General features: G+C 45.2%; 1 protein-coding gene across 2 annotated transcripts; it reads right to left on the bottom strand.

Annotated features, from left to right (window-relative positions):
- Positions 1-14,551: 14,551 nt before the first annotated feature.
- ints13 (integrator complex subunit 13) lies at positions 14,552-92,468 on the bottom strand. Of its 2 annotated transcripts, XM_078420019.1 has the most exons (19): positions 91,936-92,468; positions 89,305-89,391; positions 79,680-79,754; positions 70,583-70,785; positions 69,980-70,060; positions 67,101-67,191; positions 65,000-65,128; positions 58,556-58,640; positions 54,178-54,204; positions 53,216-53,239; positions 51,755-51,844; positions 42,711-42,800; positions 34,031-34,209; positions 31,857-32,027; positions 29,645-29,799; positions 22,668-22,898; positions 19,188-19,327; positions 16,063-16,198; positions 14,552-14,855 (listed from the first exon to the last, which is right to left on the bottom strand). In XM_078420019.1, the coding sequence occupies exons 1-19, from the start codon at positions 92,158-92,160 to the stop codon at positions 14,816-14,818; spliced, it is 2,259 nt and encodes a 752-aa protein (XP_078276145.1). In that variant the 5' UTR covers positions 92,161-92,468; the 3' UTR covers positions 14,552-14,815. The 2 variants fall into 2 exon arrangements, with proteins under 2 accessions (XP_078276145.1, XP_078276146.1); XM_078420020.1 differs by lacking the exon at positions 53,216-53,239.
- Positions 92,469-144,179: the final 51,711 nt, after the last annotated feature.

Below are 144,179 nucleotides of genomic sequence, written 5' to 3' on the forward strand. Positions count from 1 at the left end.
AACTCGCTGTGTTCATAACAGAACAAATAGTCATTTAATTGACGTTGCCTTATGTGATAACCAGCCCAGGAATCGACTGACAATGCTCCATTGCCCCTGTACTTTGGTGCAGGGGCGGCACGGTGGCGCAGCGGTAGAGTTGCTGCCTTACAGCGAATGCAGCGCCGGAGACCCGGGTTCGATCCTAACTACTGGCGCCGTCTGTACGGAGTTTGTACGTTCTCCCCGTGACCTGCGTGGGTTTTCTCCGAGATCTTCGGTTTCCTCCCACACTCCAAAGACGTACAGGTATGTAGGTTAATTGGCTGGGTTAATTAAAAATGTAAAAATTGTCCCTAGTGTGAGTAGGATAGTGTGGGGATCGCTGGGCGGCGCGGACCCGGTGGGCCGAAGGGCCTGTTTCCGCGCTGTATCTCTAAATCTAAAAAAAAAAAATTAAATCTAAAGATCGAGCACATCTTTGACTATGCTTTGTTTGATTATTATTTCACGTGGAAGTGCAGAAGATTCTGGCTTCGTCAGCCAGTTAATTTAGGATTTCTCCCGTTTTTTAAGGAATTATGGTGGCATTGTGTTACATTTCGTTTTTTATTTTCCATAAATCACTTTGTTCTTCTGCTTCTTCTCCACCGGGTTCCTGCAGTCTGCCACTCGCCCTTGTTTTACCAGTCATTTAGATTTTTTTAGATTTAGATTTAGAGATACATTTTATTACACCTAGTGTGTAGGATAGTGTGGGGATCGCTGGTTTGCATGGACTCGGTGGGTCGAATGGCCTGTTTCTGCGCTGTATCTCTAAACTAAACTAAAGGTGAATATTCTGTCTTTTCAACCTGCAGAAATCTTCCACCAGCGCGTGATCCTTTGTCTGACGACGTGGCCTCCTTTATATCAGCGAGACCAAGCATAGACCAGGCGACCGCTTCACTGAACACTTGCCCTCAGTCTATCAAGGCCTGCTGGAGTTAGGGCGGTCACGGTGGCGCAGCGGTAGAGTTGCTGCCTTACAGCGAATGCAGCGCCGGAAACCCGGGTTCGATCCCGACTGCGGGTGCTGTCTGTACGGAGTTTGAACGTTCTCCCCGTGACCTGCGTGGGTATTCTTTCGAGATCTTCGGTTTCCTCCCACACTCCAAAGACGTACAGGTTTGTAGGTTAATTGGCTTGGTAAATGTAAACATTGTCCCTAGTGGGTGTAGGATAGTGTTAGTGTGCGTGGATCGCTGGTCGGCGCGGACCCGGTGGGCTGAAAGGATCTGATTCCCGCGCTGTATCTCTAAACTAAACTAAACCTCCCAGTTGCTAATCATTTTCGCTCCCCTTCCCATTTTGACCATTCTGTCTTGGGCCTCCTCCACTGTCAGAGTGAGGCCGCACACAAACTGGAGGAACAGCACCTCATATTCTGCTTGGGTACCTTACAACCCAACGATATGAACATTGATAGACACAACGTGCCAGAGTAACTCTGCGGGTCATGGCAGCATCTCTCGAGAAAAAGAATGGGTGACATTGGGATCCCTTTCAGACTTCTCCAGTACGAAAACTGAATACTCCAATTTTAGATAACGAACCAACTACCTTTTCCCCTTCCACCTCTACGCCTCTGGCGTCACTTTACGCACTCTTCTGTCTTTGTCTCACAGTCTTTCGTCTTCTTTCTATCTCCGCGACTCTCAGTCTGAAGAAGGGTCTCGACCCGAAATGCCAGCCATTCCTTCTCTCCAGAGTTGCTGCCTGATGTGTCTATCTTGTGTCTATCTTCTACCTGCCTGATGTGTCATTTTGTGTCTATCTTCAGTGTAAACCAGCATCTGCAGTTCCATCCCACACTGTTTAGTTGAAACATTGATCAAGAATTTAACAGTGACCAAGGCCACTGACTTAGATGCCACACAAATATGCAATCAATCTGATACTGAAGTAACACTGACATTGCTACAAACATTGCCGCTAAGATACAAGTGTGGTGTGAGCAGCATAAACTGGAGGTTCTACTAACACAATGCACAGTTACATTGCAACATTGAACACTTGTTGATCTTGGCTCAAAGGGCAGGACTCTCTCACCATGGTTAACAAGTCACAGACTCAAGTCCCACTTCAGAAATGGAGAGTTTGTACGTTCTCCCCGTGACCTGCGTGGGTTTTCCCCGGGCGCTCCGCTTTCCTCCCACACTCCAAAGACGTGCAGGTTTGCAGGTGAATTGGCTTTGGTATAATTGTAAAAATTGTCCCCAGTGTGTGCGGAATAGTGTTAGTGTGCGGGGATCGCTGGTCGGCGCGGATTCGGTGGGCCGAAGGGCCTGTTTCCGCGCTGTATCTCTAAACTAAACTAAAACACATAAAGTGGGCTAGCGCTTCAACACAGTAATGTAGGAGGGTTCTTGGTCTTGCAGAGATTCCTTCACTCTTCACTTTCCCTCAGAGAGTTGTGAAGCTGTGGAATTCTCTGCCTCAGAAGAGCAGTGGGGGCCAATTCTCTGGATGTTTTCAAGAGAGAGTTAGATAGTGCTCTTAATGATAGCGGAGTCAGGGGATATGGGGAGAAGGCAGGAACGGGGTACTGATTGTGCATGATCAGCCATGATCACGGTGAATGGCAGTGCTGGCTCGAAGGGCCGAATGGCCTCCTCCTGCATCTATTTTATTGTCTATTGTCTACATATTAAACCCTATCGTTCTTCTCAGATGGAGACAAAGGATCCCATGTTTAGCAGAGGAGAACAAGTCCCTACGAAAGCTTAATACTTTCAACCAAATGTGCCTGCAACATATTAACTTTTCTTTTGGAGCTGAGCCATATACAATTTGGCCAAGACTGATAAGGTTTTTTTCAAAATCTTTCTAGTCTGATGCACCAAATTAATAATAAGCAGAGAAATCCCAAATTCCAGCCTCGTACCAGGATGGTGCAAAAACGAACTCAAATTTATTGAAGGGTTATACTGTTCAGAAAGGCTCAAGGACATTCAAACAGCAACATATGTATTATTTGCCATGGAATGCAAGGTTTAGATCAGATGACTGTAAATGTTGCAGGGATGGGGGAGATGGTGGGAGCTGGATGAACAACTTGTCCCAAGGACAAAGGAGGCAGTCAGAGATGTCCTGGTTCTCTGGATAAGATAAAGATTGGATGGAGCCAATCCCCCATTGAGATGGTTTAGTTCAGTTTAGTTTGGAGATACAGCGCGGAAATAGGCCCTTCTGCCCACCGAGTCTGCTCTAACCAGTGATCCCCGCAAACTAACACAACCCTACACACACGAGGGACAAGTTTACATTTAACCAAGCCAATTAACCTACAAACCTGTACATCTTTGGAGTGTGGGAGAAAACCGGAGCACCCGGGGAAAACCCACGCAGGTCACGGGGAGAACGTGTAAACTCCGTACAGACAGCACCCGTGGTTGGGATCGAACCTGGGTCTCTGGTGCAGTAAGCGCTGTAAGGCTGCAACTCTACCACCGCGCCACCCCAAGACGATGGATGATAGGGGAACGTGAGGGGCAACCTTTTCCACAGAAAACGTGATACAAATACAAGCTGCCAGAGGAGACGGTTGAGGCTGGTACTATAATAATGTTTCAATGGCATTCCGATACATGTATAGGAAATGTTTAGAGGAATATGGGCCAAGTGCTGGCGAATGGAGGCAGCTTAGATAGGGCATTTTGGTCGGCATGGCTAAGTTGGGCCAAAAGGCCCATTTCTGTACCACGTGACTCTGAGGGTGCGATGTTAATACAGAGCCCCTCTGAATGACAAACAATCTCAGTTCAACCCTTCGTGACCAATTCCGACACTGACTCAGGCACTGAAGAAGGCACTCGGCCTGAAATGTCATCCATTCCTTTTCTCCAGAAATGCTGCCTGACCCGCTGAGTTACTCCAGCATTTGGTGTCCATCTTGTTTACATAAGATTCACACTTTTCATAGGAACATAGAAAATAGGTGCAGGAGGAGGCCATTTGGCCCTTCAAGCCAGCACCGCCATTCACTGTGATCATGGCTGATCATCCACAATCAGTAACCCGTGCCTGCCTTCTCCCCATATCCCTTGATTCCGCTAGCCCCTAGACCTGTATCTAACTTTCTTTTAAATTCATCCAGTGAATTGGCTTCCACTGCCCTCTGTGGCAGAGAATTCCACAAATTCACAACTCTCTGGGTGAAAAAGTTCCTTCTCACCTCAGTTTTAAATGGCCTCCACTTTATTCTTCGACTGTGGCCCCTGGTTCTGGACTCCCCCAACATTGGGAACATTTTTCCTGCATCGAGCTTGTCCAGTCCTTTTATAATTTTATACATTGCTATAAGATCCCCTCTCATCCTTCTAAATTCCAGTGAATAATGTGTTTTGTGTTTTAATTGACTTTTTTAATGCACGACGTTTATTTTTCTAAATAACAAACCTGCTTCAAGTCCATCTTAAAATAAATCTCACAGCAGAAACCTCATCACAACCTCTAAGTGCTTAATAAATTTAGGTTAGATTATCTCTCTCTTCCAAGCCCAAATAACAATCTCATTCTGCTCAATGTCCTGTCAAAAGACATCTCTCTTTTCTACAGGAATAAATCTTTACAAAACTGGTTTATGTTATCTCTAGAAGAATATCTTTCCCAAGATAAACCGTCAAAGTTCAATGGAGCTTCACACTGGGTCAGACGGCTGTGGTTTTCAGGACATCTCGAAAGGTTTGGGCATGTAACAGAAGCTAATGGTATATGTTATTACTAAATCTGAATTGTCCTTTATTGTCATTCAAAATGAATTGAACGAAAATCATTTGCCACGCAGCCACAACAGTACAGTTTAGATATGATGTAGTAGACAATAGACAATAGGTGCAGGAGTAGGCCATTCGGCCCTTCGAGCCAGCACCGCCATTCAATGTGATCATGGCTGATCATTCTCAATCAGTACCCCGTGCCTGCCTTCTCCCCATATCCCTTGATTCCGCTAGCCCCTAGACCTGTATCTAACTTTCTTTTAAATTCATCCAGTGAATTGGCTTCCACTGCCCTCTGTGGCAGAGAATTCCACAAATTCACAACTCTCTGGGTGAAAAAGATCCTTCTCACCTCAGTTTTAAATGGCCTCCACTTTATTCTTCGACTGTGGCCCCTGGTTCTGGACTCCCCCAACATTGGGAACATTTTTCCTGCATCGAGCTTGTCCAGTCCTTTTATAATTTTATACATTGCTATAAGATCCCCTCTCATCCTTCTAAATTCCAGTGAATAATGTGTTTTGTGTTTTAATTGACTTTTTTAATGCACGACGTTTATTTTTCTAAATAACAAACCTGCTTCAAGTCCATCTTAAAATAAATCTCACAGCAGAAACCTCATCACAACCTCTAAGTGCTTAATAAATTTAGGTTAGATTATCTCTCTCTTCCAAGCCCAAATAACAATCTCATTCTGCTCAATGTCCTGTCAAAAGACATCTCTCTTTTCTACAGGAATAAATCTTTACAAAACTGGTTTATGTTATCTCTAGAAGAATATCTTTCCCAAGATAAACCGTCAAAGTTCAATGGAGCTTCACACTGGGTCAGACGGCTGTGGTTTTCAGGACATCTCGAAAGGTTTGGGCATGTAACAGAAGCTAATGGTATATGTTATTACTAAATCTGAATTGTCCTTTATTGTCATTCAAAATGAATTGAACGAAAATCATTTGCCACGCAGCCACAACAGTACAGTTTAGATATGATGTAGTAGACAATAGACAATAGGTGCAGGAGTAGGCCATTCGGCCCTTCGAGCCAGCACCGCCATTCAATGTGATCATGGCTGATCATTCTCAATCAGTACCCCGTTCCTGCTTTCTCCCCATACCCCCTGACTCAGCTATCCTTAAGAGCTCTATCTAGCTCTCTCTTGAATGTATTCAGAGAATTGGCCTCCACTGCCCTCTGAGGCAGAGAATTCCACAGATTCACAACTCTCTGACTAAAAAAGTTTTTCCTCATCTCTGTTCTAAATGGCCTACCCCTTATTCTTAAACTGTGGCCCCTGGTTCTGGACTCCCCCAACATTGGGAACATGTTTCCTGCCTCTAACATGTCCAACCCCTTAATAATCTTATACGTTTCGATAAGATCCGTAGTAGTGTTTGTGGTTGTATGTTATGTGGGGGGGGGGGGGGTGGGAACTGTAACATTGTCTCTCCCAAACTGAGACACGACCTTTGTTGTGTCTCCGTTCCCGCTGCGGCCTACCACCGGCCATGCACCTGGAGCTGGCAGCCTCCGGCTGGGACCACCTGGGGCTCTGGTTCGCAGAGCCCGCGGCCCGGACTCACCACCTGTGGCGCTGGCTGCCTTCGGATGCTGTGGGAGCGGCTGCGACTCGTCTCCGGAGGCTTCGGCGCGGGCTGCCTGGACGTCGGAAGCCCGCAGGCCCCTGGGTGGGGGCCGACATCGGGAGCTCCAGCAGCGGCAGCGACAGCGTCTTCGCCCGCCCCGATGTGGCAATTCCAACAGCCTGACCGCGGGAGAAGACGGCAGGGGAAGAGAAAAAGACATCCTGGCCTTCCATCACAGTGAGGAGGTGACTGGAGGAGACTCACTGTGATGGATGTTTCTTTTGTTTGGTGTTGGTTTATTATTGTATGTGTTATTGCATATTTTTATTGCTTATTTTTATTGGTCGTATTGTTGAACTGCGGGTCATTTTTCATTTCACTGCACATTTATGTGTATGTGACAAATAAATTGACTATTGACAGAGTAAAAGACACAAGACACACAATTTTAACACAAACATCCATCACAGGGAGAAAGCCCACACACTTCTCACTCAGACCAGATATTAAACCATTGCTTGATGTCAGTAGTTATACAAGATCCCATGGTACTACTGTAAGAGCTAGGAATGGAACACGTAATGTGTAGGAAGGAACTGTAGATGCTGGTTTAAACCAAAGACAGACACACAACTCTGGAGTAACTCAGCGGGACAGGCAGCATCTCTGGAGAGAAGGAATGGGAATGGTCTAGACTGGGTTGGAAGAAGGGTTTCGACCCGAAACGTCACCCGTTCCTTCTCTCCAGAGATGCTGCCTGTCCCGCTGAGTTGCTCCAGCATTTTGTGTCACTCTCCTTCGACAAACACATCAAACACATCACAAAGACAGCCTTCTTCCACCTCAAAAACATTGCCCGTCTCCGTCCATCCCTCTCCTCCACAGCTGCAGAAACCCTCATCCACGCCTTCATCACCTCCCGTCTGGACTACTGCAACAGCCTCCTCTATGGCGCACCCTCAAAAATCATCAGTAAACTTCAATACATTCAAAACTCCGCTGCCCGTCTACTCACCCACACCCCGATCCGTGACCATATCACCCCCGTCCTTTACAAACTCCACTGGCTCTCCATCCCCCAGAGAATCCAGTACAAAATCCACCTCATGACCTACAAAGCCCTCCATAACCTGGCCCCATCCTACCTGACCGACCTCCTCCACAGGCACACTCCCACCTGCACCCTCCGCTCTGCTGCTGCCAATCTCCTATCCCCCCACATCCGGACCAAACTCAGATCCTGGGGGGACAGGGCTTTCTCCATCGCTGCTCCCACCCTATGGAACTCACTACCCCAAACCGTCAGAGACTCCTCCACACTCACCACATTCAAAACATCACTGAAGTCTCACCTGTTCAGTACTGCCTTCAACCACTGAAGGTCACCTCACCTTCTGTCTCCTTTCTCTGTTCGTTTACTTATTTATCTATTTATTCACTTCCCTATGTTCTCTAAATCCCTGTAAAGCGTCTTTGAGTATATGAAAAGCGCTATATAAATGTAATGCATTATTATTATTATTAACTCTCCTGTTTAGGTGGCTAATAACCATCTACTAATCAGTGTCAACAAAAGAGGGTATCTTGATTACTTACAGGAAAAATGATCCATCCGCTGATTAACAAAGCAAGGTAATATTAGATTTAAAAAGCCTTATGGTACAGCCCAGAATGGCGAATCTCAGAACCACGAGGCATCATTTAGAAGCCAACAAAGGATGATCCAAAACATTATGTGCAGGAAGGAACTGCAGATGCTGGTTTACACTGTAGACACAAAATGCTGGAGTAACTCAGTAGGTCAGGCAGCATCTCTGGAGAGAAGGAATGGGTGACGTTTCGGGTCGAGACCCTTCTTCAGTCTCTTCGATACCGACCCAAAACGTCACCCATCTTTTTTCTCCAGAGATACTGTACCGCCTGACCCACTGAGTTACACCAGCACTTTGTGTCGATCTGAGGTGAGGTATTGGGTTGGGACCCTTCTTCAGGCAATCCATCAGTCTGAAGAAGTGTCCCGACCCAAAACATCGCCTATCCATGTTCTCCCAAGATGGTGCCTGAGCCGCTGAGTTACTCCGGCACTTTATGGTGCATTGTTATAAAGCAGCATCTGCAGTTCTTTCTTTCTCCAATAACTCCGCTGAAGCTGATAGTCTGCTCCTCGGTGTCCAGAGGCTCCAATACACCCTGATTCATCTACTTGACCGGTGTCCCAGTTTGGGCTGGTGGCGTGCTGCCATAAAGCGCACTTGTGCTCAAGGTTAAAGCAGAGACCTCATGACTAGATGCATTCTGGTGCAACCGGTTTGAAAGAGCCGGAAGGCAAGAACATCAGACTCAACTTCAACACCGCAGTGGTGGAGAGCTCTGAGATCAAGGTGAGAGCACGTAACAAATGTCGACACTGCAAAGGGTCAACACGCTCGTACTCCATCAGAAGGCTGTGGAGACAAAATCAGTGGATATTTTTAAGGCATCGTTAGATTTTTGATTAGTACAGGTGTCAGAGGTTATGGGGAAAAGGCGGGAGAATGGGGTTAGGAGGGAGAGGTAGATCAGCCATGATTGAATGGTGGAGTAGACTTGATGGGCCGAATGGCCTAATTCTGCTCCTATCACCAATGATCTTATGATCTAACGGAAGATAGCACTGAGAACAGGACAGCACAGGACAGGCCCTTCAGCCCACCAAGTCCGCACCGACCAGCGATCATCCCGCCATCCCACACACACGAGGGACAATTTACAATTTTACCAATGTCAATTAATCTACAAACCTGTACGTCTTTGGAGTGTGGGAGGAAACTGGAGCACCCGGAGAAAACCCACGTGGTCACGGGGAGAACGTACAAACTCCGCACAGACAGCACCTGGTCGATCAGCCAGGATTGAATGTCAGAATAGATTCAGGGGACTGTCATATGTTGAAAGACTGGAGCGACTAGGCTTGTATACACTGGAATTTAGGATGAGAGGAGATCTTATCGAAACGTATAGGATTATTAAGGAGCTGGACACGTTAGAGGCAGGAAACATGTTCCCAATGTTGGGGGAGTCCAGAACAAAGGGTTACAGTTTAAGAATAAGGGGTAGGCCCTTTAGAACTGAGATGAAAAAAACCCTTTTCAGTCAGAGTTGTGAATCTGTGGAATTCTCTGCCTCAGAAGGCAGTGGAGGCCAATTCTCTGAATGCATTCAAGAGAGAGTTAGATAGAGCTCTTAAGGATAGCGGAGTCAGGGGGTATGGGAAGAAGGCAGGAACGGGGTACTGATTGAGAATGATCAGCCATGATCACATTGAATGGCGGTGCTGGCTCGAAGGGCCGAATGGCCTCCTCCTGCACCTATTGTCTATTGTCTTTTTGATGGGCCGACTGTCCTAATTCTGCTCCTATCACTTTTGAACTGTTCGCAATGCTAACAGTTAGCAAGTTGAAAATGTGTCCAGCCGACAATATACTTCAATACAAACGTAGGCCAACCAAGTGCAACGTGTAGTTAAACCTGGGAGTTACAGGGAGAGGAGGACGTCACCATCGCTCGTCCCAGGCCAACAGTGCACCTCCAACCCAGTGCCGCACTGGACAACGAGGCCTCATGGCCAAGTTGACACTCGATATCCTTGACAATGTTGGACTTGAATCACACAAAACGGCACTGGAAATGTGGCGACTTAAGAGAGAGTTAGATAGAGCTCTAGGGGCTAGTGGAATCAAGGGACACAAGGAGAAGGCAGGTATGGGCTACTGATTGTGGCTGATCAGCCATGATCACAATGAATGGCAGTGCTGGCTCGAAGGGCCGAATGGCCTCCTCCTGCACCTATTTTCTATGTTTCTATGACATGTACTGTCTCACTGTAATCTACTATTCTTACACTCTTGTACATATGTATGATGGCACCCGTGTATGGTTAGACCTTTTCTGAACTGTATATAAAAAGCTGATTTCACTCTTACCCAGGTACATGTAACAATGAAGTTCCATTGAAGCATTCTTTCAGATGCCCACATCAGAGCGCTGAGAGATGGGTGGGGGGGGGGGAGGAAAAGGGTCGGAATGGGCCACGTGGTCACAGGGAGAACATACAAACTCCGTACAGACAGCATCCCTGGCGCAGCGGCAGAGTTGCTGCCTTACAGCGAATGCAGCGCCGGAGACCCGCGTTCCATCCCAACTACGGGCGCCGCCTGTACAGAGTTTGTACGTTCTCCCCGTGGGTTTTCTCTGAGATCTTCGGTTTCCTCCCACACTCCAAAGACGTACAGGTTTTGTACGTTAATTGGCTTGATAAATGTAAAAATTGTCCCTAGTGGGTGTAGGATTGTGTTAATGTGCGGGGATCGCTGGGCGGCGCGGAACTGGTAGGCCAAATGGGCCTGTGTCCGCGCTGTATCTCTAAACTAAACTATAAAATAAAAGGATGGAACCCAGGTCTCTGGCGCTGCAAAGGTTTGGGTTGGGTTGGGGTGTTCCAAGGACAAAGGCAATTCACATGCTAACTTGGCAGGCGACCCAGTCCTGCTCTGCAGACACCACTAAGTGTCCTAAGTGAGCCCAACACTAGTATCCCCTCAACATTATACAAGCTTGAAAATGCCCAGAGGGGATTCATGAGGGAAAGTGACCTGCTGAATTTCTAGACTTTTATCTTTAGAGATACAGAGCAGAAACAGGCTTTTCGGCCCACCGAGTCCATGCCGATCAGCAATCACCCCACACACTAACACTATCCTACACACACAAGGGACAATTTACAATTTTACCAAAGTCAATTAACCTTCAAACCAGTACGTCTTTGGGATGTGGGATGAAACCGGAGCACCCGGGGAAAACCCATGCGGTCATGGGGAGAATGTACAAACTCCGTACAGACAGCACCCACAGTCAGGATCTAACCTGGGTCTCGGGCGCTGTGAGGCAGCTAGTCTACTGCCCAACCAAGCTGGAAGTTATAATTCACAGGGGAAAAGAAAGAAAGAAACAAGCCATTCTCAGTTGCACGATGTTTTGAGATATAAATTTTTAAGAGTGGGTGCACAGAAGATGTCTTTTTTCTTGGATTGCCTAAATTAAATAGGAAGAAAAATGATCTCTTGCACTCTTGCTGTCCACTTTGCTGCTGTAACACTGTAAATTTCCCCGGTGTGGGACAAATAAAGGAATATATTATTATTATTATTAATAACATTTGGTGCAGATAAAGTCCATTAAAGTCCGATTAAAGATGGTCCGAGAGTCTTCAGTGAGGTAATTAGTCACTCAGAACCACTCTGGTCGGGACCCTTCTTCAGACTGATTGCAGCTTCAGTTCCTTCCTACCCGAAATGTTGTCTGTCCGTCAATCCCCTCCACAGATGCTGCCAAGTTCCTCCAGCACTTTGTGTTTTGCTCAAGATTCCACCACTTGCAGTTCCTTGTGCCTTCAGGAATAAATGAGTTATTATTCAATGAATTTGAAAAGGGACATCATTAAGTGAGCTTGAAAATTGGTGGCATTTTGAACATTGTGTTTGGAACACAATCCTTTTTGGCTAGAAGAACGGAATTTTCACGTTTTAGAAAAATTGCAAAACGATGAAATGTGCGCAGGCTGAGGAATCATGGAAAACCAGTTTCCAATTATAATGTGAAATGCGACATTGGCCTTTTGTATTTGCTGACACTGAAAATTGCTGATGACTAAGCCTTGCTGGAAATAATTAGGGTTTTGTGCACCAATATTTAGAGAACCAGATATCCTTACCCTCGGGGGTATGCACAGGAATCAGGTTGCACTAGCTTTGCAAGGACTCATTCAACATATCCTTACACACAATACACAATGTAAATCAACCAGGCTTACCATTGACTTTAAGCTAACACTGGGAAAGCATTACAGCTAAGTATCTTTTATTTTTTTCAGTTTTTAGAAAGACATATGTGTGTGTATTCTTGTGGGTATGTGTATATATATTTAGAAGGATGAGAGGGGATCTTATCGAAACGTATAAGATTATTAAGGGGTTGGACACGTTAGAGGCAGGAAACATGATCCCAATGTTGGGGGAGTCCAGAACCAGGGCCACCGTTTAAGAATAAGGGGTAGGCCATTTAGAACGGAGATGAGGAAAAACTTTTTCAGTCAGAGTTGTGAATCTGTGGAATTCTCTGCCTCAGAAGGCAGTGGAGGCCAATTCTCTGAATGCATTCAAGAGAGAGTTAGATAGAGCTCTTAAGGATAGCGGAGTCAGGGGGTATGGGGGGAAGGCAGGAACGGGGTACTGATTGAGAATGATCAGTCATGATCACATTGAATGGCGGTGCTGGCTCGAAGGGCCGAATGGCCTCCTCCTGCACCTATTGTCTATTGTCTATATACACACAGAACTTTTTTTCTCTCTCTCGTTTATTATATTGTTTACAGTGCACTATGTTTGCATATTCTGTTGTGCTGCAGCAAGTAAGAATTTAATTGTTCTATCTGGCACATGTGACAATAAAACACTCTTGACTGGCTCTCTCTTGACATGTGTGTTTAATACAGCAAAACCTTCCAGTCGGTAACATTTCAGTTTCTTACCATTTTCTTCTGTCGTCCAAATAACAATCTCCATATCCTGAATTTGCAGCTTACAAAAAAAGTCAGCATGTATCCAAAGACTCACACAAACCTCTTAAACATACTGTCGGGATGCATCACGGCTTGGTTCGGGAACAGCTCCGCCCAGGACCGACCGCAAGGAATTGCCAGGAGTTGCGGATGCTGTCCAGTACATCACACAAACCAGAACCCCCACCGTTAACTTCACACTACCTCAGAAAAGCAGCTGATGTAACCAAAGACTTGTCCCATCCGAGTCATTCCTTCTCCCATTCCCATCAGGCAGAAGGTACAGAAGCTTGAAAGCGCCCACCACCAGACTCAGGGACAGCTTCATCTCCTCTGTGATCAGGCTTCTGAATGGTCCTTCCATAAGTTAGGCACTGTCCGATTCATGTCTATCCTATTGCGGACATTGGACTTTGACTAAGGAACTGATGGTCTACAAAGTTGTCAACTATATTCTTTACTCTGTATCTTCTTGATCACTGTATTCTTTGCTCTATCCATAGTACTTGAGTTTGGCTTGAACGTATTGATGCATAGTACTATTAGACAATAGGTGCATGAGTAGGCCAATCGGCCCTTCGAGCCAGCACCACCATTCAATGTGATCATGGCTGATCATTCTCAATCAGTACCCCGTTCCTGCTTTCTCCCCATAATTGAATAGCTAGCCACAATTGGACAGGGGCCAGAGTTTAAGAATAAGGGGCAGGCCATTTAGAACGGAGATGAGGAAAACCTTTTTCACTCAGAGTTGTGAATCTGTGGAATTCTCTGCCTCAGAAGGCAGTGGAGGCCAATTCTCTGGATGCTGTCAAGAGAGAGTTAGAGCTCTTAAAGATAACGGAGTCAAGGGATATGGGGAGAGGGCAGGAACGGGGTACTGATTGTGGATGACGGTGCTGGCTCGAAGGGCCAAATGGCCTCCTCCTGCACCTATTGTCCATTGTCTAGCAAAACAAGGCTTTTCACTGTACCTCAGTGCACGTGACAATAATAAACCTAACTTGTTTAGCAGACATAAAGTAGTGTAATCATAGCACTAGACGAGACGTGCACGTTCAAATTCTGCCACGGCAATAAAGATGGAATGTAGTACAAACACAATGATAGACCGCTCCAGTGACTTCAATGAACCTCTGAGCCATGACCACTTAAAGCAGAGCAGCAGCATTTAGAATGGTCTTGAGAATGTCAAGGCCAAACATTGTGAGCACACAGAAGTCCTGTGTAAACAGCAGAAAGAACCCACCACCTCACAAACCATCGAAGCAACCATCCCATCAGCTATGGTGGACGAGTCTGCAGTTCCCAGATTGTCCTCATCAGCTACCGCAGTACCCACAAAACCAAAGAAGCAGCAAGTCATTCCTGGTCCCAAGGAAAGGCCAAAGCAGGATGGTGAGGTGCTGCAGGACTGCACCAACACTGCTGGGTTTTAATGCGCCTGAAAATGGCCACAGAATGGTCTGATGCATCTAAAATGGGCAATAAATGCAACGACTAATCCTGAACCAAGTTAGATATGGACTACTTTATAATCAAAGTGGGAAGTTAAACGCAGAACAACAGTAAACCATGTGCAGTTGCAACAGTTTTAAGAAGCAGAGAACTAACACGTGTAGAAGTATAATTTTTATTTTTGAATTAATGTAACAAGTCTAAAAATGTCAATGTATTTCAAAGTAGAAAATGCCAACAAAGTGTAAAATTCTTCTTGATCTCAGCTTCAGCTGGAAAACCTCGTACATTTTGGTGCATTAATCTTTCAGCGGGAGCATGTTGGGAGGCAGAGGTCGATTTTCTTTAAATGTCTCGAGTTTGTAAATGAAAAATTCCCCACAAACACAACAAGCCAACCGACCTGGCACTTCTGAAACATCCTGCGTTGCAGCTTCCTTTCACTGTCTGCTGGCCTTACCGTTTTCATGTGTATCCATTCTACAAGACACAAAAATACAATGATACTATGTCACAAGGCAACGAGTTGCCCATATTATAACAGGCCGACATTTAACAAATAGTCAAAATGACTACAGCAAAACTCCAACAGTCTGGCTTTGGTGAGGCCAGATGGCAGATTTCCATACCTGGACATTATTCCTAATATCACATCACCTCCACAGCTAGACAGAAAAACACCTTTTTTCCACGAGCAGTAACTCTACTCAACAGCCAAGTCTGTAGCCTCCGTTTGCTCTGGTATTTTATTTCATTCTTCACATGTTTAAATTACGTTTTATTCTTAATTGTTTACAGTATGTCGTGTTGTTACTTGCGAGCAAAGCACCAAGATTCCTTGTATGTGTACATATCTGGCTAATAAAATGTATTCAATTCAATACTAGAATTCACCCATCTCCCATTGAGGTAGGCGAGTTTAACGGAAGGATAGACACGGTGGTGGCATAGCGGAAGAGCTGCTGCCTTACAGCGCCATAGAGCCGGGTTCAATCCTGACTACAGGTGCTGTCTGTACGGAGTTTGCATGTTCTCCCAGTGACCTGCGAGGGTTTTCTCCGAGATCTTCGGTTTCCTCCCGCACTCCAAAGACATACAGGTTTGTAAGTTAATTGGCGGTATAAATGTATAAAAATTGTCCCTAGTGTGTGTGGGGTAGTGTTAATGTGCGGGGATCGCTGGTCAGCGCAGACCCAGTGGACCGAAGGGCCTGTTTACGTGCTGTATCATTAAACTAAACTAAACTAAAAAAGCTGGAGTAACTCAGCGGGTCAGGCAGCATTTCTGTAGAAAAGGAATAGGTGATGTTTCGGGTCGAGACCCTTCCACAGACATTGAAGGAAAGATGGGAACACAAGCAGGGCGAGTTTAAAGGGAGTGTGTGAAGGGGAATCCTGGGTGAGTTGCTAGGGAGTGTGGGAATGGGGGCCTGGCAAGGCTGAAGGGAACAGGTGTACAGGTGGGAGGGATGGGGAGAGGGGCCGGGCTATAAATCAGACACCAAACAGTTGCATGAAATGAACAATGGGATAAGGGATTGCTGGAGTTTTACTAACATTATTAATAAGAGTTTTAAAAGAGTTTTAGCCTTTGAAGAAAACTTAATGAAAGCTCAGTTTTTACCGTATCATGACAGTGCAACTCGCGATCCAGAATTTCTAACCATAGACACAAAAGGGGTACTGACCCATTTTCCTCCTTGAGGTGTTGGTACAATTCAGCTTTGTTGTTAATGGAACTCAAACGGCCCGCAAATTCCTGATGCTTTCTTGAATTTGCTGTATTGATCCTATTCGTCCAGAAAGTGAGCAAAGAGACTGGACCTGGAGATTGTTGTCACAAAAAAAAGAGGCGGAACTGATCATTACCTATTTAAAACAGGACAAATTCCAAGCAGCTTTTGAAATGCACAAAATAGACAATTTCACCAAAGGCCTGAGCCCTCTCACCCTGTGATCCATTCGAAGGTGTTTATTCACAAAATGCTGGAGTAACTCAGCAGGTCAGGCAGCATCTCAGGAGAGAAGGAATGGGCGACGTTTCGGGTCGAGACCTTTCTTCAGACTGATGTCAGGGGGGCGGGACAAAGGAAGGATATAGGTGCAGACAGGAAGACAGTGGGAGATCTGGGAATGGGGAGGGGAAGAGAGGGTATTCCAGGTGAGACAGAGGTTCACCTGCACCTCCTCCAACCTCATCTATTGCATCCGCTGCTCCAGATGTCAACTTATTTACATGGCAAAACCAAACGCAGGCTCGGCGATCGCTTCGCTCAACACCTGCGCTCAGTCCGTATTAACCAATCTGATCTCCCGGTGGCTGAGCACTTCAACTCCTCCTCCCATTCCCAGTCTGACCTTTCTGTCATGGGCCTCCTCCAGTGCCATAGTGAGGCCCACCGGAAATTGGAGGAACAGCACCTCATATTTCGCCTGGGCAGCTTGCAGCCCAGCGGTATGAACATTGACTTCTCCAACTTTAGATAGTTCCTCTGAAACCTGCCCTCCTGTAATCCATTCAATGAACTTTAATCTGTGACTACCAGGGCAGGCGCAGCGGTAGAGTTGCTGCCTTACAGCGTTTACACCAGCATTTTGTGTTTTACTAGAAATTCCAGCATCTTCGTTCCTTTTGTCTCCATGTGAACTATTTACGAAGCAGCTCATCCTTATCACCTACATTCCAATTCCTTTTAAATGTCTCATAAATTAAATTGCCTGACACCATGCTGTTAAATATGTCACCCTTATATCTACGCACTTCCCGATTACAAAACTCAACTTCTCATTTTGCAGTGCTGTTCAATATTTTCTGTTTACTTAGTCCTGCACATATACTCTAAAGAAAATTGTCAATTTGCATTTGTGGTCCATTTTAAGCATTTACTTCCCAAAAATGGTGGCAATCTGCTTTTTGAAACGGAATGTAAATTAAACCCCTCCCCTTTCCCCCTGAAAGCTTAATAATATATTATAAAAAAATAAACTCTCAGGGATTTTTGTTTACATTAATGACTTAGATGAAGGGATTAAAAGTAACATTAGCAAATTTGCAGATGACAAAGCTGGGTGGTAGTGTGAACTGTGAGGAGGATGCTATGAGGATGCAGGGTCACTTGCTCAGGTTGTGTGAGTGGGCGGATGCATGACAGATGCAGTTTAATGTGGATAAATGTGAGGTTATCCACTTTGGTGGTAAGAATACAAAGGCAGATTATTATCTGAATGGTGTCAAGTTAGGAAAAGGGGAAGTACAAAGAGATCTGGGTGTCCTTGTTCATCAGTCACTGATAGTAAGCATGCAGGTACAGCAGGCGGTGAAGAAAGCTAATGGCATGTTGGCCTTCATAACAAGAGGAGCCGAGTATAGGAGCAAAGAAATCCTTCTGCAGTTGTACAGGGGCCTAGTGAGATCACACCTGGAGTGCAGTTTTGGTCTCCAAATTTGAGGAAGAACATGCTTGCTATTGAGGGAGTGCAGCGTAGGTTCACAAGGTTAATTCCCGGAATGGCGGGACTGTCGTATGTTGAAAGACTGGAGTGACTGGGTTTGTATATACTGGAATTTAGCAGGATGAGAGGGGATCTTATTGAAACATATAAGATTATTAAGGGATTGGACACGCTAGAGGCAGGAAACATGTTTCCAATGTTGGGGGAGTCCAGAGCCAGGGGCCACAGTTTAAGAATAAGGGGTAGGCCATTTCGAACAGAGATGAGGGGAAAAAAAATTCACTCAGAGTTGTAAAACTGTGGAATTCTCTGTCTCAGAAGGCAGTGGAGGCCAATTCTCTGGGTGCTTTCAAGAGAGAGCTAGATAGAGCTCTTAATGATAGCTGAGTCAAGGGGTATGGGGAGAGGGCAGGAACGGGGTACTGATTGTGGATGATCAGCCATGGTCACGGTGAATGGTGGTGCTGGCTCGAAGGGCCGAATGACCTACTCCCGCACCTATTGTCTAATGTCACAAGTTCAAGGGTTAAAAGGACGGCATGGTGGCGCAGCGGTAGAGCTACTGCCTTACAGAACCAGAGAAATGGGTTTGATCCCAACTACGGGTGCTGTCTGTACGGAGTTTGCACGTCCTCCCCGTGTCCTGCAGGGGCTTTCTTCAAGGTCTTCGGTTTTCTCCCATACTCCAAAGATGTACAGGTTTGTAGGTTAATTGGCTTGGTGTAAATGTAAAGTTTACCTAGTGTGTGTAGGGTAGTGTTAGTGTGCGGGGATCGCTGGTTGGTGCGGACTCAGTGGGCCAAAGGTCCTGTTTCCATGCTGTATCTGTAAACTAAAGTAAAAACGAAACTTAACCTTAAAAACTCTACCGGCACGATGGTACGGTGGTACAGTGGTAGAGCCTTTTCGGGCCAGATCCCCGGGTTCGATCCTAACTACGGGATTCCTTCTCTCCAGAGATGCTGCCTGACCTGCTGAGTTACTCCAGCATTTATTGAAATACCTTCGATTTGTACCAGCATCTGCAGTTATTTTCTTACACTAACTACGGGTGCTGTCTATACGGAGTTCGTACGTTCTCCCCGTGGCCGCATGGGTTTTTTCTAGGTGCTCTGGTTTCCTCCCACACTCCAAAAAGACATGCAGGCTTGTAGGTTAATTGGCTTTGGTAAAATTATAAATTGTCCCTAGTGTGCAGGATAGCACTAGGGTACGGGGATTGCTGTTCAGCATGGACTCAGTGTGCCGAAGGGCCTGTTTCTGCACTGTATCTCTAAACTAACCTAAATCTTTCATCTGTCTGGTGCTTTATGTGCAATGTAAAGGTCAAGACCACTATTTAGCAGCAAGCGCAACTTACCTTTAACCTTTTCTGGAGGCTGTGTTTCTCCTACGCTGACCCGTGGCTTTTTGTTCAGTGGTTCAGGCGAGTCAGGAGAGTCTTTGATTATCTCAGCTTCGGCTACTTCATCCTTTTCTCGTTCCTGTGCACCCTTTTGTCTTTACAGATAAATTCCAAACATTCATTAATTGAGCGTGCAGACAGAATAAAATTGTGTTAACATTCAATTGAAAACTCACGTCTACATGAAATGAGATGAGTCCAGCAGCGTAATCAAGGTTAGGTCTCACCCCAGTCACTCCCTCTTCTCCCCTCTCCATCAGACACGAGGTGTGAAAACGCACACCTCCACATTCAGGGGCAGTTTCTTCCCAGCTGTTATCAGGCAACTGAACCATCCTCCCAACAACTAAAGAGCGATCCTGAGCTACTATTCATCTCACTGGAGACCCTCTGATAGGTGTCAGAGGTTATGGGGAGAAGGCAGGAGAATAGGGTTAGGATGGAGAGATAGATCAGCCATGATTGAATGGCGGTAGACTTGATGGGCCCTGTGGCTTATTTCTACTCCCATCACTTATGACCCACAGACTATCTTAAATCGGACTTTACTGGACATTACCTTGTACTAAACATTATTCCGTTAATCATGTATCTGTACAGTATGATGGCTCAATTGCAATCATGTATAGTCTTTCCGCTTGCTGGTTAGCATGCAACAAGCGTTTTTCACTGTACCTCGGTAAACATGACAATAAACTGAGCTACAAACAAATGGCAGTTAAATTAATGCAGCCTTTCAGATTATCGTCATGTTACAATAGAAATTGAGTCAAATCCTAATAAAGAAGATTGGGCACTGTTCTCCTCTCAGAGTAACATTGGGATTTTATTCTGATCAAGCTTGAGGGTACATTAAGATGCTGCACTCCTCTGTTGGACAAGTGAATAGAAAAGTGCAGCCAACTGGCTCACAGAAAAAGCACGGATATTAATGCAAACTCATTCACTTTACAAACTGGATTACTTTGTAGTTTAATTTAGATATATCATAGAAACAGGCCCTTCGGCCGTCCGAGTCATCGTCGACCCCTTCACCCTCATTCTGTATTATGCACTTTTGCATCTACCTCCTGCAATTTAGGGGCAATTTACAGAGGCCAATTAATCTACAATTCTGCATATTTTTGGGATGTGGGAGGAAGCCGGAGCGCCTGGAGGAAACCCACACGGACACAGGAAGAATGTGCAAAGTCCACACAGACAGCACCCGAGGTTTGAATCGCTCTCTGGTGTGTGAGGCCAGTGTGCTAATCTTCTTAATTTAGAGATTATTAATCTTGTGAGTGAACCTATCTGAACAATGCTCTATTGATCAGATGCATGGGAGGCTCTACAAGGACTTGGCTTTCTTCAGGTCTTACCCATTCAGCTGGTGATGGAGCAAGGTACATTACATATCTTAGGTATCACAAAATGCTGGAGTAACTCAGCGGGTCAGGCAGCATCTCAGGAGAGAAGGAATGGGTGATGTTTCGGGTTGAGACCATTCTTCAGACTGATGTCAGGGGATGGGGCGGGACAAGGATAGGATGCAGTTGGAGAAAGGAAGACAGTGGGAGAACTGGGAAGGTGGAGGGGAAAGAGAGGGACAGAGGAACTATCTGAAGTTACCGCTGGGGTGTAAGCTGCCCAAGCGAAATATGAGATGCTGTTCCTCCAATTTGCGGTGGGCCTCACTAATGACAATGGAGGCCCATGACAGATGGGCCTCTAACTTCAGATAGTTCCTCTGTCCCTCTCTTTCCTCTCCCCCTTCCCAGTTCTCCCACTGACTCCCTGTCTCCAACTACATCCTATCTTTGTCCCGCCCCCCCTCTCCTGACATCAGTCTGAAGAAGGGTCTCGACCCGAAACGTCACCCATTCCTTCTCTCCTTAGATGCTGCCTGACCTGCTGAGTTACTCCAGCATTTTGTGATACCTTCGATTTGTACCAGCATCTGCAGTTATTTTCCTACATTACATATCTTTGCATACTCTGGATGACTGCCACACTGACAGGACATGACATGACATACACCAAATCCTTGTTATCTGCAAGCAATAGGGACTGGGAGTGTGCAGATAATAAAAAAACACAGGCACCAGCAAGGCCTCTTTTTTTCCTACCAAATGCAACCACAAATGAACGCTAATCTACCTTGTAATGTTCTGAGCGTTATAGGTAATGAATAAACACGGCAAAACACAAAAGGAAATCCAGGAAAACTCTGCACACTCGGAGGTTTGGTGGTTCTAGACTGGCAGATTTTTTAGACGAGTGGATGGTATTTCTATTGATATGTACGAAAATACTTTTATTTTTTAACCGCATGATGTAGAATTATAATCAATTTTCCAGTGAGCCTGGTGAGTAGGAGATAGGGGAACTGGATTTAAGGGAGTTCATGGGGGCAAATGGATAGAGTGGATGTGGAGAGGATGTTTCCATTAGTGGGAGAGTCCAGGACCAGAGGTCATAGCCTCAGAATAAGCGGATGTACCTTTAGGAAGGAGTTGAGGAGGAATTTCTTTAGTCAGAGGGTGGTGAATCAGTGGAATTAATTGCCACAGAAGGCTGTGGAGACCAAGTCACTGGATATTTTTAAGACATATAAAGATAAATTCTTGATTGGTACGGGATTTGTGAATAATCAGACCACAGATTATTGGAGTTTCACTGTATTAGCTAACAAGCTACTTCCATTGAATGTATTTGTACTTACAAGTTATCATTGGCTTTGAAATCACACGGTAGGGAAAATATAGGAGAAATAGTTGCGAATGCAGGTGAGGTTGTTACCCAAAATTGGAGAAATCACATTATCGGAGTAGAATTAGGCCATTTGGCCCATCAAGTCTACTCCGCCATTCAATCATGGCTGATCTCTGCCTCCTAATCCTATTTTCCAGCCTTCTCCCCATAACCCTTGACACTTGTTCTAATCAAGAATTTGTCTATCTCTGCCTTAAAAATATCCACTGACGGCCACAGCCCTCTGTGGCTATGTTCCACAGATCAACCACCCTCTGACTAAAGAAGTTCCTCCTCACCTCCATTCTAAAAGAGCGCCCTTTAATTCTGAGGCCATGACAATTCAATGTTCAAATGTTCATTGCGTTGGGTTATAAGTTAGACAAGTCTGCAACCTCCGTTAGGCGACGTCGGGGCCTCCAGACCTACACTGTCCGCACCTACACTGTCCGGAAGGTAGACACAGATTTTAGCCAGCATCTGCAGTTTTTTTTCTTACTTCACTGTCCGGACCTGCAGCACCTCCCGGGCCTAATACGGGACAAGGGCGGTCCCGTACGGGACAAATCAATTTAGCCCAAAGTACGGGAAGCCCCGGCCAATAAGGGACAGTTGGCAACCCTACCAAGTGGAATACGAGGTGAATTCAATGTTATTCTGATGATACCTATAGCCCCTTAACTTAGACGACACTACGCTCACCGTTCAGATTCTTGCCAGGACTTGTCAGGCTCGTATTCTTTTACTGGTTTTTCGGATTTATCTTCTTTGTCTTCCCTTTTCCTCCGACTCTTTTTGCGCTCTTCTTCTTCCGGAGGCTTGCTCCGACAGGCCAGCAAACATTCCAGTACACGCTGGTGTTTCTCGGAGTTGTTTAAGTGTGCCCTTACGAGGGTTTCTAACTCATTCCACATTATCCGGTATTGTTCATCTCTGCAAGGGATTGGGTTCAGAACACATGACTGATTACTGGCTTAAAACAACCAAACCAAAATCAAAATGCCTGTCTACCATATAAATTACATCAGTCAGACCCACTGTCATTTTGTTTTCATCTTGCATTTGAACATGTAGTTCAGCAGAAACTATATGTACTATCTTGCACCAGTTCTCTCTACAAGTGTTGGTGAATATTCAGAGAACCATTTTTAATGGAATTATTTACCTCAGTCATGCTTTACAGCACATAATTTTTAAGATCGGTTTAAGTCCACATATGTTAACATTCGAAGCCCTGATGAGAATCAAGCTCATGGGCGCACAGTAAAAATAATCAATTAAGGAAATCAATCTCTGATCACTGAATTTTGCCTTAAAAATCAGTTTCACCAAAGGCTCTACTATAACATACCTAAACTTAGATTGTCGCCATACTTCCGAACACAAATGCCATCAAATTGATAAGATCATAAGATATAGGAGAATTAGGCCAGAAGTAGGCCATTCAGACTAGGGTCTGCTCCACCATTCGATCATGGCTAATCTATGTTTTCTTCACAATCTCATTCTCCTTCCTTCCCCCCTTAACTATGGACTGATTATCCTGAGTGATGGCACAAATACCAATTCTGATTTGAAATAAAAACAATTCACCTCTCAAACATGCAGTAGGTAAAAGCCAAGAGGAATGGCTATCACTGAAAAAAGTAGCAATTATGTGGAACATAATAATACAATTCAGCACAAAAGGGATGGGCATGGTTAAGAGTAGGGGAGAAACACATCAAAAACTCCCATACTCCGCCTACCTCAACAACTACAGATAACAAGAACATTTGAAAATTTGGAAATTACTTGCAGCATTTCAGAACAGCACAAACAGAAAAAGATGGGCTATTAAATTAAAATGAAAAGATAAGAGAAGAAAAAGTTAAGAGAATCAGAGAGGATAGAGTCCTAGAACTGCAGAGATGGAGACAGGCCCAACGTCCATGCTGATCACATTAACCCTACGTGCCCATTGCCCCCCAAACATTTCTTATCCATGTCCAAGTGTCTTTTAAATATCGGAATTGACCCAGCCACTACTGTTTCCACTGGCAGCTCACTCCATTTATCTACCATCCTCTGAGTGAAAATGGTGCCCTGCAAGTCCCCTTTAACTCACACATTGTAGTGAGTTAACTCACTACATATTGGTAACTGTAACTTTAAGCACAGTACTATAATGGTATGATTTGTGTCTTGCGATATATTCTATATCTTATCAGTCTCGTGAATATGCGCAGTGTACTTTTGTGAAATACAAAGACCCACACTGGCAACATCATGTACTGAAAACCTGTGCTTGTTTCTATCTACTTGCTGAAACTGTAATATCTTACAATAATAATAATAATAATGCATTACATTTGTATAGCGCTTTTCTAAAAACAAAGACGCTTTACAGGGTTTACTAAAACATAGAAAAAAAAATAAAAAAATAAGTAAACGAACAGAAAAGGAAAAATAAGGTGAGGTGACAGTCAGTGGTTGAAGGCAGTGCTGAACAGGTGAGACTTCAGTGATGTTTTGAATGTGGTGAGTGAGGAGGAGTCTCTGATGGTCTGAGGTAGTGAGTTCCAGAGGGTGGGACCAGCGATGGAGAAGGCCCTGCCCCCAGGATCTGAGTTTGGTCCGGATGGGGGGGGACAGGAGGTTAGCAGCAGCAGAGCGGAGGGTACGGGTGGGAATGTGTCTGTGGAGTAGGTCAGTCAGGTAGGATGGGGCCAGGTTATGGAGGGCTTTGTAGGTCATGAGGATTTTGTACTGGATTCTCTGGGGGATGGGGAGCCAGTGGAGCTTGTAAAGGACAGGGGTGATATGGTCACAGATCGGGGAGTGGGTGAGTAGACGGGCAGCGGAGTTCTGGATATATTGGAGTTTATTTATGATTTTTTAGGGTGAACCATAGAGGAGGCTGTTACAGTAGTTCAGACGGGAGGTGATGAAGGCGTGGATGAGGGTTTCTGCAGCTGTGGAGGAGAGGGACGGACGGAGACGGGCGATGTTTTTGAGGTGGAAGAAGGCTGTCTTGGTGATGTGTTTGATGCGTTTGTCGAAGGAGAGGGTTTGATCAAAGATGATTCCAAGATTCCGGATGTGAGGGGAGGTGGATACTGGGAAACCATCAATATTGAGGGTGAAGTTGTGGGTGGATTTGGTGAGCTTTTTTGAACCAATGATGATGATTTCAGATTTGTCGCAGTTTAGTTTGAGGAAATTGAATTGAAGCCAAGATTTTATTTCAGTGATGCAGTTTGTCAGGGTAGTGTGTGGTGGTGGAGATTAACTTGGTGGAGATGAGGAGCTGGATATCATCGGCGAAGCAGTGGAAATTGAGACCATGACGGCGGATTAATTGACCAAGGGGGAACAGGTAGAGGATGAAGAGGAGGGGGCCGAGAACAGAACCTTGGGGGACACCTTGGGGGAGGGGAGCGGTGGGGGAATTTGCAGTTATTAATGGAGATGAACTGGTGCCTGTCGGAGAGGTATGATTTGATCCAGGATAGGGCAGTGCCGGAGATGTTAAAGGTGGTTTCAAGTCAGGTGAGGAGGATGGAGTGATTTATGGTGTCAAAGGCGGCGCTGAGGTCGAGTAGGATGAGAATGTTGAGGTTGCCAGCGTCAGAGGAGAGGCAAAGGTCGTTGGTGATTTTGAGGAGTGCAGTTTCAGTACAATGGCGATGAGGATGGGATAGAGTTGGTGAACTCAACCTTTAAATACAGTGCAGGACTGTTTTGCAATATGCAGTATTATTTAACATTTTAAACAGCAAATACGGAGCTGTGTCGCAGTTGTTTGCGAACTGGACATGATAGGCCACAGATCCTTCAATGCATGGGACTGTAGTTTGAAACAGCAGCTGTATAAATTGTCTAGAGCTTGTCAGGCTATCTTTGTGTTGTGTCTATGGGGCAAGATGGTTGCCTTGGGATACATAGGCTGACTAGGGACTTCACAAGAACAGTGAAACCTTTACCTTGTACTGTGAGGCAATGGAAATGTTTTTAATTGCAAATTACATTATTGAAGCTGAAGAAACAGTGGATGATGATCAAGTGCAGATAAGAGCACAAAACAAGGCCATCCAGGAACGAAAGAAAGCCATTCTATTAACTGAAATTGGTCCTGAGGTTTATGAAACTCTCACCAACATCCTTGCCCCAGAGAAAGCAAGGAATGTTTCATTTGAGAATGTTCTTTCAAAACTTGATGCTCACTTCAACCCTAAGCCCATAGAGATTGCAGAACATTACAAATTTCACACAAGAAACCAGCAGTCTGGTGGGACTGTGGGTGAGCACATTATCTAATTGAAGAAGTTAGCTCTACACTGCAAATTTGCGACATTTCTGGATCGAGCTTTGCGTGATAGATTTGCATCGGCTGGTTGAGCGAATCCACTCAAAATGATTGAACACACCAGCCCTAACCTTTGATTTGGCGTGCAAAACTGCTTTGGCCATAGAGATGGCATGTCAAAGTGCACATGAAATTTCGACCAACACATGCTGGAAAAGTCAACAGTCAAAAGGCAGTTCCAAAACACAAGCATGACAAGACAGGGAAAAGGCCTTCACAGCAAAGTTCTGGGAAAAGCGCAGATATGTGCTATCGATGCAATGGTCAACACAATGCAAATAAGTGGCAGTTCAAGGACTCCACGTGCTACAACTGTCAAAAGAAATGCCATATTGCATCAGCATGTAGAGCACCATCACAGGATAAAGCAAAACAAAAGGCTCGACAAAACCAAATGCGTGGGATTCACCACCTCGAAGAACACTCAGAGAGTGATGAACTTGGACTGTACGGCATCTATACAAAAAAACGGTGGGTCTGGAAAGGAAGACTCAGACAATGGTCAAAGTGAACAATCAATACATTACAATGTGTATTGATACCGCTGCTGATTGCACAATTATAAGCAAAGCTATGAATCCAAGTTTAGCAATATGCCTATCACAGAAACAAACATTCAGCTGAAAACGTACTCTGGACAAGTGTTGGAGACATGTGGAGAGATAGTTTGTGATGTACAACACAAAGCCAAGACTTAAGTTGCCAACAGTTGTCGCACGTTATGTCAATAGACTAACATTTCTTGGGCAAAAATTGGCTCCGCTTACTGAAACTGGACTGGAAATCTGTATTCCAAGTCAAAGCGCAAACACAACTGGATCAGTTGTTGCAGAAGCATCATGCTATGTTCAACTCTGTTCAGCTATGTTCTGTCTGAAGAAGGGTCTCGACCTGAAACATCACCAATTCCTTCTCTCCAGAGATGCTGCCTGACCCGCTGAGTTACTACAGCATTTTGTGTCTACCTTCGATTTAAACCAACATCTGCAGTTCTTTCCTGCACATGCTATGTTCAATGACAGCTATGATGGCATAAAGGGTGAGCATGCACACATCAGGATTCCACCCTGATGGAACCTGTCTACTGTAGACCACGATCAGTACCATATTCGCTGAAAAGTAAAGTGGAAGGTGAAATCAAAAAGGTGGAACAAAATGGTGTACTGGTTAAAATAGATCGCAGTGATTGGGCTACTCCAATAGTAGTGGTTCTGAAAGCGGACAACACGGTAAGATTGTGTGGAGACTACAAAGTGACCATCAACCAGGCAGTAGATGAAGAATAGTATCCACTACCAACCTCACAAGATTTATACACTGAACCTGCTGGTTCCAAGATATTCTCTAAGCTAGATCTGTCACATGCATATGCTCAGCTAAATGTTGAACATAAGAGCCAGTAGCACCTCACGATAAACACACACATGGGGCTGCATTCCTACACAAAAGTACCCTATGGTGTGAAGTCAGCACCAAAAATCTCCCAAGCTACAATGGACAAGATTCTGCAAGGAATATCACATTGTTTGAGCAATCAAGATGACTTGCTGATTGCGACTGTTACTGAGGAGGGGAATCTGGAGATACTTAGTGAAGTGTTGAAACGGCTCGATGATCACAATCTAAAGTTGGAAAGAAGCAAATGTGCATTCTTACCGACCGAAGCAGTGTATCTTGGTTTGAAAGTGGATCAACGTGGACTACAACCAGTGAAGGAAAAGATTGAAGCTATAGCAAACGCACCAACACCACACAATGTGTCTCAACTCCGCTCCTTCCTGGGTATGGTACAGTTACTCACGCTTCTTACCCGAGTGAGCAACAAAACTAGTTCCTCTTCACAAGTTGTTCAACAAGGATAAAAAATGGGAATGGTCCAAAGAGCAACAGAATGTTTATGATGCATGAAAGAAGAGCTGCACCAGTGATGCATTACTCGTTTATTGTGATACAAATCGCGTGTTGAAGTTAGCTTGTGATGCACCTAGTTGTGGGGTAGGAGCTGTGAATCCACATGTAATGGAACATGGACATGACATGAAACGCCTATAGCCTTTGCATCACGCACATTTACCAAGAGTGAGCGTAATTATGCACAAATCGAGAAAGAAGCCCTTGGTATCATCTTTGGGATCAAGAATTTCCATCAGTATCTGTTGGGTAGGAAATTCACCCTGGTTACTGATCATCAGCCACTTCTCGCTATTCTTGGTCCTCGGTCAGCAATACCTACAATGGGAGCCTCGAGGATGCAGTGCTGGGCAGTTCACCAGTCACAGTATGAATGCAGCATTGAGTACTGCCGCTCAAAAGAAAGTGCTATCGCTGATGGATTGTCGCGTTTGCCTCATGATAATGGTAACTGTAACTTTAAGAACAGTACTATAATGGTATGATGTGCATCAAGTGATATATTCTATATCTTATCAGTCTCGTGAATATGTGCGAGTATGTGCAGCACCTTTGTGAAATGAAAAGACCCACACTGGCAACAGTGTGTACTGAAAACTTGTGCTTGTTTCTATCTACATGCTGAATCAGTAATATCTTACACACACAAAATGGGAATTAAATAGGAAAATGAAGAATGGTGCAAGATATTTATTTCTTTGTAACTTGCTGAGCATTTCTTGTTTTTTAAAATCATTTATCGCGTGTGGCACCAACCAAATCACCCAAAGGTGGGTTTTAAGCTCACAACAAGATACTCTAAAACAAATACCTGGTTGATCACTGGAAAGAGAGGATGCGTTACAGGGATCATAACCATTAAATTTCCAAGAATAAACCTTGCATTCCTATACAACAGGACCCACGGAGAATCCAGTGGGCGTGGAATTAACACCAGCATTGCAGAATCCTGGAAAATTTGTCTCGAAATGGCAGAGTTTTTGATGAACTTTCTCCCCACAGCTTAGTTTATTCAGGCAAGGGGTGTGCTTTAAACACAACAGCTACTGAGAGTAGAAGTTAAGAACATAGGAAAAAGGAGTAGGCCGTTTATCATCATGTATCTGCACCATTATTCATTGTGATCAGTTGATCTTTCGCCTCGGTACCAGTTTGCTGAACTAACTACTAATTGCATGATTCCCTTTTTATCTGTCTCTGAGCCTCCACAGTACTCCTGGGTAGAACAAGCTTTCTTCTCATTTGTCCAAAATGGCTGATGCCTTACTTTGATCCTGTTACCCCTGAGTTCAAGACATTACAGCCAGGGATCCATACAGTCAAGTCCCTTAGGAAGGTACCAGGTGCAGACAATAGAAATATGCATATCAATACTTCCTGTGACAGCAAAACTATTGTTCTGGACAACTGAAACATTTACCTTTTGGAACCTTTGCCTCTGGTGCCAGCTGTTGAAATGGGTAAGTGATCATTTTTTCTCTCCATATCTACTAAGTTGTAGATGGTTTTTTGGCAATTGAGGATATCGTCATCAGTCAGATTTTCTTTCACAATTAAACTAGCTAATGGTACAACCTGGGCATGAAAACAGGAGGGGTAAATTAAACAATCAGGCACATAACAGCTGCAGGTATCAAAAGGAAGATATGCAAGTAATATTTCCTTTTGAAATACTGTATGTAATAGTCAAGTTACTTTAGCCTGGAGCACTTTGCGGATCCGAGATCATGTTACCTTGCAAAGCTGATAATTTTACAAATGGGGTCAGGAATCATGCTGGAAAGGTTTATGGTTTATCTTTAATGTGTCTATGGCTACTTTCTCCATAGTTCTGATTAAGGTATCAACAAATATGTAATGGAACAATATGGAATTTACAAACTGCTTGTTCTATGAGGGCTCGGTTAGTACATTCAATTTAAGTTGAAGCAAAGTTTGAGCATCAAATTTCAGCACATTAAACTGAATGCACTGCACTGTCAACCAGGGATTCATTCTACCGCTACCTGAGGAAATGGCAGCGTTAACATTTGATAGGAAGGCGGATTCTTCCAAAGCCATCAAAACATATAATTTGGTCATTTAACTCATCACCAACCTTTGAGACAACTATCTGACAGTTTGCAAATTCCCTTCTTCGCCATGTTGAAATATTTCAACGTGATTAAGGCAACTTTCTCACTCTGGTCATTCCTTCTTCTCCCCTCCCCCATCGGGCAAAAGATACAAAAGCTTGAAAGCTGATACCATCAGTTTCTTCCCCTTATTATCAGACAATTAAACAGTACTCCATAAGCCAGGGTGTAGTCTCGATCTTCCAACCTAGCTCATTGCCTAAATTGGACTTTTCTCTGGAAAAGTAAAATTTGCACTCTGGTATTTTTCTCCCTGACTGCCTGATGTGCTCGTGTGTGGCTTGATTGTACTCATGTGCAGTATGCACTGATACATTTGGATAGCATGCAGGAGAAAGCCTTTTCACTATATCTCGGCACACATCACCATAAGAAGCCAATACTGTTCACACCATAATAATGGTTTTGCAAAGGCTTAGGATGCTTAACATATATACCTCATGTCATTTTTAGCGAGAAAATTGGGATTTGGAGTGATCCAATCGGAGTAACCATCACACACAAACGTAGACCATTTAGAAGAATTTGATTATGATTAAAATGTCATCTTACTTACAAACAGGAGGCCAAATGGGCCATGGGCTCAATGGAGACTCCCAGCCGAGTAATTTATTTTGGGTTATTAACTTATTTTTATGTCTTTGGGATTATGGAAGGAAACCAGAGCACAGGAGAAACTCCGTTATAGACAACAAACTCCGCACTGATTGAATCTGGGTAGCTGGAGCTATGAGGCAGGTCCAACTCCTGTAGCATCCGACTGAACAATAATAACCCAAACAGAACCAACCCAATGACAGTGATTAACGATATCTAGAATATAAGATGCAGAACGGAGCAAGGAAATGCTCTCAGCTTGGTTGACACAGATGGTTATATTTCCACAAGGCAGGGTAGTGACGCAGTGGTAGGGTTGCTGCCTCACAGCGCCCGAGACCCGGGTTCCATCCTGACTATGGGTGCTGTCTGTACGAAATTTGTTCGTTATCCCTGTGACCTGCGTGGGTTTTCTTCACGAGCTCTGATTTCCTCCCACTCTCCAAAGACGTACAGGTTTGTAAGCTAATTGGGTAGGTAAAATTGTAAATTGCGTGTGTGCGGGAATCGCTGGTCAGTGTGGATTCAGTGGGCCGAGGGCCTGTTTCCACGCTGTATCTCTAAACTAAAATAAAATTAAGATATCCAATAATATTACAGTGTGTTTTAAATCTGTAGCGAAGAACCAATAGAAGCATTTTTTTTAAAAAATTGTGGGTATGGGCTTTATATTTTAAAAAGCTGCATATGATTTGTTTAGCAACAACTACTTTGTGTAATTTTTGTGTGTCTTTTGTCATTTGCATCTGCAGCTCCTTGCACCTGCATAGAAAGATCAGAGCTGTCCCTCTTTGAATACTTTGAATAAGGCAATGATTGATCAAAACACTGGAAGATGAACATAAACCCACAACTTGCATACATTACACTGTGAATGAGTGTCAAATTAAATTTTCTTACAGCTTGCATGTTAAAGATTGTAGTTTGAGATATAATCATTGGCCAATAGCGAGTATGTCTCTCCAATTGAGATTTTGCTTTCTCCAACGGCACTTCCATACTCCCATCCAGCAGGTATCGTGTTTCGTGCACAGGAGCTAGTCTATTTTCCCTCATGAACTCGCCAAAGTCCTAGAAAAAAAAAAGTATAAAATTATGTGAAATGTTGGTGCTCATATGTCCTAACAATTTATTGGAAAAACACTTGTTAATCTGACCATGTATCTTTTTTTAAAGAGACACAGGGTGAAAACAGGCCCTTTGGCTCACCGAGCTACAATGACCAGCGATCCCTGCACACTAACACTATCCTACATACATTAGGGACAATTTACATTTATACCAAGCCAATTAACCTACAAGCCTGTAGGTCTTTGGAGTGTGGGAGGAAACAGAAGATCTCAGGGAAAACCTACACAGGTCATGGGGAGAACGTACAAACTCCGCACAGACAGCGCCCGTAGTCAGGATCAAACCCGGGTCTCTGGCGCTGTAAGGCAGCAACTCTACCGCTGCACCACCGTGCCACCCCTTGTGCCACCGCGCACCCCCCCCCTAAGATAACTATATATTATCCCTCAGATAATATAAATTTGTATCACTCACTATGTGATAAAGATGTCATACTTTAGCAGAAGCAAACACTGTTCATACTTATCATTCAAAACAATAACACCAGAAGAGCAGTGAGCATTTAAAAACTAACTTACAAATTGGAAATGTCAAATAGAAATAATAAATCGATCTATCCACTTCTTCCTTGCACAAAATTCGACAAGCGTTAAATTGGATCTGTTCCAAACAAGGTATAGGAAAGAGGTTCAGTTGTTAATGGTGATGCAACTGAGCAATACAAGTCAGCAGGTGCTGGCCCAATTCTTTCCTGTGTGTAGCCTACAGGGACAGCAGAGAATTGGCTACATGCTACCAGGTTGGGATTCAGCCAGGGTTCCTAACGCTGAACACCACCTGGTGACTCCTGCTGGTAAGTCCAATGTCAATGGGTAAAGTATAGGAGCATGACCAGGGGGGGGAATTAAATCATTCAGAAACTCGTGACCATGTTGCCATCATAATTTATTAGTAGAGAGGCAAGGAAAATCGGTAATTAGGTTTGGTTGTGACACAAAGTATTTTCTGGTTCTTCCACCCCAAATTAAACAGTGCCTTTTGATTACTTTTGGTGAATGAGGATTGCATCCAGGATTTGTTTAGCACTGGATGGAAGAAAAATGGATGAGTCAGAATGGCCGAAACGGTGGCGTAGCCGTAGAGCTACTGCCTTACAGCACCAGAGACCCGGGTTTGATCCTGACAACGGGTGCTTGCCTGTACTGAGTTTGTACGTTCTCCCCATGACCTGCGTGGGGTTTCTCTTCAGTTTCCTTCCACGCGCCAAAGAGGTACCAGTGTGTAGATTAATTGGTTTGGTATATATGTAAAATTCTCCCTAGTATGTGGAGGATGGTGTTAGGGCACGGGGATTTGCTGGTTAGCACGGACTCGGTGGGTCAAAGGGCCTGTTTCTGCGCTGTATCTCCAAACTAAACTTTATCTCCCCATCCATGTATGGATGGATATCTCTAACTAACTAAAGCAACTTTGATAACTGTAGAAGGAGAAAATGGCCATCAATTTTGTAGTCTCCATTCTTGTTCATGTATGGGAATCACAAATACGGTTTCCAATTTTCTATTTGCTTACGTCAGGTAAATCTCGGGTTAGTATTTAGACAAAAGCCTAATACGTTGAACCAAATGATTGGAATACAAATATGTTTCTACATATATATTCCCATTAAAATAATTTCAAAATTTTACTGATTACAGCATTTTAAGACGACATATTACAGAATTCAATTCTGTAATTGGCATAAATTAGTAAATATAATTTCTTTACAAGAAATGAGTAACTAGATCCAAAGCTTCACAAAAACAGTTAAAGGCTCTTCAAAAATAGCACTAAAGACTATTTTCTGTGGAAAAAAATGGATACGTTCATTCAGATGTAGACTTTTCAACGTATATTGCTGTTAGCTTTTAAGCAAGCAGCTCACATAGAAACAATTAGACAATTATAATTTGCTTCATATACATTTGTGAAAATAGTACATATTTTCTTGCAAAATGACTCACCGTGATTCTGTAGTCAGTAACCCTTCCTCCACACCCTTCACTGATTGATGGGGGATCCTCCAGGATGGAACGAACACAGCTCAAGACATGCAGGAAAATCTCACCACCATGGCTGCAAAGCATATGACTAATCACCTTGGAACCTGACTTACGAGGTTGTTCCAGCAGTACTGATCGACCTGATGCAAAAAGAAGTTCATTGCAAATGTTAGCTTCCCATTTACTACATTTTAACGTTGGCAATACTTCATTCATTGAAACATGCTTTGGATCCTTTAAAGTCCTACAGAAATTAACTTCATTTGAGAATCATTGCAATAAAACTGAAGGCAATTTAAGAAGCAGAAAATGGTCGGCAAATAGATTGTGTGTGCAGTTAATGCTGTGATAACGTTGTTCTAAACATAGTACCAAATATCACAAAACACAAAGTACTGGAGTAACTCAGCAGGTCAGGCACCATCTGTGATGGGAACGAATAGATGACATTTAGGGTCAGGACCCTTCTTCAGATGGGTCTGAAGAAAGGTTCGGATCCAAAACATCCTAGTACCACGAGAACGTGGCTGTAGTCTTAGTTAACAACTTTCATCGGGTGGATTTAGGTAGAGTTCTTACTCTGCGAGTTATCCCCAGCTGGGTTTGTGATTTGCTGTGTGAACCCCCAAACACATGGCAGCTATTTCTGTAGAAGGTTCCCAACCAGAAACACCTTATGTCCATCATTCCCTCCATGAATGCTGCCTAACTCTCCCAGTTTCCCCAGTAGTGTTTTTTGCTACAAATAAGATCTGCTGCATTTAACACCACTTTTAAGATACAGGTCCACCATCGATTTTCTGGCACCCTTGGTTTCAGAGCCTTTCTGGATTATCTGTTTTGCCAGACCATCAGAGGACATGGCCTTGGGGGACCGAAATACTGGTCCACAAAGTCGGCCTCGGAAGTCGGCTATGGGAATGGATCGGCTAGCTCCAGAGCCCCAGCCACAAGGGGTAAATTCAACCCGCCAATTGCCGCGGAAGTCCCGATGAGGTCGAGATTGGCTGCCTCACCAGGTCTAGGCACCATCTTTTTAGGGGACCTCCGGAGGGGGAAGGGGGGGGGGGAATTTTGGCTGCATTAAAGCAGTGGACGGGCCACCATCAGTGGTGGGCCTGCATTGTATTTCTTTTGAATACTTCTAATTCCTAATCTCCTAATTGATGCAATAATTCAATAAACCTGTAACAGAATAAACATTTGAAATGCTATATCAGAATCAATAAAAGGTGGAGCCTAGGAAATAAATGTTAAGCACTAATTTTGCTAGTTACTTTAATTATGTAGGAAGATGAATGCGTAAGTAACTTAAAATTATACAGTAAATGTATTTAAAAATAAATATGGAAAAAAACTAATTATATTTAGTCTACATGATAGAAGTTCGTTATTTAGCATTATTAACAGGAACATTTGAAGTGTTTAATATCCCTTCATATTAGGGATACAATATTTAGTGCAAATACTTATTTTGAAGGAGGACAGGAGAAGAGTTTGGAAGTCCAGATACTAACTAGCCTGGGCAGAACACTAAAATCCAACTATACAGTACAGAACACCCTCTGAATTATATAGGAATGTCTGGGAGGATTTAGTAGTTATTTCATAGTCATATAGCACAAAATCATGCCCTTCAGCCCAACTCATCCATACTGACTAAGTTGCCCCATCAAAGGTAACCCCATTTGCCAGCGAATGCAGCGCCGGAGACTCAGGTTCGATCCTGACTACGGGTGCTGTACTGTAAGGAGTTTGTACGTTCTCCCCGTGACCTGCGTGGGTTTTCTCCGAGATCTTCGGTTTCCTCCAACACTCCAAAGACGTACAGGTATGTAGGTTAATTGGCTGGGTAAATGTAAAAATTGTCCCTAGTGTGTGTAGGATAGTGTTAATAGTGCGTTAGTGTGCGGGGATCGCTGGGCGGCGCGGACTTGGTGGGCCGAAAAGGCCTGTTTCCGCGCTGTATATATATGATATGATAATACAGAACATAGAAACGTGTTGTGCAGGAACAAGCCCTTCGGCCCACATCTGTGTCATATAACCATCACCTTCTGCGTGAAAACATTGCCCCTCACATTCCTATTAATATTCCCATCTTATCCTAACCCTATACCCTCAAGCACTCAATACCCCTTCCCTGGGAAAAGGACTGTGCATTAACCCTATCATTGCGCATTGTGATTTTATACACCTTTATAAGATCACCCCATAGTCTCCTGCATACTAAGGAATAAAGTCCTAACCTTCCCATAGCTCATTGTCCTCGAGTCTTGGCAACATCTTCAAATCTTCTCTGTACACTTTCCAGGGTGACAACACCTCATAAATACCCCAAGTACAACCTCACCAACATCTTGTACAACTGTAACATCATGTCCCAACCTCTCTACTCAGTTCCCTGACAGATGAAAGCAGCATGCCAACGGGCTTCTGTACTATCCTATCTACCTCAAGGTTTCAAGGTCAGTTTATTGTCACATGTACCAATTAAGGTACAATGAAATTTGAGTTACCATACAGCCAAACTAAGTGAAAAGCACAACTACATAAAAGTTAACATAAACATCCACCACAGTGGGTTCCACATTCCTCACTGTGATGGAAGGTAATAAAGTTCAAGCTTCTTCCTCTTTGTTCTCCTGCGGTCGGGGCAGTCAAACTATCCACAGTCGGGGTGATCAAAGCAGCCGACGATCGAAGTCCCCGTCGGGGTGATTGAAACTCCCGCGTCGGGGCGGTTGAAACTCTCTCCGCGCCCTGGACCTCCCGAGTCGGCCTCTTCTTACCAGAGGCCGCGGGCTTCACGATGTTAAAGTCCACAGACCTCGCGGTTGGAACTTCGATCCCTGGCAAAGGTATTGCAAGCTCCGTGATGTTAAAGTCCCGCAGACACCCGTGGCTTGGAGCGCCGGGCCGGTCTCCAGGAAAGGCCGCCAACTCCACGTTAGGCCGCAGTGCGGACGGAGATTAGAAATTTTAATTTTTTTAAATCGCATCTCCGTCGAGTTAAGAGATTGAAAAAAGTTTCCCCCAACCCCCCCCCCCCACCCAAAAAAAACCAAGGAACACTAAACATACTTTTTAACACATACAAAAAATAACAAAAAAGAAGAAAGGACATCGTTGGCGAGGCAGCCACTGCTGGTGACACCATTCTCAGGGAACAGGGAACTGTGTACTTGGACTGCTGGATGCCACTGCTCTAAGACATTCCCCAGGGCTCCTGTGTTCACTGTAAAGATCCTGTCCTGGTTTGACTTCCCAAAGTGCAACACCTGACATTTATGTGAATTAAACTCCATTTGCTATTCCTTAGCCAACGTCCAGCTGATGGAGATTCCTCACTAATGCCATCTTGACTGTCTACAGTACCATCTATTATAGACTAATCTGCAAACTTACTAATCAGCAGAAGCAGCTTCATAACTTCTGTTGCCTCAAACGCAAGAAGAAGTCTTGTACATTCTCACCCAAATCATTGATCAGCATGCCAAGTAGCAATGGGTCCAGTATCGACCCTTGAGACACACCACTCGTCACAGGCCTGCAGTCTGAAGAACACCTTCCACCACCACCCGCTGGATACACAATTGGCGTATTGGTAGAATAGGAGGTTAGCTGGATATTATCCAGTTAGCTGGTTTTCTCTGGAGCAGCGTATGAACCCATAACATTATAACTGGAGGCCTTCTGGGCCAGGGCCAAGAATGAAGTCCTTTGGTTAAGTCAAGGTCTAGCACAATCAACATGAAATATTATTCATTTCCAATCTGTACACATAGTGAAGGTCAAAAGGTTCAAAAGAAAAAGCACGTGAACCACGAAGAACTCTAACTATAGTACTTGCAGCAATGAGGAATTTAGAATAAATTGTTCAAGAATTAGGGGCCCTTTTGTAGAAATAAGTGGGGCATGAAACAGGATTGAGATGTTGAATAGATGAAGGAATTCGACTTAGGTTAGTTACCAGAGAAAGTGAATGAAGATAGGATTATAAAATGTCTTGAAACGTCGAGGCAAAGGAAGGTTATATTGACACTGAGCAATTCAGTCATCGCCCCAAGAACAAACGACAGGAGTACATGCTAACAGAACAACTGCAGTTATTTTTAAAAGGACCAGACAAGTTGTTGAGAGGCAAAGGGTTTTCAAAATATTTTCTTTCCATAGATTTTGAAAATGCTAAGTTTTCGATAATGCTCCTTTCACAGGCTTTCAGTGTTTGTCAAGTTTTTCTTCTAGTTTTATCATTCTCTCAATAATTATGCAGTCAACAAACAGGAAAGAGATGCAAGAGGGCACACTGCTATCTGGAAGTGCTTGCCCTTTTCTTGCATCAACAAATTAAATCAAAATTCGATCCTTCAGTACCACTAACACAAAATAATGTTGATGCTTCATCGTCGTAAACTGCTTCTTCATACAAATGTAATGGGACGGCAGAATAAAAATACATTCCATTAGTTACAGAAAAATACATTCCATTAGTCTGAAGAAGGGTCTCGACCCAAAACGTCACCCATTCCTTCTCTCCTGAGATGCTGCCTGACCTGCTGAGTTCCATTAGTTACAAATCTAATCAGGATCTGGAACTGCACCAGGTGGTAAATTGAGAACCAACTGTCTTCTCAGGCAGGTGACACCTAAAATATAAACCCATATTCTTGTTTGTTTTTTAATATGCTGACGAACAATGGCACTATTCCTCTTGTGTTTAATCTAGAACCAGGAAATAATCTTAAAATGAAGATGAATCATCCCAGGGTGAAGTCAGAAAATACTGCAAATACTCAATACCAGGTCAGGTCACATCTGTGGGAAGAGAAACAGTTCACGTTTCACTAAAGGAACCATGTTATAGGAAAGAAGTTGTCAAGCTGGAAAGGGCGCACAAAAGATTTACGAGGATGTTGCCAGGACTCCAGGGCCTGAGCTACAGGGAGAGGTTGAGCAGGCTGGGATTCTCACTCTTGAGCACAGGAGGATGATGGGCGATCTTGCAGAGGCATATAAAATCATGCGAGGAATAGATAGGGTAAACATACAGAGTCTCTCTGCCTAGGGGAATCGAGAACCAGAGGACAAAGGTTTAAGGTGAGGGTGTGGAAGATTTAATAGGAACCTGAGGGGTGACTTTTAAAAAAACCCCGCAATAGATGGTGGGTGCATGGAATGAGCTGCCCGAGGAGGTAGTTGAGGCAGGTGCTTTCACAATGTTTAAGAAACATTTAGATAGGTACATGGATATGATAGGTTTGAGGGATATGAGCCAAACGCAGGCAGGTGGGACTAGTGTAGATGGGACATGTTGGTCAGTGTGGGCAGGTTGGGCTGATGGGCCTGTTTTTCCACACTATATGACTATGATAGACCGTTCATCACAATTGGGAAGGAGACAAAAGAAGCTTGTTAAGCCTGTTGGTGGGTGGAGGAGGTGGGACAGCACATTGATGCAATCATAAAGAGTGCACATCAATGTTGCTAGTTCCTTAGAAGACTAAGCTTGAACTTCTACAGGTGTACGTTAGAGAGCATACTGACTGCTTGCATCAGTCTGGTTTAGCAATCCGAATGCCCAGAAACGAGGCAGATTACAAAGAGAGACGCTGCCCGGTCCATCATCACAGGAACTGATCTCCCCACCATCAAAGAGATCTACAGGAGGCGCTGCCTCAAAAGGCAGCCAGTATCCCAGACTGCCGCCACACTGGCTATGCGCTCAATTCACTCCCATCATCAGTAAGAAGGTATGCGAGTCTGAAAACCATGACCACAAGGTTCAAGAATAGATTCTTCCCAACGACTATCAGGCTCTTGAACACAACACAACACTCACAGTACTGGACTGCCTTTGGTTGCACTGACGGCTTTAGGGTTTTGATTTGCACCAGCATTGGGGTTATTTATATCCTGCGTGGGTTTCCTCCGGGTGTTCCGGCTTCCTTCCACATCTCAAAGGCGTGCGGGTTTGTAGGTTAAATGGCTGCTGCAGAAATTGCCCCAGGGTGTGTAGGGTGTGAATGCAAAAGTGGGATAACATAGAACTGGTGTGAATGGGAATCAATTGTTGGCCTGGACTCGGTGTACCGAAGGGCCTGTTTGCATGCTGTATCTCTGAACTTAAACTTAAAACGTTGTACAAAATGGCCATACAATCCATGTTCAGTTTCTCCAAAGCAACCGGGGCTGCATTGTGACACTGAATGCAATATAGAGCTTGAAAGAAGTTCAAGTGAATCGCTGCTTCTTCTGAGGAAGCTGTTGGGGTTGCTGGATGGTGCAAAGAGAAGAGGTGAAAGCACGTGCTGTTGCACCATTTGTGGTTGCCATGCAAAGTGCCGTTTCTGGGAATGGAAGTGTGGGTAGGTAGTTGTGAACGGAATGGTCCCTGTGAAATGCTGAGAGGGGGAAAAATGGGGAAGATGTTTCTAGAGGTGGAATCTCATTAAAGGTGGTGGAAATTTCAGAGACTGGTTTGCGGAAGCAGGCTGGAAGAAGACGATGAGAGAGTTTCTATCCTTACTCTGTTGCAGAGGAGAAGGGGTTGGAGCAGAAGTGCTGGACATGCAGTCAAATGATTGTTAATAATGATGGGGAGGACCACTGTTCAGGAAGGAGGAAGGCATTTTGGAGACTCCAGTGCTGATACATTGAGGAACAGTGCAAGCTTAAGTAACAGCATCTTACTTTCGGTCTGGGCACATTGCAACCTTTTCGACATAATATTTAATTCTACGACTTCAGGAACTTGATTTCTCTGTCTGTATCTGTGATCTGTCTGTGATAGTGGTTCTGCTTGCTTGACATTTTCTCTTCCCATTTTTTTCTTTTCTTTCCTGTGGGAGTGAAGGATGTGTCCAGCGTGACGTGACCTGCCCTACATTATTTTGTCCATGTCCCCACTCTCTATCTGCTCCCATTCACTCATTACGCAATAACCTTGTTTATAGTTCATCCCTATGATCATCACAGTTTTGCCCTGTCAGAGAAATCCCCCTTCCCAGCAACTTAATAAGCTTCTTCTCTCTCCTTCTCAAATCAGGCAAACGCTCTTCAACCTCAAAGATTAACACTGCTTCTCTTCCCACAGAACAAGAAAAAAAGTCAGCATAGGGTTGAGAGGGGAAAATAGATTTAGCCATGGTCGAAAGGCAGATCTGACTCGATGGGTCCTATGTCTTATGCTCCGTCTGGTCTGCTGAGTATTTTCAGCATTTTCTGTTTTAATTTTAGATTTGCAGCACCTGCTGTTTTTTTTTAATTTTCAGAAATAAAATCGGGGATATTCACTTCATTGTTAAACACATAACAGCAATGTGCGCTTTAAAACTAATTACTGCAAAATTCAGTGTGTTAGATGCTGCTACTTTTTGGAATCTTCAATTTAAAAATTACCTACCTTGGGTAGAAAATATTTACCCTTTCCCTTATAAATGTTAGCTAAATAATTTTTTTAAAGTCCTAAAACTATTCCATTAACAATACATTGCAATATGTTTTACAAGCTCCTGGCTTTGAATAAAGTTTACCAAAATATAAACTGTTCAAGCATCAGGAAGTAGCAATGTTAAAGAACTCGAATTTCACCAAGCCTACTTTTATTAGATAAGTAAACATTATAAGGCCACATTAGTGTGTTTTTATTTCCCTTGTTCCTTTCATATTGTTTTCACCCTTTCAAAAAGTTCAGAAAGCAGTCAGCAACTAATATTTAGGTCACTTCTTCCAGATGATGCTGTAAAGTGAAGTAACAAATGAAAATGGTGCTGCTTTTAATCTGGGCAAAAAGTTGTCAAAAGAAATGCAATAACGCTAGGATGTAGTCCCATCGATTACTGTTTAATTAGAAGAGGTTAAATTAGCCAGGGGTTATTTAACCAAGCTTCAAGTGGTACCTTCAATGGGGCATAACTTTATCTCCCTCCAGCTTCTGATCATAATGTCAATAGACTAGTTCATAAGTGATCGGAGCAGAATTAGGCCATTCAGCCCTTCAAGTCCATTCCGCCATTCAATCATAGCTGATTTATCTTTCCCTCTTAACTCCATTCTCCTGCCTACTCCCTATAACTCCTGACATCCGTTCTAATCAAGAACCAATCTCTGCCTTAAAAATATCATTGACGGCCTCCACAGCCTTCTGTGCCAATGAAGTCCACAGTCTCACTACCCTCTGGCGAATGAAGTTCCTTCTCATCTCCTTCCTAAAGGAACATCCTTTAATTCTGAGGCTATGACCTCTGGTCCTAGACTTCATTTCAGACAGGTTACATTAGCACTTCAAGTGCAAGGACTAAGCCTTTACCTACAATTCATGAACAAACAAAACAATATATAAATAGTACAATGAAAGCAGTATCAATGGATATCAGGAAATTAATGACAGGATAAAGTTACAAGCATACCCAATCATCCCCTTTTAACTGGTTATTAAAACTCACTATTATCATGTGTATCAGTAACATGAAAGAATAAGGCTCTTTGTTACAACAGCTACATGCAGAGAAAGATATTAAAACGAATGACAAACCAACATTTTAATCTCGATATTTGTCATAAGGTGATGCCCAGCTGAAGCAGTTTTGATGCAACTTCTACAAATAGACCAGCTATTAAATACGGCAAAGGTACCCACCATTTAATAAGAAGTTTGTTAGGCAAGAAGAGGGTCTACTGTTTACATCCACGGGTGATATTCTGTAAGCTCCTGTGCAATAGTGCAACTCTGAAAGAAATAAACATTACATATAATAAAAATATAGCAAATATCTGTGTAGACACAAAATGCTGGAGTAACTCAGCGGGTCAGGCAGCACCTCGGGAGAGAAGGAATGGGTGACATTTTGGGTCGAGACCCTTCTTCAGACTGTATGTTTAGTTTGGTTTATTGTCATGTGTACTGAGGTACTGTGAAAAGCTTTTGTTGTGTTTTAACCAGTCAGCGGAAAGACATGATTACAATCGAGTCAACCAGTGTACAGATACAGGATAAAGGGAATGACATTTAGTGCAAGGTAAAGTCCAGTAAAGTGTGATTAAAGGGGGTCTCCAATGATGTAAACAATGGCTCAGGACAGCTCTCTGGTTGGTCAAGGGATTGTTCAGTTGCCTGATAACAGCTGGGAAAATACTGTCCCCGAATCTGGAGGTGTGCATTTTCATACTTTTTTACCTCTTGCCTAATGGGAGAGGGGAGAAAAGGGAGCGAGACCTGACCTTGATTATGCTGGTGGCCTAGCTGAGAGAGCCTGGTGTAAATTGAGTCAATGGAAGGGAGGTTGGTTTGTGTGCTGGTCTGGCAGCAACCACAATTCCCTGCAATTTCTTATGGTCTTGGATGGAGCTGTTCCCAAACCATGCTGTGAGAACAGTTCCATCCAAGACCGCAAAAAATGTGCTGAACGAAATCAGTGGGTCAGGCAGCATCTGTCGAGAAGTGGACAGGCGACATTTCGTGTCCAGTCCCACTGCCTCCTCAGATGCTGCCCAACCTGCTGAGTTCTTCGACCACTGTGTTTTGCTCAAGATTCCAGCATCTGCAAGTCCATGCGTCTCTGGCAAATATCGAAGCGACACACAAAAAGCTGGAGCAACTCAGGGTACAGGCAGCATCTCTTGAGAGAAGGATTGGATGACTTTTCGGGTCGAGACCCTTCTTCAGACTGATAGTCGGGGAGAAGGAAACTAGAGATATGGAAGGATACAAAGAGAATGTAAGGTGTGAAAAGGACAGATCAAAGCAGATGCTCAAGGAAATGTACAATGGTTCATTGTGAGCTGACAAGGCATACAATCAGTAAAATTAATCAGGACAGTGAAACTAGTCGGAGAACTAGGGTGGGGAAGGAATGGAGAGAGAGGGAAAGCAAGGGTTAATTAAAATTCGAGAAATCAATATATATACCGCTGGGGTGTAAGCTGCCCAAGCGAAATATAAGGTGCTGTTCCTCCAATTTGTGTTTGGCCTCACTCTGACAGTGGACAGAAAGGTCATTATGGGAATGGGAGTTAAAATGTTTAGCAACTGGGAGATCTTTAGCAAAGGCAGATATCTAAAGCAGTTATTCTAAATGCCTGGTCGGAACAATCTCTCGAACAATCTCTCATACAATCTCGGCACGGTGGCGCAGCGGTAGAATTGTTGCCTTACCAAGCTTGCAGCACCGGAGACCCGGGTTCGATCCCGACTATGGGTGCTGTCTGTACGGAGTTTGTGGGTTTTCTCCGAGATCTTCGGTTTCCTCCCACACTCCAAAGACGTAAGTAAATTGGCTTGGTAAATGTAAAAATTGTCCCTAGTGTGTGTAGGATAGTATTAATATGCGGGGATAGCTGATTGGCGCGGACCTGGTTGGCCGTAGGGCCCGTTTTTGCGCTGTATCACTGAAGTAAACTCAACTAAAGATCTTTGCTGCACAAAGTAGCTAAAGACAAATGAAATAATAAATACAGACGAAGACAAAGTGGTTTACATCAAAATATTGCAGATTAAAAAATGGTAGAAACACCCACCAGGATAGGCAGTGACTGTGGAAAGCAAAACAGATTTAACACTAAGTCGAAGGGCTTTTGACAGAACATGAGGGTCTTCAAACGGAAACTAACTCTTTCACAATCATTGTGGGTCACCGTCAAGCAGATGCTCCACAAGTGTTACGGACACACGTTTGAGGATGTGCTGAAGATTAAGCAAACTAATTAAGCTGGTTTGCTTGTACGAGGACATGAAAATTGGAGCAAGGAATAAAGAAAGGGGGATTTCTTAATAATTTAAGTGCCTCTTAAAGCCTTGAGGTTTTTAGATAGGAACATAAATACGCAGGGAAAGGAAGGACATGGATCATATGCTAAATTAAGAAGATTACAATAAATCAATTTAATTAGCCATCGTGCTTGGCAGGTTCATGGTGGGCCTATTCATGTGCTGTACTGTTCTATGTTGATATGAGAGGCTACTACACATGCTAAGCCTTCGTGGTCTTGGCAGCAATATGTTAGCAAGGATAAAGACGTGTATCTGACAGAAGGGAAGGTCAGAAGAAGTGCAAGTTGTAAGAGCCTATAAATGGATGTAGATTTACTAAGCGAGTAAGCAAACTTTGGTGAACAGAGAACGCAGGAAAATGAATAGAAAAAGTTTAGAGGCATATGGGCCAAACGTGAATAAGTGGCATAGATGGGCAACATGGTTGTCATAGCTGTGTTGAGCCCAAAGTTATTTTTCTGTGCCATGTGACTGTATTCACATAGATTATACAGTTTAATAAGAAAAGTTGAAAAGGATTGAATTGAAGAGAGACTTCAATACTCACAGATTTGAGTGTAGCTACGTAAAACACAAAGTCACTGTACAGATAGAATAAGTAATTAGTAAGGCAAAAGGAATGTTTGCATTGATAGCAGTGGGATTGGAGTAGAGTTGTAGGGAAGTCTTTCTGCAATTGGAGAACATGGATAGGCAATGAAACATCACCCATCCATGTTCTCTAGAGATGCTGCCTGACCCACTGAGTTACTTCAGTATTTTGTGTCTTGCTTTGGTAAACCAGCATTTTGCAGTTCCTTGAGATTACATATAAGCAGTTTAAGAATAAGGGGTTACCCTTTACATAGAAACATAAAAATTGGTGCAGGAGTTGGCCATTCGGCCCCTCGAGCCAGCACCGCCATTCAATACGATCACGGCTGATCATCCAGGATCAGTACCCCGTTCCTGCTTTTTCCCCATATCCCTTGATTCCGTTAGCCCGAAGAGCTAAATCTAACACTCTCTTGAAAACATCCAGTGAATTGGCCTCCACTGCCTTCTGTGGTAGAGAATTCCACTGATTCATCTCTCTGGGTGAAAAAGTTCTTCCTCATCCTCACCTCGTAAATGGCCTACCCCTTATTCTTAAACTGTGATCCCTGGTTCCAGCACCGAGCCTTGCAGCACCCCACTAGTCACTGCCTGCCATTCTGAAAAGGACCCGTTAATTCCTACTCTTTGCTTCCTGTCTGCCAACCAGTTCTCTATCCGTGTCAATACCTTACCCCCAATACAGTGTGCTCTAATTTTGTACACTAACTCTTGTGTGGGAACTTATCAAAGGCTTTTTGAAAGTCCAGATACACCACATTCATTGGCTCTCCCTTATCCATTCTACTTGTTACATCCTCAAACAATTCCAAACAATTAGTCAAGCATAAATTAGCCCTTCATAAATCCATCCTGTCACTGCTTTCCAAATGCGCTGCGATAACATCTTTAATAATCGACTCCAGCATCTTCCCCACTACCGATGTAAGGCTGACGGGTCTATAATTCCCCGTTTTCTTTCTCCCTCCTTTCATAAAAAGTGGAGTTACATTGGCTATCCTCCAGCACACAGGAACTGATCCAGAGTCGAGAGAACATTGGAAAATGATCACCAGTGCATCCACGATTTCTAGGGCCACCTCCTTGAGTACTCTGGGATGTAGACAATTAGGCCCTGGGGATTTATCTGCCTTCAGTCCCAACAGTTACCTAACACCATTTTCTGACTAATGTGGATTCCCTTCAGTTCCTCCCTCTAAAGCATGGGTCTCCAAACTATGGCCCACGGGCCACATTCGGCCTGCCACAAGATTTTATCCGGCCCACGGCAAGCTCAGGCGGCAGGGACTGGAGGCAGAAGCTGCCGGCGAAGGTTCACCGGAGAGCGGATCGCCACTGACCCAGAGCCGGGACAAGGCGAGAGATCGCAGCGCCCCCTCGCTAACACAAAACCCAAGGAAACGTCCCTCCTCGCCGCCACCGCTCACCACGGGGTAGAGAGAAGGGAGGTGGAGGAGAGAGTCGGGTAGAGGGAGCAGCGGGTGAGAGCGCGGGGAGAGGGAGGGTGTCAGAGGGTCCGGTGAAGGAGCGCCGCCACTTGCGGGGGCTGCTCTCTCCCTCCCATAGCCAGCGAGTTCTGCGTCGCTCCTCCACTCTCTTCCCCGGCCCCGTCTCCCTCTAACGCAGCGAAATAAGAACCAAACACAAGTGAAACCTCCCTCCTCGTCGCTGCCGCCGCTCACCCCGGGGATGCGGGGCTTCTGAACAACAAATACACTTGTGTTTGTTCTTATTTCGCTGCGTTAGAGGGAGACGGGGCCGGGGAAGAGAGTGGAGGAGCGGCGCAGATCTTGCTGTCTCTGGGAGAGAGAGAGGGAGCAGCCCCCGCAAGTGGCGGCGCTGACACCCTCCCTCTCCCCGCGCTCCCGCTCTCACCCGCTGCTCCATCTACCCCGATTCTTTCGCCCCCCCCCCATTATCTCTCTCCCCCCCTCCCCCACATTCACAAAAATGTGCCAAATATGTGGCCCTCATGCTGAAAAGTTTGGAGGCCCCTGCTCTAAAGATAGAGATAAGGTCAAAACACTTCTGAGAGGTGCAAATCTTTGGAATTCCCTGCCCTAGAAAGCTGTGGAGGTTGAGGTAATTGAAAACTGAAAATGGGCAGATTCTTGGACGTAGAGACCTATGGGGATATCAGGCAGAAGAGTAGAAATTCAAGACTCGATCAGTCATGATTTTATTGAATGAGAGAGCAGAAGGGTCCTTAAGGCTATTCTGGTTTCTATTTCTAATGTCCTTATCTGACAAACTGTTGAGGAAGGTAGACATAAATTGCTGGAGTAACTCAGCGGGTCAGGCAGCATCTCTGGAGAAAAGGAATAGGTGACGTTTCAGGTCAAAACCCTTCTTCAGTCGGTCGGAAGAAGGGTTTCCACCCGAAACTTCACCTATTCCTTTTCTCCAGAAATGCTGCCTGACCCGCTGAGTTACTCGAGTAATTTTTTTTTTCTGGTGTAAAATAGCATCTGCAGTTCCTTCCTACAAAGCAATTGAGAACGTTGTGTGGAGAAGTGCACTAATAGATTTCAAAGAATTATAACTGCACTAACAGTCATTAACTGCACTGGATTCAGGTAAAGCATCAGACTTCAGTAGCTAACATCTCGGCCTTATCTAGCCACGTCTTCATTACAGCATTAGGTTTTTCTGCTCCAAATGTTTGTTGCTTTTCACTGATCTGTTCCAAGATGCTCTCCAACAATGTGATGTCAACTGGGCTTAAGACTACAACAGCCAAAAACATGGAATTGAGAACTCATTGTACCCTCACATTTCACATATTGTTCCCACGGATTGCTGCCTCTTCTCCCAATGGGTGAGTCTGCCTTGCACAAATGATGATGGACCAATCTCCAGCAGGTCCCTCACAGACAAAAACACTGAAAGAATGTTGATCACGGTCAGACCAATCTCCCACAGCCCTTGCTGAAGCCAGAACGGTTACAGGGAGAGGCTCTGGGGAGAAATTCTTGTATTAGCAAGTTTGGTCTCAATAGACAATAGGTGCAGGAGGAGGCCATTCGGCCCTTCGAGCCAGCACCGCCATTCAATGTGATCATGGCTGATCATTCTCAATCAGTACCCCGTTCCTGCCTTCTCCCCATACCCCCTGACTCCGCTATCCTTAAGAGCTCTATCTAGCTCTCTCTTGAATGCATTCAGAGAATTAGCCTCCACTGCCTTCTGAGGCAGAGAATTCCACAGATTCACAACTCTCTGACTGCAAAAGTTTTTCCCCATTTCAGTTCTAAATGGCCTACCCCTTATTCTTAAACTGTGGCCCCTTGTTCTGGACTCCCCCAACATTGGGAACATGTTTTCTGCCTCTAACGTGTCCAACCCCTTAATAATCTTATACGTTTCGAGATCTCTCTTCTCAAAGTTTATTGATTTCCACTGCCAATGCTAACTGGGATCTTATAATAATAATAATAATAATAATAATAATATTCATTTATTGTCATTGCAACGAGTACAACAAAATTAAAAAATAGCCAATCCTGACGGTGCGTAAAAACATATATGCAATAAATGCAAAAAACAAATAAATACAATTATATTAAGTACAAAAGTTTTAACAGTGTTGCCTAGTGCAGAAAGTAGTGTTCAGTTCTCGTATGGCCCTGGGGTAAAAACTGTTCTTAAGTCTGTTTGTTCGGGATTTGATCGACCTGAAACGTCGACCAGAGGGCAGATGAACAAACAGACGGTGACCGGGGTGGGATGGATCTTTTATTATTTTGCCTGCTCTACTGAGGCAGCGTAGGCTGAACAGGTGCTCCAGGGAGGGCAGTGAGCAGCCGATGATCTTCTGGGCCGTCGTGATGACCCTCTGAAGGGCCTTCCGGTCCTTTTCTGAGCAGCTGGCATACCATGTGGTTATATAGTATGCCAGCACACTCTCGATGGAGCAGCGATAGAAGGACATCATGAGCTTCTCCTGCAGGTTGGTCTTCCTGAGGATCCTCAGGAAGTGGAGTCTCTGCTGTGCCTTCTTCACTGTGGTGATGGTGTTGGTAGACCAGGTAAGATCCTCTGCGATGTGCGTACCCAGGAACCTGAAAGCGGGTACCCTTTCCACACAGACCCCATTGATGTAGAGTGGGTCGTGTTCTGCACTGGTTTTCCTGAAGTCTATTATAAGTTCCTTTGTTTTGGAGGAGTTCAGGACAAGATTGTTCACTGAACACCATGCTGCCAGCCTTTGGATTTCATCCCTGTAGGCTGTCTCATCTCCTCCTGAGATGAGTCCAACCACAGTCGTGTCATCCGCGAACTTGATGATGGTGTTGATGGGATGGGTGGGGGCGCAGTCGTGAGTGTAGAGGGAGTAAAGGATGGGGCTCAACACACAGCCCTGTGGTGAGCCGGTGCTCAGTGTAATGGTGGAGGAGAGGTGAGGGCCTATTTTGACGGTCTGGGGGCGGTTGGTCAGGAAGTCCTTGATCCATTGGCAGATGGTTTGGGAAAATCCAAGGTCAGAAAGTTTGGTGACCAGTCTGCTTGGGATGACCGTGTTAAAGGTAGAGCTGAAGTCGAGGAAGAGCATCCTCACATAGCTCCCCTGGTGTTCAAGGTGGGTCAGTGCAGTGTGAAGAGCGGTGGCGATGGCATCCCCTGTAGACCTATTTGCTCTGTAGGCAAACTGGTATGGGTCGAAGGTGGGTGGGAGGCTGGCTTTGATGTGCTGCAGGACCAGTCTCTCGAAGCACTTTGTGATGACCGGTGTGAGTGATACCGGACGGTAGTCGTTAAGGCCGCTGATGACAGACTTTTTCGGCAGTGGGATGATTGTGGCGGACTTCAGGCAGGGAGGGATGGTGGATTTTAAAAGGGACAGGTTGAAGATTTTTGTGAAGACCTCAGATAATTGGTCTGCACATTCCCTCAGCACTCTGCCCGTCACACCATCGGGGCCTGCAGCTTTCCTGGGATTCAATGCTCTGAGCACGCGCTTAACATCATTCTCCTGCACAGTGAAGGTGTTGCTGTCAGGTGCTGGAGAGGGTGTTATGTCTGCCACTGCAGCTTTCACCTCGAAACGAGCAAAGAAACAGTTAAGTTCCTCTGCCAGCGAGGCGTCGCCGTCGGCAGTCGTGCGGTTGCTGGTCTTGTAGTTGGTGATGTGCTGGATGCCTTGCCATACCCGCCGTGGGTCATTGTTGGTAAAGTGGTCCTCAATCTTCCTCTTGTAGGACGCTTTGGCATCCTTGATGCCTCTCTTCAGGTTGGTTCTAGCAGCACTGTATAGAGCTCTATCACTAGACCTGAAGGCGGTGTTACGGTCCTTGAGGAGAGACCTGACATCCTTTGTCATCCAGGGCTTCTGATTGGGATACAACCGGATACGTTTGTCGACGGTGACATTGTCAACACAGTTTTGGATGTAGCAGAGTACAGTTGATGTATACTCCTCCAAGTCCTGATCCTCAAAAATATCCCAGTTGGTCCTTTCGAAGCAATCCTGCAGCTGCGAGGAAGCTCCTTCAGGCCATGTCTTAATAGTCTTTATGGTGACTGGAGCTTTCCTCCTGAGTGGGGTGTATGCTGGAGTTAAGAATATGGACAGGTGATCTGACTGCCCCAGGTGTGGTAGTGGTGCTGACCTGAAACCCTTCTTAATATTTGAATAAACCTTGTCTAGTGTGTTTTTCCCCCTGGTAGCACATCTTATGTGTTGTTCAAGTTTCGGGAGAACTGACTTTAGGTCTGCATGATTGAAGTCCCCGGCTATGATGTGGGCTGCTTCTGGATATGTGCTCTGTTGTGAGTTTATTGCACCGAGCAGGTAGCCTAAAGCTGTGCTAGCGTTAGCATTCGGTGGGATGTAGACTGCTGTTACTATAACCACTGTAAATTCACGAGGAAAGTAAAAAGGCCTGCATTTAACTGTTAGGAACTCCAGATCAGGAGAACAATGGCTATCCATGATTTGGATGTTAGTGCACCAGTTGTTGTGCACGTAAATGCATAACCCCCCCCCTGCTCTTACCGGAGTCGATGTTTCTGCCCCAGCGAAACGCTGTACGCCCGGCTAGTTCAATGGCTCCGTCTGGGATAAGTGCAGTGATAAATACCCCACAATTGCATCTTTTAATTAAACCCTTAAATAGATCATGGCTACACTACACTATGTGGATTCATTCCATGCAAGTAGAGACTTGAAATACAGAAGTAAAACAATCATGAATCACCCTTTCTGCAACTGGATAAAATCATCTTATTGAAATATTTGTGAGTATACTAAAAAATAAATGTAAGTGATATTATGAATATTTATCCTGTTGATTTACAAGTAATTTAAATGTCATACCTACCTATATTATTAGTTCGTGGAGTACACCACTTTAATGTCACAGTATCTTTGACAACGCTTTCTCTATTGCTGTTACATAGATGTGGGTCAACTGCAACATAAAACCAAATAGAAAATAGCATTCAGTTTGAACAAGGCAAATTCAAAACATTTAGCGCAAATTAAAACTCCATTTTAATGCTCTGGAAGAGAAATATCAAAAAGTAAGACAAAGCAGATCCTGAAGACTTAAGATTATTTTCATGAGAGTTCAATGCAAACTATATTGAATAGCTACATACTTATTGCAGTAAGACTCAACTTTAGCCATGGCTTCAATGAGATGCCTTGGCAGATAATAACCAAAGCTAAAGAAATGAGAATGGTGCATACGGGGTGGGCTTCCACTCCCAACTATAATTAAAGAACAGAAGGTGTAGTTCAAGGGAATATGCCCAGATTGTTACCCTGCACACTTGGTTCTCCAATTAATGAGCCTGGGAAGATCTGGTCAAACCTAGCCATGTCTTTGGGAGTAAGCAAAAATGGTAACAGATCCTTTCTATCAGTAGCAAGCATTCAGTATTTTGTATTTCTGACACAATTTAGCCCAAGTGTTATCCTGTAACGTCCAAGTAAAATTAATAGTTTAAAATAGATAGCCAGTGGTGGCAGATTCATTAAGTAGCAACGCTGCAGATCACGTACAAATGTATTCCAGTATTTTGAAATGGCTGTCCATTTAAACCCATTCTGCTGTCCCTTACAAGCATTTCTTGTTTTCCTTTTTATTTTTCGTACTCCACTTCATAATATGAGCTGAATGTTATATTAGGTACTCCATTTAATATTCTTACAACTTGCTGCATAAAGACACCTCTTTTTTTTCTCCCTTTGTTCCATTTAACACCCTTGCATTTGTACTCCGATGAAGAGTCTGGACCCGAAACGTCGACTAATCCGTTTCTCCAGACACGCTGAGTTACTCCAGCAATTTGTGTCTATCTTCCCTTGTATTTACACCTTGGGTCAACTAGATGAAATAGATTTCCTCTTGATTTAATTTATGTGAATCTTTCCGGTTATTTATCCGGATTTTATTTATTAAGTTGTCATTTGGTTTTGAAGACATCTACTAAATCAGTTCTCAGACCTTAAAGCCCATTAGTTCAAAAAATAATTCCTTTCCTCTAGATAAGAAGCACGCATTATTATTGATATAAATTCTACTCTGTTCTTCCCAGGCTCTTGATATCTCTTGAAAGGCAAAATCAAAATTGAACAATCAAGATTATTCAAGGATAATTCAAATTGATTTTGGTTCATGTACATTTGCATTGATGTTCCAGCTTTGAAAGAGGACTCATACAAATCTGATGTCAGACTGGACTTCATCTACACCAATCAGTATCCCCTTTGGAAGAAATTCTAAACCTGTTTAAAAAAACTGTCAAATGAAACACTAAGTTACACTACCAGTTACCTTTCTTTCCTTTGAAGTGGTCACCTACAAATGTAAGAAGTATATTAAGATTTTTCTTCTAACATGAATTCAAGCAACAGTAATCTAAACTTATGCTGGCTTCAATAGCTTCAGTGCAGGCACTGGAACACCAAGCTCAACTTATAAACATGATAAGAATATTTACACGCTAACTGGAGATGCTGAAACATTTTCTATTATGCAGGTACCAAGTTATGAAAGGATCTTGTCATATCAGAGTTATACCTTACAAGATGACAGCAATTGAAAGAACATAATATCTTAGCATTACTCTAGTATTTTGCTTAACTGGTTCTTGAAATTTAACTACTGAAGTGAACCAAATTTAAGATTAAACTTGCATCCCATCATTTATATTTCCCTAACAGACGCAAGGTGCTGGAGTAACTGAGCGGGTCACGCACCATCTCTGGAGAAAACTGATGGATTACGTTTCGGGTCAGAACCCTTCCTCGGATCATCCTTTTCTCCAGAGATGCTGCCTGGCCAGTTAAGTTACTCCGGTACTGTCTCTTCTGCAGTTCCTTCTTACACATTTATATTTCTCAAATGTGCCCTTTTTTAACCCATGAAAACTGCCATAATGCTGTGAGCAGTTAAGACTTTGCATTTCACAAGGAGAAATTTAAAAAAAAAATCTTCACAGCAAGGTCCACTTAAGGCAGCAACATAAATACTCAGATAACCTGTTTTAGAAGTGTTGATTGTGAAATAAACATTGGTCTCTCAAGAGAACCCCCTTCTCTTTTTTATATAATACTGTAGGGTATTTTTCTCAGTTTCAACATCTACTAAAATACAGCAACCTTGACAAGCAGTCCTGCCCAGGCTGACCTGCATGAGAGTGCTGCCATAAAAGGTGCAGTTCCAATGCAAATACAATTCAGATTCAAACCAAGTTCAAAATTGTATGCAATTATAGTTAATAACATTTGACATACATGTTATTGCCGGCATGTTCTTCCCTTCTGTAAGTAAAAACAAACAACTTAGTATTTAAAAAGCACAAAATGACAAACTTCAAATTGCTAACAATATCATAAAGCTCATTTCCCAGCATTGATTCTTTTGTTTTGTATTCTCAAGAAAATCTTTTGTCACAAAACTACCATTCAGATATTTTCTGAAGCCACTGCACAAATTCCATAAAATGTATTACTTAATAAAATGCATGGTGATAATCATAATCACATTATGTCAAGATATAGATTGTGCTAATTTGCACAGATACAAGGTCCAACTTTCATCCAAGCCAGTTTGAACCTTTTAGCACTTGTTCAGGCCAAACTTAATACTTGGCCAGGAACTGCAAGAAGGGCACAGTTCAGGCCTCCAATAAGGCCGGCACAGTGGCGCAGCGGTAGAGTTGCTGCCTCACAGCGCCAGGGACCCGGGTTTGAGCCTGACTTCGGGTGCTGTCTGCACAGAGTTTGTACATTCTCATGTGACTGCATGGGTTTTCTCCGGCTGCTCTGGTCTCCTCCCACACTCCAAAGACGTAATTGTTTGTAGGATATTTGGCTTTGGTACAATTGTAAATTGTCCTTAGTGTGTAGGAAAGTGCTAGCGTAAGAGGTGTTTGGTTGGTGCGGACCCGCCGCAAAGGGCCTGATTCTGCGCTGTATCTCTAAAGTCTAAAGGGAAAAAGGAACGGGCACTTGCAAGAACAATTAATAATAAGACACGACTCACCTGTCTGGCAAAAAAATATTGCCAGATTTTAAAATTAAAAATCAACTTCAGCATTATAAAACTACTTCAGGATCAAAGCAGTTTTGCATTTGAATGTTTAACTATTGACTGTACCACCATATTGTTTTACATCTTTAAAACAAGGCAGGGTCCTCTGTGGATAAAATGCATGGATGTCAAAGCTGCTTTTGACTCTGTTACATTCTTTGGCTGCTCTTTACCACAATTTTGCTAGCACAAAATATTTGATTCTGATGTCACCGTATTCGGCAGAACACCAGATAGGAACATCACAGACCTTGAACTTGGACTTGCTAGCATAATAGTGGGCTTACGATAGAGTCTCAGCTACTCAATGTTGGGGAATGCCAATTACATTTCCACTGCCTGTATTCCAATTTGCACCAAGCCCCATTTTCCCATTTGTCTTGATCAGAGAAGAAGCAAAGAAAATAAGAGTAGGCGACCAAGTTCCTCAAGCCTTGCCCACCATTCAATATGTCCATGGTTGATCTATGTTGACTTCAAATCCCTTCTGTGCTTGTTCCTTGTAAATCCAAATTACTCATCTTTCAATTTCTTCTATGTCCACTTTAAAAACATCTGGCATCCAACACCCTTGGGGATAGACAACTCCAGAGAGGCACCAAGAGAAGAAATATCATGCTCATTACTTTGAAATAACAAATCCCTTATTTTGTAGCTATATTCCCTTGTTCATGACTAGTAAAAATATCTCAACACCACCCTTATCAAGCCCTCTTAGGATCTTCTATGTTCGAGTAAAACTGTCCCTCATTAATCGTGACCGTCATTTATTCCTAGGCCAATTTTAATGTTTGCATCTTATTCAAGAGGGAGAGAGGAGGAAAATGGGTGAAAAAAGCATGTCACATACTCAGACCTTCAGAAGACTTTCTTGATTAGTACAGGTTACAGAGGTTATGGGGAGAATGGAGTTAGGAGGGAGAGATAGATCAGCCAAGATTGATTGGCAGAGTAGCCTTGATGGGCCGAATGGCCTAACTCTACTCGTATTCCTGATGACCTTAACGCGCCTCGCCAAGAGGCTAATAAACCAAATTAGAGCACAAGATTAAAGGGTAATATACTAGCATGGACTGTGGTTTGGTTAATGGACAGAGAGTAAGGATTCTGTCAATAGTGGGGTGCAACAAGAATTGGTACTCATCCACTTGTCCCTTCCTACCCAAACCACCCCAACCCCGGGCACTTTCCCCTGCAACCGCACGAGATGCAACACCTGTCCCTTTACCTCCCCCCTCACCTCCCCCCTCAACTCCATCCAAGGACCCAAACAGTCTTTCCAGGTGAGACAAAGGTTCACCTGCACCTCCTCCAACCTCATCTATTGCATCCGCTGCTCTAGATGCCAACTTATTTACATCGGCGAAACCAAGCGCAGGCTCGGCTATCGCTTCGCTGAACACCTGCGCTCGGTCCGCATTAACCAAACTGATCTCCCGGTGGCCGAGCACTTCAACTCCCCCTCCCATTCCCAGTCTGATCTTTCTGTCATGGGCCTCCTCCAGTGCCATAGTGAGGCCCACCGGAAATTGGAGGAGCAGCACCCCATATTTCGTCTGGGCAATTTGCAGCCCCTTGGTATGAACATCGACTTCTCCAACTTTAGATAGTTCCTCTGTCCCTCTCTTCCTCTCCTCCTTCCCAGATCTCCCTTTATCTTCCTGTCTCCACCTATATCCTTCCTTTGTCCCGCCCCCCCTGACATCAGTCTGAAGAAGGGTCGCGACCCGAAACGTCACCCATTCCTTCTCTCCCGAGATGCTGCCCGACCTGCTGAGTTACTCCAGCACTTTGTGAATAAATACCTAAGAATTGGTACGGCAGCCTCAGCTATTCACAATTTATATCAATGGACTGGATGAGGAGACTAAGTGCAATATATTTGAGAAGAATGCGGAAAGGCTTTGAAGGCCAAGGTGCTAACAAAGGATGAAATATGTGAAAAAGTGTGAAGAAAAAAATGAGCGGAATATTTTAGAAATATTGAGATTGAAAGGTGGCGTTCACAAGTGTACTTATACACAAATCACTGAAGGTCAGCATTCGGATGCAGCAAGCAATTAGGAAGGCAACTGGTATGTTGGGCTTTAGATCGCAAGATATATGGATAACAATAGGATCAAAGAATGTGCAGGAAAGAACTGCAGATACTGGTTTATACCGAAGATAGTCACAAAAAGCTGGAGTAATGCTGGATCAAAAAACATTAGTTTAGTGCAGAAAATTGATGCTGAAACAAAGTTTCTGTCATGACCATTATGAATAGCAGAGCAGGTGTGAGGGGCATGGGTTTCTATGTTTCATGTGTTTATTTTCACAACTTAGTTGTTACTGAATCAGAAACAATGCAATAAGACCAAGATTGGAAGTGGAAGATCAACCATAACTTTATCAGATAGTGGATCAGACATGAAGGTTCACTCGGCCCACTCCTGTTTCTGTTTATGCTCTTATACGGAAAAGGGTCGGGTTGGTGAGAGGGGAAAGGGATTTGGAAGAAGAGACGAAGATTCAATTGATTTTTGAATTGCTTAAAAGTCTAGAATCCGAGTTAACATCTGAGAACAATACGTGACCATTGGCTAAATTTGCCACTTCTTTGGGAACATCAATGAAAGTAGTGGAATGGAAACGTACAGCATGGAAACAGGCCCCTAGGCCCAACGAGTCACCACTGACCACTAGTTTGCGCTGGTTCTGTTATCCCACTTTGTTTTGCACTAGGCATTGCATCTACTTAAATGAATACAATGACTGGACTGCCTTTCATCTGTTTTCTCTCAATTTGTTACACCCAGGGGATCAGACAGCTGTAGGTGCAAATAGAAAAATCCACATGGAAATCTTAACTCACAAAAAATTCAGAATTCTCTTGTCAGCCAGTGATTTAAATCATAATGCTGAGGACATTAAAGCTGTATACAGGTGCTCCTCAGCTTACAATGGGGTTCCGTTCCGAAAAACCCATCCGAAACAGAAAATATTGTAAGTCAAAATGCATTTTGATACACGCGATCACGTGTCTGGAAGCGAGCAGCGGCTCGCTACGGGCCGCTGCTGTTTGCACCATCGCAAAGTCAAAATATCGCAAGTCGAAGCATCGTAAGCCGGGGAGCACCTGTACATGACTTGCAAAGAGATCTTTTGCTTTTCCCCCCTACCCAAAGCCAACATATTTCACCCCATCCCATAATCGTTACCACATACAGGAGGTGATCTTTCAGAGTATAAATTTGTCCAAATATCTACCAAAGTATTGTTTTGAATCATTGGATGAAATTATATGGATGAGGTGGTTATTATTACATACTTCCATGGTTGTAAGGGGGAACATTGTAAAACCAACACAATGCCAATTCTGAGGATCGTGTCAGTTAGCATTCTCCAGGATGATGGATGGCACTATTTAGAGCAGCAACAACAATTTTGGATGAAGAGTCTATGGAGACTGGAAGATGAAAAGACAGTTGGAATTCAGTCGAACATTAGCAGGAAAATGTCTGAAAGCTGCCTTTGGAACCCGAGGAATGAGCACAGCCTTATGCCAAATGCCAACCAAGTGCGTAAATCGTAACTTACCATTTCTCAGCAGTTCAGTATGAGCGTCTTTTTGATGGAGAAGCTCTACATCATAATTTGCAGAAGTATTTGCGTGTTGCTCTTCCTTTAAACAAAGAACAGGTAAAATGTAAAAGCAATATGGATTTGATTGCAATTACTGTAGGTATTACAATATATATGCACCCATGTGCTTATCAGGATTGTAGAAATCCAATTCTTCTTCTGCTGGGCAACGGATATGGTCCAGGTTTAACTTGTTAAAAGCATTGCTTTAAAAGTTCAGCAGAAACATGTTTAAAAATTCACTCTATGGTCATACTAAAACTTACCCAGTTTAGAAACACAAAGAAATTGCACTGTCTGGCTGAATAGACATGCCATATCAGTTCAAACATTCAGAACCATTTAATCCTTGAGCTCAATTATGCTTTGTTCATAGGCCCTAGTGGGCGGTGGAGGGCATACTGACTGGTTGCAACACTGCCTGGCTCAGAACATAGGAAAGTGTAGAAAGTGGTGGCCGTTGCCTAGCCCAGCATGGGTATTGCCAACAAAGGGGATCTCAAGGAAGCACTGCCTTGAAACAGCAGTTCATATCAACGACCCATGCCACACTGTTCCTACTCTCTTCTCGCTGCTCCCATCAGAAAGGTGGCACCAGAGCTTGAGAACCGTTACCTCTAGGTTCAAGAACAGCTTCTTCCTATTAACCATCATGCTCTTGAACAACACTGCACAGCCGTAACCACAAGCCTACCTCAGCATCAATCTATACTAGATTTTGGACTCCGATATTTGCTCTACCTCTGTTCTGGCACAACCATGGCCTAGTTTACATGGAACAACTGCTAGTTTTTGTGTACTTATTATTTGTTGTCCTTGTTGCATCTAATGTCAAGTCAATCAAGTTTATTTGTCACATACACATACAAGATGTGCAGTGAAATGAAAGTGGCAATGCCTGCGGATTGTGCAAAAAAAAAATTACAATTACAGCATAAAAATTAAAATGAATACAGAAAATTTTTTTAGTCCTTGGAGTTATAATAGTTAACAGTCCTGATGGCCTGTGGGAAGAAACTCCGTCTCATCCTCTCCGTTTTCACAGCGTGACAGCGGAGGCATTTGCCTGACCGTAGCAGCTGGAACAGTCCGTTGCTGGGGTGCTAGGGGTCCCTCATAATCTTGCTTGCTCTTGATCTGCACCTCCTGATGTATAGGTCCTGCAGGGGAGTCGAGTGTAGTTCCCATGGTGCGTTCTGCCGAACGCACTACTCTCTGCAGGGCCTTCCTGTCCTGGGCAGAGCTGTTCCCAAACCAGACTGTGATGTTGCCGGACAGATGCTCAGTCTGAAGAAGGGTCTCAACCCGAAACGTTACCAATTCCTTCTCTCCTGAGGTGCTGCCTGACCTGCAGAGTTACTCCAGCATTTTGTGAATAAATATTGCCGGACTGGATGCTCTCTACAGCCACAGAGTAGAAGCATTGAAGGATCCTCAGAGGCCTTCTGAGGGTGTCAAGTTGCACCCAGTAAAAATGTCATTCTTCCTGTTCACATGCAGTGCATTTGACAAATAAACACACTTGCATCTTGGCTGTATCTGATGTTAATTCTTTTCTACACATGAATTAGTTTATATAATGCACTGCTCACCTCAAGCACCAAGAACCACTAACCATTTTACATCTGAATACAATGGATTATCAAAAACAGTGACATATTTGCATGTACTGACACAAATACCTGCATAGATTTCAGTATATTAGATGCAAGGGAATTATGTTAATGCTAATGCAATTGCACATTCAAGTTTATAGAATAACAATTGCTGTAATACTGGAGATCATTGGACCCAGCAAGCCAGTTCCAAACCTCTGACCGATCACATTCAGTTTTCTCACTGGAGCCCTGCAATTGTTCTCTCTTGTTTCTATCTCTTTCCTTTCTCAGTGTTGATAGATAGCCAATACCCTTTAAGCCAGATCATTACTATTTTCTGCTTGAAAAAGTTCTTCCTTATTTCATCACTGCTCTGCCCTTTTTTGCTCCCAACAATTCTGTCAAGGGAAACAACTTTTATTCTTTCATTTAGCCGAATAATTTCCATCAAATCACTTCTTACTTGATTCTAGTCCAATTCACGTTTCTCCAGTCTACCCAACCCCGTAACAGATCATAGTCTGAAGGGTCTCGACCCAAAACATCACCCATTCCTTCTCCCCAGATACCAGCAAGCTAGACACCACCCTCAACGACACCATGCGGATCATCACCGGCTGCCTACGCCCTACTCCGACGGATCTCCTGCCGGTGCTCGCAGGTATCGCACCCGCCAAGCTTCGCAGAGAGTTCTTCACTCATAGGCTGGTGTGCAAGGCCCCATCGGACGCCAAACATTCTTTGCACCACCTCGCCCAGGATTCACAGCAACTAGGACTTCAACGCCTGTCATCTCGTCACCCTTTCTCCCATCATGCAGCGACCCTCTGTGGCTCCGGTTTCAACATACTAGGAGCATGGAGAACCAGCTGGGAACAGACATCGCCACCTCCTCAATTCACTGTCGCACCGAACACCACAGCCCCACCCGGCTCGGACATGCCCCGCAAAGAGTGGGTCGCCCTGAACCGGCTCCGCACAGGGGTCGGCCGGTTCAACGCCAACATGCATCGTTGGGGGTTGCGTCCATCAGCAGCCTGCCGGTGTGGAGCAGACCAGCAAACAGCGCAGCACAGCATTTTCGACTGCACTGTCCTCCGTCCCCCTGGTGGAGGGGTAGACCTCACGGCCCTCGACAACAGCACATTGCACTGGCTACAGCGCCTGGAGGGCGTTACATAATTTCTGCTGCCTCAAATGCAAGAAGAAATCCCCAGAGATGCTGCCTGTCCCGCTGAGTTACTCCAGCATTTTGTGTCTATCTTTGGTTTAAACCAGCATCTGCAGTTCCTTCCTACCCATAGACCCAAAATGCTGGAGTAAGTCAACGGGTCAGACAGTATCTCTGGAGAAAAGGAATCGGTCACATTTCGGGTCGGAACCCTTCTTCAGAATCCTCAGTTTATCTTCGGTATAAACCACCAACTGCAGCTCCTTCCTTCCCATAACAGATCAATTGGTCTGATCTCATTTTTGCATGTGGAGATATGGCCATTAAGGTATGAAACTATTATGTGGAGATATGGCCAATTAACTTCCAAGCCGCCATGTTATTGGGAAACGGGAGGAAACCGGAGCACCCGGAGGAAACTCACGCAATGAGAGAGAGAACGTGCAAACTCCTCGCAGACAGCATCCGAGGTCAGTATTGAACCCGGGTCTCCGCCTCTTGAGATAGCAGCACTACCAGCTCTAAAAACAAATATCAAACTTTTTTAGTGCTGTTCCTTATTGATGCAAGAGTCACAGAAGAGATAATGGAGAAGCCCATCTAGCTCATTCTTCTACAGCAATTTGGAAATCCCCAATAATGGAAATCTCTTTTAAATGCATCCAGAAATGGGCTCTCCTCAACTTTTCTCAGTAGATCTTTCAATATTTTGTTACTTGGCAATAACCCCATCAGTTTTGAGCTTCACTTTCACCTCTGGGTTATCCATGTTTAGATTATGCATCTGTCGCCCAATTTTAATACCAGTCTCAATTAACTTTGTGATTTTTTCCTCCCGAGAATGACTGCTAATGTTGGCATCTATTGTCTTTCACCAGTTTCCATTAAAATAATAATAGTGAGCCAAGTTCTTGAACTGCTGCACTCCCTGCTGGTAACAGATTTGATATTACTTGGTTGCTCTGTGACTTAAACATACAGGTCCTCTCCAAGTTACAAATGCCCGACGTATGTACAGCCCATACATGAATGAGCATTTGGGAGACCAGTGGGGTCGGTTTGCTGGCTGCTGCAGGTCTGTTCTGTACGACCTCAGCTGACAGCTATATCTGAATGGTTGAGTTAAACATTCTGGTTTAGAAACATAGAAACATAGAAAATAGGTGCAGGAGTAGGCCATTCGGCCCTTCGAGCCTGCACCGCCATTCAATATGATCATGGCTGATCATTCAGCTCAGTAGCCTGTACCTGCCTTCTCTCCATACCCCCTGATCCCTTTAGCAAAAAGGGCCACATCTAACTCCCTCTTAAATATAGCCAATGAACTGGCCTCAACTACCTTCTGTGGCAGAGAATTCCACAGACTCACCACTCTCTGTGTGAAGAAATGTTTTCTCATCTCGGTCCTAAAAGACTTCCCCCTTATCCTTAAGCTGTGACCCCTGGTTCTGGACTCCCCCAACATCGGGAACAATCTTCCCGCATCTAGCCTCTCCAACCCCTTAAGAATTTTATATGTTTCTATAAGATCCCCCCTCAGTCTTCTAAATTCCAGCGAGTACAAGCCCAGTCTATCTAGTCTTTCCTCATATGTAAGTCCCGCCATCCCAGGGATCAATCTGGTGAACCTTCTCTGTACTCCCTCTAAGGCAAGAACGTCTTTCCTCAGGTTAGGAGACCAAAACTGCACACAATACTCCAGGTGCGGTCTCACCAAGGCCCTGTACAACTGCAGCAGAACCTCCCAGCTCCTAAACTCAAATCCTCTTGCTATGAATGCCAACATACCATTCGCTTTCTTCACTGCCTGCTGCACCTGCATGCTTGCTTTCAATGACTGGTGCACCATGACACCCAGGTCACGTTGCATCTCCCCTTCTCCCAATCGGTCACCATTCAGGTAATACTCTGCTTTCCTGTTCTTGCCGCCAAAGTGGATAACCTCACATTTATCCACATTATATTGCATCTGCCATGCATTTGCCCACTCGCCTAATCTATCCAAGTCACTCTGCAGCCTCCTAGCATCCTCCTCGCAGCTAACACTACCACCCAGCTTCGTGTCATCCGCAAACTTAGAGATGTTGCATTCAATTCCCTCGTCCAAATCATTAATATACACTGTAAATAACTGGGGTCCCAGCACTGAGCCTTGCGGTACCCCACTAGTCACTGCCTGCCATTCTGAAAAGGACCCGTTTATTCCTACTCTTTGCTTCCTGTCCGCCAACCAATTTTCTATCCACCTCAACACTGAACCCTCAATACCGTGTGCTTTAAGTTTGTACACCAATCTCCTATGTGGGACCTTGTCGAAGGCCTTCTGAAAGTCCAGATATAACACATCGACTGGTTCTCCCTTATCCACTCTACTAGTTACATCCTCGAAAAATTCTATAAGATTCGTCAGACATGATTTGCCTTTGGTAAATCCATGCTGACTTTGTCCGATGATTTCACCACTTTCCAAATGTAATGCTATCACATCTTTAATAACTGATTACCAACATATTGCCCGAGATTACACAATGTTGTTATTTAAATTGCAAACTGTTTGGGTTACGAACAGTTCTCAGGAATGGAACCCTCTCATTACATGGGGAGGTCCTATATCTGAACATGGTGGAAGGCTCGATTTTAATCATGTGTAGTCTTTCCGCTGACTGGATAGCAAGAAACAAAAGCTTTTCACTGTGCCTTGTTACACATGACGATAAACTAAACGAAACTATTGAGAATTGGACTGATGTCACATACAGGGCAAGGAAAGCAAACATATTTCCTTCCCTAAAGAACTGCAGATGCTGGTTTACCAAGAAAATACACAAAATGCTGAAGTAACTCAGTGGGTCAGGCAGCATCCCTGGAGAACATGGATAGGTGACATTTCGGGTCGGGACCCTTCTTCAGACAAAGGCATGGGACCCATCTTATCCTTCTTCCTTCCCTAAAGGACCCGGATACAGAGATTTTATAACAATTCAACAGCTTTTTGTTTGGTTTTTCCAAAATCACCGTTGTACTAATACACGGACAATTTTGTTGTACCCAGAATAGTGGTCACAAAACCATACATAACATAGTTAACCTGAGTGACAAACATCTGACTTGTGGGGAAAAAAGGTTTTACTTTTAGTTTGAAACAATTTTGTGAAGTAATTATTTTTAAACCGTGTATGCAAGGCAACCAACAATAAACGGATTGCAGCAGTTACGTCATCATTGCATGCCACACAAATACTATACAGGATAGAGACATAAAAACACGTAATGGAAAGAACAATACAGATGTAAAGGAGCAGTTTTAGTGACAGTATCATACAAAGGGTCTTACAATGATGTTTCTACAAGAACAGACAAAAAAAGATGATTATATTGCACACCACAGTGTGTTGCAAGCAATATAACCTTTTGATCAGTTTCATGATCTAATGTTCTATTTTAAATTCAAATTTACTAACCTGTTCACTGACATTGAATGTGGGCTAGCAAACAGAAATATGATGTGGAGAGAAAATAATTTGAAAATTACTTTGAAAAATGTTAAATTTTCACAGACTGAAAAATAAATAAAAAACAATTAGATGCAGTGTTTTAGTTCAAATAAAACTTCTGAAGTGTTAGACCCACCTTCATAGGTATGTTTGTAATAGTGGTGGAGGCAAGGTCAAAATGCTGCTGGACAAGGGACATGAGCTTTGAAGGCAGCTGCCTTCCAGCACGGACACTGTGCACTTCACTCGTTAGGACCAAGGAGACCTGTGGCAACAAAGTGGACAACAATCAACTAGGATCATTGAAAGGCAAAGATAAACTAGATAAACCATAAAGATTAACGTTGTCGCTATAAATCACAGGTTTGGTATATTGACAACAGTTCCATTAAAATAGCATATTTTGGTTAATTTATTTAGCACCCTTAATTGCACCTCAATGCACATTCCACAGCATAATCACAACCAAAACTAACTTGAAACTAGACAGGAATAAATTGTAATGGTGTGGGAAGGAACTGCAGATGCTGGTTTACACTGAAGGGTGGGGGAGGGACGGAGAGAGAGGGGATGCAAGGGTTACTTGCAAGGATCTCAGAAGTGCATTTTAAGAGTTAAAGGAGTAGAGAAATACATCAAAAGTAGGCACAAAATGCTGGAGTAACTCAGCGGGACAGGCAGTATCTCTGGAGAGAAGGAATTTCTTATCTCCAGAGATGCTGCCTAAGTTACTCCAGCATTTTGTGTCTTCCTTCGATTTAAACCAGCATCTACAGTTCTTTCTTACACAGGGAAATACATCATATGGGCCTAGATTTTAAAATATAAAATTAGCAGTTTATAATGCGTTGCACTGAAGTCAAGGGAAGGGCAGACCAGATTTTTAATAGTCAATCTGATGTGAGTGAATTTAGATTGTCCTCAATGTTAAAATTATAGATTTTATAAAATTGTAAACTTTTTGGAACTATTCTGAATGGCGAGTTTATGCAACAAATGTATTAGGCAAGGATTATAAGGGCATATAGGTTGAAGATGGGCTTCTGTTCAAGACCAAGTTTGACAGCAGAGAAATGAGCCCTTCATTGCAGAAGTCTGAAGAAGAGTCTCGACCCGAAACGTCATCCATTCCTTCTCTCCAGAGATGCTGCCTGACCTGCTGAGTTACTCCAACATTTTGTGATACCTTCGATTTGTACCAGCATCTGCAGTTATTTTCTTATACACCTTCATTGCAGCACATCTGTGCCAATCATCTACACTAAATCTGCATCTACACTAATTCCATTTGCCCATGTTAGGTCCATTTCCTTCTACTCCTGGCCTATTTAAGTGCTTGGTTAAATGTATCTTAAACATGGTAATTGTGGACGATCAACCATGATCACAGTGAATGGCGGTGCTGGCTCGAAAGGCCGAATGGCTTACTCCTGTATCTATTGTCTGTTGTCATCCATTTCCACCACCTCCTCTGGCCAGTATCAACCACTGCCTGAACAAATGTGCAATACACAAACCCATCCAATTACATGCCCCTAGCTTATCTACCGAGAGAAAACAGCTACTCAGGGACACAGTAATTATGGTTCTTTTAACTTTCAACCATTCTTCCTTCCTATTAATAATTTGCTATTAACTTCTATTAATAGATAAGGGTGAGCTAGAGATGGCGGTGTATGTGGATTTTCCGAAATTCGTTGATAAAAGAGTTTAAAATTAAAAAGTTTAAAAAAAATGTTTGCTGCAGGGGATTTTGTGCTGAAAGACTGAAAATTGATAGACAGGCAGGAAAAGGGCCAAATGGCCTTCTCGTGCTTTTCTATGTACTTTGTTAGTATTATGCTGCAGGCCAAAGTTGGGTGAGCACAGTCATTAAAGGTAGAAACTTGCCATAACGAGTGAAAGCATAGAGGAAACATTGGTCCAGAAACGTGCCTAGCTCTTGTCTGGTAACATTAGCTTTACTGGACAAAGAACCACCTGCATTCAGAGGCTACAGCATCTATACAGCGATTTGGTCCATTTTGTCCCTAACCTGTAGGTTAGGACTCTTCCAGCTATCTCTTGAATGCGCCGAGGGTTCCTGTCTCCAACGCTATTTCAGAAAGATCATCCAAATCCTCAACTAATCCCCAAATGAAAATCGTTTTTCTCATTTTCCCTTCAAACCCTTCTATTAATTAGCTAAAACATAATGGCATGCTGTGTTCCAAATCGGTACAGAAAATATAACTTACATCTTTCTTGGGACGATCTGAAACTAGGCTGTCTTCACCCACTGTGTACGTGTGAATTAAAACCAGTTCACAATGCTGAATCTGCATCAAGCTGAAAGAAAACAAAAAACACTGAGCAAACTATCTTCTGCCTAAAGAGTTACATCTCTTCATATTTAGAAACTTCCAGCTGACAGAAGCCGTTGATCATTGCATTTCTCACCAAAATAAAAAATATAATAATAATACATTTTATTTATATAGCGCTTTTCATATACTGGCATAATTGTCCTTGCTAAATGGTGTTAAATGCTTGAAAATCAAGTACTTTTCATTTCTAGATATAGGTACATACAAAAACTGAAATACCTGGGCTGTTTCCTCTCTGCAGTATGCAAGAGTGACATCTTTCTTCACGTCGGGGCAGCACGGTGGCGTAGTGGTAGAGTTGCTGCCCTACAGCCCCAGGGATCGGGGTTCGATCCTGACCACGGGTGCTATCTATACTGAGTTTGTACACTCTACCTGTGACTACTTGGGTTTTCTTTGGATACTCCCGTTTCCTCCCACACTCCAAAGACGAACAGGTTTGTAGGTCAAGTGGCTTTGGTAAAGATTGTAAATTGTCCCTGGTGTGTGTCGGATAGTGCTAGTGTATGGGGATCGTTGGTCAGTGCAGACTCGGTGGGCCGAAGGGCCTGATTCTGCGCTGTATCTCTAAACTAAACTTTTACGAAGCCTGCTATGTAGACTGGTGCTCCACCTTCTGGCCTGACTGGGAATATTTAGTCCCAATCTGGTCTTATTTTCCTACTCTCTTCCTGCACATTGATTAAATGTCTCAAAACATCAAATGTCTCAAAACAATGAGACAAAAGGCAAATACACAATGGGCTGCAGTTGGATATGAGCCACTGTTTACTGTTGTTCAAATGCAAAGTTAACCCCATAGCTTTTAAAGTATTACTTCAAACAAGAAAAAGTAGCTTCCATTAGAAACAAAAAACTGCAGATACTGGTTTACCATGACAAGACACAAAATGCTGGAGTAACTCAGCAGGTCAAGCAGTATCCCTGGAGAACATGGATAGGTGACATTCTTTAGACTGGGTTAGTCTGAAGAAAGGTCCCGACCCAAAACGTCACCTATCCATGCTCTCCAGAGATGCTGCCTGACCCGCTGAGTTACTCCAACATTTTGTGTCTTTCAAAAATAGCTTCAAGCTCTTCTGGCAAATGGATATGCTGAGACTTCATAGCTTGTTGAATACAACACAACTTGAATGCTGCATGTATTTTCAGTTATCGAAAATCAACCACTTAAAGCCTAAGATATTGTCTATTGTCTATAAGATAGATACAAAATGCTGGAGTAACTCAGCGGCACAGGCAGCTCTCTGGAGAGAAGGAATGGGTACGTTTCAGGTCGAGACCCTTGTAGATTGTGCATGCTAGCTCACCTTCACTATATATATATAGCATAACATTCACTATGCTTGCTGCTAATTCCACACATGATCCAGACACCGACAGCACATCCTGCCAGTGTGCGAACCGGCACCACATCTGTTCCTCCCCGACCACTCAAGTTTAACCCACCCGCACCCCTCTGGGGACACCTGCCTGTCTGTGCCTCCGCTGCCCGGTCTGTCAGCCCTTCCGGCCTCGCCTGTGGCCTCGCCGACAGGCCATTGTCTCCCGTCCCATCGCCAGCAATAGACAATAGACAATAGGTGCAGGAGTAGGCCATTCAGCCCTTCGAGCCAGCACCGCCATTCAATGCGATCATGGCTGATCACTCTCAATCAGTACCCCGTTCCTGCCTTCTCCCCATACCCCCTCACTCCGCTATCCTTAAGAGCTCTATCCAGCTCTCTCTTGAAAGCATCCAACGAACTGGCCTCCACTGCCTTCTGAGGCAGAGAATTCCACACCTTCACCACTCTCTGACTGAAAAAGTTCTTCCTCATCTCCGTTCTAAATGGCCTACCCCTTATTCTTAAACTGTGGCCCCTTGTTCTGGACTCCCCCAACATTGGGAACATGTTTCCTGCCTCTAATGTGTCCAATCCCCTAATTATCTTATATGTTTCAATAAGATTCCACACAATGTCACCGCTCTCTGGGGCCGGTTCCACCGGACTCGTCTCCAGCGGGACTGTACCGTACACGTGCAGGTCGTGCCTGCCGGCCCACCGTGAAGTACCAGGCCTAACACTTGAACTTTGAGTGACATTCAACGGGCTACGTTTGGACTGCCTTTGTCAATATCAGTTTACCTGTACTTATGTCAGTCGCACATGAGCGGTGATATATATTATAAGATCCACGGCGACTACTGTATCTTTATTTTATTATGTATTCTTTCCTTGAGAGGAAGGATGTAGATTGTGCATGCTAGTTCACCTTCACTATATATATATAGCATCACATTCACTATGCTTGCTGCACATTCCACACACGATCCAATCCGGATCTTCACTCCCACCTTGACTATGTACGCTGCCGGTCGCTGCCTTGCAGGTGGACCGCGACCAGACTGTGAAGACGATAGCACTTATTGTTACCTCTGCTTAGGTACAAATAAAACTATGAGTTGCAACTCTTGTGTATTGGCGTGAATACTCAACAACCCTCAACCCGAATCGTCATCCATTCCTTCTCTACAGAGATGCTGCCTGTCCCGCTGAGTTAGTTCAGATTTTTGTGTCTATCTTCGGTTTAAACCAGCATCTGCAGTTCCTTCTCACACACTCAAAGCCTAGTTCAATAATTCACAATATATGCAGAGAATTTAATACCTGAAAGCAAACAAATACTAAAAAAATCTCTTTTTAATGCAGCGGACACAGTAAATCAGAATAAAGTTATTTTGCTTTGAATATTAGACCCAAACTTACTTATCAGAACTAGCTGCTAATTTGTTGTGCTCGTGGATCGTCTCTTGGACACAGTCTTCTAACATTCGCACATGACTGTCGCTGTGAGACAAATTGAAAGGAAATAAAAAGGAATCAGTACAAACTTGATAATCCACATCGTCCACAGTAAAAATATAAACATATAACTACTAAATAATTAGGTGTATCTTCATTTTTGGTTAAAGAGTAACTTTGCTTTCATTCAATTTCAGTGGATTCCACGATGGCTGCAGAGTCCTATGTGGGATCCGCCGACTGTGCGGATGCCACAAAGGTGGAACAAGTTGAGCTTGACAGTGCGTGTGGGTGGGTGGATGATTTTGCATGTTGTACTCTTTTGCTGACACAAAACATTGGAGTAACTCAGCGGGACAGGCAGCATCTTTGGAGAGAAGGAATGGGTAACGTTTCGGGTCGACACCCTTCTTCTGAAGAAGATTCCTTCTCTCCAGAGATGCCGCCAGTCCCACTCAGTGTCTACAGTTTAAACCAGCGTCTACAGTTCCTTCCTACACAAATGTGCAAATAGTACAGGGATGGAAAGCAATCAAATCAGAGGTGGCTGATGCACGTAATGCTAACCTTTTGGCATTAGTTATACAGATGATACGTCCTCGGTTGCTAACTCTGTCTGCATTCTCCATCAAAGTAGTTCGGGCTTCATGCTGATAATCTGTACATTTGCACAGGACCTCCACTGCCTCGACTAAGCCATGCAGCACACTGCAACACTCCGGGTCCATGCGTGGATTGGGAGGCCCAACAGCTGCTAAGGCTGACATCAGCTGTTGAAGAAAAATAATCTGTCATTGCCTGCACTGCACAGCAATAGAAAAACAGTTTTTTTAATCATAGAGGTAACTGTGAAAATAAGTGGTTATTTCAGAAAAGTGTGGAGTAAATTCTGAAACTAGGTAATGGAGCTATTGAATAAATGTGGAAGGAGGATATTCCGCCACTTTATCTTTGACGGCTCCTTTGCAGGATTATAAATTAATCCCTCTTCCCCACAATATATCCCCTGTATTTATTCATCTCCCTCACCTTTAAAACAGTGCATATCATCGCACAACAATTCGTCTCAACACCCCTCCTAATATTTATTGCTCAGAAATAAACGCAAGGATATGAAACAGGAGTAGGCCAGTAGGCCCCTGAAGTCTACCCTGTTATTCAATGTGTAGGAAGGAACTGCAGATGCTGTTTTAAAATGAAGATAGACACAAAAAGCTAGAGTGACTCAGCGGGGCAGGCAGCATCTCTGGAGACAAGGAATGGGTGACCTTTTGGGTCGAGACCCTTCCCGAAACGTCACCCATTCCTTGTCTCCAGAGACGCTGCCTGTCCCGCTGAGTCATTCCAGCTTTTTGTGTCTATCTTTGTTATCCAATGTGATGACTAATCTATATTGGCCTCAACTGCTCTTCCATGTCAGGTACCAAAACCCCCAATTATTTTCAAATATAGATTGATTGAAAGATACATCATGGAAAAGGGCTCTTCAGCCTTCCAGGTAGAGGCTGATCATTGATCACCCATTCACACTGGTTCTGTTACCCCATTTTCATATCCACAGCCTACACACTAGGGGCAATTTACAGAAGACAATTAACCTACAAGTCTTTGAGATGTGGGAGGAAATCGGCACAACGTTTAGTTGAGTTTAGTTTAGAGACACAGCACAGAAACAGGCCCTTCATCCCATTGAGTCTACTCCGAGCAGCAATTCCTGTACACTACAAACTAGGGACAATTTACAATTTTTACCAAAGCCTATTAACCTACAAACCTGTACGTCTTTGGAGTGTGGGAGGAAACCGGAGCACCCGGAGGAAACCCACGCAGTTACAAGGAGAATGTACAAACTCCGTACAGTCAGCACCTGTAGTCGTGATTGAACGCGGGTGTGTGGCGCTGTAAGGCAGCAACTGTACCACTGCTCCACACCTGTAGGAAACTTACGTGCTCTCTCTCTCTCTCTCTACCTTAAATACATTTGATCTGGCTACCCCCCCCCCCCCCAGAGGATGAGCATTCCAGAGTCACTATCCTCCAGCGCAAATGTCTTTGCACACCAGTTTCTAATGTCTGTTCCCTTATATATGCCATACCTCCTTGTTTGTGACTCACCTACTAGTGAAAACATTTAACCTGCCAACTCCCTCAGGATCTGATATGTTTGAAATAGGCACAATAGCTGAGTTCTAGTCTTTCAGTGTGCTTTCCTCGCCAGTGTACTTTCTGACGAGTCTCTGCTCTTTCAACGTCTGCAGCAAGGTGCTGCAGATGTTCTATCAATCGGTGGTAGCCAGTGCCATCTTTTTCGCTGTCGTGTGCTTGGGCAGCAGGGCGAAGACCGTGGACACCAACAGAATTAACAAGCTCATCAGGAAGGCTGGCTCCGTCCTGGGAGGGGGGAGTTGGATTCATGGGATGTGGTCTTGGAGGGGAGGATGCTCCTCAAACTGCGGAGAATCTTGGACAATACAGCTCACCCCCTCCATGACACACTGAGGGGCACCTTCAGCAACAGACTGGTCCCACCAAGATGCAGCACAGAACGCCACAGACGATCCTTTTTCCCTGTTGCTATCAAACTGTACAATTCCTCCCCCCTTCTGTCATGGGGTAGACTGACTCCACTCGCCGCCTCCCCCCGCCGCCCCCCCCTCCCCAATATTTGCACATCACCAATCCTGGACTTTCCACTCGTTACTTTAATTTCATGTTTCATGTATCTTGTTGTGTATTATGACTGTTGGCAGACCAATTTCCGTCCTGGGATAAATAAAGTGCTATCATATTGTTTCGTATCATTTCGTAGTCAGTCAACAAACAAGGTTTTATCTTATTGCTCTACGAGGAAAACCAAGGTTATTACCGTTTATGTTTAAACATTAACTTTGCTTCCCTCTTCACTGCTGGTACAGATAACCTTGTAGAATAAGCGAGTTTGGTATGGCAACTGTGCATGCCCAGGTCATGGGGCATTCGGAATAAACATTCTCGCCAGCTGAGCTACTGTGTGTATATGGACCTGCGTATTTATTTCAATAAGATTTTAAAATCAATTTATCCGTCAAATATGTCAGCAGTGGGCCACAGTGTACTGCGGGATGCACAAATCCACAATTGTATCTATTCAAATTATTGACTCAATACAGCACCAGCCTTGAAAACGCAAGAATACCTGGAGCGAACCTGTCAATTATCAAATCCCTGGCATTAGCCTGAGTCACAGCCATTCTAATTTGAAGGTGGACACACAATGCTGGAGTAACTCAGCGGGTCAGGCAGCATCTCGGGAGAGAAGGAATGGGTGACGTTTCGGGTCGAGACCCTTCTTCAGACTCACTCACTGCTCCCCCTCTGTGATGTCAGCATTCAAATTCGATATTGATTTACACGAATTACAAGTTGTTTGGTCAACCAATTTGAGACAGTCCTTACATTCTTATCTAAACAACCTTCCTGGAATGAAGGAATCGAGGAGAATGTGCTGTTTGGGTGGTGGGTTGGAAAGGTCCGATTGGATTCGAACAGGCTGGTTAAACTTTGGAGGTGCGTTGGCTTAAATAAAGATGCTGTCGCTTTAACCTCTGGGGTTGGTTCCGATCTGTCAGGGCACAGTTGGGAGTCGGGTCCGGGTGACCGGGCAGTGATAATTATGAGAATCTACAGCCATTTAAACTGCATCCAAACTAGAGGCTTCACTCAGGAGTGGGTCGCAGCTCCCCAGCTGACGGGATCTGTTCTCGCTCTCTTTGAAGTAGGTGCCGCCTGGCCCAGCAAGTGGGCAAACGTGGAGCCAACCCGTAATATGAGTGGGAGCATTTTCTCAGTCAGACTTTGTCGACAGTTGGGGTGGGGGATCTGGGAGAGAGAGCTGGCGTTGCTGCACAGATGGAACCGTTTAATAATGACCCATTAAAATCCCCCCCTTCGGCCACCTGGGCTGATCTGATCAGACAGCTCTCTCACTTGCTCGCTGCGTGCCCGATCCTAATGCAGAACCTCCACAAAACCTTTGGGCTTCGGGTAACACCTGCACAAATATCATATCATATCATCATATATATACAGCCGGAAACAGGCCTTTTCGGCCCACCAAGTCCGTGCCGCCCAGTGATCCCCGCACATTAACACTATCCTACACCCACTAGGGACAATTTTTACATTTACCCAGCCAATTAACCTACATACCTGTACGTCTTTGGAGTGTGGGAGGAAACCGAAGATCTCGGAGAAAACCCACGCAGGTCACGGGGAGAACGTACAAACTCCTTACAGTGCAGCACCCGTAGTCAGGATCGAACCTGAGTCTCCGGCGCTGCATTCGCTGTAAAGCAGCAACTCTACCGCTGCGCTACCGAGCCTCTGCCAACAAGGGCTGGCGAACTGTGCTGCTCAACGTGCATTGGGCGAGATGGCTGGGGGAAACGCACCGCAACCACCGTAAACTTGGAACAGCAGACCCTCCACTCAATCTATCCAATACTAAAGGGCAGGCATTTCGCAGTTAAATGTCTTATATCGGATTGGCCACTCCTTCGCACGGCCAACCCTGTACTCAGTTTTCCTCGGAGATGAATCTTTGCCTTAACGGTACATTCACGCCACCTGTAGGTAAAGCATCAGCCCACACCACACTGATACAGTCGTTGCCTACTTCAAATTAAATATATTTTTACACATAAACTATGAATAAAGATAAGAAAATGTTTCAAACACAAGTAATATCTTCTTATTCCAGCAGCAAACACATTAAGGATTAAATGAAAATAATAAATTCTTTAACTTTTTGAATATCTCATAATTGCAGATTAATGAACTGAACTAGAACTGGGACTGTATAAGCAGTGCATGAACAGCAGAACAAGAAAGGAAGCTATTGTGTTGACAGAATTCTAGATTAATTCCTTGGTAGAATAGTTAACAATTTATACTGTTTATACGGTGCTGCACTCGCTTTTTTTTAATCCCAAATGACCTGATTGAGAATGATCAGCCATGATCACATTGAATGGCGGTGCTGGCTCGAAGGGCCGAATGGCCTCCTCCTGCACCTATTGTCTATTGACAAATCCCGTGACTCCTTGCATTTATGGAGATACCAAACTCACTTATTGTGATGCAATAAATGTAACATGAGTCCAACAAAGGAGATTCAGGACTGGGCATGTTATCTTTCAGAATGGAAGATGTTCCAAAAAACACAGGGAAAGAGAAAAATGAGCTTGGTCGCAGTATTAATTACAGAAAGCAATTAATAGGTGAAATGTTGAAGGAACAATGGGCAATATTTAAAGTCATGTTTCGGATTTAGCCCAGGTATATTCCCACAAGAGGAAGGTTTCGAAAGCCAGAGAGGTCCCAGGGTGACAAAGAACACAACGAAAGATAAAAGGTGTATGACATTGGTAAAATAACTCCAGTAAGAACCAGGCTGATTATAGTACATTGAGACTAGAATCAGAGAGCAAAATAAGATGGTTGGAGTGTGTTTGTGAAGAGAAGGGTAGCTTTTTGCATTTATATAAGAACTAGATACGAACAGAAATGGTGAGCCAATGATGGATAAATGAAGAGTTTCATGCGTAGGCACACAAGGCTCTAGAGGACTAGATTCAAAGCATGCATTTATCTTTATCAAATAAACTGGTGCTGATAAGATATCAATAGTTGCAGAGGTAATGGATGGAGTGGAAATTCATGTGGAGGCTCAATAAAGAATGAATAAAGTAAACATGTTACCAGGTCAAGGTGAGATGGTTGGGGAGATAGATGGAGATTACAAAAGGTCTTGCCATAGATAATCATCAATCCTCATTTGAAACGGGGAAAGCATGAGTAATGTCTTCATGGATGTCCTTTGACAAGGTACAGTATGGTAGGCAGGTCTGGAAGATTGGTTCATATGGGATCGAGGACGAGCTAGCCAATTGTATACAAAATTGGTTTGAAGGTAGGAGACAGGGGATAGTTGTAGAGGTCAAGTCAAGTCAAGTCAATTTTATTTGTATAGCACATTTAAAAACAACCCACGTTGACCAAAGTGCTGTACATCTGATTAGGTCCCAAGGAAAAAAAATGAAACATACAGTAGCACGCAAACAGTTCACAGCGCCTCCTCAATGAGCCTCAAACGCTAGGGAGTAGAAATAGGTTTTGAGCCTGGACTTAAAGGAGTCGATGGAGGGGGCAGTTCTGATGGGGAGAGGGATGCTGTTCCACAGTCTAGGAGCTGCAACCGCAAAAGCGCGGTCACCCCTGAGCTTAAGCCTAGACCGCTGGATAGTGTGTAGGAAGGAACTGCAGATGCTGATTTACACCGAAGATAGATGCAAAATCAATCAAAAAGTGTAACTCAGCTGGTCAGGCATCTCCGGAGGAAAGGAATGGTTATGGTTCGGGTCGAGATCCTTCTTGTTTTTCAGACTCTCAGGCCTATAACGAGTGGTGTGCTGGATGTACTGTTGTTTGTTATTTATTTCAACAATTTAGATATGAACATAGGGCATTGTTTATAGGTTTGCCAAATTGATGCTATAGTGAACCAATGAAGGTGGCAATCTAAGATTACACTGGGATCTTGATCAACTGAGCTGACACTCTGAGGAATGATAGAGTAATTAATTAGGATAAATGCGAGGTGTTGCTCTTTGGTAAGACAAACAAGGTAGAATTCACTGTAAATGGGAGGCACTGAGGAGTGTTGTAATACAGAGAGTCCTCAGAGTGTAGGTACACGATTCTATAACAACCGCAACACGGGTAGACAGGGTAGTGAAGGCGGCATTTTGCATACTTGCTTTCAGCAGTCAGGTTATTGAGCACAGGAGTTGGACGTCACTGTATAGCATACATTGGTATGGCCATGTTCAGAGTACTGTGTACTGTTCCGGTTGTTCTAAAATAGGGAGGATGTCCTTAGACTGGAAAGGATGCAAAAAAGATTTACAAGGATGTTACTGTGTCGGGAGGGCTTGAGATACAAGGAAAGGCTCGATAGGCTGGTCTTTCTTTGGGATGTGGGATGTACGAGACTGAGGGATGATCTTACAGAGAATATAAAATCATGAAAGGCACGGATAAGTGATAAGCCACAGTCGTTTCCTCCAGGGTAGGGAAGTTTAACACATTTAAAACACTCTTAGAGAGGAACAGGAACTTGGATTGGAAATATTTGGAGAGATATTGGCCACGGTATAGACAACTGGGACTAGCTTTGTTAGGCAACTTGGTCGGAATAGACGAGGTGGGCCAAAGGGCATGTTTCTGGCTGTGTAGCTCTATGGCTGTGTAGCTCTATGACTCATTGGAAAATGATATATCTAACGCCCTTGTACAAAAAATGGAGTGCAAAACATGCCCGCCCGACAACTACAGACCTATCAGTTTAATCTTGGTGCAGCAGTTTAAGAAATAATCATCAAGGCAAATTTTAGATTGGTAAAGAAACCCACAGTCCATTCAATGGAAAACCACGATTGTCTTAGCTGCCTGTATTTTCAGTCAACATAAAAAAGACCGATGAAGGATATGCAAGAGATAATAATAATAATAATAATAATAATAAGCATTTATTTTATATAGCGCCTTATCGGGTGCTCAAAGCGCTTTACAAAAACAATCAACATAAAAACAGACAAACTATCCTAACGGAAAAGCGGTGAATAAACAACGCCAGCGTCCTCTCACGTCAGGGTCCGGCAGTAGACAACAAAAAGCACAGGACACACAGATACAATTTTTACACAAACAGCCATCACAGTGATTGCTCTAGGCACACCCTCACTGTGATGGAAGGCAAAGAAAAGTCTTATCTCCTCCTCATTCTTCTCCCGTGGTGCCACGAGGTGATCGAGGCTCCCAACTTTTTGAAGCCCCCACCGGGCGATGGAAAGTCCCAGGGCCGAGCCAAGCAGGCCGATGAAAGTCCTGAGCCCCCACCGGGCGATGGAAAGTCCCAGGGCCGAGCCGAGCAGGCCGATGAAGGTCCTGAGCCCCCACCGGGCGATGGAAAGTGCTGCGGCCGGGCCACGCAGGGCGATGAAGGGCCTGCGAGCGGGTCGATCGTACCTCGCGCTTCGGGGCGGTCGAAGCTGCTACGGCTGGAGCTCCCAAAAACCGGTCGCCAGCCAGGGACCTGCGAACTCCCGATGTTGCGGTCTGCAGGGCCCACGGCCGAAGCCTCCGAGATGGTAAGTCCAGGCCCTGCGACGGGAGTCTTCAAGGTCGATCCCAGCTGGAGGCCGCCGACTCCACGATGTTAGGCCGTAGCGCGAACGGAGATACGACACGGTAAAGGTCGCATCTCCGTTGAGGAAGAGATTAGAAAAAAGGTTTCCCCCAACCCCCCCACCACCCCCCCACATACACAGAGTTAAAAATAGAACAAAACGTACATTAAACGATGACAATAGACAAAAAACAAAAAAAAGACAGAGAGACTGCCGGTGAGCCGCAGCTGCAGAACACAGCCACGCCCCTTTATTTGGGGTGTTGTCTACATGGATTTTCAGAAGACATTTCAGAAAGTCCCACACAAAAGATGCTTTAGCAAAATCAAGGTCCATCGAATTTAAGTGTCTCCAGTGTGAGAAATTCGCTTAAAAGTAGCAAGAACAGTTGTGGTAAATTGACTTTCTTTTTATATTGGAGGATAGTAGACAAGGTGTTCCTCAAGGGTCAGTTTCAGGACCAATGCTTTATCTAATTATATTAATAGCTTTCACATGGATGTTCATAAATGAGATGAGCAGAATTAGACCATTTGGTGCATCAAGTCCACTCAGCCATTCAATCATGGCGGCTCTATCTTTGCCTCTTAACCCCAGTCTCCTGCCTTCTCCCCATAAACCCGACACCTGCTGTGCAAGCTAAAGTTTCCAAACCTTCATCTGTGAATATGCAATAAACAGGAGGAGGTAGCAACAGACTGCAGGAGGGCATGAATAGATAGTCTGGCTGAATAGATAGCCAAGTGCCAGAAGAAATGTAATACAAAGTGCGAGGGAACATACTTTGGCAGAAATAATTTAGACCAAATGGCACTTCTAAACAATGTGCAGGAATAAAAGGACTTAGGTGCACATGTGTGTTAATTCTTTGAAATACAACGGGAATATTGAGAGAATAGCTAGTATGTCAGATTTATTACATAAGGGATACTAACGCAAGAAAGTTATGTTCAAGATAGACACAAAATGCTGGAGTAACTCAGTGGATCAGGCAGCATCTCTAGAGAAAAGGAATAGGTGTTCAATCTATACTAAATACTAGTTAGCCACAACTGGAGAACTCTGCACGCCTAATTTTAGGAAATATCTGAAAATCACATTTTACAAAAATAATTACAGGATGAAGAACTGTAGCTAAAGATGAACAAGAAGCTGGAGTGGTTCTCCTTGGAGAAAGTTGACAGGAGCCACAGCAACTGAATTGTGGCAATTATAGAATTTAATCCCAAATAATTAAAAAAATATTGAATGCAAAAATGATAAAACCTGTAGCCAGAATAGCTATTACCAAAGTAGAAAATAATTACTGTTACTTAATTATTATTTTAAAGTCCCTTGAAAATTAATCATTAAACATTTTAAATGTTAAGTCAATGAAACCGATTTCAACAAGGAGGATTTACTCCCCACTCCTAAATCAAAAGGTTTTAATTTACCTCTTGCAGGTTCTGATCCTCTTGTCCCCAGGAGTTCAGGGTATGTGCCCTTGAGTCACTTACAATGAAATTCACCTAAAAAAAATCAAATCCAGGAATTAAACAAAACTCAAAAGATCTGGTTATGGTTTACAGGGTGTTACATTTCAAGCATTGTTGTAAAAACTAACTGCCAAATTTCAATGAGATACATCAGCAACATATTTCACCACATTAACTAGTCTGCTTCATGACTTAACTAATCAGTTGTCTTATTTCTCCACAATTTGTGGGCAGAGAGTACAATATTGTTGGGAATGCATTAAATACACTGTTCAATTCATACTTTGTGGAAGAAATTATTTTAATAACTGGGTCAGTCAGTTGATCCTATTTTCCCTTCTCCACGGGTAAATGTTTCATTAAACAGAGTGCACCTCCCTCACCTACACTCCCGTTAAAGCAAATAAGTAAGCAGAAAACCCATCACAAACTTAGTGATTGTGAGTTTTTGTTTTGTTGCTGGTTATAGTCGACTCCGTAGTGATATTGTGACTAAAATCAGGATCCATACATTGAACTTGAAAGCATTTGTGGACATTGAAGGTTGTCATCTCATGAGGATAACACAAGTCCCCACAAAGTAGGCTAATGTATAAATTGATAAGCATTTAAAGTCAATGAGAATATAGTGCTGCATAGAAGTACGGTACTGTGCAATTCATCCTGGATTACTCAGCAAAGAGTCATCAAAGTGATAGGTGAGAAGTTAGGCCAGGTGCTGCAGCCTTCCTTTAGGGCGGCACGGTGGTGCAGCGATAGAGTTGCTGCCTTACAACAAATGCAGCGTCGGAGACCCGGGTTCAATCCCGACTACGGGTGCCGTCTGTACGGAGTTTGTACATTCTCCCCACGACCTGGGTGGGCTTTCTCCGAGATCTTCGGTTTCCTCCCACACTCCAAAGACATACAGGTTTGTAGGTTAATTGGCTTGGTAAATGTAAAAATTGTCCCTGGTGTGTGTAGGATCGTGTTAATATGCAGGGATCACTGGTCGGTGTGGACCCGGTGGGCCGAAGGGCCTGTTTCCGCGCTGTATCTCTAAAAACTAAAAAAAACTTTAAAAAAAACTTCTGAAGTTCCATGAAGTATCAGTGAAAATAAATGAAATATTCAGAGATATTGCAGACGGGAGATAAAAGGGAAACATGGGACCGGAATGGGCAAAAAGCGTACAGAGGAGGGGAAAGGAGCAAGGTGACTGCGATGGTGAAGGACAACGGGAGACACAAGTACACATTGGGGTTGGGGGCATTACTTAAAATTGGAGAATTCAATGTTTGTATCATTGGGTTGTAAGCTACCCAAGTAGATATGAGGTGGGGCCTCACTCTGGCAATGGTGACGGCCAACGACAGAAAGGTCGGTATGGGAAGGGAAGTTAAAATGGTTATCAACCGGGAGGTCCAACGTGGATGACAGGACACGGTGTTCAGCCGAACAGTTGCTTAGCTGATGCTTGGTTTTTCCAATGTAAATGAAGCCACATTGGGAACAATGAAGCAACAGAAGTTTGAAGAGATGTATAAACAAGGAACTACAGATACACAAAAGGACACAAAGTGATGGAGTAATTCAGCAGGTCAGGCAGCATCTCAGGAGAATACGGATCGGTGATGTTTCGGATCGAGATTGCTGAATTACTCAAGCACTTTATATCCTTTTGAGGAGGTGCACACACACCTGTTCCAATTGGAAGGGCCGCTGGGGACCCTGAATAGAAGTGAGAGAGGTAGTGTAGGGTCAGGTTTTACATCTCCTCAGGTTGCATGAAGAGCATTTTGATATAACAATTCATGAGCTCCTCTACATCAATTACTAATATATGCACACTTGTTAAAGCCAGTAGTTCCTCTTATTTTTGGCCGTAATTTAAAAAATGTCACTTGTCCCAAATTTAAACAAATATATTGTTTCACTCCTCTTCTTCCCTCCTTAATTTATAGCCTTGTATCTTTTCATCTCTGTCAACTATATTCAGTATCTAACAAATACAGAATAGTGATTATGTTACTGAACTGATAATCCTCAGAATTGGCTGAGGATTAGTACGTTAGCCACTAGAGATAACCAATAATACGCCATTTCAGTTATGCCCAAATCCTGCCAATTAATTCATAGAAGTGGCAATTCTGTTTAAGTTTTGAAAAATCCTTACATTGTAGGTATCATTAATTGATGACATCCAATAATCATTTCTTGCAATTAAGACCCACTGAATTGCTGCTGAATATACTGCACAAAGAAATAATTATTTGATTTTCATTGACTTGCTCACACAAAAAAAAAAAAATCAATTTAACATGAATTAGTTGAAGGCAGTACCAGTCCATCACTTCTATAAAGGGATAAATTATAAGCATCAATATCAACATTTCCATTTTGTATAAAGACTACACAATACAACTAAAACTTTGCATTCAATAATTGTTCTTGATCTTCTGGGAAGACCTGGGAAAGATTATTTAAATATAATTTTATTTTAAAAAAATGTGAAATTCCCATAATATAATAACAACACTAAAAGTCTGAAGAAAGGTTCCGACCCAAAACGTCACCCATCCTTTTTCTCCAGAGATGCTGGCTGACCCGCTGAGCGACTCCAGCAGCTGCAGCTGCTTCCTACACTTCAAGTAGCTAAATAAATGGTATGCAATTAACAACAACAATTCAGTACTTCATCAACTAGCTTAAATTTACCCTTTTAACAAAAAATGTTTCTGAAAGAGTTTACCCAAGGAAAACTTATCATTTGCACAGACTGTAAATTTATAATGCAACTCGCAGGGTGTAATGTCACCAGCAGGGTTAGAGGTTATTTGCTCATTCAAATTCCACTTTGGTGGTAGAGGGGCAGCTTCTTCAATTGCAGCAGACATAGGCCCAGTACAATGTGGAAAGGGAATTCTATGACTTTCACCCAATGACTCGGAGGGATCGTCATTATATTTCTGAGTCAGGATAATGTAAAACTTGGAGGGAAACCTGCAAGTGTTGATGCTCTCATCTGCCTGCTTCCCATGACAACATGGACAAAGCCTATTGAAGAAGCCGTGTTAAGTTGCTAAAGTGCATCACAAGAACAGCATGCACAGTACCTACACTGTGCTGGCAATAGAAAGCAAATGATAATGGTGGTGAATGGAATACCAATCAAAAGGATTGTTTTGTTCTGGATGACAACAAGCTCGCCATTATATTATTGCACATGTCCTGAAGATGTTGGTGCGAGTCGTTTGCTCAAACTGCAGTGTTTACATACACTAGATAATGATAATGATTACTGGTGACTCAAGGTTATGAGTAGCAGAATGTTAACATCTCACTAAATGTCACTGAGAGGAGGCTAGATTCTCTCATTTAGGTGATTACTGGCTGATTTTCACGTGATGTAAATATTATTTTGCCATTGATGAGCCAAAACCTGAATATCATCCCACATGCAAGCATTAGGGTGGCACGGTGGTGCAGCGGTAGAATTGCTGCCTTACAGCATCAGAGACCCGGGTTTGATCCTGGCTACGGCTGCTGTCTATATGGACCTGCGTGGGTTTTCTCCGGGATCTCCGATTTCCTCCCACACTCCAAGGACATGCAGGTTTGTAGATTCATTGGCTTGGTATAATTGTAAATTGTCCCCAGTGTATGTGGGATAGTGGTAGTGCGCTGGGATCACTGTTTTGCCCAGACTTCGGTGGGCCAAAGAGCCTGTTTCCATGCTGTATCTCTAAACTAAACAAGTAGCTTGAAGGTAGACACCAGATGTTGGAGTAACTCAGCGCATCAGGCAGCATCTCAGGAGAGAAGGAATGGGTAACGTTTCGGGTTGAGACCCTTCTTCAGTGTGAAGAAGGGTCTCGACTCGGAACATCACCCATTCCTTCTCCCCTGAGATGCTGCCTGACCCACTGTTACTCCAGCATTTGGTGTCTACCTTCAATTTGAACCAGCATCTGCAGTTATTTTCCTAAACAAGCAGCTTACTCATTTGAGGAGCTGCATTGAACTGAACAACGTGCATTTGTCAGCAATACCCCTAATGCTGGTGGGTCACTGAAGATGCAGCTGGTTGGGTGTAGGACAACACCCGAGAAGCCCTAACCAGTGATGATGTCCTGTGGCTGTCCTAGCTGTCCTCCATCTTCCTTCTGCACTATTTCTGACCATTCAGCATTCTTTTCCCATTGACTTCAATTTTACAACACTTAATTAAAGCTACATTTAGTCATGCCGATATGATGCCATGGGGGGCTACTCCTGCCTCAGATTTTTAAAGTTTAGTTTAGAGAAACAGCATGGAAACAGGTCCTTTAGCCCACCAAGTCTATGCCGACCAGCAATCCTCGTACACTAGCACTATCCGACACACACTAGGGACAATTTACAATCTTAACTGAAGTCAATTAACCTACAAACCTGTACATCTTTGCGGAAGGGTCTCGACCCAAAATGTCACCCATTCCCTCTCTCCTAGACGCTGCCTGACCTGCTGAGTTACTCCAGCATTTTGTGATAACTTCGCACTGGCGAGCTTAATAATCGCAATGGGACTGACAGGCCAAGGAAGACCTGCACAGCTGATGACCGAAGAATTCTCTCTATAACAAAGAAAAATCCCCAAACACCTGTCTGACTCACTTATCTTCATTGATGATACAACTGCCGACAGATCAGAAACACTCTTCAGGAGTCAGGTGTGGATTTGTCAATGACCACTGTCCGCAGAAGACTTCATGAACAGAAATATAGTGGCTACACTGTAAGATGCAAACCACTGGTTAGGCGCAAAAATAGGATGGCAAGGTTACAGTTTGCCAAGAAGTGCTTAAAAGAGCAACCACAGTTCTGGAAAAAGGTTGTGGACAGATGAACATTAATTAATATCAGAGTGATGGCAAGAGCAAAGTATGGAGGAGAGAAGGAACTGCCCAAGATCCAAAGCATACCACCTCATCTGTATCCAAAGCATACCACCTCATCGGTGATGGGGGTGTTATGGCCTGGACATGTATGGCTGCTGAAGGTACTGCCTCACTTATCTTCATTGATGATACAACTGCTGATCCTATCTGCTCAAGTTCAAACAAATGCCTCAAAACTCATTGGTCGGCGGTTCATTCTACAGCAAGATAATGATTCCAAACATACTGCTAAAGCAACAAAGGAGTTTTTCAAAGCTAAAAAATGGTCAATTTGAGTGACCAAGTCAATCACCCAATCTGAACCCAATTGAGCATGTCTATTATATACTGAAGAGAAAACTGAAGGAGACTAGCCCCCAGAAGCATAAGCTAAAGATGGCTGCAATACAGGCCTGGCAGAGCATCACCAGAGAAGACACCCAGCAACTGGTGATGTCCATGAATCGCAGACTTCAAGCAGTCATTGCATGCAAAGGATGTGCACAAAATACTAAACATGACTACTTTCATTTACATGACATTGCTGTGTCCCAAACATTAGGGTGCCCTAAAATAGGGGGAACTATGTATAAACACTGCTATCATTTCTACATGGTGAAACCAAAATGTATAAAAATGGCCTTTATTAAAATCTGACAATGTGCACTTTAACCACATGTGATTTTTTTCCATTACAAATCTCAAATTGTGGAGTACAGAGGCAAATAAATGATGGGTCTTTGTCCCAAACATTAAGGAGGGCACCGTACCTGAAAAATCTGACCAGAAGCTTCACTAATTCTGCAGCACAAGAATTTGCAATATGTGCCTGGACACTATGTAGGCCCAGGACATTTGTCATACAGCCAGTTAAGCAATTTTGTGCATCAGAGTTTATAAGTAGAACAGTCCCTAATGCTGGATACCACACCTGGCACGTCAAAATACAGATGATTCCAAACACTGCCACCTCATTTCTTCCGCTCATAAGCTGAAATTTTACACCTTTTGAAGATTCATGTAGTCTCCGTCTTCCATTTGTTCTTTAATTGTGCACTATCATGTCTGTGGTGAGCCTTTGGCTGTGGATTTGCTTACCCGCCGAAAAAATGCTGCTTCTGCTCTTGGGCACACAGCTGTGTGGTAGGCAGTTTGTCCCTTTACATATATATAAAATGCTGCCCTTAGCATGTTCTTATATTTTCTACATTGATCGACAGCTAGTTACCCGTATTGTCAATTTTGGAATGAGGAATATAGCAGGTTAGAGAATGAGCTGCCAAAGATAGAACAAGGAATACTCCAAGTACCAAGGATACCTAAGGACTGTGCTGACCTGCTTGCTGAGGTATTCACAAAGATCTTCAATCTGTCTCTATCTCTGGCAACAGTCCCTAAGTGCCTGAAGTCACCACCATAGTGCCGGTGCCGATAAAGGCAAACATCAGCAATCTGAACGACTACCGTCCGGTTGCCCTCACACCGATAATTATGAAGTGCTTTGAAAGGTTGGTCCTCTCCCACATCAAAGCCACCATCACTGCCTCACTAGACCCACATCAGTTCGCATACAGAGCAAATAGATCCACAGAGGATGCCATCTCTCTAGCTCTTCATACCGTCCTGACTCACCTGGAGAGACAGGGCACATACGTGAGGTTACTATTTATAGACTATAGCTCTGCTTTCAACACAGTCATCCCCAGCAAGCTCACCTCCAAACTCCACCAGCTAGGCCTACATGCGACTGGAACCTGAATTTCCTGACAGAACGCCCTCAGGCAGTGATATTGGGCCTCCACCTGTCCTCCACTACACTCTGAGTACTGGCACACCGCAGGGTTGTGTATTGAGCCCCATCCCCTACTCCCTCTTCACACATGACTGTCCCTGCATTCGCCACCAACACCATCGTCAAATTTGCGGATGACACAACAGTGATCGGGCTGATCTCCAACGGCGATGAATCAGCCTACCGAGGTGCAGAACCTGGCGAGCTGGTGCTCAGAGAACAACCTGTCCCTAAACACATCAAAAACCAAGGAGCTAATTATCAACTTTAGACGGTCACAGAATGCGGAATACGCTCCAGTCCTCATCAACGGGGACGAAATGGCGAGAGTGTCCAGCTTCAGGTTTCTGGACACACACATTTCAGAGGACCTCACATGGTCCACTAACACCGCTGCGCTAGTCAAAAAAGCACAGCAACGGCTGTTTTTCCTGAGAACACTAAAAAAGGTCGGTCTGCCCCAACAGTTACTGATGACCTTCTACCGCTGCACCACAGAGACATACGGCATCTATGTGTGGTATCTCAGCTGCACGGCAGCGGACAGGAGAGCTCTTCAGCGGGTCGTCTGCAGAGCGCAGAGGATCATTGGGACACAGCTGCCAGCCCTGGAGGACATCTACAACGCACGCTGCCTCAGGAAAGCCACCAGCATCTACAAAGACTCCACACACCCATGCCACCGTCTGTTTGAACTACTTCCATCTGGCAGGCGTTACAAGGCCTTCTACGCCCGCACCTCCAGACTAGGAAACAGCTTTATCCCTCGAGCTATAGCTGCTCTGAATCGGACCTGCTGAGAGCCCGCCGTGATCTGTCTCTGCCCCCAGGGTCATCTGGCCCAACTGACCCCTGCATGAACCTTTTTTGCACATTACCTTTATTCCTTCCCTCCCCCTTCCCTCTCCCCTTCCCTCTCCCCTTCCCTCTCCCCCCCCCCCACCCCCCCGTTGCCTTTGGTGTTTTCGTTTTCGCCGTGATTTATTTATTTATTTTATAGCATCGATATGGAAGTGGCATTCTTAATCTAGTTATACTTGTACAATGACAATAAAGATATTGTATTGTATTGTATTATAAGTTAGAGTAGAATTAGGCCATTTGGCCCACTGAGTCCACTCCGCCATTCAATCATGGCTGATCTCTGCCTCCTAATCTTATTTTCCTGCCTTCTCCCCATAATCCTTGACACCCGTTCTAATCAAGAATTTGTCTATCTCTGCCTTAACAATATACAGACTTGGCCTCCACAGCCCTCTGTGGCAGTGAGTTCCACAGATTAACCACCCTCTGACTATAGAAGATAATATCTCCAGAGTTAGTAATGGGGAAATTGGGAATATAACAATTTAAATGAGAGTTTTACTTCCTTAATAGATACAAACCAATTTTTTTTGTAACAATTTAGTAATTTTATGATCATCAATACCGATATGATTTTTTTCATCGCAAAGTTAATTAATTAAACCTTAATCCACCATGGTAGGATTTGAATTTGCTCCTCCAGATTATTAATCTAAGATTCTAGATTACTCATCTAGTAACATAACCACTAGGCAGACACAAAATGCCGGAGTAACTCAACGGGACAGGCAGCATCTCTGGAGAGAAGGAATGGGTGACGTTTCGGGTCGAGACCCTTCTTCAGACTGATGTCAGGGGAGTGGGCGGGACAGAGATAGAATGTAGTCGGAGACAGTAAGACTGGTGGGAGAACTTGGAAGGGGAGGGGATGGAGAGAGAGGGAAAGCAAGGGCTATTTGAAGTTAGAGAAGTCAATGTTCATACCGCTGGGGTGTAAGCTACCCAAGCGAAATATGAGGTGCTTGCCTATAACATAACATGCTACTTAACCCTCAAATTATTCTTATACCTGCCTGATATTTGGGTCCAAAACTGGATTTGACAGGGGGCAGAAAACATGCAAAAATATTTGTAATGTTAAAGACTATGTCAGCTAAAATTGAGTTTTCAGCTAAATTAGCAGCACCACATATCATATCATATATATACAGCGCGGAAACAGGCCTTTTCGGCCCACCAAGTCCGCGCCGCCCAGCGATCCCCGATCCCCAGCGATTTCAAACTCCTGCTTAGGAAAGCAAGGAGATGTTTTCAAATAATCCTAAGGCAAACGAAGAGACCAGTAAATAATGAGACCACCAGCGAGGTCACTAAGATAAACGTTTGGCTTCCTAGAGACATCCAAGGCTAGCTCGGAGCCTGATGGGACGCATAACTCACAAAGGAGGATAGCTAGTTTAGACACAGTCACATCTTGTTCTTAGAGATAGAAGTTACTACTTAAGTACACGCTTCCACCTTTAGAGAGAGCTTCATCTTCAGGGAGAGAGGGGAAGCTTCACATTCGGGGAGAGAGAGAGGACTTCACCCAGAGAGGGAGACAGCAAGAACTTGGACCGTGGTGTGTGCAGGTGCCAGCCAGTGTAGACAGGAGACTCAAATACACAGAGACCTGTTATTTTGTATTGTTACTTTATGATAGTTTTTCTGTAGTTTACTTGTATTTTGCTTTAATAAATAGTTATTTGTGCTCTTCAGGATGTGCTTTCTCCATTCATTGTTCTGAATCCTTGAATCCTGCATATATTTTGTTACATTAGTGCATTGTTCCACAGTTATACTTGTTTGTCTTCCTGAAATCTGTATATTGGTCATATGTATTAGGCAACAAAGACATTTCCATCTGGTTTGCATCCCCACCCATGCCTAACTTTCCAATAATCCTTCCTTAGGAAAATGCCCTATTACTTCACAAACTATACTGGGCTCTCTTTCCTGCTCTAGATCCTTGTGCTTCCATTAATAATTATTCCATTTCAATTCAGTACACAACAAAAAAATGTTTCAATGGACAGTTATGGTTACTTACCCTGGTTGCACCCATTAATTGCTTTGGAGCAACTGTTAGCAGGCTTTGGTCACCAGATGTTGACATCATGCTGCTTAATGTTGCTGGCTGAGATACATAGGGAAATTAAATAGAACATATTTTATACACGATTTTTAATATCTTCAAAATGGAATGCCAACATTCCAAGAAGCACACAGTTAAATGCATACTTTGGTAGTGTCAAGACCACCAGTTGTCCTGTTGTATCTGTAACTAATCAATTCATCCCTCTCCCCAAGAGACCTGTAAATTTGCTTTCAAGTATTATATGCAATTCTGTTTTTGATGATTTTGAAAGAGTGAATCACCTTTTACCAATCTTCCTAGCAAAGGTTTGTTCTTAAAACAAAAACAAACCTACATCAATGCTTTGCCAATTTTCTTAAACTATCAAGCCAACGAACATTTTCGTAATTTTTTCACTTTTTTTTGTACATTGTTCAATCCTGACCTGTCTTTAAAGTTTTAAAAGTACAGCACGGAAACAGGCCCTTCGGCCTACCGAGTCCACGCCGACAAGCAATCTCTCCATACACTAGCCTACACGCACTAGGAATCATTTTAAATTTACTTTAGCTAATTAACCTACAAACCTATATGTCTTTGGAGAGCGGGAAGAAACTGGGCCAACCGGAGAAAACCCCCAGGGAAAATCGTACAAACTTTGTACAGACAGAACCTGGGTCTCTGGCGCTGTAAGGCAGCAACTCTACCGCTGCGCCACCGTGCCGCCTTACTCTCCACTCTGCTTGTAAACTTTCTTCACCTAACAGTTAAAACCACTGCAATAATATTTGCAACATCCTTTTAGTATTCTGAAAGACAGGGTTGTGAGCCTCCAAACAGACCTGTAAGTGAGCACTGCTTTCAATTACAATGCTGCACAGCAATTTCACCTTGCTGTAGCTTTCACAAAGACCAAATTGTACTTGCAAAACAATTTGCACTACATGTGAAACTTGTTTTAAAAGTCATGAGCAATGCCAGAGGAAGAAGCAGGAGAAGATACTTTAACCTGTATTAGCAAGGATTACAAAATGGTTTTGTTGATTAAACAGAAACTTTATTTGGTACTTGTTTAACTGATCTGCTCAAAATAAAAATAAATCAAATGTGGAAAATTATGCCTCACACATCAGCAGCACTGTATTTCTGTATCAAATACTGCTAACTACTTGTCTGAAGAAGGGTCTCGCCCAAAACGTCACCCATTCCTTCTCTCCAAAGATGCTGCCTGTTACTCCAGCTTTTTGTGTCTATCTTTGGTTTAAACCAACATCTGTAGTTCCTTCTTACACACTAACTAGCAGTATTTAAGTAAGTATATCATTGCTCTACTTACTTAAAGGGTCAATCATCGCTCGGTTCATAAACATTTCATTTCCCTTTTTAAAAAAAAACTCAGCACATAAATATTTATAACTTATGTAGAATAGAGGGCTGTGCTATCCAACAAATGGCAGCCTATTGAAGATGTTTCACAGAAGATTGATGGATCAGCAAGTTATCAACTAAAGACAATCATTTCAATCACCACTTCACTGCTGCCTGCACTCATATCCATTGAGCAACTTCTTACAAATTCTTGACCAGACAGAGTTCATTAGTTGCCAAGAATAAGCAACTTATTTCACCAAGAGTTCATAATATATTCCAAGAGCTTTGTGCTTTTGAAATAACTCCCATCAGTATCCGAAGATAGACACAAGAAGCTGGTCTGAAGGTCTGAAGAAGGGTCTCGACCCGAAACATCACCCATTCCTTCTCTCCTGAGATGCTGCCTGACCTGCTGAGTTACTCCAGCATTTTGTGAATAAATACCTTCGATTTGTATCAGCATCTGTAGTTATTTTCTTACACAAGAAGCTGGAGTAACTCAGCATGTCAGGCAGCATCTCTGTATTGCAGACCCCTAGCCACTAGCACATACCCAGCTTCATACAGATTCCCCAGACACCAGCCGACTGATCCCCAAACCCTTCCTCCATCCTGCCCTCTCCCCAGAACCCAAACATCACATCTTCCATCCCACTCCCCAATCCTTAGCCCCAACCTCTTGCACTAATGCTGTATCTCAACTCTCTCAGTTTTCCAGATCTTAGCATCTCCCTTGCTCCATCATAGAGCTTAATCCCCCTTCTCCCCCTCCCCCCAAATCAAGTCTCGACCAACATCCCTTAAACGCTAGCCTTCCCATCTCCTTGACCCTCCATCTCCACACTCCTTGACTTCCTACCCCCAGGCGGATGCTACTCTTGTTAACCCTCCACCCAAGTCTCTCATTCTAGACCGCCCCCCCCCCCCCCAGCCCCTTCATCTTAGAACCCCTAGCCCCTCATCCTAGATCCTCCCTTATCCTGGACCCTCCACATTCCTTCACCCTAGCTACCCCACCCCCAACTCCCTCATCCTTGATGCCCATAACCCCCGTCCTAAACCTCGCACCTCCCCTATCCTAGTACCTCTCTTATCCGAACCCTCACCCTAAACCCCCTCCATCCTAGACCTTCCCACCCCCTTTCCTGGAGCCCCCTCCCCCTCCCCCTCCCCCTCCCCCTCCCCCATCCCCCTCTCCCATCCCCATGCCAGCGGCCGGGCGGCGCCTCTCACCAGTTTCCTGGCGGGGAAGACGTCGTACATGATGCGGCAGTACTCCATGGCCGACTCCACGGCGCAGGTCCACAGTGACTTGGCGATGGGTGCGAGCGGGATGATGCCGGGCGCCCGGTTCTTGGTGAACATGTCGAACTCCACCGTCTGCCGGCACGACTCGCCCATGTACGGGCAGTGGTCCACCACGAACACCGTCTTGTGCGCCTCCGAGAACAGCCTCATCCTGACGCCGGACGCTGCGTCCCCCGGAGCGGCGAGGAGGTGAGCTGTCCTTTGGTCACGGCCTCCGCCGCCGTGGCTCAGGCCTCCGTCGCCGGGCAACCGGCGGCAGATCCAAGATGGCCGCTCCGGGGGCGGTGACTGTCGTCGAGCGGCCACGCGCACGTCAGGGGGAGGGGCGCAAGCCTCGGTTGAGGGGGCGCGCACCTCTTGGCAGAGGGGGCGCGCACCTCTTGGCAGAGGGGGCGCGCACCTCTTGGCTGAGGGGGCGCGCACCTCTTGGCTGAGGGGGCGCGCACCTCTTGGCTGAGGGGGCGCGCACCTCTTGGTTGAGGGGGCGCGAACCCATTGAAGCGGAGGCGCGCACCTCGGCTGAAGAGGCGCGCACCTCGGCTGAAGAGGCGCGCACCTCGGCTGAAGAGGCGCGCACCTCGGCTGAAGAGGCGCGCACCTCGGCTGAAGAGGCGCGCACCTCGGCTGAAGAGGCGCGCACCTCGGCTGAAGAGGCGCGCACCTCGGCTGAAGAGGCGCGCACCTCGGCTGAAGAGGCGCGCACCTCGGCTGAAGAGGCGCGCACCTCTTGATTGAGGGGGCGTGCACCTATTGCAGCGGTGGCGCAGCAAAGATACTAGAGGAGCAAGACGGACCACTCCGTTGGAATCGCCTATACTGAAGTGTAGTCCGCAACGGAGCGGAACGTCCGCCATTTTAGTAAGCAAAACCCGCCGTCCGTTCTGCCTCTCGCAGTGTAATCAGTGTTGTGGGGGAACAGTATGTGTGATGATACCATTAAAATGCAGAAAATATCTCATCTATCAACTCAATTTTTTTTGTTATTTTTATTTTAAATGTTTCCCCCCTGCTTAATCTCTCTGATTTTATTATTATTTCTTACTGTTTCTGCCCATTTCCCTCCCATCCTTCCTCCCCAGCCCCCTCTTTTGTGCATTCCCTTGTATTGCTCAAGCACACACTGCACAAATTTAACTTATATATATATATATATATATGAATGTGTGTGAGAGGCAATAGATCTCAAAGTTCCTTCTCATGGATCAGAAGCAACTGATTTAACGCAACGTTAAATTTCTCTCTTCATCTTAGTTTTGTGAGAAACAGGATGATTAAACCACCAGCAGGTCAGGCAGCATCTCGGGAGAGAAGGAATGGGTGACGTTTCGGGTCGTGACCCTTCTTCAGACTGATGTCAGGGGGGCGGGACAAAGGAAGGATATAGGTGGAGACAGGAAGATAGAGGGAGAACTGGGAAGGGGGAGGGGAAGGGAGGGAAAGGGAGGGACAGAGGAACTATCTAAAGTTGGAGAAGTCAATGTTCACACCACTGGGCTGCAAACTGCCCAGGCGAAATATGAGGTGCTGCTCCTCCAATTTCCGGTGGGCCTCACTATGGCACTGGAGGAGGCCCATGACAGAGAGGTCAGACTGGGAATGGGAGGGGGAGTTAAAGTGCTGGGCCACCGGGAGATCAGTTTTGTTAATGCGGACCGAGCGCAGGTGTTCAGCGAAGCGATCGCCGAGCCTGCGCTTGGTTTCGCCGATATAAATAAGTTGATATCTAGAGTAGCGGATGCAATAGATGAGGTTGGAGGAGGTGCAGGTGAACCTCTGTCTCACCTGGAAAGACTGTTTGGGTCCTTTGATGGAGTTGAGGGGGGAGGTAAAGGGACAGGTGTTGCATCTCGTGCGGTTGCAAGGGAAAGTGCCCGGGGTTGGGGTGGTTTGGGTAGGAAGGGACGAGTGGACCAGGGAGTTACGGAGGGAACGGTCTCTGCGGAACGCAGAGAGGGGAGGGGATGGGAAGATATGGCCAGTGGTGGGGTCCCGTTGTAGGTGACGGAAATGTTGGTGGATGATATGTTGGATCTGCTGGCTGGTGGGGTGGAAGGTGAGAACGAGGGGGATCCTGTCCTTGTTGCGAGTGGGGGGAGGGGGAGCAAGAGCGGAGCTGCGGGATGTAGAAGAGACCCTAGTGAGAGCCTCATCTATAATGGAGGAGGGGAAGCCCCGTTTTCTGAAGAACGAGGACATCTCGGAAGCCTTAGTCTGAAACACCTCATCCCGGGCGCAGATGCGGCGTAGACGGAGGAATTGGGAGTAGGGGATAGACTTTTTGCAGGGAACCGGGTGGGAAGAAGTGTAGTCCAGATAGCTGTGCGAGTCGGTGGGCTTGTAGTAAATGTCCGTCACTAGTCTGTCTCCTGTGATGGAGATGGTGAGGTCCAGAAACGGGAGGGAGATGTCAGAGATAGTCCAGGTATATTTAAGGGCAGGATGGAAATTGGAGGTGAAGTGTATGAAGTCAGTGAGTTCTGCATGGGTGCAAGAGGTAGCACCAATGCAGTCGTCGATGTAGGGACAGAGACAGGCTGGATGATTGAACTACCACCGAGTTCGTTGGAGCACTGAGAGTGTGGTACGGGGATAGAGGCAGGCTGGACAAAGGGCCATAAATTTAGGAGAGTGTCTAAGCAGCAGGGATGGGTTGAAATGGGTTGTGAAGGTAACTAAGGATCATGTGGATAAATACTGCGCTTGCTCAATGAGGTAAATGAATATTGCAAATACGCCCCTGATCGGGGAACTGCCAATTGCCATGCACATACAATGTATGATCTGGGGGGGTACCTGGGGGCGGTACAGAAGATTGTGCACCTCATCGCTCTGATTGGAAGGAGCCTGAAGGGGAGGGGGATTCAGCAAAAGGGAGGGAGATTCAACGAAGTTGTACTGTATAAAGAGAAGGCACTGTCTTTGTCTCGGTTTGGAGAGGCACCCGGTTCTGCAGACTCGTGAATAAATTTCTTGTTTCCACGACTTTGTCTCTGGCATCGTGATTGTGAGCACTCATATTTACATCTCACAAGCTTGGGGGCTCGTCCGGAATTGCCACTTCGGCCGCTTGGCGGAGGCACGAAAGGAAGGGAAGGTGCACCCTGCTGATTTCAGCAGTCCCTGATCTCCTTGCTTGCCATCAGCGGTTTGAGCGAGTGATATCCGGACAAGAGACTCGTGGAAACAAGAGGGAATCCGGAATAACAGATCGGAGGGGAATTCCGATCGGGAGGATAAGGAAGGGATCAATCGAGCAATTTATGTGCACGGGACCCGGGTAAGAAAATTGACTATTAAGTATTACTCGGGCGATTGGGTTCTGTCGGACGGGAGAGGTCGGACAGGGATAACAGATCGGAGGGCAATTCCGATCGGGAGGATAACAGATCGGAGGGGAGTTCCGATGGGGAAAGGGAGAGGAAGGGCGGTAAGCCCAACCCCCACATTCCACCTGATAGTCCATTGGGGCGAATGCTGAGCCATTGGGAGCAGGGAAAACCCAGGGATTGGAGAAGACAAAAATGATTCAGTTCTGTTATTTTGATTGGCCAAAGGAACCAATAAAAGGGAGTTCAGTCTGGTGGCCACGACTGGGCTCCGATGAGGAGTGGGTACAGCAGGCATTAAATGTGTTTGTTAATTCAAAAGCTTCCCCTAATCTGGAGGAAAGTTGTTATGCAAGCTGTTGGGTTCCCCAGGTACGTTTACTAAAATCCAATTTGTGGAACAAGAGGTGAAGTACCTGGGCCACCTAGTTAGTGGGGGAAAGCGAAGAATAAATCTTGAAAGAATCGCAGGAATCACAGGCTTGCCGATGCCTCGGAATAAATATTAAAGGAATATAGTAGAACTATAAAAGATAGAAATAGCGTAATAGGTAGCATAGTGACTATAGAGACGGAACGGAGTGAGAACAAGGACTGCATTTAAACTGACTGACCAAGTGCACTAACATAACATAAGACGAATGCAATGAATAGAATAACTGCAGTTGAACTACTAAGTAGGAAGTTCCCCGTATCCAGAGGATATTAAAAAACACTGAGAAATGGGAAAAAGGACAAAAAAATGGTTACGAAATGGCCCACGGAATGATATAAATATGATATAAATTTTGATATAAATTTCGATATAAATTTTGATATATTTATATTTTGATATAAATATGTGTGATGAAATGGGAGTGTTAATTCAGAACTATAAGCCTAAGGATAAATCAGAAACCCGAGTAACGAAAAAGGAAAAAGAACTAGACATACTTAAATTGTTTAGAATAGAAGGAGAAAGGCTGAGAAAAGCATAGCAGGAAAAGAATAGCACCCCAAACAAGGGTGAAAAACCTGAAAAACAGCATGAAAGTCAGGAGCTTCAGGAGAAAAAATCAACTCTGTACCCCAGCCTAAGGGACCCTGGGTATTCACCTCCCTATTCCGGACAGGACGGAATAAAGCAGTGCCCTTTGCTGAAGGGAATAGTGGAGATAGAGGGAGGAGTCACAACTTGGAACGATGAGCAAGATATAAAGGAATGTAGACAGAGAAGGGGGCAGCGAGAAAAGGAAAGGATGAAGCAAGAAGCACGGGAACTGGAAGCAGACAGAAAAAGGCTGCAGGACCTCAGGGACCTCAGGGACAGAAAGATTTATGGGACCTGTCAGGCAGCAAATGAGGAGTATGAGGGAGGCAGCAACGCAGAAACACAGGCAAGTAATCAGCAGGCATCAGGGAGAGGGCAAAACTGTGAGAATGAAGCAGAATTAGAAAGTGATGGGGAAAGAACAAGGGAGTGTAGAAGGGAAATAGAGGCATCCATAAAGCGCTTAGAGATAGAGATAGGGGAGGGGATAGAGATATGGAAAGAAAAAGAAAGGAAAGCCAGGGGTACGCCCAGAGAAGAATGAGGTGTGAAAGTATACAGATAGAACCACAACAGGAGATGGTGAACGAGAGACAGGAGCTGAGGGGGAGAATGATGCCATTACTTTTGAAAAAGGCAGGACAAACCTAGTATATTCCTTGGGCGACCCGAGACCTAGAGGGGCTGAGAAACTTCTTGCCCAACATCTGTTTGTAAATGCGGAAGATGGGATAGCCCTCGGGGTATTGACTCAAAGGGGGGGGGGGGGGAAACCGGCAGCCCGTGGCATTTTTATCAAAAATATTGGACCCAGTATCACAAGGATGGCCTGTCTGTATACAGGCAGTGGCAGCCACAGCGGTCCTAGTAGAGGAGAGCAGGAAATTGACCTTCGGGGGGGCGTTTTGGTGGTCTCCACCCCACATACGTTGAGAACAATATTGGCACAGAAGTCTCAGAGGTGGTTGACAGACTCAAGGATATTAAAATATGAAGCTATCCTGATGGAAAAGGATGATTTGACCCTGATTACAGACAAAAACTTAAACCCATCTCAGTTTTTATACCCGCCCGAAGAAAAAGAAAAAGAGACAGAGAAGCCAGAACATGATTGTAGCGAAATAATAGAATTAGAGACCAAGAGTAGGGAAGACCTGGGGGAACAGCCTCTGGCTGAGGGAGGTTGATGGTTTATAGATGGGTCATCTCGGTGCATAGATGGGAAAAGACACAGTGGATACGCCATAATTGATGGGAATAAATTAAGTGATATAGAGGCTGGGCGATTACCTGGGAGCTGGTCAGCCCAGTCTTGTGAGCTCTATGCCCTGATGCGGGCATTGGAGTTACTTGAAAGCAAAGAAGGCACCATATATACTGATTCGAAATATGCCTTTGGGGTGGTGCATACCTTTGGAAAGATTTGGAAGGAAAGGGGAATGATAACAGCGAGAGGAAAGGAGTTAGCACATGAACAGTTGATTGAAAAAACCTTGGAATCATTAGCAAAGCCAGAGCAAATAGCAGTAGTACATGTGGCGGGGCATCAAAAGGGAAATTCTCTAGAGGCTCGGGGAAACAGAGCTGCGGACGAAATGGCAAAGCGGGCGGCTCTACAGGGGACAGTAAAGATGATGTCTCTGATACCTCTCAGGGAGGGGATAGAGAAGATACCCGTGTTTTCCGAATTCGAGATAGGTAGGATGAATGAGTTGGGAGCGAGAATAGCAAAAGATGGACGGTGGTGGACGCCGGATGGGAAGCAACTGCTAAATAAGGAGGTTATCAGAGAATTATTGGGGAGATTACATTCTCAGTCACACTGGGGGGCTCAGGCATTATGTGATACCCTTTTACGTACGTATGCTTGTAGGGGAATATATACTCTGGCTAAACAAGCAGTCTCAAGCTGTGTCATCTGTCAGAAGATAAATAAGAAAGTGATGAGGGCATTACCGGGAGGAGGTCAACAGTTAGCCATCAGACCATTCCAGAGAGTACAGATAGATTTTACTGAACTCCCTAGGGTGCAGAAATGGAAATACTTCCTAGTGGTAGTGGATCACTTTACTCGTTGGGTGGAAGCCTTTCCCACAGTAAATGCCACTTCTCAGGCGGTAGCCAAAATTCTATTGGAACAAATAATCCCGCGGTATGGAATCATCGAATCTCTCGATTCTGATCGAGGAACCCATTTCGCATCAAAGGCCCATTTGCTCATCTGTGATGCCCTAGGGATAAAATGGAAGTTGCATACTCCCTGGCACCCGCAAAGTTGGGGAATGGTGGAGAGGATGAATGGATCCCTAAAGACACAAATTACCAAACTAATGGCGGAGACTAGACTACCTTGGACTAAGTGCTTGCCGATAGCCTTGCTTAGGATTCGAACCGCCCCACGAAAGGATATAGCAGTATCCCCCTATGAAATGTTGTTCGGGTTACCTTATTTGGGAAAGATAGAAGGAATACCCACCTTAGAGGGCAGTGATGTTTTCTTAAGGAACTATCTATTGGCAGTATCTCGTTCTGTTACAGTCCCCCTCTCGACTTTCCAATCCATTCTGTGAAGGCGGGAGACTGGGTTCTTGTGAAATCGTGGAAGGAGGAAAAATTGCAACCCCGTTGGACTGGTCCGTATTTAGTATTGTTGATCACGGAGACGGCGGTGCGGACGAAAGAGAAAGGGTGGACACACGCAGCGCGGATAAAGGGACCAGTGGAACCTCTGGCTGAGGAGGACTGGACAGTAAGGCAAGGGAGGAAACCACTGACTCTGATCTTTGAGAAAGAACGATTGAACTAGAAGATTACAATGCAGTGCGTGGCACTGGTGTTCATGATGGTTGCCACTGTAAGTAAATGCATGGACAGCTGTGATAAATGTTACCGCCCCATCAGGTATGGCGGACAAATCATAAGGTCTTTCAGCTATTATTCCGATGCGCCTGACGCATGTTATTCCTTTAGGGCCAAGACCAGTTGTAAGGAGGGGGGGGGGGGGGTAGAATACTACCTAGTGCAGAATTTGGGATACTCAGGGGCGAGGATAGGTAGTGTCTGCCCCAAAGGAGAGAGATGGTTTTGCTTATGGAAAGCCGGGCAGTGGGGGATGGGGACCCGGTTGGGGAAGGAACATCTAGACAGGCAAAAAGAAATCCTAATAAACTGGCTACGAACAAAAGAGACAACCCGACCAGCCCCACTAGCCCCACCAGCCCCAACTAAGAGACCTCAAGTACATGTATCCTTATACGAAGAGATACAGGAGCAGATAGAAATTCCTGAATTGGGAGGGAATCTCTTTGTGGACCTGGCTACCAGGATTGCTCAGACGCTGGATGTCAAGGACTGCTGGGTTTGTGGAGGACCTCTTATGAGTTCTCAATGGCTTTGGAGGGGATCAACTGTTGAAGTGGGGGACCTATTTGGGTGGAACATCACGAAAGGGAGAGATCGAGGGCCCCAGGAATGGCTATTGACTGACGCTCCAATAGGGACGGAATGTATAGCTCGACCAAAGACGCAGGGGAGAGAAGAAGTAGGCATCAGTCCTTGTCAACGCATCTTAACCTTGTGGGTGAACCAGACACGGACCTGGTGGCCTGAGGAACCTAAATGGTATCTGGCCAAAGAAGACTGGGGAAATTGTACAAACATCACCCCAGTCAGAGATAAAACAGGCAACGGAAGCCGAGTCTGGAACTGCACAGGGAACAACCCATATCAGGGGTTACCAGTTTTACGGGACCTCTGGGAGAGGGACACGGTCAGTGGACCTGCTCCAGAGGGATTACTCTGGATTTGTGGACATAAGGCCTACTCAATACTTCCGGGAAAATGGAGTGGAACGTGTTTCATTGGGCTAGTGCAGCCGGGATTCTTTTTATTGCCAGCCGGGGGAGGACGAATGCTGGGCACTCCAGTGTTTGATGATCTACAAAGGGAAAAAAGAGAGTTGGAGATAGGAACCTGGGAGGATGATGAGTGGCCTCCGGCCCGAATCATTTCATACTATGGGCCAGCCACCTGGGCTCAGGATGGTTCCTGGGGATATCGTACCCCGGTGTACATGCTAAACCGGATAATACGCTTACAGGCTGTATTAGAGGTGATCACTAATCGAACGGCTGCTGCACTAGAAATGTTGGCAAAGCAGCAAACGCAGATGAGAACAGCAATATACCAAAATCAATTAGCCCTGGACTACCTCCTAGCCGAAGAAGGAGGGGTATGTGGGAAATTCACCCTCTCTAATTGTTGCCTGAATATTGACAATAACGGACAGGCAGTAATGAACATATCCGAAGGAATCCGGAAATTGGCGCATGTTCCGATACAAAAGTGGAACTCAATTATGGGCATTGGATGGTGGGATTCCCACCTGGGAGGATCATGGTGGAGAACGGTGGCACAGGTGATCTTATGTGCACTGGCTGGGCTGATCTTTATCCCCTGTTGTGTACCTTGTTTTAGGGAGCTCATAACTAGGAGCATAAGTCAGATGCAGGCTGTAGCAGTGCCAATGGGGACAAGAGGGGAGGTGCAGAAAATCATGATAATGCGGCCAGGGGAGGTTTTGGATTCCCAGAGTAAGGAAATTAGGAGAATGCTACATCAGTTGGAGACAAAGGAGTTTGAAAATGGGGTTTAATCAGGGAATGCGTAGCAAAAGAAAAAGGATGGATTGTGAGAAACAGGATGATTAAACCACCAGAAACAGCATACTGGAACAACCACTCTACCAAGGACAGGGCTATTAAACTGTCAGGGGTAGAGATAGGCTGGATGATTGAACTACCATTATGCCGGGGACAGGGCTATTAAACCGTCAGGGACAGAGACAGGCTGGATGATTGAACTACCACCGAGTTCGTTGGAGCACTGAGAGTGTGGTACGGGGATAGAGGCAGGCTGGACAAAGGGCGATAAATTTAGGAGAGCGTATAAGCAGCAGGGATGGGTTGAAATGGGTTGTGAAGGTAACTAAGGGTCATGTGGATAAATAATGCGCTTGCTCAATGAGGTAAATGAATATTGCAAATACGCCCCTGATCGGGGAACTGCCAATTGCCATGCACATACAATGTATGATCTGGGGGGGTACCTGGGGGCGGTACAGAAGATTGTGCACCTCAGCGCTCTGATTGGAAGGAGCCTGAAGGGGAGGGGGATTCAGCAAAAGGGAGGGAGATTCAACGAAGTTGTACTGTATAAAGAGAAGGCACTGTCTTTGTCTCGGTTTGGAGAGGCACCCGGTTCTGCAGACTCGTGAATAAATTTCTTGTTTCCACGACTTTGTCTCTGGCATCGTGATTGTGAGCACTCACATTTACATCTCACAGTTTTCACATTAAACCATAAAGGCGATTTAGCAACCTTTTCCTTCCAATCTCTCTCTAGATATATATATATATAGTCATGCACACACTTCTCAGCACATGGTTCTCCCAATCATGATCACTGTTCTCTCACATACATTTCATTAGGGCCTACCCATACACATTCACAATCAGTGACATCAAACTTATTTCCAGAAATCCTAACATTGTGAATAAAATAACTATGAACACATGTCAAGATATTTTTTCATTCTTTCCATTGTATATTAGTGTAATAAAATGTAATGCAGACATACCTACACTGCTACAGAAGTGCCAGCTTTAGACATGAATAATGTACATTGCTACATAGTTTAGTTTTGAATTCAACATATAATTGAGGGGGTGGGTGCAATACAGCGCTAACACTCACTTTTGTGAAAAATGAATTACATGCATTAACACGATCCTTACCCACTACCCTACAACCAGTACAAATGTCATATTTAAATTCAACCGATAAGTTGGTCAAATAACATTGGCACCTTCTTGGTTTTTTTTGCGATTTATGGATTTTTCAAATGTGAATATCTCATAACGACACATTTGTGGGTTAGCAGTATATTGCACCAACCCCCTTCAATTTTACATAATTCAAAAATGAACTTCACAAACAAGGATAATACTTTTTATTTCTGTCGTTCATGGTAAGATTTACATCATTTTGTGTGCGAGATATACAGGGGGGTTGCACTGTTTTGCATATCAGCTAACCGATTAAAAGATCAGGTCCTGATTTATACCAGCTCTTCACCTTCCCCCCCTTGTCTGAAGAAGGGTCCCAACCTGAAACATCACCCATCCTTTTTCTCCAGATATGCTGACCCGGTGATTTACTCCACCACTGTGTCTATTTGAATTGGATTCATGCTTCTGTACCACATCAGGCAGCATTGGTCATTTTAGTGGCTGTCAAGGGTTCTTAACTAATCAATTCACCAATTCAAATTTTCTTGGCTCCAAGTATAAAGTTAAATCTCTTTTCAATTAGATTTTAGATTTTTTAGATTTAGAGATACAGCGCAGAAACAGGCCCTTCGGCCCACCGGGTCTGCGCCGCCCAGCTATCCCCGCACATTAACACTATCCTACACCCGCTAGGGACAATTTTTACATTTGCCCAGCCAATTAACCTACAAACCTGCACGTCTTTGGTGTGTGGGAGGAAACCGAAGATCTCGGAGAAAACCCACGCAGGTCACGGGGAGAACGTACAAACTCCGTACAGTACAGCACCCGTAGTCAGGATCGAACCTGCGTCTCCGGCGCTGCATTCGCTGTAAGGCAGCCACTCTACCGCTGTGCCACCGAGCCACAATTATATTGTAGATACAGTAGAGTTCTACTGTTTGCAAATGCCTCATCTCTGCTTCCATGACTTAAAACAAAAAGAGATACAGCTCGTGGAGGTGAAATTAAAATTAACAGAGAAAGCAAAGAAGAACAGTTCATTAAATATGATCAATTGGCCAGATACAGACAGAGTGGATCTCTAGTGCAAATATTCAATCAGTAACATCCAAAGTTTAAAGATCACAAAGCAGCAACTCTTCAAGAAATATTTCTAAATGTCAACTATCAACTTATCCAAGAGTTTGAACAAAAATAATTGTTTGCAAATATTTTATATACGAAGAAATCGCAGAGTTGTGAACACTACCCAGTCTAGCACACAGAATCTGCCGACTAAAATGGCGCTGAAATTTATCCATAACCTACTACAGTTTTTAGAGTCAAGTGGTCTATCTTGCTCCTCTAGTACCTTTAGCGGTGACTGTCGTCGAGCGGCTGCGCGCACGTCAGGGGGGAGGAGGGAAGGGGTGCACAACTCTTGGTTGTGAAGGGGCGCACCATTTGGAGCAGGAGGGTGTGCACCTCTTAGTTGAAGGGGAGTGCATGTCACGGAGCTGGGGTGCGCACCTCTTGGTTGTGGGGGTGCGCACCTCTTGGTTGAAGGGTGCGAGACCGGCCCCTGAGGATTGCGCGTTCGCAGCTCCTGCCGTTGCTGATTAATGTTTAGTTCTTCGTCCGAGTTACAGTGAAAAGCTTTTTGTTCCGTGCTAACCAGTCAGCGGAAAGACAATACATGATTACAACCGAGCCATCCACAGCGTACAGATACATGATAAAGGGAATAACGTTTAGTGCAAGGTAAAGCCAGCGAAGGATAGTCCTAGGGTCTCCAATAAAACAAAGAATATCACTGTGACTTGTTACTGTGACAATAAAGTATTGTTCAGACAGAAGTTTAGGACCACTCTCTGGTTGTGGTGGGATGATTCAGTTGCCTGATAACAGTTGGGAAGAAACTGTCCCTGAATCTGGAGGTGTGCGTGTTCACACTTCTGTACCCCTTGTCTGGTGGAAGAGGGGAGAAGAGGGGGTGGCCAGGGTGCGACTCATCCTTGATTATGCTGCTGGCCTTGCTGAGGCAGAGTGAGGTGTAAATGGAGCCGATGGAAGGGAGGTTGGTTTGTGCGATGGTCTTGGCTATGTCCGTAATTCTCTGCATTTTCTTGCGATCCTGGATGGAGACACAAGAAACCGCATGCGTCGGAATCTTGAGCAAAACAAAGTGCTGGAGGAACTCAGTGGGTCATGCAGCACCTGTGGAGGGAATGGACAGGTGGCAACAGGTGAATGATGCTGTCGTGGTAACACTGGAAAATCAAGACTCATTCACTCTGCAAGTGGCTCCAACTTGGTCTCTTGTGCATCCCCTTTGCTACATGCTTCAGTTAACAGGGGCTCATTTTCCCTTCAGAATTGTCTGTCCCATTTTTAAAGAAACATTTCTAATGTATCTGAGGGGCAGCTTTTTCCCAGGGTGTAGTCTTACACCAAAGAATGCCGGAGTAACTCAGTGGGTCAGGCAGCATCTCAGGAGAAAAGGAATAGGTGATGTTTCAAGTCGGAACCCTTCTTCAAACTGAAAGATAGAAGTGGGGGAGGGGGGGAATAAACTGGAAGTGAGAAAAGGCTAGAATAAATCAGGACCAGCAACAGATGATCGCAGGAAAGGTGGAGCCAAGATGGCCCTTTGTTGGCTGGGGAAGAGGTGATATCAAGAGGGATAAAAGGATAATAGTGAAACTAGTAAGACAACAGGGGCAGAGAGGGGGAGGGAATGTAGGAATTACTTGAAATAAGAGAAATCAATATTCATGCCACTGGGTTGGCAACTGCCCAAGCGAAATAAGAGGTGCTGTTCCTCCAGTCTGTGGGTGGCCTCACTTTGACAGTGGAGGAAGCCCAGGACAGAAAGGTCAGTTTGGGAATGGGAAGGGGAGTTGAAATGTTTGGCAACCAGGAGATCACCTAGGCCAAGGCGGACTAATTGTTCACAGGGTGGTGGGTATATGGAACGAGCTGTCAGAGGAGGAAGTTGAGGTTGGTACGATAACAGCATTTAAAAACGCCTGGACAGGTACATGGATAGGAAAGGTTTGGAGAGATGGAGGCTGGCGCAGGCAAGTGGGCCTAGTTCAATTAAGAATCTTGGCGTTGACGAGTTGGGCTGTTTCGGTGCTGCTTAGCTTGAGGAATGGTTTCTGTTGTGATTCATGCCCCTCCATGATAACGGGCTGCTTAACACTGACTCCAAGGGACATTGGCACATTTTCCTCCCTTGAAGGTAATGTACAAATGTATCTCTAGGTGGCAATATGTGACTGATAATGGAAACACCCAGTAAGCCAGGCAGCATCCGAAGAGAGAGAAAAAGAAGTTCACGTTCCGATCGTTCCTCTCAATGGGTCAAAGCTCTCATTTCAAGGACAGTTTGGGGATTGGCAATAAATGCTGGCCTTGCCAGCGACCCTCAAAGAAAATAAGTTAAAAGAAATAAAAATGGGAAATGCTGGAAACATTCATGGGTTAGGCAGCATTTGTGAAAAGAGAAACAGAGTTGAGGTTTCAGGTTGGAGATGTTTCATTTGGATAAAGAAGGGGGGTTTTAAATTGGGAAAGACAAATAACACTAAAGGAATATGTCAGGATGCAAATGGCATTACGTGGCTATTCTGGACCGAAGGGTTTAGCTCAGTAGTGCAGCTGCCAAAGGACAAATGCGCAGCAAAGGGAAACATCTTTTTCATCTGGCACTGTAATGTAAAGGTGAAACAGACTGTAAGCTGAAATGGAGTTGTCAGCTAAATTAGCTTTAACATATTTCCAACCCTGCTGAGGAAAACAAGTAGATCTTTTCGAAGAATGCTTGGGCTAATTCACAGAGACCAATAGATCATGAAAACACCTGCGAGGTCACTGAGATTAGCTTTGCTTTGCCAGAGACATCCGAGACTAGCTCAGTGTCTCATAGGACACATAACTCACACCATGTTGGTACCAAGGAGGATAGCTAGCTTGACACATAATCACCTGTTTCTCTCAGTGACAAAATTATTATATAAATACGTGCTTTTACCATGAAAGCATGAGCTTCATCTTGAGAGAGAGAGAGAGAGAGAGAGAGAGAGAGAGAGAGAGAGAGAGAGAGAGAGAGAGAGAGAGAGAGAGAGAGAGAGAGAGAGAGAGAGAGAGAGAGGAGAGAGAGGGAGGAGGAGAGAGAGAGAGAGGGGGTGAGAGGGAGAGAGAGGGAGTGAAAGAGAGGGGGAGAGAGAGAGAGAGAGAGAGAGAGAGAGAGAGAGAGAGAGAGAGAGAGAGAGAGAGGGGGGGGGAGAGAGCGAGGGGAAGAGAGAGAGAGACAGACAGACAGACTTGGGGCAATTTACGATCGCAAGTAACCTCCAGAACTTTATATCGTTGGAATGTGGGTCGCAACTGGACAATCTGGATGAAACCGACACAGTCAAAGGGGAAATCTTCAAACTCCAGAGAGGTGTAGGTGTACAGATGCAGTCGAGGTCAGGACTGAGCCAAGCTCTCTGGTGCTGTAAGGCAGCCCTGCTCTCTGGTGCTCAGAGGCAGCAGCTGTACTAGATGCACTGCTGTGTTGGAATCCGTTGAAACAATTTCCACATAGTTCGCAGTCCTAGTGTCAGTGTTCTAGTAAAATTAGTTCAGTTAACACAGATGATTCAGTGATCAATTCACTGTCCCGCTGAGTTACTCCAGCATTTTGTGTCTATCCTCAGCAAATAATGGAATCCGTGCCTGCTTGCAGCAAGATCCGGACAATCCTCAGCAGGTCCTGCAGAGTTACAAGTAACATTGCCTCAAACACTAAGTGATGGCCATCTCCAACAAGACAGAGTTCATTCAGTTACCCTGGACTTTCAACAGTCCCCCATCATCAACATTTATGGGGCAACGGGGAAAACCAGCCACGGTTACAAGCGAATATACTAGAGGAACAAGATGGACCACTCTGTTGAAATCGCCTATACTGAAGTGTAGTACGCAAAGGAGCGTAACGTCCGCCATTTTAGTAAGCAAACCCCGCCATCCGCTCTGCCTCTCGCAGTGTAATCAGTGTTGTGGGGGAACAGTATGTGTGATGATACCATTAAAATACAGAATATATATCTCATCTATCAATTCACAGAATTTTGTTATTTTTCTTTTTAAATGTTTCTGCCAGTTTCTGCCTACTAAAATGGCGCCGTGACAGACTATGGTTTTTAGGGTGGAGTGGTCTATCTTGCTCCTCTAGTATCTTTGGTTACAAGAGTAGGTCAGAGGCTGCGTATTCTGCAGCCAGTCATCCATTTTCTGATCATAGCAGTGTTTTTTAACCATATAAAAAGTGTAGGAGCCATTTATGTTTAGGCTAGCTACTGTTGGCATATTATATTATTTTGTCTAGATATATCTTGTAGTATTATTTTGGGCACTTGGGGGCAGTCATTAGATGCACAGGGTAACAGCATACCGTTCTCACCAGACCAGGGACAGAGCAGCCAGCTACAACTTGCACGCAGAATAAGGAAAGTCTGGTATGTTCATCTCCTTGTTTGTCCAACTACTTCAATAAACAACCAATTAAACTGGAAATAGCGACTGGGAGATCTGTTCTATTAGGTCTGCGTAAGATCGCTCCTGCTTACCTGTGTCGTAATGGCAAGTGGGAAAGAGGCCACTGGGAATGTTGCCATTACAAAAAGTATTATGAATTACTTTCCATTTGCATTAATTAGCACAAATTCAGAAACTGCTCGAGGAGCTTGACATCATCCAGGACACAGTACTCCATGAGTCATGGCCTATTTATAATCCAAAATCTTCACTCCCTCCAGTATTGGTGTATGATGTCTGCAGAGTTACCACCTTAAGCAAACCACAAAGGTGACGTTTTGGATCCTGACCTGAAACCTTACCTCTCCATGTCATAGAGTCTTACAGTAGAGTGGAACAGGTGCGTGGTCCCAACTTGCCCAACATATCCCATCTACACTAGTCACACCTGCCTGCGTTTAGCCCATATCTCTCCAACCTATCCTATCCATGTACCTGTCCAAATGTTTCTTAAACGTTGCAATAGTCCCTGCCTCAACTACCTCATCCAGCAGCTCGTTCCATACACCCACCACCCTTTGCGGGAAAAGTTACCCTTCAAGTTCCTATAAATTCTGTCCCTCCTCACCTTAAACCTATATCCTCTGGTTCTCGATTTCCCTACTCTGGGCAAGAGACTGTGTGTCTCCTCGATCTATCTGTTCTCTGGAGATGCTCGCTTAGCTGCTGAGTCATTCTAACACTTTGTGTCTTTTTTTGTAAACCAGTTTCTGATGTTCTGTGTTTCTACTTCTAATTGTATGGGCTCAACATCCAAGGACGTACACGCCACTGGAAATAAATGGGTCTACTGTGGATTGGGTAGGCAGCTTTAAATACCTGGGAGTCCACATCACAGAGGATCTGACATGCGCAACGCACATTGCCGCACTGGCGGGTAAGGCAAAGCAGCGCCTTTACCACCTTAGACAGCTGAGGAAATTCAGAGTGTCTCTGAGGACCCTTCAATGCTTCTACTCTGGGGTTGTAGAGAGCATCCTGTCCGGCAACATTAGTCTGGTTTGGGAACAGCTCTGCCCAGGACAGGAAGGCCCTGCAGAGAGTAGTGCGTTCGGCAGAACGCACCATGGGAACTACACTCGCCCCCCTGCAGGACCTATACATCAGGAGGTGCAGATCGAGAGCAAGCAAGATTATGAGGGACCCCTACCACCCCAGCAACGGACTGTTCCAGCTGCTACGGTCAGGCAAACGCCTCCGCTGTCATGCTATGAAAACGGAGAGGATGAGACGGAGTTTCTTCCCACAGGCCATCAGGACTGTTAACTTTTATAACTCCAGGGACTAAATTTTGTCTTCTCTGTATTAACTTTAGTTTATATGCTGTAACTGTAATTCTTTTTTTGTGCACAATCCGCAGGCATTGCCACTTTCATTTCACTGCACATCGTGTATGTGTATGTGACAAATAAACTTGACGTGACTTGACTTGACGTGACTTGACTTGACTTGTTTTTCAACCTCGCCTCCAGTGCGCACTAATTCTATTAACTGGGAGAACAAAGGCAGAGTATACATGGGAACACTGCCTCAGGCAATATCCTAGCTCCCTACCCAACCACACTGTGAGAGCACCTATACTAAACTGGTGGAAGTGGTTCCAGCAGGTGACTCACTCATCATCAGCTTCTCAAAGGCAATTAGGACAGGCAATTAATACACCCATATCTCCCAAATCTCTCTTTTTATGTATCTTTTTATTTTTCATAGAGTTATATTTAGTCTAGTTTAGTTTAGTTTAGTTTAGAGAGACAGTGTGGAAACAGGCCCTTTCGGCCCACCGGGTCTGCGCTGCCCAGATAAACACCATCCTATACCCACGAGGAACAATCTTTTTAAAACATTCACCAGGCCAATTAACCTACATACCTGTATGTCTTTGGAGTGTGGGAGGAAACCGAAGATTTCGGAGAAAACCCACGCAGGTTACGGGGAGAACGTACAAACTCCGTACAGACAGCACCTGTAGTCGGGATCGAACCTAGGTCTCCGGCGCTGCATTCGCTGTAAGGCAGCATCTTCTGTGGAGAGGTCTGCTGGAGCAGCAGCATCTCAGCAGCGGAGGGGAAGAGACTCGACAAGCTGGTCATGAAGGCCAGCTCTGTCCTGGGTTGCCCCCTCGACTCAGTGCAGGCGGTGGGAAAGAGGAGGATGATGGCAAAGCTAACATCGCTGCTGGACAACGACTCCCACCCCATGCAGGACACTGTCACTGCACTGAGTAGCTCCTTCAGTGACAGACTCCTTCACCCCAAGTGCGTGAAGGAAAGATATCGGTCCTTCCTTCCCGCTGCTGTGAGACTGCACAACCAGCACTGCTCCCAGCAGACGAGTCAACAGTAACAGTAAAGGAATACACAGTAAATGATGACAATTTATCCTTATCTTTATTTTTATTTATAATGAATGTCTCTTGCTGTCCACTTTGCTGCTGTAACACTGCAAATTTCCCCGGTGTGGGACAAATAAACTAATATATTATTATTATTCTACTGCTGCACCAACGTGCCACCCAATACATGTATCCTGAATCTTCTGCTGTAATGCCAGTAGCCTTTTAGGGTCTTTGGGTATGAGTGCTATGATAATGCCGACACCTAGAGAAACCACAGATAAATTTTAATGGGAAATGAAAATCAGGCAAATATTTTACAGGGAATGGGGAAGTTATACGTGAACCATTTAGAAGAAATAAAAGTGAGTTAAGTCTCCAAAGCCTGAGAAAATGTCACAGAAAACACTGTAATTTAATTTTCATGAAAAGGATAACTGATCAATAATAAATGTAAAGTTTAATGGTGGATATGGATCTTTCCTTTCCATGTACGTGTGCAAGTGTGTTTTAAATATCATTGTACCCCTCTCCACCATTTAATATGGGCCATTGGAGGCCCTGCAGCAGCTTGGGGCTCAATTTTAGGATGGCACGGTGGCGCAGCGGTAGAGTTGCTGCCTCACAGCGTCCAGAGACCTGGGATCTATCCCGACTACGGGTGCTGTCTGTACGGAGTTTGTACGTTCTCCCTGTGACCAGCGTGGGTTTTCTCCGAGATCTTTGGTTTCCTCTCGCACTTCAACGAGGTACAGATGGGGTAATTGGCTTGGTATAAATGTAAAATTGGCCCTAGTGTGTGTAGGGTAGTGTCTATATGCAGGGCCGCTGGTCGGTGTGGACTCAGTGGGCCGAAGGGCCTGTTTGCACGCACTGCCTCTAAAATATACTACATTAGATCGGGTGCCGCTCCGTAGCCCTGAGAGCAGATAAGACCCGTCGTGCAGCGGTGGAGTGAATCGACAATGTCACGTGGTCATGCCGACCCTGCAACTCCAACTTAGGGCCACTGTCACAACAGTGGACCTTTATGGCCATGTTAAGACTCTAACATTTTGAATAACTTTGAACTTGAACGTGATGTTTGGTGGACCGTGAGGGGTGGGAGGACCCGCTGCTCCTCCCGTGCAGCAGGTGGCACTGCACAGGACAAAGGGAGATGTTTTGTACACAGTTATCTTGGCTGTACACAGTGTGGAGTGTGCAGTCAGATCGTGGGGGTGCAGCCATTTTAGTTGTCTTGCTACCAGCATTGAGTTAATGTAATAAAGACTTCTGTTGTACCTTGAAGACTCTCAAGTTTCATACAGACATAGAACACGAAATTGAAGGGTACAAGATGGCGCGGTATCTTACACTGTTATCCTTGAATATGATCGTACCGATGTATAGTAGGATTTTGCCTGGACTGTATGCAAAAAAAGAATTTTATTATACCTAGGCACATGTGACAATAAAGTACCTTTGAACCATTGATAATGTGGCAAAAAAATAGCGCTGATTCAGAATAACAACGCTCAATTATGTTGAAAGGCTTTCATAACATTTAGAAAGGCCTGGATAAAGTGGACGTGGAGAGGATGTTTCCACTAGTGGGAGAGTCTAGGACCAGTGGTCACAGCCTCAGAATTAAAGGACGTTCCTTTAGGAAGGAGATGAGGAGGAATTTCTTTAATCAGAGGATGGTGAATCAGTGGAATTCATTGCCACAGAGGGCTGTAGAGGCCATCAATGAATATATTCAAGGCAAGGATAGATAGATTCTTGATTCGTAAGGGTGTCAGAGGTTATGGGGAGAATTTGTTCAGGAGGGGGAGATAGATCAGCCTTGATTGAATGGACTTGAGATGACTTGATGGGCCGAATGGCCTAATTCTGCTCCTATCACTAATGAACTTATGAAGAAGATTGACAGCAGTTGAAGTTTTAGAGTAAAATAACTGTTTCAGTGTAAACAATAATTCCTTTGCAGGGAAATCCCAACAAGAGGGAGATCGGGTTGTTCAGGGGTAAAATCAGGAAACAGTTTATCATAAAGGGGAAATGGAATTTCATCTCTCTTCTGCAAAGAGCAGTTGAAACTTGAAGTGACCAGTCTGGAAAAGGGTTCCGACTCAAAACGGCACCTGTTCCTTTTCTCCAGAGATTCTGCCTGACCCGCTGAGTTGCTCCAGCACTTTATGTCTATCTTCCGTATTACCCAGCATCTGCCATTCCTTCCTACACATCAGTAGATCTTTGCCTGCTGAGGGTATCACAGCAAAGTTGTACATGTTAGGAACCAGTGAGCCTTGATTTAATTGAAATGAGAAACAATAGACAATGGACAATAGGTGCAGGAGTAGGCCATTCGGCCCTTCGAGCCAGCGATGTGATCATGGCTGATCATTCACAATCAGTACCCCGTTCCTGCCTTCTCCCCATACCCCCTGACTCCTCTATCTTTAAGAGCTCTATCTAGCTCTCTCTTGAAAGCATCTAGAGAATTGGCCTCCACTGCCTTCTGAGGCAGAGAATTCCACAGATTTACAACTCTCTGATTGAATTTTTTTTTTCTTCTCATTTCCGTTTTAAATGGCCCATCCTTATTCTTAAACTGTGGCCCCTGGTTCTGGACTCCCCCAACATTGGGAACATGTTTCCTGCCTCTATTGTGTCCAATCCCTTAATAATCTTATATGTTTCAATAAGATCCCCTCTCATCCTTCTAAATTCCAGCGTATACAAGCCTAGACAGCCTAAACAGACTTAAAGGCCAAATGGCCAGCTCCAATGGTAGAATCATAGAGCCGAACAGCAGGGAAACAGGCCCTTCGGCCCACCTTGTCCATGCTGTCCATGTCAGCATACTGAGCTAGTCCTATATGCCTGCATTTGGCCCACATCCCCCTGTATCCTTCCTGAGCATTTATCTGTCCAAATGTTGTAATTGTATTTGCTTCCATAGCGTCCTCTGGCAGCACATTTCCAGGTACACACTACCCTCTGAGTGGAAAAGTTACCCCAAGGTTCCACTTAAATGTCCCCCCTCTCATCTTAAGCCTCTCAGACAGCCTGGTGCTGCTCCGGGATACCATCGCCTACGTGCAGGATAAAGGGGTGGGATGCCTGCCGGGTCAGCTTGGACCAGGAGAAGGCCTTCGACAAGATCTCGTACACGTACATGATGGACGTGCTCTCCAAAATGGGCTTTGGGAAGGCAATCGGGAACTGAATTCAACTGCTGAACACCGACATCTGTAGTGCAGTCCAAATCAATGGGTGGGGAATTAGACAGCTTCCCCGTCAGGTCTGGAGTCAGGCAGGGTTGTCCCCTCTCCCCTGCCACGTTTGTCTGTTGTATGGAATCATTTGCCAAATCCATCAGGAAGGGCGTGAGCTTAATAGGGGTGACAAATTTCAGGCAGTGGGGGCACTCAGGTCAAAACCTCCCTGTACATGGACGATGTCGCCGTCTTCTGCTCGGATCCAGGGTCGGTCCGCAGATTGATCGGCATCAACCGCAGGAAGAGCGAGACCATGCTTTTCGCCAACTGGACCGACTGATTCTCCACCCCACTTCACCATCAGTTCTGACTTCTTGAAGATGCTGGGGATCTAGTACGAGGGGGGGGGGGGGGGGGGAGGTGGGGGGGTGGGACATGCAACGAGAATTGGCTGAAATGGATAGCCAAGGTCAAAGATAAATTGGGCCTGTGGAAACAGTGCTTCCTCTCTATTACGGGGATACATGTGGTCATCAGATATGAGGTGCCCTCGGGGCTGCTGTACCTGGTGCAGGTGTGACCTGCTGTACCTGGCGCAGGTGTGACCTGCTGTACCTGGTGCAGGTGTGGCCCGTTCCGTGCTCATGTGCCTCAGCGATCACCAGGGCTGCCTTCCAGTTCATCTGAAGATCAAAGATGGACCGGGTTTGATGGGCCACAATGCACAAGTCGGCAGACAACGGGGGTAAAAGCGTGCCCAACGTCACCCTCACCCTGATGGCCACCTTCGTGTGTGGCTGCATCAGGCGGAGCGTAGAGCCAAGGCACGTGGGCACCAAGTGTCACTACCTGCTGAGGTTCTACCTGTCCCTGGTGTTGCGAAGGATGGGCCTGGCTCATCGTGCAATGTGCCGGTCAGCTTTGACCACAAGTCCATCGGGCAGTGGTCAGCACTGAACATCCAGCAGGCATGGCAGGACAAGGACTCCATGGATCCTGTGTTCTCACCAGACCAGGGACAGAGCAGCCAGCTACAACTTGTACGCAGAATAAGGAAAGTCTGGTATGTTCATCTCCTTGTTTGTACAACTACTTCAATAAACAACCAATTAAACTGGAAATAGCGACTGGGAGATCTGTTCTATTAGGTCTGCGTAAGATCGCTCCTGCTTACCTGTGTCGTAATGGCAAGTGGGAAAGAGGCCACTGAGAATGTTGCCATTACAAAAAGTATTATGAATTACTTTCCATTTGCATTAATTAGCACAAATTCAGAAACTGCTCGAGGAGCTTGACATCATCCAGGACACAGTACTCCATGAGTCATGGCCTATTTATAATCCAAAATCTTCACTCCCTCCAGTATTGGTGTATGATGTCTGCAGAGTTACCACCTTAAGCAAACCACAAAGGTGACGTTTTGGGTCCTGACCTGAAACCTTACCTCTCCATGTCATAGAGTCTTACAGTAGAGTGGAACAGGTGCGTGGTCCCAACTTGCCCAACATGTCCCATCTACACTAGTCCCACCTGCCTGCGTTTAGCCCATATCTCTCCAACCTATCCTATCCATGTACCTGTCCAAATGTTTCTTAAATGTTGCAATAGTCCCTGCCTCAACTACCTCCTCCAGCAGCTCGTTCCATACACCCACCACCCTTTGCGTGAAAAGTTACCCTTCAAGTTCCTATAAATTCTGTCCCTCCTCACCTTAAACCTATATCCTCTGGTTCTCGATTACCCTACTCTGGGCAAGAGACTGTGTGTCTACTCGATCTATCTGTTCTCTGGAGATGCTCCCTTAGCTGCTGAGTCACTCTAACACTTTGTGTCTTTTTTTGTAAACCAGTTTCTGATGTTCTGTGTTTTTACTTCTAATTGTATGGGCTCAACATCCAAGGACGTACACGCCACTGGAAATAAATGGGTCTACTGTGGATTGGGTAGGCAGCTTTAAATACCTGGGAGTCCACATCACAGAGGATCTGACATGCGCAACGCACATTGCCGCACTGGTGGGTAAGGCAAAGCAGCGCCTTTACCACCTTAGACAGCTGAGGAAATTCAGAGTGTCTCTGAGGATCCTACATTGCTTCTACTCTGGGGCTGTAGAGAGCATCCTGTCTGGTTTGGGAACAGCTCTGCCCAGGACAGGATGGCCCTGCAGAGAGTAGTGCGTTCGGCAGAACGCACCATGGGAACTACACTCGCCCCCCTGCAGGACCTATACATCAGGAGGTGCAGATCGAGAGCAAGCAAGATTATGAGGGACCCCTGCCACCCCAGCAACGGACTGTTCCAGCTGCTACGGTCAGGCAAATGCCTCCGCTGTCACGCTATGAAAACGGAGAGGATGAGACGGAGTTTCTTCCCACAGGCCATCAGGACTGTTAACTTTTATAACTCCAGGGACTAAATTTTGTCTTCTCTGTATTAACTTTAGTTTATAAGCTGTAACTATAATTCTTTTTTTTTTGCACAATCCGCAGGCATTGCCACTTTCATTTCACTGCACATCGTGTATGTGTATGTGACAAATAAACTTGACTTGATTTGTTTTTCAACCTCGCCTCCAGTGCGCACTAATTCTATTAACTGGTAGATCAAAGGCAGAGTATACATGGAACACTGCCTCAGGCAATATCCTAGCTCCCTACCCAACCACACTGTGAGAGCACCTATACTAAACTGGTGGAAGTGGTTCCAGCAGGTGACTCACTCATCATCAGCTTCTCAAAGGCAATTAGGACGGGCAATTAATACACCCATATCTCCCAAATCTCTCTTTTTATGTATCTATTTATTTTTCATAGAGTTATATTTAGTCTAGTTTAGTTTAGTTTAGTTTAGAGAGACAGTGTGGAAACAGGCCCTTTCGGCCCACCGGGTCTGCGCTGCCCAGATAAACACCATCCTATACCCACGAGGAACAATTTTTAAAAAACATTTACCAGGCCAATTAACCTACATACCTGTATGTCTTTGGAGTGTGGGAGGAAACCGAAGATTTCGGAGAAAACCCACGCAGGTTACGGGGAGAACGTACAAACTCCGTACAGACAGCACCTGTAGTCGGGATCGAACCCAGGTCTCCGGCGCTGCATTCGCTGTAAGGCAGCATCTTCTGTGGAGTGGTCTGCTGGAGCAGCAGCATCTCAGCAGCGGAGGGGAAGAGACTCGACAAGCTGGTCAGGAAGGCCAGCTCTGTCCTGGGTTGCCCCCTCGACTCAGTGCAGGCAGTGGGAAAGAGGAGGATGATGGCAAAGCTAACGTCGCTGCTGGACAACGACTCCCACCCCATGCAGGACACTGTCACTGCACTGAGTAGCTCCTTCAGTGACAGACTCCTTCACCCCAAGTGCGTGAAGGAGAGATATCGGAGGTCCTTCCTTCCCGCTGCTGTGAGACTGCACAACCAGCACTGCTCCCAGCAGACGAGTCAACAGTAACAGTAAAGGAATACACAGTAAATTATTACAATTTATCCTTATCTTTATATTTATTTAAAATGAATGTCTCTTGCTGTCCACTTTGCTGCTGTAACACTGCAAATTTCCCCGGTGTGGGACAAATAAACTAATATATTATTAGTATTATTCTACTGCAGCGCCACCGTGCCACCCAATACACATGTAATCCTGAATCTTCTGCTGTAATGCCAGTAGCCTTTTAGGGTCTTTGGGTATGAGTGCTATGATAATGCCGACACCTAGAGAAACCACAGATAAATTTTAATGGGAGATGAAAATCGGGCAAATATTTTACGGGGAATGGGGAAGTTATACGTGAACCATTTAGAAGAAATAATAGTGAGTTAAGTCTCCAAAGACTGAGAAAATGTCACAGAAAACACTGTCATTTAAGCTTCATGAAAAGGATAACTGATCAATAATAAATGTAAAGTTTAATGGTGGATATGGAACTTTCCTTTCCATGTACGTGTGCAAGTGTGTTTTAAATATCATTGGACCCCTCTCCACCGTTTAATATGGGCCATTGGAGGCCCTGCAGCAGCTTGGGGCTCAATTTTAGGATGGCACGGTGGCGCAGCGGTAGAGTTGCTGCCTCACAGCGTCCAGAGACCTGGGATCTATCCCGACTACGGGTGCTGTCTGTACGGAGTTTGTACGTTCTCCCTGTGACCAGCGTGGGTTTCTCCGAGATCTTTGGTTTCCTCCCGCACTTCAACGAGGTACAGACGAGGTAATTGGCTTGGTATAAATGTAAAATTGGCCCTAGTGTGTGTAGGGTAGTGTCTATATGCAGGGCCGCTGGTCGGTGTGGACTCAGTGGGCCGAAGGGCCTGTTTGCACGCACTGCCTCTAAAATATACTACATTAGATCGGGTGCCGCTCCGTAGCCCTGAGAGCAGATAAGACCCGTCGTGCAGCGGTGGCGTGAATCGACAATGTCACGTGGTCATGCCGACCCTGCAACTCCAACTTAGGGCCACTGTCACAACAGTGGACCTTTATGGCCATGTTAAGACTCTAACATTTTGAATAACTTTGAACTTGAACGTGATGTTTGGTGGACCGTGAGGGGTGGGAGGACCCGCTGCTCCTCCCGTGCAGCAGGTGGCACTGCACAGGACAAAGGGAGATGTTTTGTACACAGTTATCTTGGCTGTACACAGTGTGGAGTGTGCAGTCAGATCGTGGGGGTGCAGCCATTTTAGTTGTCTTGCTACCAGCATTGAGTTAATGTAATAAAGACTTCTGTTGTACCTTGAAGACTCTCAAGTTTCATACAGACATAGAACACGAAATTGAAGGGTACAAGATGGCGCGGTATCTTACACTGTTATCCTTGAATATGATCGTACCGATGTATAGTAGGATTTTGCCTGGACTGTATGCAAAAAAAGAATTTTATTATACCTAGGCACATGTGACAATAAAGTACCTTTGAACCATTGATAATGTGGCAAAAAAATAGCGCTGATTCAGAATAACAACGCTCAATTATGTTGAAAGGCTTTCATAACATTTAGAAAGGCCTGGATAAAGTGGACGTGGAGAGGATGTTTCCACTAGTGGGAGAGTCTAGGACCAGTGGTCACAGCCTCAGAATTAAAGGACGTTCCTTTAGGAAGGAGATGAGGAGGAATTTCTTTAATCAGAGGATGGTGAATCAGTGGAATTCATTGCCACAGAGGGCTGTAGAGGCCGTCAATGAATATATTCAAGGCAAGGATAGATAGATTCTTGATTCGTAAGGGTGTCAGAGGTTATGGGGAGAATTTGTTCAGGAGGGGGAGATAGATCAGTCTTGATTGAATGGACTTGAGATGACTTGATGGGCCGAATGGCCTAATTCTGCTCCTATCACTAATGAACTTATGAAGAAGATTGACAGCAGTTGAAGTTTTAGAGTAAAATAACTGTTTCAGTGTAAACAATAATTCCTTTGCAGGGAAATCCCAACAAAAGGGAGATCGGGTTGTTCAGGGGTAAAATCAGGAAATAGTTTATCATAAAGGGGAAATGGAATTTCATCTCTCTTCTGCAAAGAGCAGTTGAAACTTGAAGTGACTGCCACCAGTGGACCAGTCTGAAAAAGGGTTCCGACTCAAAACGGCACCTGTTCCTTTTCTCCAGAGATTCTGCCTGACCCGCTGAGTTGCTCCAGCACTTTATGTCTATCTTCCGTATTACCCAGCATCTGCCATTCCTTCCTACACATCAGTAGATCTTTGCCTGCTGAGGGTATCACAGCAAAGTTGTACATGTTAGGAACCAGTGAGCCTTGATTTAATTGAAATGAGAAACAATAGACAATGGACAATAGGTGCAGGAGTAGGCCATTCGGCCATTCGAGCCAGCACCACCATTCAATGTGATCATGGCTGATCATTCTCAATCAGTACCCCGTTCCTGCCTTCTCCCCATACCCCCTGACTCCGCTATCCTTAAGAGCTCTATCTAGCTCTCTCTTGAATGCATTCAGAGAATTGGCCTCCACTGCCTTCTGAGGCAGAGAATTCCACAGATTTACAACTCTCTGACTGAATTTTTTTTTTCTTCTCATTTCCGTTTTAAATGGCCCATCCTTATTCTTAAACTGTGGCCCCTGGTTCTGGACTCCCCCAACATTGGGAACATGTTTCCTGCCTCTATTGTGTCCAATCCCTTAATAATCTTATATGTTTCAATAAGATCCCCTCTCATCCTTCTAAATTCCAGCGTATACAAGCCTAGACAGCCTAAACAGACTTAAAGGCCAAATGGCCAGCTCCAATGGTAGAATCATAGAGCTGAACAGCAGGGAAACAGGCCCTTCGGCCCACCTTGTCCATGCTGTCCATGTCAGCATGCTGAGCTAGTCCTATATGCCTGCATTTGGCCCACATCCCCCTGTATCCTTCTTGAGCATTTATCTGTCCAAATGTTGTAATTGTATTTGCTTCCATAGCGTCCTCTGGCAGCACATTTCCAGGTACACACTACCCTCTGAGTGGAAAAGTTACCCCAAGGTTCCACTTAAATGTCCCCCCTCTCATCTTAAGCCTCTCAGACAGCCTGGTGCTGCTCCGGGATACCATCGCCTACGTGCAGGATAAAGGGGTGGGATGCCTGCCGGGTCAGCTTGGACCAGGAGAAGGCCTTCGACAAGATCTCGTACACGTACATGATGGACGTGCTCTCCAAAATGGGCTTTGGGAAGGCAATCGGGAACTGAATTCAACTGCTGAACACCGACATCTGTAGTGCAGTCCAAATCAATGGGTGGGGAATTAGACAGCTTCCCCGTCAGGTCTGGAGTCAGGCAGGGTTGTCCCCTCTCCCCTGCCACGTTTGTCTGTTGTATGGAATCATTTGCCAAATCCATCAGGAAGGGCGTGAGCTTAATAGGGGTGACAAATTTCAGGCAGTGGGGGCACTCAGGTCAAAACCTCCCTGTACATGGACGATGTCGCCGTCTTCTGCTCGGATCCAGGGTCGGTCCGCAGATTGATCGGCATCAACCGCAGGAAGAGCGAGACCATGCTTTTCGCCAACTGGACCGACTGATTCTCCACCCCACTTCACCATCAGTTCTGACTTCTTGAAGATGCTGGGGATCTAGTACGAGGGGGAGGGGGGGGGGAGGTGGGGGGGGTGGGACATGCAACGAGAATTGGCTGAAATGGATAGCCAAGGTCAAAGATAAATTGGGCCTGTGGAAACAGTGCTTCCTCTCTATTACGGGGATACATGTGGTCATCAGATATGAGGTGCCCTCGGGGCTGCTGTACCTGGTGCAGGTGTGACCTGCTGTACCTGGCGCAGGTGTGACCTGCTGTACCTGGTGCAGGTGTGGCCCGTTCCGTGCTCATGTGCCTCAGCGATCACCAGGGCTGTCTTCCAGTTCATCTGAAGATCAAAGATGGACCGGGTTTGATGAGCCACAATGCACAAGTCGGCAGACAACGGGGGTAAAAGCGTGCCCAACGTCACCCTCACCCTGATGGCCACCTTCGTGTGTGGCTGCATCAGGCGGAGCGTAGAGCCAAGGCACGTGGGCACCAAGTGTCACTACCTGCTGAGGTTCTACCTGTCCCTGGTGTTGCGAAGGATGGGCCTGGCTCATCGTGCAATGTGCCGGTCAGCTTTGACCACAAGTCCATCGGGCAGTGGTCAGCACTGAACATCCAGCAGGCATGGCAGGACAAGGACTCCATGGATCCTGTGTTCTCACCAGACCAGGGACAGAGCAGCCAGCTACAACTTGTACGCAGAATAAGGAAAGTCTGGTATGTTCATCTCCTTGTTTGTACAACTACTTCAATAAACAACCAATTAAACTGGAAATAGCGACTGGGAGATCTGTTCTATTAGGTCTGCGTAAGATCGCTCCTGCTTACCTGTGTCGTAATGGCAAGTGGGAAAGAGGCCACTGAGAATGTTGCCATTACAAAAAGTATTATGAATTACTTTCCATTTGCATTAATTAGCACAAATTCAGAAACTGCTCGAGGAGCTTGACATCATCCAGGACACAGTACTCCATGAGTCATGGCCTATTTATAATCCAAAATCTTCACTCCCTCCAGTATTGGTGTATGATGTCTGCAGAGTTACCACCTTAAGCAAACCACAAAGGTGACGTTTTGGGTCCTGACCTGAAACCTTACCTCTCCATGTCATAGAGTCTTACAGTAGAGTGGAACAGGTGCGTGGTCCCAACTTGCCCAACATGTCCCATCTACACTAGTCCCACCTGCCTGCGTTTAGCCCATATCTCTCCAACCTATCCTATCCATGTACCTGTCCAAATGTTTCTTAAATGTTGCAATAGTCCCTGCCTCAACTACCTCCTCCAGCAGCTCGTTCCATACACCCACCACCCTTTGCGTGAAAAGTTACCCTTCAAGTTCCTATAAATTCTGTCCCTCCTCACCTTAAACCTATATCCTCTGGTTCTCGATTACCCTACTCTGGGCAAGAGACTGTGTGTCTACTCGATCTATCTGTTCTCTGGAGATGCTCCCTTAGCTGCTGAGTCACTCTAACACTTTGTGTCTTTTTTTGTAAACCAGTTTCTGATGTTCTGTGTTTTTACTTCTAATTGTATGGGCTCAACATCCAAGGACGTACACGCCACTGGAAATAAATGGGTCTACTGTGGATTGGGTAGGCAGCTTTAAATACCTGGGAGTCCACATCACAGAGGATCTGACATGCGCAACGCACATTGCCGCACTGGTGGGTAAGGCAAAGCAGCGCCTTTACCACCTTAGACAGCTGAGGAAATTCAGAGTGTCTCTGAGGATCCTACATTGCTTCTACTCTGGGGCTGTAGAGAGCATCCTGTCTGGTTTGGGAACAGCTCTGCCCAGGACAGGATGGCCCTGCACAGAGTAGTGCGTTCGGCAGAACGCACCATGGGAACTACACTCGCCCCCCTGCAGGACCTATACATCAGGAGGTGCAGATCGAGAGCAAGCAAGATTATGAGGGACCCCTGCCACCCCAGCAACGGACTGTTCCAGCTGCTACGGTCAGGCAAATGCCTCCGCTGTCACGCTATGAAAACGGAGAGGATGAGACGGAGTTTCTTCCCACAGGCCATCAGGACTGTTAACTTTTATAACTCCAGGGACTAAATTTTGTCTTCTCTGTATTAACTTTAGTTTATAAGCTGTAACTATAATTCTTTTTTTTTTGCACAATCCGCAGGCATTGCCACTTTCATTTCACTGCACATCGTGTATGTGTATGTGACAAATAAACTTGACTTGACTTGACTTGATTTGTTTTTCAACCTCGCCTCCAGTGCGCACTAATTCTATTAACTGGTAGATCAAAGGCAGAGTATACATGGAACACTGCCTCAGGCAATATCCTAGCTCCCGACCCAACCACACTGTGAGAGCACCTATACTAAACTGGTGGAAGTGGTTCCAGCAGGTGACTCACTCATCACCAGCTTCTCAAAGGCAATTAGGACGGGCAATTAATACACCCATATCTCCCAAATCTCTCTTTTTATGTATCTATTTATTTTTCATAGAGTTATATTTAGTCTAGTTTAGTTTAGTTTAGTTTAGAGAGACAGTGTGGAAACAAGCCCTTTCGGCCCACCGGGTCTGCGCTGCCCAGATAAACACCATCCTATACCCACGAGGAACAATTTTTAAAAAACATTTACCAGGCCAATTAACCTACATACCTGTATGTCTTTGGAGTGTGGGAGGAAACCGAAGATTTCGGAGAAAACCCACGCAGGTTACGGGGAGAACGTACAAACTCCGTACAGACAGCACCTGTAGTCGGGATCGAACCCAGGTCTCCGGCGCTGCATTCGCTGTAAGGCAGCATCTTCTGTGGAGTGGTCCACTGGAGCAGCAGCATCTCAGCGGCGGAGGGGAAGAGACTCGACAAGCTGGTCAGGAAGGCCAGCTCTGTCCTGGGTTGCCCCCTCGACTCAGTGCAGGCGGTGGGAAAGAGGAGGATGATGGCAAAGCTAACATCGCTGCTGGACAACGACTCCCACCCCATGCAGGACACTGTCACTGCACTGAGTAGCTCCTTCAGTGACAGACTCCTTCACCCCAAGTGCGTGAAGGAAAGATATCGGAGGTCCTTCCTTCCCGCTGCTGTGAGACTGCACAACCAGCACTGCTCCCAGCAGACGAGTCAACAGTAACAGTAAAGGAATACACAGTAAATTATTACAATTTATCCTTATCTTTATATTTATTTAAAATGAATGTCTCTTGCTGTCCACTTTGCTGCTGTAACACTGCAAATTTCCCCGGTGTGGGACAAATAAACTAATATATTATTAGTATTATTCTACTGCAGCGCCACCGTGCCACCCAATACACATGTAATCCTGAATCTTCTGCTGTAATGCCAGTAGCCTTTTAGGGTCTTTGGGTATGAGTGCTATGATAATGCCGACACCTAGAGAAACCACAGATAAATTTTAATGGGAGATGAAAATCGGGCAAATATTTTACGGGGAATGGGGAAGTTATACGTGAACCATTTAGAAGAAATAATAGTGAGTTAAGTCTCCAAAGACTGAGAAAATGTCACAGAAAACACTGTCATTTAAGCTTCATGAAAAGGATAACTGATCAATAATAAATGTAAAGTTTAATGGTGGATATGGAACTTTCCTTTCCATGTACGTGTGCAAGTGTGTTTTAAATATCATTGGACCCCTCTCCACCGTTTAATATGGGCCATTGGAGGCCCTGCAGCAGCTTGGGGCTCAATTTTAGGATGGCACGGTGGCGCAGCGGTAGAGTTGCTGCCTCACAGCGTCCAGAGACCTGGGATCTATCCCGACTACGGGTGCTGTCTGTACGGAGTTTGTACGTTCTCCCTGTGACCAGCGTGGGTTTCTCCGAGATCTTTGGTTTCCTCCCGCACTTCAACGAGGTACAGACGAGGTAATTGGCTTGGTATAAATGTAAAATTGGCCCTAGTGTGTGTAGGGTAGTGTCTATATGCAGGGCCGCTGGTCGGTGTGGACTCAGTGGGCCGAAGGGCCTGTTTGCACGCACTGCCTCTAAAATATACTACATTAGATCGGGTGCCGCTCCGTAGCCCTGAGAGCAGATAAGACCCGTCGTGCAGCGGTGGCGTGAATCGACAATGTCACGTGGTCATGCCGACCCTGCAACTCCAACTTAGGGCCACTGTCACAACAGTGGACCTTTATGGCCATGTTAAGACTCTAACATTTTGAATAACTTTGAACTTGAACGTGATGTTTGGTGGACCGTGAGGGGTGGGAGGACCCGCTGCTCCTCCCGTGCAGCAGGTGGCACTGCACAGGACAAAGGGAGATGTTTTGTACACAGTTATCTTGGCTGTACACAGTGTGGAGTGTGCAGTCAGATCGTGGGGGTGCAGCCATTTTAGTTGTCTTGCTACCAGCATTGAGTTAATGTAATAAAGACTTCTGTTGTACCTTGAAGACTCTCAAGTTTCATACAGACATAGAACACGAAATTGAAGGGTACAAGATGGCGCGGTATCTTACACTGTTATCCTTGAATATGATCGTACCGATGTATAGTAGGATTTTGCCTGGACTGTATGCAAAAAAAGAATTTTATTATACCTAGGCACATGTGACAATAAAGTACCTTTGAACCATTGATAATGTGGCAAAAAAATAGCGCTGATTCAGAATAACAACGCTCAATTATGTTGAAAGGCTTTCATAACATTTAGAAAGGCCTGGATAAAGTGGACGTGGAGAGGATGTTTCCACTAGTGGGAGAGTCTAGGACCAGTGGTCACAGCCTCAGAATTAAAGGACGTTCCTTTAGGAAGGAGATGAGGAGGAATTTCTTTAATCAGAGGATGGTGAATCAGTGGAATTCATTGCCACAGAGGGCTGTAGAGGCCGTCAATGAATATATTCAAGGCAAGGATAGATAGATTCTTGATTCGTAAGGGTGTCAGAGGTTATGGGGAGAATTTGTTCAGGAGGGGGAGATAGATCAGTCTTGATTGAATGGACTTGAGATGACTTGATGGGCCGAATGGCCTAATTCTGCTCCTATCACTAATGAACTTATGAAGAAGATTGACAGCAGTTGAAGTTTTAGAGTAAAATAACTGTTTCAGTGTAAACAATAATTCCTTTGCAGGGAAATCCCAACAAAAGGGAGATCGGGTTGTTCAGGGGTAAAATCAGGAAATAGTTTATCATAAAGGGGAAATGGAATTTCATCTCTCTTCTGCAAAGAGCAGTTGAAACTTGAAGTGACTGCCACCAGTGGACCAGTCTGAAAAAGGGTTCCGACTCAAAACGGCACCTGTTCCTTTTCTCCAGAGATTCTGCCTGACCCGCTGAGTTGCTCCAGCACTTTATGTCTATCTTCCGTATTACCCAGCATCTGCCATTCCTTCCTACACATCAGTAGATCTTTGCCTGCTGAGGGTATCACAGCAAAGTTGTACATGTTAGGAACCAGTGAGCCTTGATTTAATTGAAATGAGAAACAATAGACAATGGACAATAGGTGCAGGAGTAGGCCATTCGGCCATTCGAGCCAGCACCACCATTCAATGTGATCATGGCTGATCATTCTCAATCAGTACCCCGTTCCTGCCTTCTCCCCATACCCCCTGACTCCGCTATCCTTAAGAGCTCTATCTAGCTCTCTCTTGAATGCATTCAGAGAATTGGCCTCCACTGCCTTCTGAGGCAGAGAATTCCACAGATTTACAACTCTCTGACTGAATTTTTTTTTTCTTCTCATTTCCGTTTTAAATGGCCCATCCTTATTCTTAAACTGTGGCCCCTGGTTCTGGACTCCCCCAACATTGGGAACATGTTTCCTGCCTCTATTGTGTCCAATCCCTTAATAATCTTATATGTTTCAATAAGATCCCCTCTCATCCTTCTAAATTCCAGCGTATACAAGCCTAGACAGCCTAAACAGACTTAAAGGCCAAATGGCCAGCTCCAATGGTAGAATCATAGAGCTGAACAGCAGGGAAACAGGCCCTTCGGCCCACCTTGTCCATGCTGTCCATGTCAGCATGCTGAGCTAGTCCTATATGCCTGCATTTGGCCCACATCCCCCTGTATCCTTCTTGAGCATTTATCTGTCCAAATGTTGTAATTGTATTTGCTTCCATAGCGTCCTCTGGCAGCACATTTCCAGGTACACACTACCCTCTGAGTGGAAAAGTTACCCCAAGGTTCCACTTAAATGTCCCCCCTCTCATCTTAAGCCTCTCAGACAGCCTGGTGCTGCTCCGGGATACCATCGCCTACGTGCAGGATAAAGGGGTGGGATGCCTGCCGGGTCAGCTTGGACCAGGAGAAGGCCTTCGACAAGATCTCGTACACGTACATGATGGACGTGCTCTCCAAAATGGGCTTTGGGAAGGCAATCGGGAACTGAATTCAACTGCTGAACACCGACATCTGTAGTGCAGTCCAAATCAATGGGTGGGGAATTAGACAGCTTCCCCGTCAGGTCTGGAGTCAGGCAGGGTTGTCCCCTCTCCCCTGCCACGTTTGTCTGTTGTATGGAATCATTTGCCAAATCCATCAGGAAGGGCGTGAGCTTAATAGGGGTGACAAATTTCAGGCAGTGGGGGCACTCAGGTCAAAACCTCCCTGTACATGGACGATGTCGCCGTCTTCTGCTCGGATCCAGGGTCGGTCCGCAGATTGATCGGCATCAACCGCAGGAAGAGCGAGACCATGCTTTTCGCCAACTGGACCGACTGATTCTCCACCCCACTTCACCATCAGTTCTGACTTCTTGAAGATGCTGGGGATCTAGTACGAGGGGGAGGGGGGGGGGAGGTGGGGGGGGTGGGACATGCAACGAGAATTGGCTGAAATGGATAGCCAAGGTCAAAGATAAATTGGGCCTGTGGAAACAGTGCTTCCTCTCTATTACGGGGATACATGTGGTCATCAGATATGAGGTGCCCTCGGGGCTGCTGTACCTGGTGCAGGTGTGACCTGCTGTACCTGGCGCAGGTGTGACCTGCTGTACCTGGTGCAGGTGTGGCCCGTTCCGTGCTCATGTGCCTCAGCGATCACCAGGGCTGTCTTCCAGTTCATCTGAAGATCAAAGATGGACCGGGTTTGATGAGCCACAATGCACAAGTCGGCAGACAACGGGGGTAAAAGCGTGCCCAACGTCACCCTCACCCTGATGGCCACCTTCGTGTGTGGCTGCATCAGGCGGAGCGTAGAGCCAAGGCACGTGGGCACCAAGTGTCACTACCTGCTGAGGTTCTACCTGTCCCTGGTGTTGCGAAGGATGGGCCTGGCTCATCGTGCAATGTGCCGGTCAGCTTTGACCACAAGTCCATCGGGCAGTGGTCAGCACTGAACATCCAGCAGGCATGGCAGGACAAGGACTCCATGGATCCTGTGTTCTCACCAGACCAGGGACAGAGCAGCCAGCTACAACTTGTACGCAGAATAAGGAAAGTCTGGTATGTTCATCTCCTTGTTTGTACAACTACTTCAATAAACAACCAATTAAACTGGAAATAGCGACTGGGAGATCTGTTCTATTAGGTCTGCGTAAGATCGCTCCTGCTTACCTGTGTCGTAATGGCAAGTGGGAAAGAGGCCACTGAGAATGTTGCCATTACAAAAAGTATTATGAATTACTTTCCATTTGCATTAATTAGCACAAATTCAGAAACTGCTCGAGGAGCTTGACATCATCCAGGACACAGTACTCCATGAGTCATGGCCTATTTATAATCCAAAATCTTCACTCCCTCCAGTATTGGTGTATGATGTCTGCAGAGTTACCACCTTAAGCAAACCACAAAGGTGACGTTTTGGGTCCTGACCTGAAACCTTACCTCTCCATGTCATAGAGTCTTACAGTAGAGTGGAACAGGTGCGTGGTCCCAACTTGCCCAACATGTCCCATCTACACTAGTCCCACCTGCCTGCGTTTAGCCCATATCTCTCCAACCTATCCTATCCATGTACCTGTCCAAATGTTTCTTAAATGTTGCAATAGTCCCTGCCTCAACTACCTCCTCCAGCAGCTCGTTCCATACACCCACCACCCTTTGCGTGAAAAGTTACCCTTCAAGTTCCTATAAATTCTGTCCCTCCTCACCTTAAACCTATATCCTCTGGTTCTCGATTACCCTACTCTGGGCAAGAGACTGTGTGTCTACTCGATCTATCTGTTCTCTGGAGATGCTCCCTTAGCTGCTGAGTCACTCTAACACTTTGTGTCTTTTTTTGTAAACCAGTTTCTGATGTTCTGTGTTTTTACTTCTAATTGTATGGGCTCAACATCCAAGGACGTACACGCCACTGGAAATAAATGGGTCTACTGTGGATTGGGTAGGCAGCTTTAAATACCTGGGAGTCCACATCACAGAGGATCTGACATGCGCAACGCACATTGCCGCACTGGTGGGTAAGGCAAAGCAGCGCCTTTACCACCTTAGACAGCTGAGGAAATTCAGAGTGTCTCTGAGGATCCTACATTGCTTCTACTCTGGGGCTGTAGAGAGCATCCTGTCTGGTTTGGGAACAGCTCTGCCCAGGACAGGATGGCCCTGCACAGAGTAGTGCGTTCGGCAGAACGCACCATGGGAACTACACTCGCCCCCCTGCAGGACCTATACATCAGGAGGTGCAGATCGAGAGCAAGCAAGATTATGAGGGACCCCTGCCACCCCAGCAACGGACTGTTCCAGCTGCTACGGTCAGGCAAATGCCTCCGCTGTCACGCTATGAAAACGGAGAGGATGAGACGGAGTTTCTTCCCACAGGCCATCAGGACTGTTAACTTTTATAACTCCAGGGACTAAATTTTGTCTTCTCTGTATTAACTTTAGTTTATAAGCTGTAACTATAATTCTTTTTTTTTTGCACAATCCGCAGGCATTGCCACTTTCATTTCACTGCACATCGTGTATGTGTATGTGACAAATAAACTTGACTTGACTTGACTTGATTTGTTTTTCAACCTCGCCTCCAGTGCGCACTAATTCTATTAACTGGTAGATCAAAGGCAGAGTATACATGGAACACTGCCTCAGGCAATATCCTAGCTCCCGACCCAACCACACTGTGAGAGCACCTATACTAAACTGGTGGAAGTGGTTCCAGCAGGTGACTCACTCATCACCAGCTTCTCAAAGGCAATTAGGACGGGCAATTAATACACCCATATCTCCCAAATCTCTCTTTTTATGTATCTATTTATTTTTCATAGAGTTATATTTAGTCTAGTTTAGTTTAGTTTAGTTTAGAGAGACAGTGTGGAAACAAGCCCTTTCGGCCCACCGGGTCTGCGCTGCCCAGATAAACACCATCCTATACCCACGAGGAACAATTTTTAAAAAACATTTACCAGGCCAATTAACCTACATACCTGTATGTCTTTGGAGTGTGGGAGGAAACCGAAGATTTCGGAGAAAACCCACGCAGGTTACGGGGAGAACGTACAAACTCCGTACAGACAGCACCTGTAGTCGGGATCGAACCCAGGTCTCCGGCGCTGCATTCGCTGTAAGGCAGCATCTTCTGTGGAGTGGTCCACTGGAGCAGCAGCATCTCAGCGGCGGAGGGGAAGAGACTCGACAAGCTGGTCAGGAAGGCCAGCTCTGTCCTGGGTTGCCCCCTCGACTCAGTGCAGGCGGTGGGAAAGAGGAGGATGATGGCAAAGCTAACATCGCTGCTGGACAACGACTCCCACCCCATGCAGGACACTGTCACTGCACTGAGTAGCTCCTTCAGTGACAGACTCCTTCACCCCAAGTGCGTGAAGGAAAGATATCGGAGGTCCTTCCTTCCCGCTGCTGTGAGACTGCACAACCAGCACTGCTCCCAGCAGACGAGTCAACAGTAACAGTAAAGGAATACACAGTAAATTATTACAATTTATCCTTATCTTTATATTTATTTAAAATGAATGTCTCTTGCTGTCCACTTTGCTGCTGTAACACTGCAAATTTCCCCGGTGTGGGACAAATAAACTAATATATTATTAGTATTATTCTACTGCAGCGCCACCGTGCCACCCAATACACATGTAATCCTGAATCTTCTGCTGTAATGCCAGTAGCCTTTTAGGGTCTTTGGGTATGAGTGCTATGATAATGCCGACACCTAGAGAAACCACAGATAAATTTTAATGGGAGATGAAAATCGGGCAAATATTTTACGGGGAATGGGGAAGTTATACGTGAACCATTTAGAAGAAATAATAGTGAGTTAAGTCTCCAAAGACTGAGAAAATGTCACAGAAAACACTGTCATTTAAGCTTCATGAAAAGGATAACTGATCAATAATAAATGTAAAGTTTAATGGTGGATATGGAACTTTCCTTTCCATGTACGTGTGCAAGTGTGTTTTAAATATCATTGGACCCCTCTCCACCGTTTAATATGGGCCATTGGAGGCCCTGCAGCAGCTTGGGGCTCAATTTTAGGATGGCACGGTGGCGCAGCGGTAGAGTTGCTGCCTCACAGCGTCCAGAGACCTGGGATCTATCCCGACTACGGGTGCTGTCTGTACGGAGTTTGTACGTTCTCCCTGTGACCAGCGTGGGTTTCTCCGAGATCTTTGGTTTCCTCCCGCACTTCAACGAGGTACAGACGAGGTAATTGGCTTGGTATAAATGTAAAATTGGCCCTAGTGTGTGTAGGGTAGTGTCTATATGCAGGGCCGCTGGTCGGTGTGGACTCAGTGGGCCGAAGGGCCTGTTTGCACGCACTGCCTCTAAAATATACTACATTAGATCGGGTGCCGCTCCGTAGCCCTGAGAGCAGATAAGACCCGTCGTGCAGCGGTGGAGTGAATCGACAATGTCACGTGGTCATGCCGACCCTGCAACTCCAACTTAGGGCCACTGTCACAACAGTGGACCTTTATGGCCATGTTAAGACTCTAACATTTTGAATAACTTTGAACTTGAACGTGATGTTTGGTGGACCGTGAGGGGTGGGAGGACCCGCTGCTCCTCCCGTGCAGCAGGTGGCACTGCACAGGACAAAGGGAGATGTTTTGTACACAGTTATCTTGGCTGTACACAGTGTGGAGTGTGCAGTCAGATCGTGGGGGTGCAGCCATTTTAGTTGTCTTGCTACCAGCATTGAGTTAATGTAATAAAGACTTCTGTTGTACCTTGAAGACTCTCAAGTTTCATACAGACATAGAACACGAAATTGAAGGGTACAAGATGGCGCGGTATCTTACACTGTTATCCTTGAATATGATCGTACCGATGTATAGTAGGATTTTGCCTGGACTGTATGCAAAAAAAGAATTTTATTATACCTAGGCACATGTGACAATAAAGTACCTTTGAACCATTGATAATGTGGCAAAAAAATAGCGCTGATTCAGAATAACAACGCTCAATTATGTTGAAAGGCTTTCATAACATTTAGAAAGGCCTGGATAAAGTGGACGTGGAGAGGATGTTTCCACTAGTGGGAGAGTCTAGGACCAGTGGTCACAGCCTCAGAATTAAAGGACGTTCCTTTAGGAAGGAGATGAGGAGGAATTTCTTTAATCAGAGGATGGTGAATCAGTGGAATTCATTGCCACAGAGGGCTGTAGAGGCCGTCAATGAATATATTCAAGGCAAGGATAGATAGATTCTTGATTCGTAAGGGTGTCAGAGGTTATGGGGAGAATTTGTTCAGGAGGGGGAGATAGATCAGTCTTGATTGAATGGACTTGAGATGACTTGATGGGCCGAATGGCCTAATTCTGCTCCTATCACTAATGAACTTATGAAGAAGATTGACAGCAGTTGAAGTTTTAGAGTAAAATAACTGTTTCAGTGTAAACAATAATTCCTTTGCAGGGAAATCCCAACAAGAGGGAGATCGGGTTGTTCAGGGGTAAAATCAGGAAATAGTTTATCATAAAGGGGAAATGGAATTTCATCTCTCTTCTGCAAAGAGCAGTTGAAACTTGAAGTGACTGCCACCAGTGGACCAGTCTGAAAAAGGGTTCCGACTCAAAACGGCACCTGTTCCTTTTCTCCAGAGATTCTGCCTGACCCGCTGAGTTGCTCCAGCACTTTATGTCTATCTTCCGTATTACCCAGCATCTGCCATTCCTTCCTACACATCAGTAGATCTTTGCCTGCTGAGGGTATCACAGCAAAGTTGTACATGTTAGGAACCAGTGAGCCTTGATTTAATTGAAATGAGAAACAATAGACAATGGACAATAGGTGCAGGAGTAGGCCATTCGGCCATTCGAGCCAGCACCACCATTCAATGTGATCATGGCTGATCATTCTCAATCAGTACCCCGTTCCTGCCTTCTCCCCATACCCCCTGACTCCGCTATCCTTAAGAGCTCTATCTAGCTCTCTCTTGAATGCATTTAGAGAATTGGCCTCCACTGCCTTCTGAGGCAGAGAAGTCCACAGATTTACAACTCTCTGACTGAAAAAGTTTTTCCTCATCTCCGTTTTAAATGGCCTACTCCTTATTTTTAAATGTGGTCCTTGGTTCTGGACTCCCCCAACATTGGGAACATGTTTCCTGCCTCTAATGTGTCCAATCCCTTAATAATCTTATATGTTTCAATAAGATCCCCTCTCATCCTTCTAAATTCCAGCATATACAAGCCTAGACTGCCTAAACAGACTTAAAGGCCAAATGGCCTGCTCCAATGGTAGAATCATAGAGCTGAACAGAAGGGAAACAGGCCCTTCGGCCCACCTTGTCCATGCTGTACATGACAGCATGCTGAGCTAGTCCTATATGCCTGCATTTGGCCCATATCCCCCTGTATCCTTCCTGAGCATTTATCTGTCCAAATGTTGTAATTGTATTTGCTTCCATAGCGTCCTCTGGCAGCACATTTCCAGGTACACACTACCTCGCTGAGTGGAAAAATTACCCCAAGGTTCCCCTTAAATGTCCCCCCTCTCATCTTAAGCCTCTCAGACAGCCTGGTGCTGCTCCGGGATACCATCGCCTACGTGCAGGATAAAGGGGTGGGATGCCTGCCGGGTCAGCTTGGACCAGGAGAAGGCCTTCGACAAGATCTCGTACACGTACATGATGGACGTGCTCTCCAAAATGGGCTTTGGGAAGGCAATCGGGAACTGAATTCAACTGCTGAACACCGACATCTGTAGTGCAGTCCAAATCAATGGGTGGGGAATTAGACAGCTTCCCCGTCAGGTCTGGAGTCAGGCAGGGTTGTCCCCTCTCCCATGCCACGTTTGTCTGTTGTATGGAATCATTTGCCAAATCCATCAGGAAGGGCGTGAGCTTAATAGGGGTGACAAATTTCAGGCAGTGGGGGCACTCAGGTCAAGACCTCCCTGTACATGGACGATGTCGCCGTCTTCTGCTCGGATCCAGGGTCGGTCCGCAGATTGATCAGCATCAACCGCAGGAAGAGCGAGACCATGCTTTTCGCCAACTGGACCGACTGATTCTCCACCCCACTTCACCATCAGTTCTGACTTCATGAAGATGCTGGGGATCTGGTACGAGGGGGGGGGGGGGGGGGGAGGTGGGGGAGTGGGACATGCAACGAGAATTGGCTGAAATGGATAGCCAAGGTCAAAGATAAATTGGGCCTGTGGAAACGGTGCTTCCTCTCTATTACGGGGATACATGTGGTCATCAGATATGAGGTGCTCTCGGGGCTGCTGTACCTGGCGCAGGTGTGACCTGCTGTACCTGGTGCAGGTGTGGCCCGTTCCGTGCTCATGTGCCTCAGCGATCACCAGGGCTGTCTTCCAGTTCATCTGAAGATCAAAGATGGACCGGGTTTGATGGGCCACAATGCACAAGTCGGCAGACAACGGGGGTAAAAGCGTGCCCAACGTCACCCTCACCCTGATGGCCACCTTCGTGTGTGGCTGCATCAGGCGGAGCGTAGAGCCAAGGCACGTGGGCACCAAGTGTCACTACCTGCTGAGGTTCTACCTGTCCCCGGTGTTGCGAAGGATGGGCCTGGCTCATCGTGCAATGTGCCGGTCAGCTTTGACCACAAGTCCATCGGGCAGTGGTCAGCACTGAACATCCAGCAGGCATGGCAGGACAAGGACTCCATGGATCCTGTGTTCTCACCAGACCAGGGACAGAGCAGCCAGCTACAACTTGTACGCAGAATAAGGAGAGTCTGGTATGTTCATCTCCTTGTTTGTACAACTACTTCAATAAACAACCAATTAAACTGGAAATAGCGACTGGGAGATCTGTTCTATTAGGTCTGCGTAAGATCGCTCCTGCTTACCTGTGTCGTAATGGCAAGTGGGAAAGAGGCCACTGAGAATGTTGCCATTACAAAAAGTATTATGAATTACTTTCCATTTGCATTAATTAGCACAAATTCAGAAACTGCTCGAGGAGCTTGACATCATCCAGGACACAGTACTCCATGAGTCATGGCCTATTTATAATCCAAAATCTTCACTCCCTCCAGTATTGGTGTATGATGTCTGCAGAGTTACCACCTTAAGCAAACCACAAAGGTGACGTTTTGGGTCCTGACCTGAAACCTTACCTCTCCATGTCATAGAGTCTTACAGTAGAGTGGAACAGGTGCATGGTCCCAACTTGCCCAACATGTCCCATCTACACTAGTCCCACCTGCCTGCGTTTAGCCCATATCTCTCCAACCTATCCTATCCATGTACCTGTCCAAATGTTTCTTAAATGTTGCAATAGTCCCTGCCTCAACTACCTCCTCCAGCAGCTCGTTCCATACACCCACCACCCTTTGCGTGAAAAGTTACCCTTCAAGTTCCTATAAATTCTGTCCCTCCTCACCTTAAACCTATATCCTCTGGTTCTCGATTTCCCTACTCTGGGCAAGAGACTGTGTGTCTACTCGATCTATCTGTTCTCTGGAGATGCTCCCTTAGCTGCTGAGTCACTCTAACACTTTGTGTCTTTTTTTGTAAACCAGTTTCTGATGTTCTGTGTTTTTACTTCTAATTGTATGGGCTCAACATCCAAGGACGTACACGCCACTGGAAATAAATGGGTCTACTGTGGATTGGGTAGGCAGCTTTAAATACCTGGGAGTCCACATCACAGAGGATCTGACATGCGCAACGCACATTGCCGCACTGGTGGGTAAGGCAAAGCAGCGCCTTTACCACCTTAGACAGCTGAGGAAATTCAGAGTGTCTCTGAGGATCCTACATTGCTTCTACTCTGGGGCTGTAGAGAGCATCCTGTCTGGTTTGGGAACAGCTCTGCCCAGGACAGGATGGCCCTGCAGAGAGTAGTGCGTTCGGCAGAACGCACCATGGGAACTACACTCGCCCCCCTGCAGGACCTATACATCAGGAGGTGCAGATCGAGAGCAAGCAAGATTATGAGGGACCCCTGCCACCCCAGCAACGGACTGTTCCAGCTGCTACGGTCAGGCAAATGCCTCCGCTGTCACGCTATGAAAACGGAGAGGATGAGACGGAGTTTCTTCCCACAGGCCATCAGGACTGTTAACTTTTATAACTCCAGGGACTAAATTTTGTCTTCTCTGTATTAACTTTAGTTTATAAGCTGTAACTATAATTCTTTTTTTTTTGCACAATCCGCAGGCATTGCCACTTTCATTTCACTGCACATCGTGTATGTGTATGTGACAAATAAACTTGACTTGACTTGACTTGATTTGTTTTTCAACCTCGCCTCCAGTGCGCACTAATTCTATTAACTGGTAGATCAAAGGCAGAGTATACATGGAACACTGCCTCAGGCAATATCCTAGCTCCCTACCCAACCACACTGTGAGAGCACCTATACTAAACTGGTGGAAGTGGTTCCAGCAGGTGACTCACTCATCACCAGCTTCTCAAAGGCAATTAGGACGGGCAATTAATACACCCATATCTCCCAAATCTCTCTTTTTATGTATCTATTTATTTTTCATAGAGTTATATTTAGTCTAGTTTAGTTTAGTTTAGTTTAGAGAGACAGTGTGGAAACAGGCCCTTTCGGCCCACCGGGTCTGCGCTGCCCAGATAAACACCATCCTATACCCACGAGGAACAATTTTTAAAAAACATTTACCAGGCCAATTAACCTACATACCTGTATGTCTTTGGAGTGTGGGAGGAAACCGAAGATTTCGGAGAAAACCCACGCAGGTTACGGGGAGAACGTACAAACTCCGTACAGACAGCACCTGTAGTCGGGATCGAACCCAGGTCTCCGGCGCTGCATTCGCTGTAAGGCAGCATCTTCTGTGGAGTGGTCCGCTGGAGCAGCAGCATCTCAGCGGCGGAGGGGAAGAGACTCGACAAGCTGGTCAGGAAGGCCAGCTCTGTCCTGGGTTGCCCCCTCGACTCAGTGCAGGCGGTGGGAAAGAGGAGGATGATGGCAAAGCTAACATCGCTGCTGGACAACGACTCCCACCCCATGCAGGACACTGTCACTGCACTGAGTAGCTCCTTCAGTGACAGACTCCTTCACCCCAAGTGCGTGAAGGAAAGATATCGGAGGTCCTTCCTTCCCGCTGCTGTGAGACTGCACAACCAGCACTGCTCCCAGCAGACGAGTCAACAGTAACAGTAAAGGAATACACAGTAAATGATGACAATTTATCCTTATCTTTATTTTTATTTATAATGAATGTCTCTTGCTGTCCACTTTGCTGCTGTAACACTGCAAATTTCCCCGGTGTGGGACAAATAAACTAATATATTATTATTATTCTACTGCTGCACCAACGTGCCACCCAATACATGTATCCTGAATCTTCTGCTGTAATGCCAGTAGCCTTTTAGGGTCTTTGGGTATGAGTGCTATGATAATGCCGACACCTAGAGAAACCACAGATAAATTTTAATGGGAAATGAAAATCAGGCAAATATTTTACAGGGAATGGGGAAGTTATATGTGAACCATTTAGAAGAAATAAAAGTGAGTTAAGTCTCCAAAGCCTGAGAAAATGTCACAGAAAACACTGTAATTTAATTTTCATGAAAAGGATAACTGATCAATAATAAATGTAAAGTTTAATGGTGGATATGGATCTTTCCTTTCCATGTACGTGTGCAAGTGTGTTTTAAATATCATTGTACCCCTCTCCACCATTTAATATGGGCCATTGGAGGCCCTGCAGCAGCTTGGGGCTCAATTTTAGGATGGCACGGTGGCGCAGCGGTAGAGTTGCTGCCTCACAGCGTCCAGAGACCTGGGATCTATCCCGACTACGGGTGCTGTCTGTACGGAGTTTGTACATTCTCCCTGTGACCAGCGTGGGTTTTCTCCGAGATCTTTGGTTTCCTCTCGCACTTCAACGAGGTACAGACGGGGTAATTGGCTTGGTATAAATGTAAAATTGGCCCTAGTGTGTGTAGGGTAGTGTCTATATGCAGGGCCGCTGGTCGGTGTGGACTCAGTGGGCCGAAGGGCCTGTTTGCACGCACTGCCTCTAAAATATACTACATTAGATCGGGTGCCGCTCCGTAGCCCTGAGAGCAGATAAGACCCGTCGTGCAGCGGTGGAGTGAATCGACAATGTCACGTGGTCATGCCGACCCTGCAACTCCAACTTAGGGCCACTGTCACAACAGTGGACCTTTATGGCCATGTTAAGACTCTAACATTTTGAATAACTTTGAACTTGAACGTGATGTTTGGTGGACCGTGAGGGGTGGGAGGACCCGCTGCTCCTCCCGTGCAGCAGGTGGCACTGCACAGGACAAAGGGAGATGTTTTGTACACAGTTATCTTGGCTGTACACAGTGTGGAGTGTGCAGTCAGATCGTGGGGGTGCAGCCATTTTAGTTGTCTTGCTACCAGCATTGAGTTAATGTAATAAAGACTTCTGTTGTACCTTGAAGACTCTCAAGTTTCATACAGACATAGAACACGAAATTGAAGGGTACAAGATGGCGCGGTATCTTACACTGTTATCCTTGAATATGATCGTACCGATGTATAGTAGGATTTTGCCTGGACTGTATGCAAAAAAAGAATTTTATTATACCTAGGCACATGTGACAATAAAGTACCTTTGAACCATTGATAATGTGGCAAAAAAATAGCGCTGATTCAGAATAACAACGCTCAATTATGTTGAAAGGCTTTCATAACATTTAGAAAGGCCTGGATAAAGTGGACGTGGAGAGGATGTTTCCACTAGTGGGAGAGTCTAGGACCAGTGGTCACAGCCTCAGAATTAAAGGACGTTCCTTTAGGAAGGAGATGAGGAGGAATTTCTTTAATCAGAGGATGGTGAATCAGTGGAATTCATTGCCACAGAGGGCTGTAGAGGCCATCAATGAATATATTCAAGGCAAGGATAGATAGATTCTTGATTCGTAAGGGTGTCAGAGGTTATGGGGAGAATTTGTTCAGGAGGGGGAGATAGATCAGCCTTGATTGAATGGACTTGAGATGACTTGATGGGCCGAATGGCCTAATTCTGCTCCTATCACTAATGAACTTATGAAGAAGATTGACAGTTTTAGAGTAAAATAACTGTTTCAGTGTAAACAATAATTCCTTTGCAGGGAAATCCCAACAAGAGGGAGATCGGGTTGTTCAGGGGTAAAATCAGGAAACAGTTTATCATAAAGGGGAAATGGAATTTCATCTCTCTTCTGCAAAGAGCAGTTGAAACTTGAAGTGACCAGTCTGGAAAAGGGTTCCGACTCAAAACGGCACCTGTTCCTTTTCTCCAGAGATTCTGCCTGACCCGCTGAGTTGCTCCAGCACTTTATGTCTATCTTCCGTATTACCCAGCATCTGCCATTCCTTCCTACACATCAGTAGATCTTTGCCTGCTGAGGGTATCACAGCAAAGTTGTACATGTTAGGAACCAGTGAGCCTTGATTTAATTGAAATGAGAAACAATAGACAATGGACAATAGGTGCAGGAGTAGGCCATTCGGCCCTTCGAGCCAGCGATGTGATCATGGCTGATCATTCACAATCAGTACCCCGTTCCTGCCTTCTCCCCATACCCCCTGACTCCTCTATCTTTAAGAGCTCTATCTAGCTCTCTCTTGAAAGCATCTAGAGAATTGGCCTCCACTGCCTTCTGAGGCAGAGAATTCCACAGATTTACAACTCTCTGACTGAATTTTTTTTTTCTTCTCATTTCCGTTTTAAATGGCCCATCCTTATTCTTAAACTGTGGCCCCTGGTTCTGGACTCCCCCAACATTGGGAACATGTTTCCTGCCTCTATTGTGTCCAATCCCTTAATAATCTTATATGTTTCAATAAGATCCCCTCTCATCCTTCTAAATTCCAGCGTATACAAGCCTAGACAGCCTAAACAGACTTAAAGGCCAAATGGCCAGCTCCAATGGTAGAATCATAGAGCTGAACAGCAGGGAAACAGGCCCTTCGGCCCACCTTGTCCATGCTGTCCATGTCAGCATGCTGAGCTAGTCCTATATGCCTGCATTTGGCCCACATCCCCCTATATCCTTCCTGAGCATTTATCTGTCCAAATGTTGTAATTGTATTTGCTTCCATAGCGTCCTCTGGCAGCACATTTCCAGGTACACACTACCCTCTGAGTGGAAAAGTTACCCCAAGGTTCCCCTTAAATGTCCCCCCTCTCATCTTAAGCCTCTCAGACAGCCTGGTGCTGCTCCGGGATACCATCGCCTACGTGCAGGATAAAGGGGTGGGATGCCTGCCGGGTCAGCTTGGATCAGGAGAAGGCCTTCGACAAGATCTCGTACACGTACATGATGGACGTGCTCTCCAAAATGGGCTTTGGGAAGGCAATCGGGAACTGAATTCAACTGCTGAACACCGACATCTGTAGTGCAGTCCAAATCAATGGGTGGGGAATTAGACAGCTTCCCCGTCAGGTCTGGAGTCAGGCAGGGTTGTCCCCTCTCCCATGCCACGTTTGTCTGTTGTATGGAATCATTTGCCAAATCCATCAGGAAGGGCGTGAGCTTAATAGGGGTGACAAATTTCAGGCAGTGGGGGCACTCAGGTCAAAACCTCCCTGTACATGGACGATGTCGCCGTCTTCTGCTCGGATCCAGGGTCGGTCCGCAGATTGATCGGCATCAACCGCAGGAAGAGCGAGACCATGCTTTTCGCCAACTGGACCGACTGATTCTCCACCCCACTTCACCATCAGTTCTGACTTCATGAAGATGCTGGGGATCTGGTACGAGGGGGGGGGGGGGGAGGTGGGGGAGTGGGACATGCAACGAGAATTGGCTGAAATGGATAGCCAAGGTCAAAGATAAATTGGGCCTGTGGAAACGGTGCTTCCTCTCTATTACGGGGATACATGTGGTCATCAGATATGAGGTGCTCTCGGGGCTGCTGTACCTGGCGCAGGTGTGACCTGCTGTACCTGGTGCAGGTGTGGCCCGTTCCGTGCTCATGTGCCTCAGCGATCACCAGGGCTGTCTTCCAGTTCATCTGAAGATCAAAGATGGACCGGGTTTGATGGGCCACAATGCACAAGTCGGCAGACAACGGGGGTAAAAGCGTGCCCAACGTCACCCTCACCCTGATGGCCACCTTCGTGTGTGGCTGCATCAGGCGGAGCGTAGAGCCAAGGCACGTGGGCACCAAGTGTCACTACCTGCTGAGGTTCTACCTGTCCCCGGTGTTGCGAAGGATGGGCCTGGCTCATCGTGCAATGTGCCGGTCAGCTTTGACCACAAGTCCATCGGGCAGTGGTCAGCACTGAACATCCAGCAGGCATGGCAGGACAAGGACTCCATGGATCCTGTGTTCTCACCAGACCAGGGACAGAGCAGCCAGCTACAACTTGTACGCAGAATAAGGAGAGTCTGGTATGTTCATCTCCTTGTTTGTACAACTACTTCAATAAACAACCAATTAAACTGGAAATAGCGACTGGGAGATCTGTTCTATTAGGTCTGCGTAAGATCGCTCCTGCTTACCTGTGTCGTAATGGCAAGTGGGAAAGAGGCCACTGAGAATGTTGCCATTACAAAAAGTATTATGAATTACTTTCCATTTGCATTAATTAGCACAAATTCAGAAACTGCTCGAGGAGCTTGACATCATCCAGGACACAGTACTCCATGAGTCATGGCCTATTTATAATCCAAAATCTTCACTCCCTCCAGTATTGGTGTATGATGTCTGCAGAGTTACCGCCTTAAGCAAACCACAAAGGTGACGTTTTGGGTCCTGACCTGAAACCTTACCTCTCCATGTCATAGAGTCTTACAGTAGAGTGGAACAGGTGCATGGTCCCAACTTGCCCAACATGTCCCATCTACACTAGTCCCACCTGCCTGCGTTTAGCCCATATCTCTCCAACCTATCCTATCCATGTACCTGTCCAAATGTTTCTTAAATGTTGCAATAGTCCCTGCCTCAACTACCTCCTCCAGCAGCTCGTTCCATACACCCACCACCCTTTGCGTGAAAAGTTACCCTTCAAGTTCCTATAAATTCTGTCCCTCCTCACCTTAAACCTATATCCTCTGGTTCTCGATTTCCCTACTCTGGGCAAGAGACTGTGTGTCTACTCGATCTATCTGTTCTCTGGAGATGCTCCCTTCGCTGCTGAGTCACTCTAACACTTTGTGTCTTTTTTTGTAAACCAGTTTCTGATGTTCTGTGTTTTTACTTCTAATTGTATGGGCTCAACATCCAAGGACGTACACGCCACTGGAAATAAATGGGTCTACTGTGGATTGGGTAGGCAGCTTTAAATACCTGGGAGTCCACATCACAGAGGATCTGACATGCGCAACGCACATTGCCGCACTGGTGGGTAAGGCAAAGCAGCGCCTTTACCACCTTAGACAGCTGAGGAAATTCAGAGTGTCTCTGAGGATCCTACATTGCTTCTACTCTGGGGCTGTAGAGAGCATCCTGTCTGGTTTGGGAACAGCTCTGCCCAGGACAGGATGGCCCTGCAGAGAGTAGTGCGTTCGGCAGAACGCACCATGGGAACTACACTCGCCCCCCTGCAGGACCTATACATCAGGAGGTGCAGATCGAGAGCAAGCAAGATTATGAGGGACCCCTGCCACCCCAGCAACGGACTGTTCCAGCTGCTACGGTCAGGCAAATGCCTCCGCTGTCACGCTATGAAAACGGAGAGGATGAGACGGAGTTTCTTCCCACAGGCCATCAGGACTGTTAACTTTTATAACTCCAGGGACTAAATTTTGTCTTCTCTGTATTAACTTTAGTTTATAAGCTGTAACTATAATTCTTTTTTTTTTGCACAATCCGCAGGCATTGCCACTTTCATTTCACTGCACATCGTGTATGTGTATGTGACAAATAAACTTGACTTGACTTGACTTGATTTGTTTTTCAACCTCGCCTCCAGTGCGCACTAATTCTATTAACTGGTAGATCAAAGGCAGAGTATACATGGAACACTGCCTCAGGCAATATCCTAGCTCCCTACCCAACCACACTGTGAGAGCACCTATACTAAACTGGTGGAAGTGGTTCCAGCAGGTGACTCACTCATCACCAGCTTCTCAAAGGCAATTAGGACGGGCAATTAATACACCCATATCTCCCAAATCTCTCTTTTTATGTATCTATTTATTTTTCATAGAGTTATATTTAGTCTAGTTTAGTTTAGTTTAGTTTAGAGAGACAGTGTGGAAACAGGCCCTTTCGGCCCACCGGGTCTGCGCTGCCCAGATAAACACCATCCTATACCCACGAGGAACAATTTTTAAAAAACATTTACCAGGCCAATTAACCTACATACCTGTATGTCTTTGGAGTGTGGGAGGAAACCGAAGATTTCGGAGAAAACCCACGCAGGTTACGGGGAGAACGTACAAACTCCGTACAGACAGCACCTGTAGTCGGGATCGAACCCAGGTCTCCGGCGCTGCATTCGCTGTAAAGCAGCATCTTCTGTGGAGTGGTCTGCTGGAGCAGCAGCATCTCAGCAGCGGAGGGGAAGAGACTCGACAAGCTGGTCAGGAAGGCCAGCTCTGTCCTGGGTTGCCCCCTCGACTCAGTGCAGGCAGTGGGAAAGAGGAGGATGATGGCAAAGCTAACATCGCTGCAGGACAACGACTCCCACCCCATGCAGGACACTGTCACTGCACTGAGTAGCTCCTTCAGTGACAGACTCCTTCACCCCAAGTGCGTGAAGGAAAGATATCGGAGGTCCTTCCTTCCCGCTGCTGTGAGACTGCACAACCAGCACTGCTCCCAGCAGACGAGTCAACAGTAACAGTAAAGGAATACACAGTAAATTATTACAATTTATCCTTATCTTTATATTTATTTATAATGAATGTCTCTTGCTGTCCACTTTGCTGCTGTAACACTGCAAATTTCCCCGGTGTGGGACAAATAAACTAATATATTATTAGTATTATTCTACTGCAGCGCCACCGTGCCACCCAATACACATGTAATCCTGAATCTTCTGCTGTAATGCCAGTAGCCTTTTAGGGTCTTTGGGTATGAGTGCTATGATAATGCCGACACCTAGAGAAACCACAGATAAATTTTAATGGGAGATGAAAATCGGGCAAATATTTTACGGGGAATGGGGAAGTTATACGTGAACCATTTAGAAGAAATAATAGTGAGTTAAGTCTCCAAAGACTGAGAAAATGTCACAGAAAACACTGTCATTTAAGCTTCATGAAAAGGATAACTGATCAATAATAAATGTAAAGTTTAATGGTGGATATGGAACTTTCCTTTCCATGTACGTGTGCAAGTGTGTTTTAAATATCATTGGACCCCTCTCCACCGTTTAATATGGGCCATTGGAGGCCCTGCAGCAGCTTGGGGCTCAATTTTAGGATGGCACGGTGGCGCAGCGGTAGAGTTGCTGCCTCACAGCGTCCAGAGACCTGGGATCTATCCCGACTACGGGTGCTGTCTGTACGGAGTTTGTACGTTCTCCCTGTGACCAGCGTGGGTTTCTCCGAGATCTTTGGTTTCCTCCCGCACTTCAACGAGGTACAGACGAGGTAATTGGCTTGGTATAAATGTAAAATTGGCCCTAGTGTGTGTAGGGTAGTGTCTATATGCAGGGCCGCTGGTCGGTGT

This window comes from Rhinoraja longicauda, chromosome 23 (genome assembly GCF_053455715.1).
Source record: "Rhinoraja longicauda isolate Sanriku21f chromosome 23, sRhiLon1.1, whole genome shotgun sequence".
Lineage (NCBI taxonomy): Eukaryota > Metazoa > Chordata > Chondrichthyes > Rajiformes > Arhynchobatidae > Rhinoraja > Rhinoraja longicauda.

Bases quoted from the DNA above. Each gene is read 5' to 3' on its own strand.
- ints13 (XM_078420019.1), bottom strand. From the start codon at position 92,160: ATGAGGCTGTTCTCGGAGGCGCACAAGACGGTGTTCGTGGTGGACCAC. The intron at 67,192-69,979 runs GTAAGTTTGGGT...GTTTTCTTTCAG, and splicing joins TTAGCAGCTAGTTCTGATAA to CTTGATGCAGATTCAGCATT. The intron at 32,028-34,030 runs GTGAGTCATTTT...TTTTTTTTCTAG, and splicing joins TTACTGACTACAGAATCACG to GACTTTGGCGAGTTCATGAG.